At 45.3% G+C, this 121,896-nt stretch overlaps 2 protein-coding genes and 1 long non-coding RNA gene across 7 annotated transcripts; 1 reads left to right on the forward strand and 2 right to left on the reverse strand.

Annotated features, from left to right (window-relative positions):
• Positions 1-46,484: 46,484 nt before the first annotated feature.
• Positions 46,485-98,508, forward strand: CHRM4 (cholinergic receptor muscarinic 4). 2 transcript variants are annotated; one of them, XR_014220473.1, is made up of 3 exons: positions 46,485-47,104; positions 94,953-97,729; positions 97,793-98,508. XR_014220473.1 is itself a non-coding variant. In XM_082225375.1 (2 exons), the coding sequence occupies exons 1-2, from the start codon at positions 46,990-46,992 to the stop codon at positions 96,398-96,400; spliced, it is 1,563 nt and encodes a 520-aa protein (XP_082081501.1). In that variant the 5' UTR covers positions 46,485-46,989; the 3' UTR covers positions 96,401-98,508. The 2 variants fall into 2 exon arrangements, 1 of the variants encoding a protein (XP_082081501.1); XM_082225375.1 differs by having other exon boundaries at positions 94,953-98,508.
• Positions 80,609-102,139, reverse strand: LOC309535165. The gene is made up of 2 exons (XR_014221033.1): positions 101,667-102,139; positions 80,609-81,043 (listed from the first exon to the last, which is right to left on the reverse strand). It is a non-coding gene; the product is annotated as an uncharacterized lncRNA (long non-coding RNA).
• Positions 102,140-103,924: 1,785 nt separating this feature from the next.
• On the reverse strand, positions 103,925-120,808 carry MDK (midkine). Of its 4 annotated transcripts, none has more exons than XM_082227027.1 (5): positions 120,583-120,808; positions 107,810-107,889; positions 107,461-107,622; positions 105,666-105,827; positions 103,925-105,016 (listed from the first exon to the last, which is right to left on the reverse strand). In XM_082227027.1, the coding sequence occupies exons 2-5, from the start codon at positions 107,886-107,888 to the stop codon at positions 104,988-104,990; spliced, it is 432 nt and encodes a 143-aa protein (XP_082083153.1). In that variant the 5' UTR covers position 107,889; positions 120,583-120,808; the 3' UTR covers positions 103,925-104,987. The 4 variants fall into 4 exon arrangements, with proteins under 4 accessions (XP_082083153.1, XP_082083155.1, XP_082083154.1 ...); XM_082227029.1 differs by lacking the exon at positions 120,583-120,808 and adding an exon at positions 118,588-118,806; XM_082227028.1 differs by lacking the exon at positions 120,583-120,808 and adding an exon at positions 118,580-118,805.
• Positions 120,809-121,896: the final 1,088 nt, after the last annotated feature.

Raw genomic sequence — 121,896 nt, forward strand, 5'->3', positions numbered from 1 at the left:
ATTAGACCATTGCTCCATGTAGTCAGAATTGCCTGCACTAGCTTTCCTCAGTCTCCTGCCCTCCTGACATTTTGGATTCCAACTCCCAACACCCAGCCAACATGGCCAATGTTCCGGGAGGATGGAAGCTGCAGTTCAAAATATATGGAGAGCACCAAAATATAGAGAGAGTCTGCTCTACAGTTCTCTGGGGTTGCAAACAGGTGCTATTTTGAGCCTTACCTGGAGATGATGAGGAATTGGGCTCTGCCACTGAGCCATAATAGCCCTTTTTTATGTATGGAGAAGATGGGTGCATCTGTGCTTCATTGTGAATTCCCATCATTTCTGGAATTTGAATGATGGGACAGTAGCACACTTTTGCAACATCTCTGATAGAAGCAGCAGCTGCATGCTAGAGTACCTCAGGGGCCATCAACCTCCATGGACTACAGTTTGGAAGTACTAGATAAAAGAGAGTGGTATGTCCATCAAGCAAAAAATAAGAACCGCTCAATATTTTCTTTATGTTGCCCACCAGCTTTGCTCTTGCTGAGTGAGGCATTAAAAGACATGGCATTTTAGCAATGGATTCTTGTATCTCATCATGGACAGCTAAACAGCCTGGTGAAGATTTGGAGTTCAGCTTTTTGAACACCATAAAAGGAGTGATTGAGAGTGCTGCACCTCTCCCTCCTTCTGCCTACAAAAGTGAGAGTTGTAAGAGCCGAGTCTGCAACAAAACAATTATATTGAAATACCTCATGTCGTGCTTATATGGCAAATGTGACAGAATTGAGTGCATCCTTAAAATAGCAGCAGCCGTCTTTTTAAAACACAAAAGTGGATGATTATTGATGGAAATGAGAACACAGCGCACAAGAATGGGGAAAAGAATGCTGCACTTAACTCTAACAGGAGCGATAAATCCTCCTTCCCAGAGCACCTGCAGAGATCTGGCCAGGTTCGCCCTTGTTGTGCTCCTTCGCCAGCTGAGCTTGGGTCCAGGAATGCAGCTGATGTCAAGTCCCAGGCAGACCCTTTCTCAGATGGCCCTCAATGAGAGACACATCAAGGAAAATGCAACATGACATACTGAGCAGTGGCTTGCAAGGTTCATTAGCCATAAATGGGACGGCATCAATGGCATGAGGGGAGGTCTCTGTCATCGTGTCCGTCATTGTGTAATGCCGCTCCCAGAGATTCTTTGAAAGGCACATCAGAAAGAAGGCATTCATTTGGTAATAGGGACTGCTAGTCTTGCTTCCAAGCCAGGGAGAGATAAAAGTGGAACTCTCTGGCACTACCAGGAGAGAACTATGACCTGGAAGTAAAATTTAAAAAGCCATGATAGTAGGAAGGGAAATGTTTGCGTATGTGTATGGATGGAAGTTGTTCTGCTGCCAAAACGGCAAGGGACCTGTCTAGCCCAGTAACTAGATTACGAGGCTTAGAGGCAGAGTTGAACCAGAAGAGGTATTGCAAGGTTCAGGATACTACTGGAGGTCCTTATAGCTGGCTCTGCAGACCCATCCTTTCCTGGTGCTAATCACATGCAAGTCAAAGCCCTTCTTTGGAAGCCGTGCTAGCAACTGGAAGACTTTCCCTAGCACAGGGAGTGCTCTTCCTTCTCATGTTTGCTTCTACTGGAGCCCATCAGCATAGCTTTTTCTTGCAGTCTAGACAGCAATCCTGAGTTTTCCTGTATTGGGGACATATTAAAGTACATGACAAGGGGCACATAGCAATGAGTTTCAGCTGGTGTCTTCTAAGAGTCTTCTGCAGGGCATGAACTCCATCCCTGCAGATACTGGGGCAGCAGTGCACTCTACATCTGGAACTAAAATGGCAGAGTCAAGGATGGGATGAAAGGATCCTGGTGAGCCAGCCTCCAAGGATGTCTCTTTTGCAGTCTGGGACACCACAAGTACAAGTAACAGGTCTGGCATAATGAGTTATATTCAATGTGGTGCTAAGGAAGACGTTCCACCAGCACAAGGATTTATCATTGCATGCTGAAATGTTCTCTTCCTCTCCTCCACCAGCACCCCACTAGATTTGTTCTGGGTTCCCCCCACCCCACCCCAGAGCACATTTGGGGGACAACCTACAGGGTGCGTGCAGAAGGAGGAGAGAGGAGAGGACTCCGTGCACACGTGCCAATCCTTGAACTGGTGCTTTTATTTGGTTGAATGCTGCCCAATGTTTACAACGCAGGAAAGTCTTTGATTGGTACACCACAGATACACCACACACCCTGCCACAAGCTCTCCTGCTGCCTAGTTAGATCAGGCACATGGTCTTCTTTTGACTATGCCTCCTTAACACATTCACATAGTAAAAATAGCCTTGATTCATCCCAGTTCTTGGGCTCCCAACATCTGATTTCCTGAGGAGGGACCCCAGAAGGCCCATAAGTTTACTCTGGCTTAGCACCTATTTCCCACGGTGGTCCACGTTTACTGAACACACACAAAATGGACTGTGGCAGAAATTCTCTTGCTAGGCCAGTCTGGGGCTGGTGTAATGAGACGTGAAAGTACAGCGAGTTCTTCTTGATTGGAGGAAGAAAGATGCAGCTCTTTTCCTATTGAAGTCATCCAGAAATGATATCTCTGGAGACTATTGAAGGAGGACATTTTAAGCGTAGGAAGGTCTATAATTTTCATCTGCCTCTTTACTTAGAGCTGTCATCCATATAATTCTCCAATGGGCGCTTTACAAATGTTTCATTGATTTTTCTTCTCATCTGACTGATAAAAATGAGTAGCTAATTGCTTAGCATTAATGACAAACAGAATGACATGCTGGCGGCCTGTTTGCAGACGCTGCTACCTGATGAGAAGGAACTAAATTCAGACCGTGGAATGAGAAGGCTCCAGAGTGCAGTCTTGTACACACAGACTGGGAAACTGGGCCCACACAAGCCACATCACTGATGCTTTGAATACTGCTCTTAAAATACCAATTAAATCACATTCAAACCCGATGGGCAGCATATTGCCCATTAACCATATTGTTATGATTCCCTTTTGTGCCTCTCAAGTGGAGGCCCGGTTCCTGCCTTTTGATGAGCTTCCGCAATTATACCCTCATTATCAACAGTCATTGGCTTTCTTTATTAGTAACCTAAGGAGGAAGTTGGAGTACACTTGATCTGTGGTGGAAACTATTCTGCCCACTCCAAGATGGCCTCTGTGGGCAACAGTAGAATCCCACAGTTGGGGGAACCTGTATGGCTGTCCATATTATTGCCTGAATCTTACAGTCTTCTGTGGGTGATTGGTTAGGCATATTTCCACAGCATGAAATGTCATAAAATAATGAAAGATTCCACACATACCCCCTAAATAGACACCATATTTGTGTATCTGGTAAAGATAAATAAGTACAGTTGTACCTCAGGTTACATATGCTTCAGGTTACATACGCTTCAGGTTGCAAACTCCACTAACCCAGAAATAGTACCTCGAGGTAAGAACTTTGCTTCAGGATGAGAACAGAAATCATGCTCCGGCGGCGCGGCGGCGGCAGCAGGAGGCTCCATTAGCTAAAGTGGTGCTTCAGGTTAAGATCAGTTTCAGGTTAAGAACGGATCACCAGAATGAATTAAGTACTTAACCCGAGGTACCACTGTACACAAATGTGGTGTCTATTTAGGGTGTGTGTGTGGAATCTTTCATTATTTTATGTTTACAAGGAATCCAGGAAATGGAGAGGAAGTTGAGCTTAATGCTAGCTGCTGAACACTGCTTTCTTGTGAAGTGTTTGCATTGTTTTCCTCCCCTGTTCCTCGTTTTAACAGAAAACATGACAGGGTTAGGTTGTGCCAAAACTGGCCTCCTCCTGGGAAGCTCCGAGGAGGCTTTCCCCTTCTTCTCCTTCTCCTCCTTCCCTCAGATCAATTTTTGACAGTAATTAAGACCCTTGTGGTATCCCAGCTCCATTGGTTAACTCCTGGTGGGATTCTCTCTATAGACAAGGAGCACAACACTAGTTTTAACTGCTCTGCTGTATGGGATGCCCATATACCACAATCAATTAACTTTGGTGTTATGCTATCTCTGCATTTAAGTTCTGCAAGGGACGTGTCCATAGCTGGTGCTTCTGATGATTATCAGTGATAAGCAAAGGATGACAATATACTGTATTTTTTGCACCATAACACTCACTTTTTTCCTCCTAGAAAGTAAGGGGAAATGTCTGTGCGTGTTATGGAGGGAATGCCTACGGATTTTCCTCCTCTAAAAACTACGTGCGTGTTATGGTGCGTGTTATAGAGCGAAAAATACAGTAACTACCAAAGCCAACCTTATGGTGAAGTGGACACTGCGGGCAACAAATTTTAGAAGGGCTGTTATTTCCCTTCCTCTAAATTTCATCTCCTGTGTTTAATTTGAAAAAAGACAAGAATGAATTGCAATCCAGAGCGCCCTCTCTCTCTCTCTCTCTCTCTCTCTCTCTCTCTCTCTGTGTGCATGAGAGAGAGGGAGAGGGGGGGGGGAGAGAGAGAGAGAGAGAGAGAAAGAAAGAGAAAGAGAAAGAGAAAGAGAAAGAGAGAGAAATGGTTTTGCTTCAGACAGTGGCGTAGCGTGGGTTGTCAGCACCCGGGGCAAGGCAAGTAATTTGCGCCCCCTAACCCGTGGATTTGCGCCCCCTGACCCGTGGATTTGCGCCCCCTAACCCTAACCCCCAGATGTTGCGCCCGGGGCGGCTGGCCCCCCCTGCACCCCCCACGCGACACCACTGGCTTCAGATGCAAAAGTAACCAAGACTGGTACTCCTGAGTGCTGCATGTAAGGAGAAGTTCTGCAGTTCAGCCCTATGCATATTTACTCTGTTGTCCCATTTATTTCAATTATATACTCATGTGTAAGTGTGCATCTGATTGCAGCCTTAACTCCCTTATGGTATGCGTTTGGAGATCTATGCACAAACAACAATTACAGAATTCTCCAGTAGAGTCTCCCTTATGTGTACACAGGGCTAGGAGTGTAGCTCAACGATTCCCCTTTGCAGTACACTTATAAACTGCTGTGGCTTCTTGCGCTTGGTCCTCAGGATGCCCATGAGCTGCATTGTGATGGTTCCCAAGCACAGGATCATCCTCTGCTCTCTTTCCACAGAGAGGCTGGCAGTTTCCTCAAAGTGAGGTGCAGCAGCGCCTGAAGGCTGATGGACAGGACAGTTTTCCGATAGGAAACAACATCCCTATCTGCCTGCAGACTGAATGGGAGAACAAATGCTTTGTGCTAATACCTGTCTCTGCCTCTTAACCACCGAAGGCAGCCTTTGTGCTGCTTTGATGGCCCAACACAGATGCTGCTTGCTGGCCACTTTTATTTCTCTGCTCTAATACTTTCGTAAATGGTCTCCCAAACCAGGCTCTTGTTTATTTGTTTATAATCTAGTGAACGGGGGTTTAGGGGTTGGACATTCAAAGGCTAATGGGGCCAGAATTGCCGTCAGTATTAACTTTATAAGTATTAGATTCTTACAGGTCCTTTGCAAAGAAGTCCCAGAGAGGGTTACAATAATTTTTAAAATGAACTATTAAAATAAGTTAAAACTAATTACTTTCTAAAATACATATTTAGCTGTGATTCCTGCATTACAGGGGGCTGAACTAGATGGCCCCTGGGATTACTCCCAACTCTGTGATTCTACGATTCTATATCTCAGGTGTAAAAAATGAAGAGGTGCATCTTCAGTGTGAGATGAGAACTAAATAGTGAAGCTGTTAGGTACACCTCTGTGGTGAGTGAAGTCCACAGCTTAGGCCCACAGTATTGGACTACAACTCCCATTGTAGCACCCTGCTTGTGGTTAACGCTTAGCTGGAGTGAAATGGTTCCTCCTCATCCTGGAGAAGAGTGACTAGTGGGGTGTCACAGGGTTCTGTCTTGGGCCCGGTCTTATTCAACATCTTTATCAACGACTTGGATGATGGACTCAAGGGCATCCTGATCAAATTTGCAGATGACACCAAACTGGGAGGGGTGGCTAACACCCCAGAGGACAGGATCACACTTCAAAACGACCTTGACAGATTAGAGAACTGGGCAAAAACAAACAAGATGAATTTTAACAGGGAGAAATGTAAAGTATTGCACTTGGGCAAAAAAAATGAGAGGCACAAATACAAGATGGGTGACACCTGGCTTGAGAGCAGTACATGTGAAAAGGATCTAGGAGTCTTGGTTGACCACAAACTTGACATGAGCCAACAGTGTGACGCGGCAGCTAAAAAAGCCAATGCAATTCTGGGCTGCATCAATAGGAGTATAGCATCTAGATCAAGGGAAGTAATAGTGCCACTGTATTCTGCTCTGGTCAGACCACACCTGGAGTACTGTGTCCAGTTCTGGGCACCACAATTCAAGAGGGACACTGACAAACTGGAACGTGTCCAGAGGAGGGCAACCAAAATGGTCAAAGGCCTGGAAACGATGCCTTATGAGGAACGGCTAAGGGAGCTGGGCATGTTTAGCCTGCAGAAGAGGAGGTTAAGGGGTGATATGATAGCCATGTTCAAATATATAAAAGGATGTCACATAGAGGAGGGAGAAAGGTTGTTTTCTGCTGCTCCAGAGAAGCGGACACGGAGCAATGGATCCAAACTACAAGAAAGAAGATTCCACCTAAACATTAGGAAGAACTTCCTGACAGTAAGAGCTGTTCGACAGTGGAATTTGCTGCCAAGGAGTGTGGTGGAGTCTCCTTCTTTAGAGGTCTTTAAGCAGAGGCTTGACAACCATATGTCAGGAGTGCTCTGATGGTGTTTCCTGCTTGGCAGGGGGTTGGACTCGATGGCCCTTGTGGTCTCTTCCAACTCTATGATTCTATGATTCTATGATTCTATGATTCTATGAAATATTCAACGCAGCAATAGAGAAATTAAAATAATTATTTATTTGTCAGACAAATAAATGAGAGGCACAGTGGTATATGGTTACCAAGCTCTGGCCTGGCCTCCTGCCATTATGGCCAGCACTTATATTCCCTTAATCCAGCCCCCTTTGCTCCTCCTGTGGCTGCCTCTGTCCAATCAGCCTGGTTGAAATTCCTATTGGCTGATTGCTAGAACCAATCACAAAAAGATACACCCATATCCTCCTGTCCTTATATGGAACACAAAGAGCTATATATTGTTACATCTATAAATGACAAATAAGTAGTAATATATCTTACATGTGTCTCAACAAGGAATCTTAATTACCAACTCAACTCTTGCCCTCCTTGCCCTATTGCCTTCTAAAACAAATGGTTAATCTTAAATTTTTATCTTAAACATATGTCAAGGATCTTGAGTTTCACATCAACATTGAAAGATCTCCTTCATTTGAAGGTTTCTAAACAAATGTCTGACAACTAATATATCAGGACTGCTCAGGACTGCTTGGATGGCGTCTTCCTGTCTGGCAGGGCTAGGCTGGTGGCTGACTTAATTTCAAAATACAACTCTTACAACTATATGAAATCTAGCATTTCTTAAATCCTTTGCATAATTACATTTAAGCCAATATATTTAATACACATCACAGATAGCCTCTTAAAAGGAATAAGGCCTTTTGTAAAGTAGAAAAGGAACTCAGTAAAAAGGAACACAGTAAAACACCGCTTTAAAAGAAGCCTCTTCCCCTGTTTACATTCCCCCCCTTCTCCAGCCAGTTGCTTTGTTTCCATGTGCTCTTCCCAACATTTATTGCCCTCTAACTTTCTCAGTTTAAGAAAGAAACAGCTTTAAAAAAAAAACTTGCCAGCTAGATGCTTCTCCATTTGGTCTTTAACCTTGGAAAGAAGATCTGGCTCATTTTACTGGGAGGCACATTGGCATTATTTTACTATTTACTCATTCCTAATTATATTTATTTCTGCCTTTTTTATCTTCTGTAACATGTAGGGTCAGTGTCCTCGTTCTTAGCCTGTAATTTCAGCTTTTACGACTTTGAGAATTGTTTTCTGCTATCAATCAAAGGGGCCCCTTTGTCTAGGAAAAACATTGCCAGTGTTTTCTTAAGCAGCTGGTCTGCCTGGCATGAAACTTTTGAAAATCTAAGCTCTCTCTTTAATATACAAGTCCTGATCAAACATTAATAAAATGCAGGCTTATGCCTGATGCCTCATTCCCCCCTTTCAAGCTCAAGGACCTTCATCCCAAGTGTCCTTGATAGCTTGACCTTCATCATGTTCCTGAGGTAAAGCTCTGTATAGGGCCATGATATGAGGTAGAGTTTCATTTGAAACCATCTTGCTAATTGTACTTCTAAAACATGAAATGATATATGGCATCATACATAAAACCATTACCACTACTGTCAAGAAAAACAAGCAAGACAATAGTATCCCTTTGAGTCCTGTGACATTAGGTAACCAATTGGTGAGCCATCCCATATCCCATCCTTCCCATGTTTGTACTGGGACATGTGCTATATTCTCCATCTTTGTGGCCAACACACGGATTGCCTCACCATTATCTGAAATGTTAAAGCAACAGGCATTCCCTGTCAAGTTCAAGACTCCACATAGGCCTCCCTGCTTGGCAAGTACATAATCCATTCCCATTTTCAGCTGCAAAATGGCGGCTCTACTTTCATCCAACTGTTGTGCAATAAGTCTCAAACTCTGGGCCGTTGCATTGGTTACAAGTTCCACTACTGCTTGCAATCGAATTATTCTGTTTAGATTATAAATAGGATCCCGTGCCCCTTGTATGAGCTCACCAGGATTCCAGGAGGCAGGATCATAATAGGCTATAATGCGCTCTGGTGGCCAATCATCTCAGTACCGCTCCAACTTTGGGTACTTCCTCCTGCTATATGAGAAATATCAGCGTTTCTTCGTGTACGCTTGGCCAAATTAGTGGGCATAATCCACATTGGTGGTAATACCCATCCCAGGAAACAAGTCCCACTCCATTTGGAGGGGAGTTTCTTGTATGCCCATTCTCCACATATCCACCACAACCATCGGGTCTGAGGTTTTTGGTACGTGGAGTACAGAAGGCGAAATATCAAAAGAGGTAGAGAGTTCACAGTGCAGTATGTTAGATTGCCTTTTTCTGTCACAGTTATGTTCCATACCACTTTCCATGCATGAATAAAAGGAGGTGCACAGGGCAAGGCATTCCGAGTTCGATAGGTAGTACCGTGTGCCCAGGTATTCTTAATATTATCCCAGGTATAGTGACAATGAGAAGAGCCTATCATAGTAGAATCAGCTGCATCTGATGATTTATGTACACAGAATTCCCCTTGTACAGGTATAACTCGTATTGGTTTAGTTGAGTTCCATCCGGGGAAATTCTGTATTTCTGTTTGGTGTGGTATTTCGCTTACCATACCAATGGCATCTAATGGTATCGGTAATAAGGGCATACCTCCCTCTGAATCATCTGGCCCAAGAGAGCAAACAAGACAATTGGTCCTATTTGCAACATTGGCTACCATCTCAGCTAAACCTACCCACATATTGTGGTCATGGCGGAATCCATATTTAGTCAATTTGGTCAGATTCAAGGACCCTTCCCCTTTCCAAGGGATCAGGATTAATAATAAAATCATGTTGATGTCTAGCATATGCATTCTTTCCACAAAAGATTACCTTATTGTGATAGCAAATAAATATTAGTCCCAATATAATTCCCCCAGTGACAGAAATGGGGAACCACCAAGACCAAAACATATATCCCGAGGATCCCCAATGAGTAATATCTCTGATAATTGTTCCACAAGGGGGGGCAGTCAATTAATTGTATAAGAGAATCTTTCCTTTCACAATCGCTGGTTCTGATGCTCCTCAAGCTTCAGGCGTGCGCAGGTCAGCCAGCTTCCAGGTTGTGGCTGCAGCAGGCCGGTCGTCTAATGTTGCCCGTGACCTAGCCCGTTCCCGGTAGGGCTAGATACAGGGGTTTTTGGAGAGAGTCAGTTTAAGAGGATTAGAGGGGTCACCTTTGCACGTCCAACTGCCTTCGGACTTCTTCAAACGGGAGTGATGAATCCAGGGGGTCACCTCAGCTACCTTCACCGCTGTTGGAGTAGAGAGCAAGACGGTGTAAGGTCCACGCCACTTAGGTGCAAGTGGATCACGTTTCCACTCTTTCACCCATACGCTATCGCCAGCCTGGAACTGATGAATCGGCTCGGCAATGCTGCACGGCGTGCGCTCGAGGGCCCACCTGTTAAGAGAAACAAAAACACGGGAGAGAGATTGCACTTGTCCCTGTGTCACATGGTCTCCTATTTGTTTAAGGTCAGCTGAAATATCCTGAACAAAGGAGGGCGGTCTCCCATACAGGAGCTCAAAAGGTGACAACTTAAGTCTTTTTGTGGGTGCACACCGAACACGAAACAGTGTTATGGGTAACACATCTACCCATCCCAATCCCGTTTCCTGGGTTAATTTTGCCAATTGGGTTTTCAGAGTCCGATTCATTCTTTCAGTTTTCCCTGAACTCTGAGGCCTATAGGCTGCATGCAGTCTCCATTTCACTTGTAGGACTCGACATACTTCTTGTACTACTTGATCAATGAACGCTGGCCCATTATCACTTCCAATGCATCTAGGTAACCCAAATCTCGGGATCAATTCAGTGAGGAGTCTCTTAGTTACCTCTCGTGCCTTTTCAGTTCGGGTGGGAAAAGCTTCAACCCATCCGGTAAGAGTATCTACAAACACAAGGAGATACTTGAATCCCTTAGAAGGGACCAGCTCTGTGAAGTCCACAATTAGGCTTTCCATGGGGACATATCCCACATGTTGGATTCCAGGAGGTTGTACCGGTCCCTGCCTGGGATTGTTTTTAGCACAAAGAACACATTTCTGTGAAATGCAAGTTGCTAATTGTGATAGGTTAATAATATACAACTTCCGACTGAGACTCTCTCTGGTTGCAGTACCGCCAAGGTGAGTAGATTCATGATAATTTCTTACAATTGTGCCTGCTAGATGATGAGGTACATAAATCCTATTGTCTCGCAGGATCATCCAACCGTCCTTCACAACTGCTCCTTCCTGTTCAGCCCACTTCCTTTCTTCTGGGGTATAGTGAGGTTTAACTTCTTCTGGAACTACCTCTGGTATGAGGGCTGCTATAAATCCTCCCACAGGCTTTTGGGCTGCCTCTCGAGCTGCTTTGTCAGCAGCATGATTTCCTCTGGTTATTGGATCCCTTCCTCGTCCATGACCTTTGCAGTGCATTACAGCAATCTGTTCAGGAGCCCATACTGCTTCTAACAGGATTTCTACTTCAGGTCCATATTTCAAGGCCTTCCCGTGGGCTCCTATTAGACCTCTTTCTTTCCATAGAGCTCCATGTGCATGCAGGGTTAAGAAGGCATATTTAGAATCAGTATAGATGTTTGCCTTACATCCGGCTGCCAATTGCAGAGCTCTAGTTAAACCTATAAGTTCAGCTTTTTGTGCTGAGGTGCCAGCAGGCAAAGCTTCAGCTTCCACAACTTCCTCATTGGTGACCACAGCATATCCTGCTCGTCTGGCACCTTCATGCAGGTAACTGCTACCATCAGTATAATATACAACATCTGGATTTTTCAATGGTTCATCTTTCAGATCAGGTCTACTGGAATAAACTTCATCCATTATTTGGAGACAATCATGTGATTCTTCATCATCTACCTCTGGTAGGGGCAGCAAAGTCGCTGGATTGAGCATATTCACTACTCGTAGATGAATCCTGGGATTTTCACACAATAGGCCTTGGTACCTAGCCATCCTTGGGTTCGTTAGCCAATAACTACCCTTATATTCCATGAGTGTCAGAACAGCATGAGGTACATTCACGTACATCGTCTGGCCGAAGGTAAATTTATCAGCTTCTTTGACAAGGCTTGCAGTGGCCGCTACTGCCCTTAGGCATGGAGGCCATCCTTTTGCTACTGAGTCCAATTGTTTTGACAAATAAGCTACTGGACGATTCCAACTTCCTAATCTCTGGGTCAGGACTGCCGCTGCAATCCCATTCTGTTCATGTACATACAGCTGAAAGGGTTTTTCTGAATTAGGCAGTCCAAGGGCTGGGGCCTCCATAAGTCGTTGTTTGATAACTAAAAAGGCTTGTTGCTGCTCAGGTCCCCATACGAATGGGTCCTTTTCTGCACCTCGAGTGCTTTCATGTAAGGGCTTGGCCAGACTGCTGAAATCAGGTATCCATAGTCTACAAAACCCTGCTGTTCCCAAGAATCCTCTGAGTTGTTTCCTTGTGGTAGGTTCCTTGATAAGGCAAATAGCTTCTTTCCTCTCTGGTCTCAATGCTCGTTGTTGGTGTGAGATGTCAAAGCCCAAATATTTGACCTTTTCTAAACATAACTGTGCCTTTTTCTGGGAAACTCGGTAGCCAGCTTGCCAGAGCAAGTGGAGCAGTTCCTCTGTACCTTCTTTACAGGTATCGAAATCCTTTGCTGCTAGTATAAGGTCATCTACATATTGCAGAACCACCTTTTCTCCAGGTATTGAGGGGTAACTTGTTAGATCCTTCGCCAAGGCAGTGCCAAATAAAGTTGGGGAATTTTTGAATCCCTGGGGCAATCTTGTCCAGGTTAGCTGGCCTTTTGTTCCTGTCAAAGGGTCTTCCCACTGGAAGGCAAATATAGGTTGGCTCTGTGGTGCCAGCCGGCAACAGAAGAATGCATCTTTCAAGTCCAATACAGTAAAAAATGTTGCTTCTGGTGGGATCAAACTCAGCAAGGTGTATGGGTTTGGTACATTTGGGTGCAAGGTCTCGATAGCCTGGTTTACGAGCCTCAAGTCCTGCACTGGCCTGTATTCATCTGTCCCAGGTTTTCGAACAGGCAAAAGGGGTGTGTTCCATTCTGATTGGCAGGGCTTAAGCAAACCATATTTTAATAGGCGGTCCAAATGTTTCTGGATGCCCTCTGCTGCTCGCCGGGGTAAAGGATATTGCTTTACAGATACAGGGGTAGCCATAGGTTTTAAGGTTACTACAATTGGAGCTATATTCTTGGCCATTCCTGGTGGGCTATTTTCGGCCCATACTCCTGGTGGCACCTGTAGGGTTCGGAGGAGCTTGTTTAACTCTGTATCCAATGTGGGTTGGACTTGCAGGGCTGACATTAGGCGCCATGATTGTTCCTTAGGTACTGAGAGGGAAATTATTCCTGCTGCCTTTGATGGCAGTTTCATTTCTGGACCTCGAGGAGTGAAGGTGATTTGGGCCTGCAATTTGGACAGCATATCTCTACCTAAGAGAGGTATTGGACACTCAGGTATATACAAAAACTGATGGGTTAAACGATGTCCCCCAATCTGGCATTCCAAAGGTTGGAGGAAAGACCTCTTAGCTGACTGACCAGTGGCACTTTTAATGACTACACTATTGGATGCCTTTTTCTGCAATAGTTCTGGGAGTACTGAGTATTCAGCCCCAGTATCAATCATAAAGTCTATTAAATGGCTTCCTAATTGAATCGTGACCGTGGGCTCCTGGAAGCCTAACTTTATGGAGTCCGGTCTTTCCTAGTCTTGGGTAAAATCCTCCTCTGCCAGTCCAATGAAATTGTCTCTACTCTGTCCTTGTCCAGGTCTCTGATATCTTCCATTTCGGATCATTCCCCGTCCCCGTCCCTGGTTTCTTGGGCAGGAGCCTGGGCCTGGGCCTGGGCCTGGGCGTACTTCTTCCAACCTCAGAGGTTCAGGACATTCCCGCTTCCAATGACCCTCCTTCTTGCAATTCGCACATTGATTCCTTCCCAGTGGTGGATTCCTTCCCCGCCCTCTTCCTCCATTTAAGGGGCGGTAGTCTTGCTTCACTGCTGTGGCCAGCATTACCATCTTTTCCTTCTGCCACTTCTTCTTCTCTTGCTTCTCAGCCTCATCCCTATTCCGATAAACTCGGCGTGCAATGGCCATAATTTGGCTCATCAGCATCCCTTCCCATCCTTCTGATTTCTGAATTTTCTTACGAATGTCAGAAGCGCACTGGGCCACAAATGTAGCAGTAATCATTCTACTGTTTTCAGGGGCTTCAGGGTCAAAAGGAGTCCATATACGATAGGCTTCTTGCAGCCTCTCTAAAAAGTCTCCTGGACTCTCATTTGGTTTCTGTTCTACTTCTGAGACTTTAGACATATTAGTGGGCTTCTAGCATGCCCTGCGGATACCCTGCACAAGCGTCTGGCGATAGGTGGTAAGTCTGGCCAGGTGAATTACATTGTTTGGATCCCAATTAGGATCTTCCAAGGGAAAGTTGTCTTGGAGATGACGGTCAATATTATAAATATTTCCCACTCTGGCCTGCTCACGCAAATATATCTGTGCCTTTTCAATTATGTCTCTCCTTTCCTCAGTGGTGAACAGAGTATTCAGGAGCTGGCGGCAATCTGTCCAAGTAGGACTATGAGTGTTTATTATTGAAGTCACCAAGTCCATCATAGCCTGAGGTTTTTCTGCGAAAGATGGGGTGTGTGTTTTCCAATTCATCAGATCCGTAGTTGTGAATGGAATGTACTGGAGGGTCGAAGTTCGAGGTGGCCGTGGTCCGAGTTGCCCGTTAACCAGCACAGGCTCCTCAAGTGCATCAAATACTCTTCTGAGAGGGGCTAGTACGTGATCTTTCTCTTCGCTTTGCTCTAGGGGCCTCAAATCATAGGGGATGGTATTTGTCCCAAGGCGTTCTTTTAGCAGCCTTATACGCCTGGCTGTATTGCTTGCTGACCGATTAAGGTCTCCCTGTAACTTCTGTAATAATTCTCTAGGACTTGGATGTACAGGGGTTTGGGGTAGGCAATCAGTTGTTCCACTAAAAGAGACTGTAGATGGAGTTCTACTGGGACTCACAGATGGAATAACCGCTTCTGCTTGGGCTTTATTATAGGACTCCAATGCCTCCTGAAGATATTTATCATAATCTATCAAGGAATCAAGTTCTGTGACTCCAGCCCCATTATTCATTCCACTTTCTTGCCTTGGGGTTACAACTGGTGGAGTGTTTGGATTAGGCTCCCTTCGATGTGGAGCATAGGGTGGAGGTGGAAGCAGCTCTTCCTCTGGTCCCTCAAAAATGGGTTTGAGTTTATTTGGCAAGATTCCTTTCCTAGCTTCGGCTTTTACAGCCAATAATTTGCATCGTTGGACTTTGCATTCCCTTATCCATGGAGGATTTTTATTTAATGTGCTCAGCCAGGAATCTATATATGAAAATTGTTCTGGGCACCCTCCAGTTTCTTTGGCGATGTTAGACCAAAGTTTGCTTACTAAATTTATATCAAAGGTTCCTTGAGATGGCCATTCAGTATTTTGCTTCGGCCACTCTAATTCACATAACGTTCTCAGGCGCTCTGGCGTCATTTTGACTCCATACGCCCCTGAGAAGGCTTTCTTAAAATTATTTAACATACATTCAAGAGGTGTATTTCCCCCCTTTGAACCCCCAACTCCAATTGTATGGCCCTGTGAAGTATCCACTCAGTCACTCACACACACGCTTCGTGGGTTTCCTTGCCTGGTGAAGTCGCCTTACCAGGAACCGAAGTACTGCCCACTCCACACTCAGGTCAGCTACAGATTGCTCTGTACTTTCTCACACATACAATGCGCTAGATACTTCACCACACACTACCTCCCATTTTTCCCTTTTCCCCCACCAGACCACCATCTGATATACCCAACCACCTAGCGTACTCAGTTCCCACTTACTGAGACGCAGAAGTTTGATCAAGACTTCTCTTCCTCCCAGTTAATTGGAGGGCCAAAAATCCCTTTGTGCACTTACCCTTGGTTGGTTCCGTTTCCCCCCCGGTCCGTCGCCGTCAGTGGGCAGGGTATCAGACAGACGAGACTTCTGCGTTCCCCTGGAAAAAGACTTTCCAGTGCGCGCTGGGTAAGCAGTGAGTGGTCCTCTCTCTTGTACCCCACCCAGTAAGGCGAAGGGGCTGCGTTCCAGCAGACCACTTATCCGAGTCACAGGAGCACCATAAAATGTAGCACCCTGCTTGTGGTTAACGCTTAGCTGGAATGAAATATTCAACGCAGCAATAGAGAAATTAAAATAATTATTTATTTGTCAGACAAATAAATGAGAGGCACAGTGGTATATGGTTACCAAGCTCTGGCCTGGCCTCCTGCCATTATGGCCAGCACTTATATTCCCTTAATCCAGCCCCCTTTGCTCCTCCTGTGGCTGCCTCTGTCCAATCAGCCTGGTTGAAATTCCTATTGGCTGATTGCTAGAACCAATCACAAAAAGATACACCCATATCCTCCTGTCCTTATATGGAACACAAAGAGCTATATATTGTTACATCTATAAATGACAAATAAGTAGTAATATATCTTACATGTGTCTCAACAAGGAATCTTAATTACCAACTCACCTCTTGCCCTCCTTGCCCTATTGCCTTCTAAAACAAATGGTTAATCTTAAATTTTTATCTTAAACATATGTCAAGGATCTTGAGTTTCACATCAACATTGAAAGATCTCCTTCATTTGAAGGTTTCTAAACAAATGTCTGACAACTAATATATCAGGACTGCTCAGGACTGCTTGGATGGCATCTTCCTGTCTGGCAGGGCTAGGCTGGTGGCTGACTTAATTTCAAAATACAACTCTTACAACTATATGAAATCTAGCATTTCTTAAATCCTTTGCATAATTACATTTAAGCCAATATATTTAATACACAACACAGATAGCCTCTTAAAAGGAATAAGGCCTTTTGTAAAGTAGAAAAGGAACTCAGTAAAAAGGAACACAGTAAAAAACCGCTTTAAAAGAAGCCTCTTCCCCTGTTTACATTCCCCCCCTTCTCCAGCCAGTTGCTTTGTTTCCATGTGCTCTTCCCAACATTTATTGCCCTCTAACTTTCTCAGTTTAAGAAAGAAACAGCTTTAAAAAAAAAACTTGCCAGCTAGATGCTTCTCCATTTGGTCTTTAACCTTGGAAAGAAGATCTGGCTCATTTTACTGGGAGGCACATTGGCATTATTTTACTATTTACTCATTCCTAATTATATTTATTTCTGCCTTTTTTTATCTTCTGTAACATGTAGGGTCAGTGTCCTCGTTCTTAGCCTGTAATTTCAGCTTTTACGACTTTGAGAATTGTTTTCTGCTATCAATCAAAGGGGCCCCTTTGTCTAGGAAAAACATTGCCAGTGTTTTCTTAAGCAGCTGGTCTGCCTGGCATGAAACTTTTGAAAATCTAAGCTCTCTCTTTAATATACAAGTCCTGATCAAACATTAATAAAATGCAGGCTTATGCCTGATGCCTCACCATCATCCCTAGCTATCAGGATTAGTGGTTAGGGATGATGGGAGTTGTGGTCCAACAACAGCTGAGGACCCAAGTTTGAGAAACACTGGAGGGGATGCCGCAAAGAATGCTCCTCTCCTCTCATCTCGTCTCCTCTCCTCTCCTCCCCATCTTCTGTATGTGACGGACTCCAAGAGACCCCACCACTGCCAGTCATGACACTCAAGAGGGTCTGTAGGGAAGGAGACCATTTTCAGAAGGACTGCACATGTCCCATAATATGCATGGGCAAAGTTGCCAGGCACATCTTCTGCCAGGGGCTCTTACATGCAAGCATTGCAAGGGGGCGAGAAGAAGGGTGGCTAACATCTCCTGTGGCCACATTGACCTCTGGGGAACCTTCTGGATCCCTGTGCCCCCCAAAGTGGGTGTGGTCCCCCCTTTCTCTTGCCCACCCCAGCCCTTCATACCCCACCCCCTTACTTTCAAGACTCGGTGGCAGATGGGGGTAAATGAAAGTTATGGCCAAGTCCCCTGCAAGTAGGTGAAGTGGATCTTCTCTGATCCATCTGCTCTCCATTCTTATATGCTTTGTGGCATGTAAATCAGAAAACAACTAAAAAGCATATGAGTGGTTTCTCTCCCAAGGCCCAGCACCACTTGACCCCCCCCCCCTGCTCTAGCACATTACCACATGAACATGCACACCCATTCCCCCAGACCAGCACCCCATTTCCTGCTGAAGCCACGCTGTTCTGGGGCTAAGAGAGCTCTTCTTTCCCCAGCCCAACACCGCCTATGGAGACATTGGTGGGAGCGAATAGTAGAATGGAGTCCATGAGAAGCAGAAAGCAGTGCTCTAATCTGCTCCGATGATTCATGAGGGCATCCAAGCAGATCACAGCACTCTTTCCTTTTTTCCTTCAACCTGCTCTTCCTTGCCACGGAAGCTGCCACTATTGCCAGTTAATTACATCCAGGGCTCATGGGCCAGATGAGGCCCACAGGCTGCTGTTTCTCCAGCTAGAAGTTAGTTGGAGAAGGTGACTCATCCTTATTCCCCCCTCCCCCACAACTTATTTTCCAAGCCAGAAGGAGGGGACATGATAACAGAAAAGCATTTTGTGAGACAGATTGAAAGTTGTGGAGAGAGACAGACAGAGAGAGCAGGCTCTGAGAGGTACCTTTATATTATTTTGAGGGGGGCTTCTCTGGGAATCTGCTGGGGGGCTGTGTAATTTGCTGTTTGGTGGCGTGTATAAGCTATGTCTCCACCTATGGTCAACCTGTACCTTTGTAAATAAACTCAAACATTTTAAAAAACACAAGTACGTCACTTTCTTCCAAAGTAAACTGAACCTAGGAAAGCACTGAACTGCACTGAACCTCCAGAGGAGGGCAACCAAAATGGTCAAAGGCCTGGAAACGATGCCTTATGAGGAACGGCTAAGGGAGCTGGGCATGTTTAGCCTGGAGAAGAGGAGGTTAAGGGGTGATATGATAGCCATGTTCAAATATATAAAAGGATGTCACATGGAGGAGGGAGAAAGGTTGTTTTCTGCTGCTCCAGAGAAGCGGACACGGAGCAATGGATCCAAACTACAAGAAAGAAGATTCCACCTAAACATTAGGAAGAACTTCCTGACAGTAAGAGCTGTTCGACAGTGGAATTTGCTGCCAAGGAGTGTGGTGGAGTCTCCTACTTTGGAGGTCTTTACGCAGAGGCTTGACAACCATATGTCAGGAGTGCTCTGATGGTGTTTCCTGCTTGGCAGGGGGTTGGACTCGATGGCCCTTGTGGTCTCTTCCAACTCTATGATTCTATGATTCTATGATTCTAACTAGCACCAAGCCCTCACAAGGTGGTTTCCATCATATAAATATAAAATCACAATAAAAGCAAAAACAAAAAACCCACAAAACATACAGAAGCTGCATAAAAGTCAGGAATAAAAATCAATAAAGCAGCAGCAGGAAAGAATAGAGGTAAGCAGCAGCATGGGACTTGGCATAATATAATTGCAGTGAATAAAATAAATTCAGCACCCGACCAGTTAACAGCAGCAAAGTATACATATCAAGAAAAAGCAATTTGGAACAAATAGGTATTTAGTTCCCTTGGGAAGTGTCCCCACCCCTTTTAATTGCATGTTGGGATTAAAACGAGTCCAGGATCTGAAAAGGTTGAAAATTATTGCTCTGAAGTCCTGATCCACATGCAAGCTCTTTTCAAATGTAATGAATGCATGTGGGGGGAGGGTGCAAGATTGCAGTGTAGGGTTGCAGTCTGTGCCCCCAACAGTTGCACTTTCATTTTGAAAGTCTGCATTTATTCAAGGTGGTCAAAGTTGTTTGCATGCAGGCTTTAGGTAGATCTTGAAATTAAGGCATGTAGGGTGGGGTGGCAGCTCTGCTGCAATTTTGCTCCCACTGTGCATTAACAACATCTGAAAGAATTCTCTCTCTCTCTCTCTCTCTCTCTCTCTCTCTCTCTCTCTCTCACACACACACACACACACACACACACACACACACACAAGCTGATTGACATCCACTCAAAGATTTTGCCTTTTGCTGTCAAAATTTCAAGGGTAAATATAAAGTCGCTGGCAGAGGTGGGCTTAGGGGAGTGTGACCGGTTCGGTTGTACTGGGTGCGGTATCTATGATGTAGACTGGAAGGCAAGAGGCCAGGAGGCGTGGTGTTGAATTTTGGCACTGAACAGGGTGCTGCTGAAATTTGAAAACCCAAGGTCTGCCCCTGCAGCTGAGTTCCCTGTCCACTCCTGCACAGCTTCACTTTCCCACCTATTTCTGGCTCAGTGAGGCAGGCATGGAGGAAATGAGACCAGTGGTGTAAGAGATCATAGATGCATCTTTTCTCGCAGCATCAGAGCATTTAAAGCAGTGGTGGGGGATCTGTGGCCCTTCAGCTGTTGTTCCATTCCATCTCCCCACTGATAGTTAGGAAAGAGGATGGAAGTTGTAGTGTGGCAACATCTGGAATGCCACAGGTTCCTCCCCGTCCCCTGATTTAAAGGTACAGGCAGGATCTCTGGGCTGCTATGTGCCAAAGCTACATAAAGTTTTAGCAGCACATTTCCTTTGCAATTCCCTCTCTGCGCATTCACCTGACTCATCGATGCCAACACATTTGTGCAAAGATCCTCCCTCTTTTCTAATCATGCATAGTCTCTGCTTGATGTGTTCACATTTTCTGTCTGCATCTCTCTCCCCCCCCCATTATATATACAGTATACATGTTTTCTGTGTCGATTCCCTCCTTTCTTTGGGAATAGGAATGAAGTGCTGGTTCTGCTATACAGGGTCTCAGTTTCACATTATGAAGAAACAGGTGTTGATGACAACATTTGGTACAGCTTCCCTTTGGAGTCTAAAGTGGAAGGGGATTTGATTCTTCCTTCTCTCGCTCTCTCTGCTTGATAGAAGGATTAGCATGTATCACAAGGCTGACTACAGGAGGGTTATTTAATGTGATTTGCAATGTAAATACTTTCATCATCAACCACATGTTTTCTTTAGACCCGAGTTGACTTTTATGAATATTAAAGACGTAGGAATTGGTTTAGCAGGTCTGTTGGGGAGTGTGGGGGAAGCGGGGAGCAGATGGAACCAAGAATTTCTACAAGTGCATGACATGTGCGAGGCCAAGAGTAAAAATGGAAAAAATCTGCATGTGTGTGTTGAGGAGGAGGGACACAGTCAGTGTGTGCAAGAGGGAGAAAATGTTTGAAGTGCAGTGTGCGAAGCTCAGAAAAAAGGAAGCACAAGTGTTTGTATATTGTGGGTAGGAGAAAATACGTTGGAGGGTGAGAGAGAGGGCTCATCTACACTTCTGGTCATCCCATACCTAGAAAACACGGGTCCAAGAGGTTTTCTGCTTGTCCCATGTTTTCTAGGCACAAGTCTAAGTTTTCCATTTGCACCATGGCTTTCCCAGGGAAACAAACACTGAATCAGAACAAACATAAATCCATGGAAAACCAATTGATGTTTGCTCTGATTCAGCAATAAAGAGTGGGTTTTCCTGGGAGAAAGCAGTGAAACCATCAGATGTGCTGATGAGCTCTTTCTGCTGCTACAGGCCACCATGGCTACCTCTCTAGAACACATCCACTAACTCTTTTTCAAGTAAGGAGGTATTTTCTGCATTTACCACATCAAAGAAAATATATATCTCTCTGGTACAAAACTGAGGCAATAAGGTCTCCACAGAGAACATGCAACTTGCCTCCACATTCCCACAGAAGTCCCGTTGACCGTGTGCCTTTTTGCTATGCCAGCAACTCCCCCACCCCAAAATAAAAGAAATATTGCTTCCCCTCTCAAGTTTGGAGTGGGGTCTAGGAAGGAAAGTCCAATACTGTATAAGCTATTACGGGAAAGGAGGGCAAATATGACTGTAGAAGATTGGAGGTGAGAAGGCCATTTCAACAACAGCTTCCCAAAGGTGCAGGATCCTGCCTGCTCAGGAGAAAGGAAGACAAAATCTGTCTCAGGCAGGTGAATAATGATATATGTCCAGAGAGTCTCTCGCTAATTACTTCATTATCTTTCTGAAATGGCTTTCATTGCTTAAATCACTAGAGTGGCAAGTGATAAATGCCTCTTCAAGTGGAAAGTACTTTGAAAGGGAATTATGTCAAGGCATCACAATGACGTTTTCATGTCAAGGCAAACTTCAACGTCTTGAGTTCAGTGTCATTGCAGCATCCCTTCAGAAGTCACTATCAGCTCATGATTGGTGTCAAATTCTCTCTTTGGTGAGATCCTCTGTGCCCCAGCCCCTCTAAAACTCCGCATCTGATGTGACGAGTGAGACTCAGTTTCTTATTAGGCAGTGTTAGGATGCAGCAACATCTTCTCTTTGGGTACCACCACCACCCCATCTCAGCTTCTTCTATGGTAATCTGCTTCAGACATGGGTTGCAAAAGCCACCCACTGATGCAAATGGTGAGTGGTCATTGCTAAATGCTTCTAAATTTGGGGGGGATCCCTTTTCATACATACAAAACTAGCATATAATGGAGAAGTCTAGGATACAATTCTTTTCTTTGACAGCTAGTTTTCTATGAACAGGTGGTAGATAATATGTTTCGAAACCTCCCCTATATATATATATATATATATATATATATATATATATATATGTATATAAAACTATAGTATGTACTACCTTCAGTCTAAAGTAGTATAGTCCCGGATCGAGTTTTAATATATTCATCAAGAGTATTACTAGCTAATAGCAAAATAGGAGTGTGTGTGTGTGTTGTGTGTGCAAAACAACCAGCCATTGTGCACATGAGACCTCATGGGGAATGTGCACATAGTCCTTCCGTGAAGGGGGAATTGTGCACATTTCCTGGGCAATATGCATTATCTCCAGTAGGCCTTGGGATATGTGCATATGAATTTTGTACATTCCTGAGCCATAATGCATACTCATACATACTCATACACACAAATGTTAACTTCTAGCACCATCGCTGGCATAGACCAAAAGCTGTTTTGGGCACTTGAAGAAGGGGAGCTGGATTAAAGCAGTTTGGGGGATGTCCTGTTATATGGAGGTAGGTAGGATACCACATGGATACCACATGGCCATCCAACAGGGTTGTCATCACTGAGTCCTTTTCAGCCTTCTTTTTGGTTCTCTAGCTGCAGCCTGAATACACACAAAAGGCAAAGCATTTCTCATCCCTTTGGGCCAGTGTATGCATTCACTGGGATAGGCCTTTGGTAGGCATGGGATGTCCATGATCTGCCTGCCTACCTGTGCCTAATTCAGGCCCAGCGCAAAACACTTTGCTGCCTGAGACAAAAACGTCTCCACTCATTCCACATACAAAAGTTGAGCAGATTGGCAGCTGACTCTTATTTCAGCACTGGTGATGGGACAACATATACTGGCAGCATGCTGGCTTAGTGGGAGGCCTGTTAGGCTATGAGAAACATATAATTCTGGTCTCTGATACTTCGCTGCTGCTTGCTGATCCGCACTATTGCGGCCTGAGGTGTCTGCCTCATTCTGCCTAATGGCAGAGCTGGCTCCATATGACAATTCCCAATGTGAAGCCAAAGATGGCTGCCTCATATTGCCTCATGGTTAAGCTGCTTCTGATTGGTCAAATGGAGGCAGTGCCTGGTCTGAGTCACTCTAAACTGCAACTTTGGGGAGGGGGGCCTGTATTATTTTATTTATTTGTTCAGTTAAAAAACAACTTTCTGAGCAGTGCACATAAACATAATAACCAATTATTACAATGGAAGGATAAAAAAGTAAAAGGTTATAACATATTTTTGAAAGCTTAAAAAATAAAATGGTCTGAGTCACTCTAAACTGCAGCTTTGGGGAGGGGGGCCTGTATTATTTTATTTATTTGTTCTGTTAAAAACAACTTTCTGAGCAGCACACATAAACATAATAACCAATTATTACAATGGAAGGATAAAAAAGTAAAAGGTTATAACATATTTTTAAAAGATTAAAAAAATAAAATGATATAATAAATATGCACAATATAATATATAACATAATATATATGCCTGGTGTCAGAAGGATGTCACATTTTGTGCTGTGAGAGCTTACATGAGGAAAAAACTTCCACTAAGAAGTAACCACCCTTTTAAGAAGTTGGGGTGGTGGCAGTATGGGAAACAAGTCCCTTGGCCGAGTCCCAAGCTATTTAGAGTTTTTAAATAGGTGTGGGTGCCACATCCTGTCAGGGACTGAATGCTGATGATGAGCAGGGGCCAGAACTACCTTTTTTACTTCTCTTTCTGACACTGTCCTCTCCCCCTCCCCTCAAAGGAAGGACAAAGAGTACCCCCCCACCCCGAGGCCTGAACTGATCACTTACAGAGAGCTTTCCCATTGTTCCATTGCTCTGCCCATTTTGTCTTCCAGCAGCCAGCATGAATATAGGTTTTCCTCCCTGTTTTAATAAATTCTTAGCACCCTCAGTCTAAATTCCACCCTGAAACAGAGAAGCAGTCAGTGCACCTCTTTAAGGTTTGGCAATAGGTGTTCCAGTTGGCTGGTCTCTGTTAGCAGCCTAGCAGCTGCTTTGGAGACTAATGAAGGTTTCTGTGACGTCTTCAAAGGAAGCCTTGCATATACCACAGTGGTCCAATGCTTATCACAGCCTGGGTGACTGTGGCCAGGCTATTTAGGTCACAGCGGATGATAGAGGCAGCCAAGGATGCCGTTTGGTGATCAAGCTGGATTGATCAGCACCCCAGACAGCGAACCTGAACCTCAGGAGCAGGAATGGAGAATCGGTGGTTCTCCCAGATGTCACTGGACTATGGGCAAAACTCAACTTAGCCCTGCAGCAAACATGTCAATGCAAGCTTTTCAGCTTGTCAGACAGAACAATCCCCCCTCTCCTCTCCCCACATAACTGTTCTAGGGTTTCCTCCAGAAAGAAATTTAGAAATAGTATGTCAGACGTAGTATATTGTTCCAGTGGAAGTGAATGTCTTTCAGAGACAGGTGGGCTTGTTTTAACATGGCTGGAGCAGAGCTTGAGTGAAGTTCTGCTGGAGAACCCGTTGGACTTTTTAATCCTCCATTATTATTCCTTTGGGCTTGTTCTATCTTCTTGAGCTGCTTTCCCATCACCACATCCCTCTGGTTGCAATTGTTAATGAGATGTTGCAACAAGTAAATGAAATCAGTTCCCTTTCAAGACAGAAGATGCAGCTATATTTCTATTCAGCACCCATAAAAGCATACCTCCTGCTGTAAGTTCCCTGATTTATCCACTGAATGTGGGAGTATGATTAGGGAAGATTTAAAGCGAAAGGTTCTGGCTAGACCTGGGCCGGCTGATAACAGAGACAAAGTAATAGTGAAGGCAGACAGGAGTCAGGGAGAATTTTATGGGAAAGGCTATAAAAGAGAGGGCATCTTTAGGTTCCCAGGATTATAAATCGCATGTGGGAGCAAGAAAGAACGAAGGCGAAAGGAACCTGGTGGATCTTTGCCAGTGGATAATGGAGACAAAGTAATTGTTCGAAGCAGACAAGAGGCATAGATAATTTTATGGGAAAGGCAATAAAGAAAGGAAACATCTGAAAACAGATAATAAAGTATGATAGCAAATATAATATGCACAGATACTTATGCAGAATATGATCAACCTCATGACTCCTTTTATACCCCATCTTTACTGCAATAACTGTTTCCCCCCCTTAATCTGCCAACCCAAATTGTTTGTTAGTCGGAGCTGCATAAAAACCAATCAATCAAAACCCTTTAATGCCTGAGAGGATTTCAAGACCTCGTTTTCAAACAAGAATACCAAGATGGTTTCTTCTTCTCTTTTTAGGGGCATTAGGCCTGAAGTCAAATTACGTCTTAACGAATGACTGCATCTCAGATAGATATTAATGGGTGCAAGTTAAGTCCAGGAAGAAAACTGTATGAAACGAGACCCCAGAGACCGGCTGAGAAGAGAAGTTTCAGAGCAGTAAAGTTTATTAATAATCAGCTTTTATTAGATTGTTTTAAACACTGCCAAAGACAATTTAATAAGGAGCCAACAAAAACTGTTTCACGGAATACGCAGCTTTCAGTCGCATGCACTGCTGTTTGCTATGAAAATGACTTTTCCCAAATGCTCCTGGAAGCAGCCAGTTGCAGAACTCCCTTTAAATTTAGTGGTGTTTGTCCCCTACACTACACACCTTCAGTCAGGCCTTGAAGACTCATCTTGGTCACCTTTTCTTGAGGTTTTTTTCTTTTTTAAGTTCTGCTGGTTGGTTTATTTTATTTTTATTTTTTGAAATTCAGAGCTGTTTTAAATCTGCTTTATAAAAAATCACTTTCCATGGTATCTTTCTAGCTTGACTTGCTGTTTTATAGTGTTTTACTAGGATCTGATGATTTCAGCGCATTTTCCGAGGCCGGTGCTCTAAATGCTGGCTTAGAAATATTTTAAATACATAAATGAAAAGAACCAATAAGAGGGCAAAATGAAACAGCAGCAATAAAACAATCTTGTATTAAAAACCAGATGTTAAGGAGCAAAGGTCTTTGCCTGGTGCTGAAAGCAAGTTCACAGAGACACAAGGCAAGGCTGACTGGTGGGAAGCAGTTCTACAATTTCCAGGGCTGGCGCCAGCATGGTTAAAACATTGACTGAGGGCCCACCCACCAGCAGCAATCTTTATTATTTTATTATTTTAATTTTCTGTTATACAATTTCAAATACTCATTTTACATCCTTAAGATATCAATGACTTCCCTTCTTCTCTTTCCATGCTTCATTTTACATATCTTAAATCCCTGCATATTTTACAAAAACTATACCAATCAGTTTTCCATTACTGCATCCATCAAAACTTCTTTGCTCTGTTGAATTTATCTTAATGCTGCCAGGGTTTTCAGCTGTATAGAATTATTTTCCATATATTCAATAGACGTTTTCCAATCTTTAAACGTATGTTCTTCTTGTTCTCTTATTCTATATAGAATAAGTCTGCGAGTTATGCATATTCTGTCAACTTAAGTTGCCATTCTTCTTTAGTTGGGACCTCACTCGTTTTCCATTTTGGGGCTAACAAAAGACAGGCCGCAGTTGTTGCATACATAAATAACCTTTTCTGACACCTGGGGATTTCAGTCTCAATTATCCCCAAAAGAAAGGACTCTGGGGTTTTTTGGGGGGAGAGGAGTACTTTTAAACATTTTTTCACTTCATTATAGATCATTTCCTGATAATCTTTTACCCTTTTACATGTCCACCTAAACATGCCATCAGCACTCTTGATTTTCTCCTGGCAGTGAGTCAAGGGGCCTCTTAGAATCATAGAATTGTGGAGTCATCTAGTTCAACCCCCTCCAATGCAGGAATATGCAGGTGGCCCATATGGTGAACAAACCTGCAACCTTGGAGTTATCAGAACCACACCCATGTCAGTGGGCCCCTTGATGGAGTGGAGGGCCTTGCCCAGAGCTCACACACTGTCCCTTCCCCTTGTTGCTCCCCACCTCAGATGGCAGGTAGAAGCTCCAAAGATGATCTCCCTACATGGACAGGTTGATGCAGGAAAAGGTGCTCCTCCCAGGACCCAACCAGTGTAGGACTTTAAAGCTATGTGCCTTCACTTTGAATTGTGCTCAGAAATGGCCAGGTAATCAGGGGAGTTCTTTCATAGAATCATAGAATCATAGAGTTGGAAGAGACCACAAGGGCCATCGAGTCCAACCCCCTGCCAAGCAGGAAACACCATCAGAGCACTCCTGACATATGGTTGTCAAGCCTCTGCTTAAAGACCTCCAAAGTAGGAGACTCCACCACACTCCTTGGCAGCAAATTCCACTGTCGAACAGCTCTTACTGTCAGGAAGTTCTTCCTAATGTTTAGGTGGAATCTTCTTTCTTGTAGTTTGGATCCATTGCTCCGTGTCCGCTTCTCCGGAGCAGCAGAAAACAACCTTTCTCCCTCCTCTATGTGACATCCTTTTATATATTTGAACATGGCTATCATATCACCCCTTAACCTCCTCTTCTCCAGGCTAAACATGCCCAGCTCCCTTAGCCGTTCCTCATAAGGCATCGTTTCCAGGCCTTTGACCATTTTGGTTGCCCTCCTCTGGACACGTTCCAGTTTGTCAGTGTCCTTCTTGAATTGTGGTGCCCAGAACTGGACACAGTACTCCAGGTGTGGTCTGACCAGAGCAGAATACAGTGGCACTATTACTTCCCTTGATCTAGATGCTATACTCCTATTGATGCAGCCCAGAATTGCATTGGCTTTTTTAGCTGCCGCGTCACACTGTTGGCTCATGTCAAGTTTGTGGTCAACCAAGACTCCTAGATCCTTTTCACATGTACTGCTCTCAAGCCAGGTGTCCCCCATCTTGTATTTGTGCCTCTCATTTTTTTTGCCCAAGTGCAATACTTTACATTTCTCCCTGTTAAAATTCATCTTGTTTGTTTTTGCCCAGTTCTCTAATCTGTCAAGGTCGTTTTGAAGTGTGATCCTGTCCTCTGGGGTGTTAGCCACCCCTCCCAGTTTGGTGTCATCTACAAATTTGATCAGGATGCCCTTGAGTCCATCATCCAAGTCGTTGATAAAGATGTTGAATAAGACCAGGCCCAAGACAGAACCCTGTGGCACCCCACTAGTCACTCTTCTCCAGGATGAAGAGGAACCATTGATGAGCACCCTTTGTGTTCGGTCAGTCAGCCAGTTACAAATCCACTGAGTGGTAGCATAGTCAAGACCGCATTTTACCAGCTTCTTTACAAGAATATCATGGGGCACCTTGTCAAATGCCTTGCTGAAATCAAGGTAGGCTACATCCACTGCGTTCCCTTCATCTACCAGGCTTGTAATTCTGTCAAAAAACGAGATCAGGTTAGTCTGACATGACCTATTTTTCAGAAATCCATGCTGACTATTGGTGATCACAGCATTCCTTTCTAGGTGCTCACAGACTGTTTGCTTAATGATCTGCTCCAGAATCTTCCCTGGTATTGATGTCAGACTGACTGGGCGGTAATTATTTGGGTCCTCTCTTTTCCCCTTTTTGAAAATAGGGACAACATTTGCCCTCCTCCAGTCTGCCGGGACTTCGCCTGTTCTCCAGGAATTCTCAAAGATGACTGCTAGTGGTTCTGAGATCACATCTGCCAGTTCTTTTAATACTCTTGGATGCAGTTCATCTGGCCCTGGAGACTTGAATACATCTAAACTAGCCAAATATTCTTGCACTATCTCCTTAGTTATTCTGGGCTGTGTTTCCTTTGCTGAATTATTTGCTCCAAATTCTTCAGGTCGGGCATTGTTTTCTTTATCGGAGAAGACTGAGGCAAAGAAGGCATTGAGGAGTTCAGCCCTTTCTGTGTCCCCTGTTTGCATTTCACCATCTTCTCCTCTGAGTGACCCCACTGTTTCTTTGTTCTTCCTTTTGCTACGAACATACCCATAAAAGCCTTTTTTGTTGCTTTTAACCTCTCTAGCAAGCCTGAGTTCATTCTGTGCTTTAGCTTTTCTGACTTTGTGTCTACACGTGCTGGCTATTTGTTTGAATTCCTCTTTGGTGGTTTCCCCCCTTTTCCATTTTTTGTACACATCCTTTTTTAATCTTAAATCAGTTAAAAGTTCTTTAGATAGCCACCCTGGCTTCTTTAGGCACCTTCCATGTTTCCATCTCATTGGTATTGCCTGACGTTGTGCTTTTACTATCTCCCTCTTAACAAACTCCCAGCCATCATGAACTCCCTTTCCTTTTAGTATTGTTGTCCATGGGATCTCAACCAGCACTTCCCTAAGTTTTATGAAGTCGGCTTTCTTAAAGTCAAGAAATTGAGTCCTAGTATGCTTGGCTGCTCCTTTCCGCTGTATAGTAAACTTCAGAAGAGCATGATCACTCGCGCCTAATGATCCTTCCACTTCTACCCCACTAACCAGGTCATCAACATTGGTTAGGACCAGATTTAAAATGGCTGTTCCTCTTGTTGCTTCTCCCACTTTCTGGACAATGAAGTTGTCTGCAAGGCCAGTGAGGAATCTGTTTGACCTTATGCTCTTGGCTGAGTTTGACGTCCAACAAATATCCGGGTAATTGAAGTCCCCCATTACTACTATCTCCCTTCCTTTTGCATGCTTGGCCATCTGTTCCAGGAAGGCATCATCTATGTCCTCCGTTTGGCTTGGGGATCTATAGTAAACTCCCACAATGAGGTCTCTGTTATTCTTCTCTCCCTTAATTTTGACCCAAATGCTCTCACTTTGGCTTTAAACATAGCAACTCAGCATCTGTATTTTGTACTATACCAAGTACAGTTTCTGAGCAATCTTCAAGAGAATCTCCATGCACAATGCATTACAGCAGTCTAGTCTGAGCTTCCTCAACCTTCAGATGTTTTGAGACTACAATTCCCATCATCTCTGACCACTGGTCCTGCTAGCTAAGGATCATGGGAGCTGTAGGCAAAAAACATCTGGAGGGCTGAGGTTGAGGAAGCCTAGTCTAGTCTCATTTCAGCCGCACCTGCCTCCACGTTGATCAACACAGGCAGGCCAGGTCAGTGTGCCAAAGCACTGCATCATCCTGCCTTGAGCTGCGGCATTTATTGATGTCACAGAGCAAGTAAAAAGTAAAATTTAATTGCTGGGAGCAGCTGTCATTCCGAGCAGTGAAGTGAACATGGCGCCACCCAAAACGTTAACAACTCCAGGTCTAGGATGTAAATGCTGTAAAAATACAGGAGGAAATGACAGTACATATAATAATAATAAAAGATTTGTATAGGAGGGGTGCAGTTTTGTATAGGAGGGGTGCAGTTAAGACTGTTTTCCACACGTAGCATCTGTGGATCAAGCAATTTCATTGTTTGCTGGGTGTCTTTTATAGATGCTGAGGTGATGATTAAATGGCACTTCCACTGTGCAAAGGACTTTGTCATTCCTATCTTATTTTATCCTCATTTACACAATGGAATTTCTCAAGAATTGGTGAAACCAGCCCGTTAATAAGATCAACCAGCGCAGTCCTCAATCATGTATACTCAGAAACAAATCCATTTGATTTCAGTGGCATTTAGATTGGAGCCGAAGCACACTTACTCAAAGGTAATATCCATTGCACAGAGGGAAATTTGATTCTGAGTAACCCTGCTTTGGATCTGCATGTAAATCTCCCAGAATGCTAAGCCATGTCATTGTGTCCACCCAACAACATACTGCAGGCTGATCCTATGCAAGAGGGAGTCCTGCTGAGTTCACCAATATTGACTGCTAAGCAAGAGTAAATAGGATTATGAGCCTAAAGGCATTTCTGCACCTGCTTCTATTAGAATTCCAACCTGAGTCAGATCCTAAGAGGGTGCAGGAGGGAGGTTTCTATTTGTCACTCCCTGTCAACTAAAAAACAAAACACATGGCACTGGCATAGCCCTTATTTGAAAGGAGGCTATCCTGAAAATTGCCAATGGTTCATGCTAGCACGGGATCACCATCCTTTTTGGACCCATGCGTCAATTGCAAACCAGAGGAACGGTTGTGGGCATCACACACGCACACAGCCCCTGCAACCACTGGCTTAAATAGAAAGCTTCCTTCAAGCCTAATTTCAGCCGGTGGGTGCCAAGGAAGACATTTGCAGACACGTGGGCACGCACAGACATTACGTCATTGACCCCTGCCCCAGCAGGTCTCCTGTGCCTTGGACATGGACTTCACAGGCAGCAAAGGAACAGGTGGGGTGGTGACCCTTGTGTAGTGGCAACCTGGCTCCATATTGAAACACCTTCACCTGATGCAAATGCGATTTGTTGCGGAGTGTGCAAGGGTACACAACCGTCCTGGAGCAAGCAGGTTTACCAACTTCAGGGAAGACCGGCTGGAACCAGCTTGGTCACAACTGCTGGCCATGGCATGGGCCTCCCTTTTCTTCATAAACAGGATGGGCAATGGATCCTAGGGTGACCCTATGTAAAAGGAGCGGGGGATCCTGCACATTTAATTGATATGCAGAAGGTGTGGCTTACATAACAATGCAGCACAGCGGTTAAAGGTCCTCCCCTGACTACCCATGTCCTATATTTGTAAGAGTTCAGCCTGCAGAGAGCAAGGAGAGAAAGAGAACAACTAGGCCACCACTTCAATACTCCACTAGGTCTTATGCTTCAGTTTGTCCCTGCAAGGGGCAGCAGGAGTGGAGTGGAAGACTATAGGAACTCTGAATGGAGTGCTTCCCCCTTTGGAGCTGTTAGCAAAACCCAGATGGGATTTGTTCTGCTGCAGATCCCTGAGCATTGATCCTCACACGTGTTTAGCATGCAGTGGCAATGGGTGGAGTCGCATGACCTGCACACGGGGATGAGTGTTTCTGTTGTAGTGATTATGCTGCCAGCTGCAATAAGAGGAATGTCATTCAAAGAAGACGGAGTAGTCATATCTAACAAAAGCAGGTATGGGATGCCATGGCAGCAGTTTGACACAACAGCACGTGCTTCTCCCCCCCAGATACTGGTGGTTGTTGTGCTGTGATTGGGTGCTGAGTTCCGTCATAGCCTAGGCTTTGTTGTGGTAATGCTGACATTGTGGACAATGATGCTGGGGCAGCTATTTTTTAATCCCCCCCCCACTGAAGTTGATGGGAGGGAAATTCTCTTCATCCAGCCTGGGGCCGATGTAAAGTTTTGCCTTTGGTATCCTAAGGGAGGGAGTGCAGGATATGGTGCAAGTTTGTTTATCCCCATCCCATCTATGGCTCTGCCTTGTTTCAGCTGTTCTGCTGGTGTGCCTTCACCAATGTAATGTCTACCTCCCAGCATGCTCCACCCACTGGCAGACGAAGGTGGGGGCGGCGGGAGCAGTCCACCCTGGGTGCCATCCTGGGGGGGGGTGACATCGTGGCCACCCCTTTGGGACGCGTGCTGCTCACCGCGCACCCCAGGGACATGCAGCACACCCCTGGGACACACGCCAGCCATGCCCCTGCAGGTTCACCACTCCGGATGCTGAGGCATGTAGCTCTGCCACTGGCTCCACCAGCATATCTGTTTGGGCAAAAGGCATAGGAAGTGGCCTTAATCAGATCAATGGTCCATCTACCCCAGTATTTTCTGCAGGGACTCACAGTGGCTCCCAAGGGTTTCAGGCTGGAGTTACTTCCAGTCCTCCCTAGAGCTGTTGCAGTTTGAACCGGAGAGCTTTTTGCTTGCACAGCAGGTGCCCTTTGCCAAAGCAGCGTAAGTGGCCAATTTTGAACCTAAGACAGCACCTTTGGTTTTACATTTTTAAAAGAAATGTTTTCAGTGGTTGTGAGCTTGCCTGCTGTGCAAACGCAAAGCTGAAGTACTTGTCCAGCACTAGTGGTTTTTAAATAAATAAATAAATACACAGAAAACAGCAAATGTCCTTCCCTACCCTGTACTTCCTTACCATTTTAGGAACTTTCATTACAATTAAATTTTAAAATGTCCTTGTTTTCTGTACGCTTCCTTGCTGTGCAAAGGCAACACTGCAGTACTTACTCTGTTCTGCTGTGTTGTGTGTGTTGTTGTTTTTTTAAAGTTGATAACAGCAATGCATTTCTTTCTTGTTCCCCACCTCCATGCTACAAAATAACTTCTCTCTATTATATGGAGACTAAGTATGATGACATTGGTGCTGGACAAAGGGAATATCTGGGAATATCTAGCAAATGGTAAAATGCAGTTGGGATGCTATTTTTTGGGTTTTGCTACAATTGCGAAGAACAGCCCTTATGTTGTGGCACCCAGGTCATCAAACCTGCCTTAGTCTTTTCTGCTTGCAGAATTGGTGTAATATCCTTGCAGAGCAGGCACAATGCAGAAGAACAGAGGCAGCTGCCTCATTCCAGGTCAGGGTGCCTGCACTATCTGCTCTGACTGGCAGTGGTGATCAGGAGTCTGAGCTGGAGGTATTTCCTGTTACCTGCTACTTGAGCCTTTTAATAGGTAATACCAGGAACTGTCTGAAACGTTCAAAGGGGCATGGATGTGCGCATGTGTTCATGTGCATGCATGTGGGTACAAGCAACGTATCTGGTTTCCTCAGCAGTCTGCATATGGCATTTATATCTATGGGCCAATGAGCGAGGGCACTGCTCTTGGGTCCCTCTTCTAGCTACACAAGGGGGAAAGCTCAGTGGGACAGCACCCATTCTACATGAAGAAGGTTCTAGGTTCAATCCCCAACATCTCAAGTTAGCATTGGAAAGACTCCTCCCTGAAATTCTGAAGAGATGCTGCCAGCCAGTGCTGGATGCTGACTTAGATGGACCACTTGTCTGAATCTGTATAAGGCACCTTCCTATGTTCCCACAAGCTGTAAGGAGTTCTCCTACAGTAGTCCTTTTGTGCAGTTCCCATTGTCTTCAGGGGGGGGGGGGTTTGCCAGAGATTTCCCTAGTGGATTGTGCACAGAAGCCATAAGCCGTCATTAGGATCAGGGAGTTGGATAACAATGGTTGAGTTTTCTGCATGTCTTTTCTATAGCGAGCCATCTATGGAAAGTTCGATTTGTCTTCTGTAGCTGCTAACATTTCCATAGTGATTTATTCAATTGTGCTAAGCCAACAAAAGAATCAATTTCGAAGCATGGTAGACTATAAATTTTTGAAAGCAATCATGTCACTGCATCAAGCATCCACCGGTATCATTTGCAAACGGGTCCACACAGCAGGCTCCATCTTTGATCCCCCCCAAATTTGGAAAAGTATGTAGAAGTTCAAGGCTTTCTACAGTATACATTTTTAATCAGGGGACAGGGCTGAACTGGAACTGGTGCAAGGAGCAGCCAGCCTTCAGTGTTTGCTTTCAGAGACATCTAAAAGACACCAGAGACATTACGTTCACAAGTTAGCTCAAATTGTACCCTGTTGAAAAGCAGGAAATGTTGACGTACTAATGCAATATGGTTGGGAACAAGAGTGCCTCGTTTAGCTGGTGCTGCCTGTGGCTTTTATAGTGATTTTATTGTAATTTTATTGATGCGTGTTGTATTTGGTTTAGTTTTATATTGTTAATTCTTGGTTTTAAATGTCTATGCATCTTCCACCTTGGGAGCTTTGGGTGGATTATAAACGGTCATAATAAATAAATAGCCCTCTCAGCACACAGTGGAAGAAGACAAGCGCTGCAGCCAAGTCTGAGTTCATTTTATAGCTATTCAGGAGCAGGCTGATGGACGCAAAGGCAGCGCAAGCCTTGAGAACCAACTCTGGCTTGCAACAAGATGCAGTACCAGCAAGAGGAATGATGGTGGTGTGTTGGGAGAGAATAGCAGATGCAGACCCCCTTGTGGGTCCAGCTCATTTTTCTGATTTTTTTTTTTAAATGCTGTGTGTGAGAGAGGCAGTAATGTTTCTAAATGCCAGTTGGTTGAAAGTGCAGGAGGGAGACTTCCCTTGAGCTCAGGTCTTGCCTGCATGTTTTGCACAGGCATGTGGGGGAGCAGGTGGGTCACCGGCCTGATCCAGCTGGCTCTTCTTGTGTTCTTGGCGATTCTGTTTTTGAGTAAGTGGGGGACATTCTCCAAGGGAACTTCGTAATAGCTTCTGAGACCTGGATAAGTGCATTAGAATTCTTGAAAGAGAGAGAGAGAAGCAGCAGCAAATTGTACTCTGATTGCATTTGCTGAAACATTTACTTTTACACGCACAAGAGAGCCCCAAATTCTTCTGACTAATGAGGGTGGGTGGAACTAGTGTATGAGAGTTAACCATGTAACAGCTCAGGTTTTTCCACCCAGTTTGATTACACTTTTTGATCTTGGTGTCTGATCAGCTCTGGAGGAAGAATCCATGCTGTTCATTATGGTCTTGTGTCTATCCGTGGGGAGTCAAGGCTTGAAACAGGAATCCAATCAACTAACACGACTCCAGTGTAATCAAACTGTCTTTGAAGCAGAGCAAGTTGAGCTTCTTTCCCCTGCTGCCTTCAGATGAAAGTTCTCGGAGTTTCTGTCTAGCTTTGTTGTTGACATTGGGGAGGGCTCAAGATGGGGAGGACAGACAAGAAGCAAATTAGTTGGCTTGAAGTTAACTTAGAAGAAGACTTGACAGGAAATGCTTTTGTCAACAGGTGTTTTTATGGCAACCATCCCATCAAGACCACAAGCTGAAAGAGGTTCCTTGGAGTTCTGACATCTGCATGCACGTTTTGGTTGCGCCCATGGATGGCCTGTTGGCAGGATTGCAGTTGTTTTTAATGATGTGGGGGAAAGAGCCATAGGTCAGTGGTTATGTGCTTCGCACACAGAAGACTCCAAGCTTAGGTTAAAAAGACCTCAGGTAGTAGGACCGAGGAAGAGTCCTCACTGCCCAAGATATTGGAGAACCAATGCCAGAGTATATAATACTTTCCTAGAAAAACCAATTTCATACTGGGCACAAGGCAGATTTGCATATGTTCATTGATGCTGGAAAAGATAAGGGACAGGACACGTGGACAGGAGCAGACTTGCTTGTTCATAGATCTGCACTATTTCTCAGATGCTTATACAGCAGGGGTGGGGAAGCACTGGCCCTCCATCTATTGCTGAACTCCCACCAGCCCCAGCAAGTATGACTAATAGCCAGGGATGCTGGGAGTGGTAGTTCAGAAACATCTGGAGGCCCAAAGTTTTCCCCACATCTGATATGCAGTTGGTAAAGTTTTAACATGTTGGGACCAATTGGTCAGGCTTGAACGAAAACCATGCTTTTTTAAATCACTTGATGTAAAATGAGATGGCTTCCCAGTGTCCAGGATGGATGGAAAGAAGGATGTGAGAACTGTGGCATGTACAAAAACCTGCTCCGACCATAACGCTGTTAAGATGGAAATGAAACTAACACCAACTGGCTCCTTTAGATGGAGGATGAATGACACCTTATTTAGAGATGAAGAAGTGCTTAAGAAGGCCCAAAAAACCTTGAGAGACTATTTTGAGATAAATATGAGCACTGGTGTGGAAAAAAGAGTAATATGGGACGCAAGCAAAGTTGTTATGAGAGGGTTCCTGATACAACAGAACGCAATAAAGAAGAGAAGCCAAAATGAGAAGAAAGATAAAATTTTGGAGAAAATAAAAGAAAGTGAGAAGAAATTGAGAGTAAAACCAAAGTCTCAGGAGATTTTGAGAGAAATAAAATTATAGCAAGTACAATATATGGAAATGATGAATCAGGAAATAGAATGGAAAATCAAACAAATGAGACAAAAAACATTTGAATCAGCCAACAAATGTGGGAAACTGCTGGCCTGGCAAATGAAAAAAAGACAAAAATTGAATACTATTACAAACTTAGAAGTGGAAGGAAAGAGTACACAACCCAATTGAGATTAGAAACTGTTTCCAGAGGTATTTTAAACAATTATACACACAAGGGCCACAGAAAGAATTAGACATAGACCAATTCTTGAAGACAAAATGGATTACAAAAAATCTCCCAAGAAAGTAAATTAATGTTGAACCATAAAATATCTTAACAGGAAGTAGAAGGTGCCATTCAAAACATGCAATTGGGCAAATCTCCAGGACCGGACGGGCTGACTTCTAGATACTATAGATCTTTGAAAGAGTGGTTATTGCAACCTTTGAAGGAAGTCTGCAATGAAATTTTGGAAGGGAAAGGGGCACCAGAGTCGTGGAAAGAGGCGTATATTACACTCATACCGAAAACAGAGACTGAAAAGACTCAGCTGAAGAACTACCGCCCTATATCGTTACTTAATGTGGATTACAAAATTTTTGCTGATATTTTGGCCAAGAGATTGAAAAAAGTATTGATGGAAGAGATCCATAAAGATCAAGCGGGCTTTCTCCCGGGAAGACACTTGTCTGATAATTTGAGGAATATAATTGATATTTTGGAAAAATTAGAAGTGAATATAAACACTAAAGCAGTCTTGATATTTGTGGATGCGGAGAAAGCCTTTGACAACATCTCTTGGAGTTTTATGAAGAAGAACCTACATGGGATGGGGGTAGGCCAAGGCTTTGAAAATGGTATAGGTGCAATATACTCTGAACAAAAGGCTAAATTAATTGTAAATAATGTGGTTACGGAAGAATTTAAAATAGAAAAAGGGACACGACAGGAGTGCCCAATCTCCCCACTGCTTTTCATATCGGTCTTGGAGGTTCTGCTAAACATGATTAGAAGGGACCGGTTGGTCAAAGGTATACAGGTCGGAGCTAAACAATATAAACTGAGAGCATTTGCAGATGACTTAGTATTGACGTTACAGGAGCCAGAATCTAGTACTAAAAGGGTTTTAGAATTAATTCAGGAATTTGGCCAAGTGGCAGGCTTTAAACTGAATAAGTTAAAAACCAAGGTTTTAGAGAAAAATTTAACACCGATTGAAAGAGATAGGTTTCAAAATGAGACAGGATTGACTGTGGTAAAGAAAGTGAAATATTTGGGGATTAATATGACAGCCAAAAATGGGAATTTATTTAAAGATAATTATGAAAAATGTTGGACAGAAGTGAAAAAAGATTTATAAATTTGGTCAAATTTGAAGCTTTCACTGTTGGGCTGAATTGCTGTGATAAAAATGAATGTATTGCCGAGAATGTTGTTTTTATTTCAGACATTGCAAATTGTGGACAAGATGGATTGTTTTAAGAAGTGGCAGAGAGATATCTCTAGATTTGTCTGGCAGGGCAAGAAGCCCAGAATAAAATTTAAGATACTGACAGACTCAAAGGAAAGGGGTGGATTTGCCCTGCCAGACTTTAAACTTTACTATGAATCAGCAGCATTTTGCTGGTTGAAAGAATGGCTACTTCTTGAAAACACAGACATTTTGGATTTAGAAGTTTTTAACAATGTATTTGGTTGGCATGCATATTTATGGTATGATAAGGTCAAAGCTCATAAAGCATTTAAAAATCATATTGTCAGGAAAGCTTTGTTTAATGTTTGGATAAGATATAAGGATTTGTTGGAAAATAAAACCCCAAGGTGGCTGTCACCAATGGAAGCGAAAGCTTTGAAAAGGCTCAATATGGAGGCCAAATGGCCAACATACTGTGAAATTTTGGAACAAGAAGGAGACAAACTGAAATTGCAGAGTTTTGAAAAATTAAAAAACAAAGTGAGAGATTGGTTTCATTATTATCAGATAATGGAGACATATAATTTAGATAAGAAAATTGGCTTCCAGGTGGAAAAGTCAAAATTAGAAACAGAACTGTTAGAACCTAAAACTAAGAACTTGTCAAGAATGTATAACTTGCTGTTGAAATGGAATACTCAGGATGAAACAGTGAAATCTGTCATGATTAAATGGGCACAGGATGTTGGACGTAATATTATGTTTGCTGACTGGGAACAGTTATGGACCACAGGTATGAAGTTTACGGCATGTAATGCCCTAAGAGAGAATATTATGAAAATGATATACAGGTGGTACATGACCCCAGTCAAGCTTGCAAAAATCTATCATTTGCCCGATAATAAATGTTGGAAATGTAAAGGAATTGAAGGTACATTTTTTCACCTTTGGTGGACATGCCCAAAGATTAAGGCTTTCTGGGAAATGATATATAATGAACTGAAAAAGGTATTTAAATATACCTTCCTGAAGAAACCAGAGGCCTTTCTCCTGGGCATTGTCGGCCAATTGGTGCCAAAGAAGGACAGAACTTTTTTTATGTATGCTACTACAGCAGCAAGAATACTCATTGCTAAGTATTGGAAGACACAAGATCTACCCACTCTGGAAGAATGGCAGATGAAGGTGATCGACTACATGGAATTAGCCGAAATGACTGGCAGAATCCGAGACCAGGGAGAAGAGTTGGTGGAAGAAGACTGGAAGAAATTTAAAGACTATTTAAAGAAATATTGTAAAATTAATGAATGTTAGAAGGATGTTGGATAGAAACTAAGTGGTTTCCAGCTGTAATGACTAGTAGATATGAAAAAAAAAAGATTCACAAATGGGTAAAAGTTTAATGGTAAGGATTTGCTGAACAAACAAATTGAATTGGAATACAAGGAGGGGAGGTGTGAGGAGGTCTGAGGAAATAAGTGTACGGAAGTTATGTTATTGAAAATTAATGTGTGTTTTTAATTGTTTTTTACTTTGTATGTTTATTTTTCATTTTTTGTTATATCTTAAAAACTTTCAATAAATATCTTGTAAAAAAATAAAAGAGAACTGTGGCATGTGAACAACAGAGGAGTGAACGGTGGGATTGCAGCTGGCAATGCTAGTCCAGCATTTGAAGTGCACTTGAACACAGATGAAGGGTCCCTCCTCAGCAAGAACGCAGTGTTTCCTGCTATGGTTCTTTTCTTCCCAAAGGTTTTTAACCCCAGATGACTCACCAATATAAGCAGTGCTGAGAAACAGCCTAGCAATATGACTCAGCATGGCCTGGTCTTCTTTTCTTGGCAGGCTTGTGAAATGTAACATTCTGGGTAAGCACACGAGTGCCTGCACCACTCCTTCATCCCAGCAGATAATTCGGCTAGATTTGCCCTGGTGTACATCTCCAGAGTTTTTTTGGATTCAAGGAACTGGAGATGGAACTGGAGGCTGAAGAAACTAGATGCAGCAGGGAAAGCCATTTTTGATGTTCCATGTGTCACACAAGTGTGGGGTGTGGAGATGTTGTTTGTGTCTGATTTTGACATCAAAAGGGGGGGCAGGAAGGGGAGGGGAGCTAAGCCAAGCCTTCCTTCTGGGAAGCTATCAGGGCTGGAACCAGAAGTTGTTAGCTTTGCGTGTGACTGTCACGGTGAACCCAGAAGAGTCCTGGTAGATCAGACCAAAGTCCCATCTAGTCCAATATTCTGTTCCTGCACACTGGCCAACCAGGTGCTTACGGGAAACCCATAAGCAGGGCATAGAACCCAATAGCCCTCTTTTCCTCATGTTCCTCAGCAACTAGTATACAGAGGCATACTGCCCCTGATTCTAAAGACAGGGCGTGGCCATCATGACTAATAGCCATTTGAGAGACAGATTTATGGAGGACGAGAATTCATGGGTAGGCAAACTAAGGCCCGGCAGCTGAATCCGGCCCAATCGCCTTCTAAATCTGGCCCACGGAGTGTCCGGGAATCAGCATGATTTTACATGCGCAGAATGTGTCCTTTTATTTAAAACGCATCTCTGGGTTATTTGTGGGGCTTGTCTGGCGTTTTTACATGAGCAGAATGTGTGCTTTTATTTAAAATGCATAGGAATTCATTAATTTCCCTCCCCAAAATATAGTCCGGCCCCCTGGCCTTAGGGACAGTGGACTGGCCCCCTGATGAAAATGTCTGCTGACCCCTGGATGAGATGATCAGAACTGCTGTTCATAGTATCTTCCTGACTATGAAGTATTCTCAGGTTGTAGAATGGCCCACCCAAGCTGGCTGCTGTTACACCCCAGCTTCCCAGACAGGAAGAGCTGTTAAAAAGAGCCTCTTTTCTGGGCTGGGACCTTATCTGAAAGGCAGGCTCCTTTTGCTCCAACATGGTTCTGTGCAGCCCTTGACCCTGGCTCAGGTCCCAGTTCCCAGCCCCAGGCTCACTTCTGGCAGATGCCTATAGCTCAACCTTATTGCTAGCCCTGCTTACCTCCTTGCACTTCATACACTTTACTCCCAAATTAGCTGATAGCAGAGCCACACTATGAGAAGAGTGCCTGGACTATGGATCATGGGGAGGGAAGAGGAGGTTAGCTCCCCTCACCCCTGCCTCATTTTCAGTGTAAAGATGACCTACAATGCTCTTTTGACACAGGAACGACAAATGCAGTTGCTATTGTTTTTCATCAGATTAGGCCCCTGGTTTACGCCAGTCTTGTTTCTCACTCTCTTTTGCAGAAGAGCTTCCCCACCTCTTCCTAGAGGCATGCTGGACAATGTAGGGAACTGGCCTGTGGTGAGGAGAACAACAAGCATTTCTGTGCCTTGCCTCCAGTGTCCAGGGAAGATGGATTTGTCCCAGGTAGGTGGAGAGAAGCACAATAGGAGCTGCGGCAAGCAGTTTCTGTGCCTGACCTTTCCCAGAGACTGAATGATGCATCTGAAGTGTCTAATGCTGACAAAGTGACAGGAGTGAAAATGGCCTCTATTACAATATGTTATTATCTTTGCTGTGACTCAGAAATGTCTTCGTCTCTCAGGGCAGGAAACTCCAAGCAAGGGCACAGCTGAGACAACAAGCTCAGCCTCCCCCCCCCCAGCTGATGTCCCTTTAGATTCTGGGTTCTTGAAATACTGACAGTCTCTTAACAAGGGGTTCCACAAAATCTGCTCCATTTCTCAAAGGAGAGGTTCTGGGGCTCAGACTTGCGTGGGAGTCCTGCTGTCTGCTTGGGAGTCCTGTAATGAGGCAAGATGAGGCAGCAGCCTCAGGTGACTTGTCTTGGGTGTCATTAAGGGCGGTAGAGTGAGAAGCAGAGAGTTCAATAGATCTCAGGAAGAAATAATCAACCAGGAAGTTCTCCTGCACAGACCTCATTGCAAAGAGCTGGAGTTACAAACAGACAATGCACCTTCTTTTCCTTTCAATAAACTTTGTGCAGCAGAACATCTTGGTAGAGCAATGTTCCCTACTAATTAGTAGGAGAGAGGGTACCATTTGGATTTTCTGCCACAGGCACCAAATTGTCTTGGAACTGGCTCCACTGGGAATGCCTATAAAATATGTCAGGAAGGGAACTGAATTTTGTCATTCCTTTTATTTCACTAACAAACCACCACATGCAAGTGAGGAATTGACATAAAGGGAGCAAAGAAGCTGTTGAGGTGTGGCAACTCATTTCTGGAAAAGTGGACTTTGTCATATAAAACTTCATTCCGTGTGAAAAATACAGAAGTCTTTTTTTTTAATGGATAGCCTGTTCCCTGCGAAAGTCTGCTGAGCATTGTCCATGATTCTTATTCATTGCACTCACAATGCAATTTCAACTTCGCTAGTTTTATGGTGATAGAGAGATTGGGTTCCACAAGAGAGAGGGAAAGTAACCAGCCCAGGTTGGATGAGGAGTATTAATCTGGCTTCCAGACACTTGACTCCCAAATCAAATTAGCTAGACCTGGTGGAGCGAAAAGAGACCATTGATCTTCCTCCTGTGAGGGATCTGGAAAGGCAATGCCCCTTCAGAGTCTTATGGTTCAATGGACTATATTGGATATGATGAACTGGTACCTATAACTCTTATTGTGGTTGCCCTACAAATTGGAGGAGCAGGTTGCTAGGTCTAAAATGGCAGGGAGGTCATTTATTTAACTTAATATAGGTTATTCTTCTGTTTTATTTGAGGTACATCTGGTGTACATCTCAGAAGACTCCTCTTCAAGAGCTGAGTAATGTATATGCTTCCACTTCATTCACACTTCAAGGGGTGCTTTTATTATAAACCAAGCAATGAATCAAAGCAGTGTCTCTTTCAGCTCCCCACATTACAAGTTTCTCTGTTGTGTAGGTGTGGACCCTCTGTCCGTGGTGCTGAATTGTGAGTGGCTGTTCTATGGAGAGATATGCAGCATACTGAATTCCAGAGTCAGATTTCCCCAGTGATGTCTATCCACAAGTGTTCTGTTTAAGATGACCACTAAACAGTTTGAGTTAAGAATACTTTTGTGTGTGCATTAACCTACAATGACATTTGAGGTGGGGAGAGGGGGAGAAAGGTGCATTCAGTGAGAGAGAGAGAAAGAGAGAGAGGAAAAAAATCCCCCATCAATATTTAAAATGAATGTCAGGTGAAATTGCAGGGTTTCAGATCAATGTGTCATCTGCTGAAATGTGAACAGCTGCTGCCTTTGTGGATGTATTTCCCTGTTTTTTTATTATAGCATCACTGATCTCTCGTCTGCCTGATCTGTTGTGCTGACAGGAGTATTTGAGGAATCTGAGTAGGAAAGCAGAATGAGAGACAGAGAAAGAAGTGATAAAAACAACTTGATGCTATGCCTCTGGAGTGATATTTTATCCCCAGAGCTGGAGGATTTATAGCAGGTTCTGCTGCAGTGATGGAGTCCTGCTGTTCTTACCAAGTGGCTCCTTAGAAGAGATTCTCTTATAACTGAGGGATTTAAGGTAGATCCTATTGCATCTCAGCAGAATGAACGAAAGTGTCCTGACTTAATAGGATTGCATGCATTGCAAGTTTTCCATTCCAGCAATGCAGGGCAGGGTTCAGACCTATAGAGGGGAGTTTTATGGAGGAAGGCCATTGTAACTTAATAATAATAATAATAATAATAATAATAATAATAATAATAATAATAATATAAATACATACATACATACATACATACATACATACTTTTATTTATATCCTGCCCTGCCCGGCCAAAGTCGGGCTCAGGGCGGCTAACATCAAATATATAACATTGGTATAAAATCAAACAATAATTAAATTACCTCCTAAAACAGGTCAGAATCAAATTAAAGTCTAATTAGATGGCTTTCCGCAGGGTTAGGGTTGGGAACAGTAAGTGCTCATCGGCCCATATGCAACAGCAAACTTTTAACTACAAATAGCTGGGTAGATTTAAAGTGATTTAGACCACATTCCTGCCATAGTTAATCACAAAAATCTCTTTCACAATACATGGACATAAATGTGCCTCTTTACAGCTAGATCTTGCCTTTAACTTACTGACTACATGTGCGCTTACTTGGGCCCTGAGCTCATCACCAGAGGCATTCCCTTTGGCAGAAGCTTGGAGAGCCTTTTCAGTGATGGCTCCTCACTTGTGGAATACTGTCCCAGATGAGATTTGCCTGGCTCCTATATTAACATATTTTCGGTGCCAGGCAGAGACTTTCCTCTTCTTCCTGGCATTTGATTATCAATATATTTTGCTTTCTTTGGGCATTCCTTTTTCTACTTGGTTAACCTGTTGGTGATCAGGCTTATGCTGTTTATGGGGAGGGGCAGTTTTAGTTTGCTGGCTTTTTTCCATTTGTGTTATAAGTTGTTTTTGAGACTCTCTTGTCATGATCAAATGTAAACAAAACAAAACATACAAAAATTCAAACATATATGCAAAGTGCTTGTCAATCACATTGCTTCCATTCATTGTCCAGAACACTAGGAGGTATGTATCATATATCTCATTAAGTACAAAGGCTAAGGGGTTACTTCTTCTAAGAACAATACCTGAACATTCAGAGGAGGGGGCTGAGATAACCTGAACATACAACCCCCCAAAAAAAAATATTGTAGGTGGTCTAACGCTTGTACAATGATAAATTGCTAAACACTGCACAGTTTCTATGCTGGTTCATATTCCCAGCCTTTTTCATCTTCAACTCAACTGTGCTGTACTAGAATTGGCTCTGAGTCTTTGCTCATTACCCAGCCTTCCCTAAATAGTTCTAATAGTGAACCATAGAGGTCTTGGTTGGCACCATTAGAAAAGCCTTTCTGGACTGCTGGGGGCAGGGGGGGGCACTGAAGCCACTTCATTCACCTACAGTGGAACTCCCTATCCATTGATATTAAGCAGGTGCCTTCACTGCATTGTTTCTGGCAACTGTTAAAAACTTCTTTGTTTAGGTAGGTCTACCCAAACTTGTAATTTGGGGTAATTTAATTTATTTTTTGTGTGTGCATGTGTTTATACTTTATATTTGACTTTCTCCAGTAATGTTTTCTTCTAGGTTGTTTTATTTGATGTTTTAATGTGTTGCAAACTGCTTTGAGATTTTTTTCTTAAAAACATAAAGTGGTCCAGAAATGAAATGTGGTTTTGTGTGTGTGCATATGAAGGGGAACACTTGGTCCCTGAGATCCCCAACCCATGTTTTACTGGATTGACTGCTTCGATGGCAAGCTTTCCACACCATCAGTGGTCTTCCTTGGACAGAGCTGGCCATTGTTATATGTAGCACTTCAGAGACCATCTCTTATCTCAGTAACCTCTGCACCTGAGACAGGTCCACATTATCTCCATATTATAGGTTGCATAAAGGCCTGAGGCTAATACACAGCAGTATCCCTCACTCGCCATGTACGCTATGGTGGCACCAGGGACTCCCAGTCTCTGGGCTGCTACCCCACGAAGGCCTCTTGCTAAGAGTGGGTCCACAGAGTCAGTTGGGTCTTCTAGATGCCTGCCTAGTAGTAGTATTAGACGCCAGGCTAATGGATCCCTTTGTTTTATAGATGGCAGCGTGTATTACTTCACTTCCTTAAAAATGAAGTAAACGAACCTTGCTGCGTCTGGGGCCTTTTTCCGCAGAGTGGGACGTTGAACTTCTGCCCCCAAGCGCTACAGTGAGGGCTCTCTTCACGCCAACAGCCTCAAAACCCAGCCAAGGAGAGATGAGGAAACATTGAGAGCGACGTTAGCAAACCTCTCCTCGCTGCTCAGCTGCGTGGTTGGGCTCGTTTGCGCGCCCCGCTCCGCGAGGAGCTGTCCAGTGCTGAATCGCCTGTCGGGCGCTTTAGCCTTTCTGATCCTGAAAGCACCCGGACGTGGAACTGGCAGGGCGCTTTCTTCCAAAATAACAACCAGCCTCTCTAAGGCTTCCAGAACAGACACGCTTCGCTCCACCGGAGTTGGCAAATTGCTCTGAGCTCAGGCGAGCCGACGGAGCCACCCCGGCCCTCTGTTTAATCAGGGCTTAACCGGCTTTCTCAATTTCCTCTCCAGCTCACGGACGTGAAAGCTTTCCTCCCAACAGCCTTAGAGCACGCCTTTGTCCCCAAGCAGAGCCACCCATCTCCGTTTAAACAGACGTGAACCAGCGCCCTTTCCAGGTCGCGCTCATTCAAGCTTTCCCTACTGCCAGGGCGGAGCGCGGGGAGGCTTCTCCAGGTCGCCTCGCTCCGGTGGCTGGCTGGGGAGACCCCTCTGACCCGAGGAGATAGTGGAGATAGCGTGCCGAGTGAGTGGTGAGACGGATGACCTCGTGGGTGTCTCCCCTGGTCTCTCCACTCCCCGCCCCTGTTTTCCAGCGGCGACCCCAGTTCCCAGGCTGAAGGGGAACAATAAAGAGGAGGAAAAGTAGCGCTCGCAGCGCCCTAATGATTGGATGAGGCGCCATTACATCATTTCCCCCCCTTTCCTGGGCTGCCTCGCTGATTTTCTTGCATTGGGGAGAAAAGTGCGCGCGCGCTAGTTAGTAGGAGCGGGAAGCACATCTGGGGAAGAGGGAGGACTGGGTGCCCGCACCACACACACACACACACACACACACACACACACACAAGCCCTCCCCCAGAGCGGTGGCCAGCGGCTTGCCCGAACTCCTTCCCAGCCCCAGGTGGTCAGAGAGGAGTTTGGAGAGCGGGAAGATGCTCCGGAGAACGTCCCATGAAGCGGATCCTGGAGGGCGAGGGCTCCTCCGTCTCCTCTGATCCGCGCCTGCCGCCCAAGTGCGCGGAAATGGGCTTTGAGAACGCCACGGACAAGCGGTGGGGCATGGCTGGTAAGTTTCACTCGCGGAGACGGGCTCTTGCCTTGGGATAGGGGCCGCTGGGAATGCCTTTACCCCTTTAGCGCGCGAAAGGGCTCCAGTAGATCACCCTCCGAGCTGGCTTTTGTGTGATCTCGATCCCCGCACCCAAACCCCGGGGGGAGCAAACGAGTTAACCGGATTGAGAGACGGGCATCCGTTTGGGTCGAGCATCCGTTTCCCTGCTACCTTCTCTGTCCGGTAGGAAGCACGGGGGCGCCACGGGGTCCTCCAGCGACCTCTGCTCCGGAGCAAGGACACTCCGGGTACTCCTTAAGGCACACTGAGAAGGGGCGAGGTTGGCACGTGGGATCTAAGGAGAAGCAAAAACCAAAGAAACACAACCCACCCCCCAGCCTCTGGGAAGGGGGGGGTGACATCCAGGAGACGAACATCTGTGGGGAGGGGGAGCACGCGGTTGTGTTCCCTCAAACTTTGCGTTGAGGGACGATCTGGAGCAAATGGAATCACCTTTCTTCATTGCTCCCCCACAAACTTTCCCGAGGTCCATTTCTCTGCAACGTCTATTGCGCGGCTTCTTCTGCTTCATTATTTCCCTAAGCGTGGTGATTGTAATAACACCCACGAGAAAACCTGGTGCAGGTTGGATGGATTTACCCCTCTCAAATTGGGAATTGTAGAAAGAGTATCTGGGATTCCTACCAGCTGCCCCCAACTCTTGCCTTTCCTCTGGACCAAACGTCCCGCAGCACCGTGATACGTCTGACAGTGGGGTTCACTCACAGCAGTGAATGTAAGGCAGTAGGATGGAGGGATGGACACCAAGGGCTGAGTTCGAACCAGGACCTACCACATGTTTTCAAGCAATGAGTGAGCGGGCGAGAGTTTCTGTGCGAGTGCAGAGTTCATTTAGTTCACTGCTAGAAAGACACCTCCTTCCCCACCCCCAAATAAATATCTGGAGCGATGGGGTGCAGGTTCAAGGTGAGAGGTCTGAGCCGCTCGGCTGGCTTGAACCATCTGATAAATATGAATGATAAAGAACAGTCCTTTCCCCAACGGGGACGAGGGGCAGTTATACCGCCCTTGTTCCACCCACTGCCCTCCTGCCTTCAGAGTCCTGTGTTCTCCCAAGTTGAACCGAGAGAAAAAAAGCTCTGAGGCAGAGCCCCACGTTCGGGGAGTTGTGGCATCGAGCTGCCCTTGTGGCAAAGCCACCTGGCTATGGAAGTTGCGGGAGGATTAACCTGACTTCAGATCCAGCTCCTTTGATTCTGCTGGCTGCAGCATTCCAGGAGCAGGATTCAGGATTATGTAAATGTGGATCGTCCCTCTTGGCTAAACGCGTGCTAATTAGGGGATGAAGAGTTGCAGTGCTTTGTCCCTTTCTCCTTGGTCCTTCAGTGGGCTGGAACTGTGGGAATGCGGGGGTGGGGGGCCTTTGGTCCCTGCCCCACGCACCAATAAAAATGGAACTGATAAGAGGGGCGGCTGTGGGTGAGATATGACCGTGGTGGAGTTTGTTGTAGCTCACTTAATGCAGGCGCTCCAGTTGCTCTGTAACCAAGGCTAGATGGTGGCGAAGTGTAGGTTCTGTCCCATGTTACCAACGGTGACTGTGACTTGATTATTGCTTGCACATTTGCCATCTGTTTACTCGGCACTTTATCCATGAGCAGAAGCAAACTAGGACCCTGCCCCATGGTAGAGCATAAGCCTCTTAATCTCAGGGTCGTGGGTTTGAGCCCCGCATTGGGCTAAAGATTCCTGCATTGCAGGGGGTTGGAATAGATGACCCTTGTGGTTTCTTCCAACTCTACAGTTCTGTACTCGAACTTTCAACAGTACAGGGGCAACATAAGGGAGAGAGGGAGAAATAAGGTTCATGGTGAGAGGTGAGGCATGGTAGGGTTGGTAAAGGGTGAATGTTAGCAAAGTTGTTTTAGATGAAGGACACATACAAGGATGTGATGTGGCATACTCTGTCCTGTTGGGAGTGACCACTGTTCTGGTGACAAGTGCGAGAATGTCAATATATGTGCCTGTGAATGATACATTTTGATAGGACAGTAACTGCGGGGTGGAATCAGGATAAACTCTGAGTCCAGTTTAGGCAGAGTGATTGCTAGGATCTCTGGATGAATTTGCAAGAGTGATGGGGGGGGGGGTTAGTGGTGGAAATGAATCCCCACTAATAGGATACCAACAGGACAGCTTTGCTAGCACCCTGCATTTCAAAAACAAACAAAAGTTGACCTCTGGAACGCAACAGATTGACTCATAAATTGTGAAATTTACAGCACAATTCTATGTACATCTATTCTTTACTTAGTAAAGTTCAATGCAAGTTGCTGTAGCCTGAAAGACATGCAATATGGACTACTTCCCCTTGCCTTTGCTCCCAAATGACTTGGAGGCATGCTTCTTTTCAAGAATTTCATCAATCCCAGCAGTAATTCCCCTTCTTCGAACTGCATCCATTTATTTTAATGTAGCTTTTGATCCCACCCATCCATGTGGCATTGCCCAGAAGCCCTTTCTTTTCGTTTTGCTCTATACATTGCAGGGTATAAAATGACTCAGAGCAGTGCTGGATAAACAAACAAGACAGAAGTATAACATGATGTTCTAGCTATCACTGTGCTCTCATTGCTGCGCTCCTGTTTAAACAGCGGCTTAATTTGGTGTAATGCTTACATTGTTCATTTTGAGGGCAGACCCATTATGCAAAGGTTGAATTTAGTGACATGAGAGCAAGCACCTCTTGGTATCCGGGCATCAAAGTAGGCACCTGCCTTTCTGTCCTCTTTGCCAAAGAGAGGTCTTTTCCCAGCAGCAAACTGCCTGGATCTCAGTGGTTAATTTCCAAATTAATACCTGCCTCCGAAAGTCTGTAAGTAAATGATGTGGGTCATGATGTACAAAGTGAACGGGTTGGTGAAAGTGAATCAGGTCCCATGTTGCAATCTGATTGAGTTAGATAAGTCACAACTATTCAGATAAAATAATACAAAAACACCTGGCGTCTCCCTCTCCTATTTGCGCTGGGGAAAATTGAAAACACATTTTTCTTATTAACGAAATGCCATATGCATGCAAAAATAAGTGTCCGTGTGATGCTCATCTAGAAGATATTTATGTACGGTTGGGCTAATTAAAGATAAATGGAACCTTGACTTACCAGAAATAACCTAGATTTGATGATGTTTCAAATAGCATGGTGTTGTTTTTTAAAATAGGGAAAAAAACAATTGTTGTTACATGTTGAAGTCAAGATGGTTCAACTTTTTCAGTGCATGTGCTGAACTGGTATTTCCTGAATTCTGGATTTGCATGTGGTTCAAGGCATCTGAAAATATACATTGAACCAGAATGTGGGGGTTGGGGGTTGGAGAGGCAACTTTAATGTACTGGACCATTCTGAAGCTTGGTTTAACCATTGCAAATCTGATGAAAAAGTCAACTCCAGCATGTTACAAGTGCTACAGCCAAATGACGGCCTGCCCTTCAAATGCTGGAAAGGCAGCAGGGATGAGGAACCTATTGCTTTCCAGATGTTGTTGGACTGCAACTCATATCATCCCATGCTGGCCGGGGCCAATGGGAGTTGGAGTCCAACAACACCTGGAAAGCAATAGGTTCCCTGCCCCTGATTTGCAGCCTCCTGACCAGTCATAGTTCATACAGAGCATATTGCTTTCATACATGCATATACTGCTTGATTGCAAGAAAAATACTCAAAGCCGTTTATCTGCACCAGATACTTATTTTGGTTTTATACTGTTGTGGCTTCTCATAAACAATCCTGGGAAGTGTGATTAGGAGAAGTTGTGGAGAAGTTTCCATTATCTATTTCTAGCCCCCTGCACAGAAAGGCGGATCCCAAAGTTCTTTGGGGAAAACACTGCTAAGCCAAGAAAAACCTGGTGTGTGTGCCTGTAACTTACAACGTTTACACAGCTCATGCTGATTGCAAGAACAAAGAGGATGCTCCTATGTCAGGGAAAACGGTCACTAGGAGTTCTAGCTTTGCAGGAGTAGGGATGGTCCCTCTCGGGGCAGGTGGGGAATTCGTCCTCCAGCTTAGTGAAACGCAAAGGAAGACCTATTGACAAAGAAAGGGATGCCAGTCCCATTCTGGGAATATCATGTCTGTTTCCGTAAGAGGCTCCAAATATGCTGTCTAATTGGTAGCTTCTTATAAGGTAGTTAGTTAGGTAATTAGTGTGGAAGAGTAGGGCATAAAACTCATGCCAGCAGTGGAAAAGGGTGGCTACATGCAGGTAAGGATGGGAGGACGGACACTCTTGAAGTTAAGCATATGCCTTCTAATACAATGCCCTGCTGTAAGATTTTGGTGGCATTTAGAAGCACGGCTCTTGAACAGAAACATATGTCACGTGGAGGAGTTAATATTGCCATGAAAAGTGCTCCTGGCATTGGCTTTCTTTGGCTGACTTGCAGTTCACAAAGTCTATACAAACTGACAGAAGATCCAGACAGTCACAGAATGATCTTGAGGGAATATAACATTTAAGGGGTTTGATGCATGGGTGCCGTGGAGGCTGGCTCTGTGAAAACGAGGGCTAATGCAATACACTTAATAGGTTTCCTTGGTTTAGATGTACACTGACCTCAATGGGCGACCGTGGTTTCCTTTAACTACAATTCCTTTTTAATCTAAATTTAGAAATGACGTATCGTTGGCGTGGTTCAGTAGAAAAGGGCAATGTTTTCATGCTAAAACATGCCACCTGCTGCAGTCTATTAATCTGTTCAATTAAGTTATCTGAGGGTCTTGAGACTTCCAATTTAATTGACAGGAACGGGATGGGCTAGTTCTTGCTTGCAGTTTGTTCCCTTGCAATGCAGGGTCAAAAGCAACGCATCATTAATACAAGGCATTTGAATTATCTGCAGAGTGTGCATGTGGAGGGGAGGAATAAGGCATAAGTCAAACTTTGCATGAACATAGAAGCTGTTCACACAAATGACAGTTTATGGATCAAGCCGCTTCTGCATGTAAGAACGGGGGAGGGTTTTCATGTGTTACTGAAAAAAAGTCTTCCGTTCAATTTCAGCCTAAAGAAAGCAGGTTGGTGGTGAAAACTTCTGCACCCTCTTTCATGAATTTTGGTTTTTTACAAAAGCAGTGCTGTTATGGATAACTAACTGGGGCCTTGTTGGTGGGCTTTTGGCTGCCTAGGATTGCTGTGTGTCTCAGCTGCAGATTGAGCTTTCCTAGCTTGTTGTCCATAAGCAACTTTGGAACTTTCAATACAAACTAGAAAGTCCATTGTTCTGAGGCTCCGTTCAGCCACAAACACACTTCAGCAAGGTCATTTCCTTTGCCTTGGTACTGTCCCTTCTCCATGGCTTCCCACTGCCCACTTGTCCTGCTAGCTAGGGATGATGGGATTTGTAGTCCCAAAACGGCTGGAGACCCATGTTTCCAAAACCCTGGCCTAGCTAATAAAGCTTACTGGACATGGGAAACACTTAGAGAGGGATTCCACATAGCACAATGGCAATAATTCTGCCAGATGAAACAATTCCATCCACTTTTCACCTTTGTGCTGCTTTGGGGGCAGCCAATGGCAGGGGGGCACAGAGGGAAGAGGTGAGCGAAGGTCCTCTTGTGTGGTGAAGGTTTTTGTGTGGGCTTCCACCAGTGGGACTTGCTAGCTGATTCAGAACCTTAGTATTTATGAGAAATGTCTTACTTGCCTAATATTACTGTCTAAGGCAGTTGTTGTTAATATATTGTCCACATTTCACCCTAATGCCCCAGGGTGGCTTACAGCCTTAAAGCACAATATCAATAACAACTCAAAACAACATGCAATCCTGAAAGCAAAGACGTGTCCTTAAAACAATCACCCGAGTGTCAAAAGTCAGGATATAATGAACATGCCAGACATGCCTCTTTGGGGAGGGAGTTATCTAGGGCCCAAGGTACGTATACATATGGAAGTCTGTATGTAATTGCCCTAAATTGATCAAGACAATATTGGCTGAGACACAACCAGGGAACCAAAATTGGTGGCAGGGATGAGATCTGGTATTAGCACACCTGCTTAATGACTTTGAAGACTGCCAAAATCTGGCAAATAGCAACCCAACAGTGTGTCCCATTAAGCAGTATGAAAAAGGAATGTTTATGTGCAAAACTCATGCTGCAGGCATTTAGAAGTAAGGAAATGCCCCAAATAGGTTCATACTTTTTTCTCTAGCTGTTCTCTATATCAGCTAAAGCGATTTGTCATTTTGAGATATAATCATAAGTATGTGAATAAAATACCATATGTTGTGTGTTGGCAAATAGGTGTTTAGGGCTGAAGAGCAATGTTGGTTGTTTGGCAACCGTGTCGCAACCTGCTTGGCCGCAGGTGGCTGATTCAGAGCTACAGCAGGAAAAGCAGCTGGATGTTGCCTGTCAGTGCAGTGCAAAGCACTTCTTCCCTCCAGATGTTTGTGGAGAAGGGGCACCGCTGGGTCGCAGCTGGAGATCGTGATTCTTTTACATCTCACCCCAAAGGGATTTTCACTGCCATGCAGCCAACTGCTTCTGTACCCCCAATACATTAATACTTCACATTTATCTGTGTCAATTTGATTGCAACAGACAGACGTGGTAAAGAAAGTTGTTTCTTGAAAAGTGAGGCTGTAGCTACATTAGCAGTGCAAAGCATTCTGTGTAGTCACACCATGGGTGTAGCCAGGATATCTGTTGTGGGGGCAGGCCTTTTGGGGGGGGCAGAACCGCAGTTAGCTATGTATTTTTATTTATTTTAATTGATTGGGGGTCACACATCTACCTTTTTCTTTAGAATTGTTCCCTGGGCTGTCCAGGAGACTTTGCAAATTCATTTTCACCTTACAGAAAGTGGGTTGGTAGTGAAAATGTCTATGCCATGACTGTTCCCACTTTTATTGGTTTTATTCTTATATTTTTACAAAAACAGCATCAGTTGGGATTTTTGTGGCTTTCAGATTCTCAAGGTCTAATTGCTACCCTACATTTGTTATCAGGCCTGTTCATTTGTGACCCAGCAAGCCAAATGCTGCCTGACAATTCGCCAGGGATTTGATAAATCTCCTGCTTTTGTCACCAATCTGGGACTTCTAAAACTGGTCAGTGGGTATGTGTTGAGCACTGGGCAGGCTGTAATCGATGGCTGAAGCACTTATTGAGCTTCGTGGATCATGTCTGCAGGTATATTTATTTACACAAAGGATTTGAAATAATCAGCCCTCACAGCCTCTCTTGCAGGAGTAATGGATAATTGAAAATCATCTGCTTTCTTAAGGGTTTCTTCCAATATACCGTACTTTTTTAAAAAGAAAAAAAACCATCGTCTCAAGAAAGGCTCTGTTCTGCACAGGTCTCATCCTGGTACTACTGAGGGTAATGCCACAGTGCTGCATATCTAATTAGTCAATGCATTAATTCATTGCAAGCCTGGCCATAGCAATTTATCATCCTAGTCCTGTACTGAATGCTCCTGAATGGTAACGATACATTCAGTTAGATGACTCCCTGAACCCTTAATTGACTGGATTTGTTCCTGTCCACTCTGCTTCTCTTGCCATGTCTTTGTGTTTGCTCCTCTGACTGATCCTGTGAGCAGACTCTTGGTTTTTGTTTTTCAAATTACTGTTTGGCTTTTGCCCATGACTTCAAGCCAGGGAATGTGTGGCAAAGCTCCATCCACCTTTTCCCATGATGGGATTAGATATCGAACAGGAGGAACCAAGCTGACACCAATGACAGTGTACAGAGAGTGATTAGCAGAGCCATATCTTAGTGAACCTAATCAGCTTCCTCCTATAGAAGATTTGCTTTTCCTGCTGAGATGTGTGAGAGGAACCATTTTAGCAACCAGCAAATGGTTCCGTCTTCAGGCAGATATGTTCACAGGAACCTTCTGTACACAGCTATCATGCATATTCTTTACACTTTCCTTGACTGCTGGTCAATGTGTGATTTTTTTTTTTAAAGCTATGATTTTTACTGACCCCACTAGTTTAACATGACAACTCTCTAGGAGGGCATATGGACGAGAAGCTTTCCATGTGTGTTGTAGTGCTTTGAGTGTTATGCAAGAAGAAAATCTGAGGGCAATTGTATACATTACCGGAACATTACCAGAGCATTCCTGGATCCCAGTTCTGTCCCCCTGCCAATAATAATTAGAAGTTCCCACATGATCTTATGTGATTTCGCTATTAAAATGTTGCCTGGATGGCATGGGATCTAACCATGGGGGAAAGGTGGGTGTCTCTGGGTGCCTTAAAGGCAGGGCATACATTTAAATAATAAACAAATAAACCCCTGTCATTCCAGTATGAACCAGTCCTTGCCACAGCCATCTGTAAGAACAGGATGCTTGACTAGATAGGCCACTGGCCTGATCCAGCCAGCTCTTATGTTCTTATTAAGCTAGGCAGTTCAACTTTTCATACTAAGTGGGTTGCAAGAGGACATGGAACCTGCGGGTCATAAACTGCCTTGTTGTGAGGGGTGGGTAGTGGGGAAGTAAGGCCAAAAGCAAAGGAGCCATGAAGCTCTGGCAAAGTCCTAGAGCCCTCCCACACCCACTCCCTAAATAGGCTTTGGGAAGGAGCCGTGGGGACTCGAGGACCCTGTCAGGGTCATCTAGTCCAACCCCTACAATATTTTACCCACTATGGGGCTTGAACCCACAACCCTGAGATCAAGAGTCTCATGCTCTACCAGTTGAGCTATCCCAGGGATCTTCCAGTGTTAAATGGTAACCCTGGGGGCTAAAACATTTTGAGAGGGCAAATGATTTTGGTTTTTTGAGCCTGGATGAACACAGCTACTTGCCTGAAGACCACTGGGGACTTGGTCACAATCCTGTAAAAATGGGCTCTTTTCATTCTGCTGCAACACATCCTCTGTGCAGCAAGCCGATTGTGAAAATATTGCTATTCAGAGTAATCTTCCCCAGCCAGGGCTCTCCAGATATTTTGGACTACAACTCTCATCAGACACCAGGCTGAGGAAAGCTCAACCAAGCTCACTTTAACACCCTTGCTGAAGAACACTTGAAACAAGAAAAAGATAGGATGCAGTTCTTGGGAAGCTGGGTGGGTTTTCTGGGTTTTCTTCACCTCTCAGCCAGTTGTCCTCTTGAGGCCCAGTGGATTAAGGCCTTTTTAGTAGACAAGGACTGCTTCCCCCACTTCCCATCCCCTGCAGTGTATCTATGAAGAGCACAAGCACCCTGTCACCTGCCCTGTAATTACTCCCTTAGAACCTGGGAGGGAGGAGTTAATCTCTCAGGGCAATTGCATAGTTGTACGAACAGCTCTGGCTCTGGCATAGCAGCCAAGCTTCTTGTCTCTCAGATAATGCAGAACAGGGCTGCTGGCAAGGGGGATATTGCTACTTACAAAAGGGCACTTCTCCAGTGTTTGGAAAGTGATATACACATTCTCCAGATCTATCTTATTGCATCATGTGCAGATACTCTGTGCTCGAGTCCTAGCCTGGGCCTGTCAGCTGCATTGCTGCAATCAACATAATCAGGAAGCAATTGTAGCTTTAATATTTCGGCTTAAGAATTGACTCCCACCCCTCCAAAGCATCTCATTAAACAGCCTTGCTTGATTTTCAAATTAGAACAAAAATGCTGAAAACTTAGAAAAGGGTTCATGCACAGAAAGCAAAGAAGGAAGCACCATCTCCTTCTGGAATGACACAGGTCTCGGTCCTATGCACATTTGCTCAGCTTTAAGTCCCAGTGGATTCATAGGACTGCCTCCTGTACCACTGATGGTTTCAGTTGATGATTAATTAGCTGAAACTAAAATCTGCTTAAAATTGGGGAATGCTCAAACTCAATAGCAAAAACACACATGAAATTACTGGTAAAAAAATTTGGAGATCCAGGAGAAAAGTGAACTACAAGAAATTTGTGGTTTGGAAATTAGCAAAAAAGTAAATTATCTGGGTATTTGACTCACGACAAAGAATATCAATCTATTCCAGGACAATTACGTCAAGACCTGGAAGGAGATATAAAAAGAATTTGGAGATTTGGAGCAGGCTAAACATCTGCTTTAGGGGAAGAATCTCTACAATAAAAATGAACGTGCTCCCAAAAATGATCTTTCTGTTCCAATCAATTCCAGTGATCGGGGGAGCAAACTGTTTCAAAGATTGACAGAGGGACATCTCAAGATTTATCTGGCAGGATTAAAAACCCAGGATTAAGCACAAACTATTAATTGATGTTAAAGAGAGGGGTTTGTCCCCCACTGCCAGATCTGAAACTGTATCATGAGGTGGCTTGTCTCTCCTGGATCCAGGAATGGTTGACACTACAAAATACTGACTAGAAGGATTCGATAATAGATATGGTTGGCATGCCTATTTAAGATATGAGAAGGTCAAAGTCCACAAAGGCTTCTTGAACCACATGGTTAGGAAATCATTATATATGGCGTGGGCTAAGTATAAGGACTTATTAGAGCCAAAAACGCCATGGTGGCTATCCCCAACAGAGGCATTCTTGGTTAAAAAAATGAGAAGCAATTGGGCAACTTACAAAGATCTATTGGAAGAAAAAGAAAATAGGCTAAAAAAATTTTTTTAAATGAAGAAATTTGGACCCATTTGACTGATTGGTTACAATATTTCCAACTAAATGAAACATTTCCAAAGGACAAACAGAAAGGTCTTCCACAGAACTTTCAAGACTCAAGAAAGACCTAACCGCCCCCTCCCAAAAAACACCCTGCTCTCTAAAATGTACAGACTTCTCCTTGACTGGGAGATCAAGGAGGAAGAAGTAAAATCAGTAATGGTACAATGGGCCAGAGACTTTGGTTACAATATTTAAATGGAATCATGGGAAAGGTTATGGAGGGAGGACCTGAAATTCACTGCGTGCTATGATTTGAAAGTGAATTTCATGAAAATGCTCTACAGATGTAAAAATGGCCAAAATGTATAAATCCAGGTCAAGCGTTTGTTGGAGATGCAGGGAGCCAGAAGGCATGATGATCCACATGTGGTGGAACTGCAAAAATATAAGGGATTTTTGGGAAACAATGTATAACGAGCTTAAAAAAATGTTTAAATGTTCCTTCCCTAAGAAGCCTGAAGCCTTCGTGCTGGGCATAATGAATAACGGAATTCTGAAAAATTTAAGGAGAATTTTTATGTATGCAATAGCAGCAGCAAGAATTCTAATTGCAAAAGGATGGAAGGGAAATTCTATTCCCTCTAAATTGGATTGGCAGAACAAAATGTTAGAATATGCAGAGCTAGCAAGATCGACAGCAAGATTCCGAGACCATACAGATTCAATAGAGAGTGGAACATTTACAGAGAATACCTAAAAGAACATTGTAAAAGCTTAAATCCTTTGGCAGGCCTGGAATGACCGCTGCATGAAATAAGCGAACATTACAAAACTAATACAACTGAATAACTTAGGAGAGATAAAGTTAAGTGTGTAGTCAAAAAAGTAATTTAGGAACCACAATGGGGGGGTTGGAAGTCATGTTGGAATTAGTTATGTGTGAACTTAAATTTTTTTTGTAATAAGTATTGATTTGTGATAATTTTTTATGACTGTTTTGTATTGTTTTGTTTTTAAAATCAATAAAGCATTAAAAATAAAATAAATAAAATAAAATCTGGAGTGTAGCTTATACATCAGTTGTTGTGCATTTCTAGCAATGCATACCATCTACTGGTAGGGGGAGCTGCTGGTAAGTTTCCAGGCAGAGAGCTGATGAACTGGGCTAATGCTAATGATGCACTATCACGGAGGTCACCACCGCAGTGCCTGTGGGCACCAGTGCACCCCTAGAAGATTTCCATGGTGTCTGTCAAGCCATTTGCTCCCCGTGTACCAGATTACCAAAACAATTTGGATTTAAATACTCTGCTTATGCAGTTTCTCTGGCTGCTTTTAGTTCCTTGGTTTGGCACAAGTCCACTTCAACGCTGATTGAGTGGCAGCAGACCTCTGGTTTGGTTGGAGGGCAAAGAGGACCAGTGGTGGTCAAGTTGTGCCTATCTGTGCACGGACTGAGGGGAAAATAGGAAATGTGGAATGAGAGGGCAGCACCAGTCAGTATCAGACAGCAGGGAGCAACATAATTATTTAATTGTAAGGATCTCCCTCTAGAATCCTCAGGCTTCCTGGGATTTACAGCTCTATGGTGTCTCCGTCTGAAAAGCCTTTCAATTCACTCCGCAGTTATAACTTTCTAGAACAGGAGGAGGACAGAGATGGGTGCAAGAAGACTTAGTGGGCTGTGAGGTTTTACATGGGAGACCCAGCTTTAATTGAATCATAACTCTCACTTGTTAGTGGTTTAGTCAGATTTCTATTGGGGGTTTGCATCCACTTGGTGTGTGAAGTGCAATTCCTTAAAATCTCTAAACTGGATTAGGACCCCCACAAAGCCTTGCATCACTATGTTTACCTGTCTATTTCTATGTTTCCCTAGGTCCATGGGCTTTGCAAGAAGTAAGGATGTCCAAAATGCTGCCTGTGGACAGGGGCGGAGGAAGGGGGTGTGATGGGGTGGGCTGCCCCACGTGTCACCACTGAGGGGGGTGACAAAATGCTGGGCAGCACTCACTGCAGGGCCTGCAGCCCGCCTGAACCACACGTCTCTCTTGGGAGTGATGTGGTGGCTTGCACACCCGCAGGCTCCACGCTTCCCCAAACGGTCCGCCCACTGCCTCCCCCTCAACTGTTGGGTGACTGAGTGGGAGGAGGCAAGCAGACTCCTTGGAGGCCCCGCAGAGCGTCCGGCCCTGCCCACCCTCACCCCTGGGTGCAGGGCATGCACGCTGCCCCAAGTGCCCGATCGACTTGCTCTGCCGCTGACTGTGGAGCACTTGACAACCTCTGGATTTTTGTTGTTGTTGTTTTAAAGCAGAGGATTGTCTTTAAATGTTAAATGTTGCACTTAAGTTTTTAAAAAATCCTACATTGTTTTACTTTAATAATAAATAAGTAAACCCACAGCTCCTCAGTACTCCTTCAGCAGTCTTCTAGGCAGCCTCATGTTGTAAGGTCTACAAGAGGCCTATGGGGAAATACAAACGAGCACTGGAGGGGAAAGACCAGTATGAAGCTGCAAGGTATCAAAAAATGTACCTACAACCAAAGATGTCACATGGCTATCTCTTAATTATATTAAGATATGAAAGGGCAAGAGACATTCCCTCAATGAAGGATAATGGAGGAAAGTAAATCCATTTTACTTCCTCCACAAAAAGCCTCCTGACCTATTTGTTTGCACTCTGAATGGAGCTTCTGTGCCTGGAAATTTCATCCACTTTGGTCAAAGAGGTTTTAGCTGTTTTAAGACCCCATACTATAGTGAATGGGGACCACAGAGCTTCATTCTTATAGAACCGTAGAGTTGGAAGGGACTCCAAGGCTCATCTAATCCAACCCTTTATGCAGAGTAGACCAGAATTCAAATTAAAAGCAGAAAGAGCCTAGAAAAATGTACATATACAATATTAATCTTAGGGCCCATGCACCCCCCTGTTATCTATCAGCTAAAATGGGGCATGTTATGTTGTAACCCACCATTGGCCATAGGAAGCTGCCTTCAACTACGTCAAACATTTGTCCATCTAACTCAGTATTGTTTACATCTGGAGCAGCCAATGCGATGTCCTCAAGGTGCTGTTGGGCTTAGGACCTATTGGCCCCAGCCAGCATGGCCAGTGGGCGGAAGTGCTGAGAGTTGTTAACAGTGGATGCTGGTCTATTAGTGCCCCACCAAGCTCAGTCTGCCCTCAACCAGCCTCTGCCTGCTTACCCCCTAAGTTACAATCAGTCCAGGGGATGCCACTGACTGTCAGCTTCTTCCTTAGTCTCCATGTTGCCTTTGTAGAATTAATCAGGGAGGAGGTTAGAGACAAAGCCGGAACTAGGGTTCATCCACACTTGTGCTTGTCCTGTACCAAGAAAGCACAGGTCTGAGCAGCTTTCCGCTTGTCCCAAACTTTCTAGGCACGGATCCAAGTGGTTTTGCCTTTGTTCCACCACTTTCCCCCAGAAAATCCACTATTTATCTATAAATTAGAACGAACAGCAATATGTGGAAAACCCGATTGCTGTTTGCTCCAATTCAGTGCTAAACCATGGGTTTCCCTTAGGGGAAGTAGCAGGGCAAACGGAAGTGTGGATAAACCCTTAGTTGACCTTTCCTATAATTGGCTCTGGCTCCACCCACTTTAGGGACGCGGGTGGCGCTGTGGGTTAAACCATAGAGCCTAGGACTTGCTGATCAGAAGGTTGGCGGTTCGAATCCCTGTGACGGGGTGAGCTCCCGTTGCTCAGTCCCTGCTCCTGCCAACCTAGCAGTTCGAAAGCACGTCAAAGTGCAAGTAGATAAACAGGTACCGCTCCGGCAGAAAGGTAAACGGCGTTTCCATGTGCTGCTCTGCTTCGCCAGAAGCGGCTTAGTCCTGCTGGCCACATGACCCAGAAGCTGTACGCTGGCTCCCTTGGCCAATAAAGCGAGATGAGCGCCACAACCCCAGAGTTGGTCAGGACTAGACCTAATGGTCAGGGGTCCCTTTACCTTTACCACCCTCTTTGGCCTCCCCGCCTTCTTCCTCACTCATCCCATGGACATCAGCCTCCACAGGAGTTGTAGTCCAACTACAGTGGAGGGTCCCTGTTGGTTGTGACTGGCAGTAGATCTCCAGGAGTTTTTCCCAGCTCTCCCTGTAGATTCCAGTGTTTGAACCACTGAGCTGTGGCCTTTCCCCAAGGGAATATTTAGATTACTTTGGACTGGAGTGACAAAGTGATATCTGCTTACCAATCTAGTTTAAAGACCTTACAGAATTCACTTTAAAGCTATTCTTAAAGTTAATTAACTAGAAGAGTCTGGTTTCCCAAAGGTTAACTAGATCTTGTCTTATTGAATGTCTTATCTGTCCGCATAAAGCTGAAGGGAGCACACAGATAAACTGCTGGCCTGTTCCAAAGGAAAGATACACAAAGCATTTGCTCATCATGCCCTGACATTAGTCCATTGACTACGTAGTCTGGCTACCCTGCAGCATCTTTTGGAGAAGGCATAGCTTTGCGCAGAGGGAGGAGGCGATACATCTTTGCTAATACAATAGCATTGGCTTCTGGGTGGCATGCAATGCGTGATACAGATCTTGAAAAAACCTGGTACTTTGACGCCTGCACATCGTTAAAGGCTTCAGTCCTAAGCCATTTACACAGAAGTATGCTGCAAAGGGACTGACTTCTGAGTCTTTCTATACTGTACACAATGCTACAACTGGGAAATGAATAGGTAATCAGGCTGTGAAGATTATATTTTTTAATGTAGATGTAAATGATTGCAAGCCACCCTTGGTGTACAATTCATTTAAAAAACAGCTTTTCAATTCTATGTAGATATTGTTTAGGGAAAGCAGATAGGTCAGTTATACCACAAGATATTTCTTACTCTGATACCTGAGCACTGTATCAATTGCGAAGGATGACCATGTTTCCAGGACACTTTTTCCATTTATAATACACAGCATTGGGGTCCGGTCCTTCCCTTCTCACATCTTCCATGTATTGTAATGGGAATGCTGCATATGAAACACACAGATGTCCCCTTCCGAGCTGACCTAGCTATGCTACCTCTGACAGTTAAGTCCAGTCGCGAATGACTCTGGGGTTGCGGCGCTCATCTCGCTTTACAGGCAGAGGGAGCCAGCATTTGTCTGCAGACAGTTTTTCCGGGTCATGTGGCTAGCATGACTAAGACTCTTCTGGCGAACCAGAGCAGCTCATGGAATCACCATTTACCTTCCCGCTGGAGCAGTACCTATTTATCTACTTGCACTTTGACATAAACTGCTAGGTTGGCAGGAGCTGGGACTGAGCAATGGGAGCTCACCCCGTCATGGGGATTCGAACTGCCGACATTCCGATCTGCAAGCCCTAGGCTCAGTGCTTTAGACCACAGCACCACCAAGTGATTTACTTAGGCCCATTTATTTCAGTGAGTTTACTTTGAGCCAAATTTGGTTGAATACAGCCCAGTCTCTGTATGGCAGGTGGCCCATGTATGCCCTCCAGATGTTATGGGCTATGACTCCCAGCATCTCTGACCATTGACCATGCTGACTGAAGTGGGTGTGAGAGGTAATCCAAAACATCTGGAGGGCACCACATTCATGACTTCTGCAAATATCCCCAGAGTAGATTCTTAAACTCAGAGTCATGGGTTCCAGCCCTACGCTGGGCAAAAAAGATTCCTGCATTGCAGGGCTTGCACCACATGCCCTTCAAGGCTCCTTCCAACTCTATGAGAGTATTATTTTGTGATACTTTTTTTCTGTGAGAACCTCAATGCCTGTTTCATTTCTGTAGCATCTCCATCCACAATTCTCCCGAGCGTCAGCAGCTCTCCATTTTCTCATTGCTTGCTCCTAATGACTATGGTGCTGAGCGTGGGAGGGGATCCTACACAATAGACTGATGGATACAAATGTTCAGGGCAGAGCCTTTGAAAAGGACACTGTGGATAATTGCTTGTGTGCATGAAGACAGAAGTTGCTGTTCTGAATCCCGGAATCACACGGCACCTTCAATGCCTCCGGGGTTCTAGGAACTACCAGTGAAAGGCTCCACCACTGATAATTAAAATCTGACTTCATTCATGCCAAACCCACACTGGGCAGAAAGTGTGTGTGCTTTTGTGTGTGTGTGGGGGGGGTGTCCTGCAGAAACCGCTCCGCTAGCAAAGCTTTTGGGTGAACACAGAAATCTGTTTTCACAGATTTAAATGCATTGTTGTTTGAATAGCAAGAAAGGTAAGAACATGCGAAGAGCCTGCTGGATCAGGCCAATGGGTCATCTGGTCCAGCATCCTGTTCTCACAGTGGCCAGCCAGAAATCTATGGGAAGCCCACAACAGGACCTGAGTGCCACACCACTCTTTCCTCCTGAGGTTTCCAGCAGCTGGCATTCAACAGTGGATATGTAATATAGCCATAATAGCTAGTAGCCATTGGTGTCCTTCTCCTACATGAACGTGCCTAATCTGTGCTTGTTTGGTTGTCTTTTTTTGGTCTAATCTGCTTTTGAAGCCATTCAAGTTGGTGGCCATCACTGTCCCTTGTGGGAGTGGATTCCATAACTATACTTAAAGTTCCTTAGTGGGCAGTAGCACAGAGGGTGCCAGCAACAGTTTTTCTTTGGGAAATTATGGGTAAACTGCCCAGAATGACTGGTAGCTGGGTTTTTCTAGTGTTCTTTATGAGGTAAAACAGATTAGGACTAGGAAGTATGTAACAGGGGCACCATTAATTTTATTTAATTTATTTCACTTGTCTCTGACCTTTCTTCTAATGAGCTTAGGGCAATGAATAAGGGCCTCCTCCACCCACTGTGGTCTTCCAGATGTTGATGGGCTGCAGATGGCCATACTGGAGCCCAGTAACATCTGGAGAGTTACAGGGTGTCAAGCAAGTCACTCCATCAGAGCAACGTTTCCCAGAGTTCCCTGGGAAGAAGGAAAACCTCTCTGAGAACAGTAGGTCCATGAAGGGAACAGGGGTCTCCCATACCCTCCAACATTTCTCCAATGAAAATAGGGATGTCCCACTCCATAATGATAATTTTTAATATTTATACCCCACACTTCTTACTGGGTTGCGCCAGCCACTCTGAGCAGCTTCCAACATATAAAAAAAACCATAATAAAGCATTAAACATTTTAAAAAACACCTCTCTGTACAGGATTGCCTTCAGACGGCTCTGGGGTTGGATAACTCCATACCCTCCAACATTTCTCCAATGAAAATAGAGACATCTAAGGGAAAGCGGGACATTCTGGGATCAAATCAGAAACCAGGATGTCCCTGGGAAATAGGAACACTTGGAGGGTCCTGGTGGGATAAGTCCCATGATTGGAATGTAATAATGGGGGGATACAATCTATTTCAGAGAAACAGACCAGACAAGAAAGGAGGAGGAGTGGCGTTATATGTCAGGGATGTGTATACCTGTGAAGAGATCCAAGATTTAGATCCTCAAAGCCAAAGTGAGAGCATTTGGGTCAAAATTAAGGGAGAGAAGAATAACAGAGACCTCATTGTGGGAGTTTACTATAGATCCCCAAGCCAAACGGAGGACATAGATGATGCCTTCCTGGAACAGATGGCCAAGCATGCAAAAGGAAGGGAGATAGTAGTAATGGGGGACTTCAATTACCCGGATATTTGTTGGACGTCAAACTCAGCCAAGAGCATAAGGTCAAACAGATTCCTCACTGGCCTTGCAGACAACTTCATTGTCCAGAAAGTGGGAGAAGCAACAAGAGGAACAGCCATTTTAGATCTGGTCCTAACCAATGTTGATGACCTGGTTAGTGGGGTTGAAGTGGAAGGATCATTAGGCGCGAGTGATCATGCTCTTCTGAAGTTTACTATACAGCGGAAAGGAGCAGCCAAGTATACTAGGACTCAATTTCTTGACTTTAAGAAAGCCGACTTCATAAAACTTAGGGAAGTGCTGGGTGAGATCCCATGGACAACAATACTAAAAGGAAAGGGAGTTCATGATGGCTGGGAGTTTGTTAAGACGGAGATACTAAAAGCACAACGTCAGGCAATACCAATGAGACGGAAACATGGAAGGTGCCTAAAGAAGCCAGGGTGGCTATCTAAAGAACTTTTAACTGAGTTAAGATTAAAAAAGGATGTGTACAAAAAATGGAAAAGGGGGGAAACCACCAAAGAGGAATTCAAACAAATAGCCAGCATGTGTAGACACAAAGTCAGAAAAGCTAAAGCACAGAATGAACTCAGGCTTGCTAGAGAGGTTAAAAGCAACAAAAAAGGCTTTTATGGGTATGTTCGTAGCAAAAGGAAGAACAAAGAAACAATGGGGTCACTCAGAGGAGAAGATGGTGAAATGCAAACAGGGGATACAGAAAGGGCTGAACTACTCAATGCCTTCTTTGCCTCAGTCTTCTCCGATAAAGAAAACAATGCCCGACCTGAAGAATTTGGAGCAAATGATTCAGCAAAGGAAACACAGCCCAGAATAACTAAGGAGATAGTACAAGAATATTTGGCTAGTTTAGATGTATTCAAGTCTCCAGGGCCAGATGAACTGCATCCAAGAGTATTAAAAGAACTGGCAGATGTGATCTCAGAACCACTGGCAGTCATCTTTGAGAATTCCTGGAGAACAGGCGAAGTCCCGGCAGACTGGAGGAGGGCAAATGTTGTCCCTATTTTCAAAAAGGGGAAAAGAGAGGACCCAAATAATTACCGCCCAGTCAGTCTGACATCAATAGCAGGGAAGATTCTGGAGCAGATCATTAAGCAAACAGTCTGTGAGCACCTAGAAAGGAATGCTGTGATCACCAATAGTCAGCATGGATTTCTGAAAAATAAGTCATGTCAGACTAACCTGATCTCGTTTTTTGACAGAATTACAAGCCTGGTAGATGAAGGGAACGCAGTGGATGTAGCCTACCTTGATTTCAGCAAGGCATTTGACAAGGTGCCCCATGATATTCTTGTAAAGAAGCTGGTAAAATGCGGTCTTGACTATGCTACCACTCAGTAGATTTGTAACTGGCTGACTGACCGAACCCAAAGGGTGCTCATCAATGGTTCCTCTTCATCCTGGAGAAGAGTGACTAGTGGAGTGCCACAGGGTTCTGTCTTGGGCCCGGTCTTATTCAACATCTTTATCAACGACTTGGATGATGGACTCCAGGGCATCCTGATCAAATTTGCAGATGACACCAAACTGGGAGGGGTGGCTAACACCCCAGAGGACAGGATCACACTTCAAAACGACCTTGACAGATTAGAGAACTGGGCAAAAACAAACAAGATGAATTTTAACAGGGAGAAATGTAAAGTATTGCACTTGGGCAAAAAAAATGAGAGGCACAAATACAAGATGGGTGACACCTGGCTTGAGAGCAGTACATGTGAAAAGGATCTAGGAGTCTTGGTTGACCACAAACTTGACATGAGCCAACAGTGTGACGCGGCAGCTAAAAAAGCCAATGCTATTCTGGGCTGCATCAATAGGAGTATAGCATCTAGATCAAGGGAAGTAATAGTGCCACTGTATTCTGCTCTGGTCAGACCACACCTGGAGTACTGTGTCCAGTTCTGGGCACCACAATTCAAGAAGGACACTGACAAACTGGAACGTGTCCAGAGGAGGGCAACCAAAATGGTCAAAGGCCTGGAAACGATGCCTTATGAGGAACGGCTAAGGGAGCTGGGCATGTTTAGCCTGGAGAAGAGGAGGTTAAGGGGTGATATGATAGCCATGTTCAAATATATAAAAGGATGTCACATAGAGGAGGGAGAAAGGTTGTTTTCTGCTGCTCCGGAGAAGCGGACACGGAGCAATGGATCCAAACTACAAGAAAGAAGATTCCACCTAAACATTAGGAAGAACTTCCTGACAGTAAGAGCTGTTCGACAGTGGAATTTGCTGCCAAGGAGTGTGGTGGAGTCTCCTACTTTGGAGGTCTTTAAGCAGAGGCTTGACAACCAGAATCATAGAATCATAGAGTTGGAAGAGACCACAAGGGCCATCGAGTCCAACCCCCTGCCAAGCAGGAAACACCATCAGAGCACTCCTGACATATGGTTGTCAAGCCTCTGCTTAAAGACCTCCAAAGTAGGAGACTCCACCACACTCCTTGGCAGCAAATTCCACTGTCGAACAGCTCTTACTGTCAGGAAGTTCTTCCTAATGTTTAGGTGGAATCTTCTTTCTTGTAGTTTGGATCCATTGCTCCGTGTCCGCTTCTCTGGAGCAGCAGAAAACAACCTTTCTCCCTCCTCTATGTGACATCCTTTTATATATTTGAACATGGCTATCATATCACCCCTTAACCTCCTCTTCTCCAGGCTAAACATGCCCAGCTCCCTTAGTCGTTCCTCATAAGGCATCGTTTCCAGGCCTTTGATCATTTTGGTTGCCCTCCTCTGGACACGTTCCAGTTTGTCAGTGTCCTTCTTGAACTGTGGTGCCCAGAACTGGACACAGTACTCCAGGTGAGGTCTGACCAGAGCAGAATACAGTGGCACTATTACTTCCCTTGATCTAGATGCTATACTCCTATTGATGCAGCCCAGAATTGCATTGGCTTTTTTAGCTGCCGCGTCACACTGTTGGCTCATGTCAAGTTTGTGGTCAACCAAGACTCCTAGATCCTTTTCACATGTACTGCTCTCAAGCCAGGTGTCACCCATCTTGTATTTGTGCCTCTCATTTTTTTTGCCCAAGTGCAATACTTTACATTTCTCCCTGTTAAAATTCATCTTGTTTATTTTTGCCCAGTTCTCTAATCTGTCAAGGTCGTTTTGAAGTGTGATCCTGTCCTCTGGGGTGTTAGCCACCCCTCCCAGTTTGGTGTCATCTGCAAATTTGATCAGGATGCCCTTGAGTCCATCATCCAAGTCGTTGATAAAGATGTTGAATAAGACCGGGCCCAAGACAGAACCCTGTGGCACCCCACTAGTCACTCTTCTCCAGGATGAAGAGGAACCATTGATGAGCACCCTTTGGTGCTCCATATGTCAGGAGTGCTCTGATGGTGTTTCCTGCTTGGCAGGGGGTTGGACTCGATGGCCCTTGTGGTCTCTTCCAACTCTATGATTCTATGATTCTATGATTCTATGTCTGGTGTCCTAATAACTTTCAGCACCTTTAACAAACCTCAGGTCCCAGGATTCTTTAGAGGAAGCCATGTCCGGTCTGCTACTGCTGATGAAGGAGAGGTTCATCTATGGCTATTCACCTTGATGGCTATACAGAACCTCTGAGTTCCATGTTTCTGTGCGACTGAATGTTGGAAGGCCACTGCCTTCATGCTTTGCTTGTGCATTCCCAGAGACATTTAGGTGTTGACAACTGTGGGAAGGAGAATGCTGGACTACATGGAGTGCTGATCTGATCCAAAAGGGCTGTTCTTTCAGCGCAATGTTCTCTCAGCTACAGCAATGTGGGCATAGCAATACTCACTGCTCAAAAGGACTGAAGCCATGCATAAGGAGCACTTGGAGCACTCAAAGGGTGCAGCAGACAGGCCGAGTACTATTATTATTAGATTTATAAACCAATCAAATCCTGAGGGCTTGAGAAAGATAAAGATCAAGAGTTGAATCTCTAGCAAAGCAGTGCTGGGGCTCCCGCCTGGCTGGAATCAAAGCCCTTCTTTTCTCTAATCAAACATGACATTGTGTTGACTACGAGCAGGAGAGAGCCCTCTGCATATGCCCAGAAGCACTTTGGACTTTGCTCCACAGATTTGCAGGAGGAAACCTTTTGTTCAAAACTGGTTTCGGCACTGAGCTGAAGTGAGCCCTGCCACCATCAGAAACCCTGGTAACGACCCCAAGGTAACAGCCAAATAAAATCAATGCGTTACGTAAAGTGTCGATTAAAATAAAAAATATTCCACCCCAAGATACACGAGGTTGTCATTACTGTAGAAGAAGCATTGTCTTTAAAAATGGGAAGCTACTGTCATGCTAATGCCCCTGCTTCTGCTGCTGATAATAATGATAATAATTGCTAACGCAAATCTAACCTAACACAATCAAAGGATTAATTGAATAAGTTTCATAAAGAGTCATAATGTCGAGGAAATAATGTACTATGGTAATGTGCTGTGGTTTCCATCCCACCCTATTCTAAATGGAGCAGGCTGTGTTGTGTTGTGCTGTGTTGTGTTGTGTTCCTCCCGGGAAATTGCTGTTAAGTATGAAGCCAAGGAGCCAAAGCCCACTTAAAATTAGACATGTGATCGTGTGTGACATGTGTCACTAGGTCAGTCACTCAGCTGGCCTGCTGAGGCAAGGCATTCCTTAATCCTCCCTCAAATAAGCTCTTGCCACTACCTACTGATTTGCGGAGGGAAGCAGGACTATTTATTTTCTTCGCTGTGTAGTTCAAAGTCAGCGTGTGGGAGGAGATCTCCTAACCTACAATCCCCCAGAGCAGAACACATGCGTGCATTTGAAAATCGGTACATGCATTTATTTTATGGGAAACAACCATCAGTGCAAGTGATCATTTAATACAGAATAGCAAAATAGTTCTACTATCCTGATGTAGCATACCTCGTGCTCCTCTTGAACCCTCATTTTCCCCTTTGCCTCTCCTCCTCCTCCTCCTTCCCTCTCTGCCTCCCTCCCTCCTTCCTTCTCTCTCCTGCCTCTGTCTCAATTGCCACTCTTCCCCTGTCTTTCTCAAGCGACTTTCTCCACCTGTCACCAAGCATTTTGCCGCCTGAGGCAAAGGACAAGATGGTTGTCACCCCCTCCCGCCCATGCCAAGCTGGACTGGCAGCTACATCTTAACTTTAACGCTGGTTGTGGAATTGCATCCTCCACTGCATGTGTGAACATAGCCAGCTAGTATAGTGGCGCTAAGACAGGGCCCATGGCAGATACAGCTCTGTATTCCAAAAGAGGAGAACAGGCAGGAGACTATGGAGAAATGACTGAGGGTGGTGGCTGCTACTGCCTCTCCACAACATCTGCCACCTGAGGCAACTGCTCACTCTGCTTAATGGTAGGGCCAGTCCTCCTTGGAGAAGGAAAGATTAAGGCTGTGGGGAGGAGAGACATCATAGTGTTCTTAAAATACACTATCCTCACTATCCTCACACGGAGGATAGAGCAGACTTGTTCTCTGTTGCTAGTGACAGGCCACTCATTCTGACTCCACCGACCATTCCATCATGCTCTGCTGTCACCCATTCTTCTGTTTCAATATGTCTGGCTGTGTTTTTCGTTACATAGCAGCTACAATGAGTGTGATTAGGACTGAGGGAGCAAGGGAGGAAGGTTAACCCTTTCCCCCATACTGAGCTTCTGCAGTTGAGTATTTTGCATGAGGTGGCAGTTCATAAACACTAAGTAAATAAATAAATACTGATTAAGTTGCTATTTGGCATTGGAGGGAAGCCACTATTGAAGGAGCAGAGGAGGGAGGGTGATTTTCATTGGGATCTTGGCAAAGGGGTAAAGAAAAATAACCCCTTCTGCACAGTGAAGTCCCGTGATCCTGATCTCCCCATGGCTTAAATTTAACCAACAACATCCAGGCATGCTGGGTGCAATTGTGCATTTAACATAATGTGTAGTTTGGCCTTGAGAGCAAATGCTGTTGGAACCCACGAGACTTGCATCTGAGTAAATATGATTACAAGCGAGCTGTACTAGTGGCAATGTCACACTCGTGCCGTACGTCCTCCAAACATCTTTCCTGCTCGAGTTCTTTGGGAGCTCCCTGTGCAGACTGATATGAAGGCTTGTGTCAATCAACTTGGCATCATTTAAACAAATTGTCTCTTTCCAACAGGAGTCCTTAAACATAAGTCTTGATTCCATCGAATTGCAATATTACTTCAAGAGAAGTATATTAAATTACAGCTTTACTGTCAGCTATGGAATTGGAATGAGATTCCTGCAAAACAGGCTCATAAGTCATTCTGCACAGTCTACCCTGCCACAGAGTTATTACTAAGTCTATGAAAAGATGTGTCCCCTGGTAGTCACATGTCTGTTCTCCAGAAGGAAGTTGCAACATATACAATATACAACTATACTTCCATTGGCAGTATTCTGGACAGGAAAGAACTAAACATTTATCATATTTGCAACCTGACTCAGATCAGTAAGTATGGGGTTATCCAACTTTATCCCCACATCAAACCTATACTGTGAGTTATAGTGAACAAGTCAACAAAAACATCACTTTTATAAAGCTTTAACCTTATTGGCTCCTCCCTGTTCCCAAGGAATTCTGGGAATTGTAGTTTGTTGACTGTGAGTTGGCATTTCTTTGTTAGAGATCGTTGTTGAGGATTTGGTTCAGCATAAGAATGGGTAAGAGGGCAAATCCTTATCCTACCTCTTAAATTACATATGAGAACCAGTGTGGTGTAATGGTTAGAGTGTTGGACTATGACCTTGGAGACCAGGGTTCAAATCCCAATCAGCCATGAAGTTCATTGAGTGACCTTGGGCCAGTCACTATCTCTTAGCCTAACCTACCTCACAGGAAGAAACGGGGAGAAGGAGAACCATGTGCCCCACTTTGAGCTCCTTGGAAGATAAAAGTGATATATAAATGTAATAAATAAATACATTTAAAAAAATCTCCCATGCAGTTCTTGTGCAGCCATTCCTGACAAATATGTTTCTGAAGCCACCCTGAAGATGATCCACCTTTCCAAAATGTATTTGGGAAATGTCTACCTAACTTAGCACAAGACCCCTGCCATAACAATGGCAGAAGAGAGGAGGAAGACTTGAAGCTAGCTTTTGCATTTCGCTGCCTGTCTTCCAGCCAAAGAATAATGTTGCTGTTGCAAGAATGCACAGAAGGCTGAATCAGGGGGCAATGAAAGGGCTTATAGTATGCAGTGGAGGGCACAGAAGAGATGTAGTGTCTGAATTAAATCTTGTTTGCTCACATCAGTCCATTGCCCAATCCAAACACTGGTTGAGGACCTCAGCCTCTCTGAGATATGTTGGAAACAGAGACATGGTTGGTATGGACAATGTGCCCCAAATGGGAGCAGAGGAAGAATGTGACTGTGGAGAGTCCTGATGTTCTACAGCCAGCCTGAATAGGTGATGTGCTAGTCTAAGCTATATAAATAGGTGTGTTGTCTCATTTGGATTGAAGCATTAAGGATATTGACCATTCCTGTTGCAAGCAGTAGCCTGACCTTTCCAGCCAAGCCGCACTCTAGCCTGGAGGATGATTGAAGCCAAGAAGTTGACAGGGAAGCTGGTTCTGCTTGATGCCTTGGGTGTCATCATCAGGGGCATCCTGATGGACTGCTGGGCCAGGATGGAACCTGGGTTCACTGTATTCTTCTGGTTGTAGTCCTTTAAAGAGGGCAGGTTTCAGAAAGGAGCACCAGGGGACTGCTGACTGACACCCTGTACATTTCCACTTTGTCTCCATGCTGCTTAATATCTACACGAAACAACTGGGAGATTTGGGGTGTACATGGATGACATCAATTTTCTACATATCACAGGCAGGCTGTTGAGTTCCTGGACCAGCACTTGGATTTGGTAACAGACCAGACATGGGCCAACTAACTGAGATTTAATCCAGACATGACAGCAGAGCCATCAGTCCCAGGAATGTGAGCTGCTGAAGAGCAACAGCAGGAGAGGGTGATTGTCTCCATTCCCTGTTTATAAGCTTCTTCGGGGTCTTTTTGGTTGGAAAATAGGATGCTGAACTTGCTGGGCATTTGGTATGATCCAGGGCTTTTTAAATGTCCTTCTAGAGAGGCACAGAGTCAAATTCACAGGCAGTCAATTAAAAATATGCTTAACATCACGAATTGCTTAGGCAGATGCCTTTCTTCACTTTGGGGCTGGGGTGTTAATGCCAAGTCAATTCAAGACTTGTGTATGTTGTCTGAACTTCAAAACCCAGTACGGCTACCTTTCTTTTATGCACTGTCTGAGAGTGCTTCATTTCAGTCCCACTATTTAGATCCTTTACACCAGCATAGGCTCTGGAGCAGCTCCAGCCAGGCTTTGTCTCTCTCAAACATAGATGCTGAGACAGAGTTCATTTTTTAAAGATTGCTCCCTGGATAATGATCGTATTTCCACACCTATAGACCCCTGGGTCAATTAAACATGAATGACAACTTGCTCCTGGAGCTGAGTAAACAAATTCCTGCTTGCTAACTAACTTATTAGCATTTAAATCAGGAATCCCAGAAAGAATACAATTTCTGACAACTCTCCAGGGAAGGTTGACCAGTGCCTTCTTATTGTTGCCTAGGTGACAGACACAGCAACACACATACCAAGTAAGAGAAAGTAGCGTTGCCAACTCCCCAAATGGAGTTGGGTGCTTTTCAGCTGGAAACCTGGAGGGCCAAGCAAGTGCAGGATCATCGTGTTAAACTCCAGATCATCACAGTCCCATTTTGTTGTACAAAGGGAAAGCTGAGGTGCAATAAGACCTGTGTAAAGATCTGACCATTATTCAGCAGCTCCCCAGCCATCTGCTTACAAAGTTGATCAAGTAGAATTCAAGCTTACTGCTCAGGAAATGTTCACTCACACACACCATAAGTGTTCCTTGGGTTGTGGTCATTTTTTATTTGGGGGCATCTTTGATGACGATCAAGTGTGTGTGTGTGTGTGTGTGTGTGTGTGTGTGTGTGTGTGTAATTTGTAGCCATTTACAAATCTGACATTTTATAAGTCCCGTTTAATGTTGTGATTTTCAGACCTCAGCCTTGGCCATTGTTTCTACCTGATCATCACTTGCATGTGATGGGGGGGGGGGAGGAAGTGGCTGACGCAGGGGATGTTGCAAGAGGGCAATGAGTTAAGCCCCCCCTTCCTCACTGGTTCTCTGCTTCATGTTGGCCTCTCCCAAAGCTGCTTTCCCTTGGATTAAGTGTCTGCCTTGGTTCTGCTGTGGGTTAAACCACAGAGCCTAGGACTTGCCGATCAGAAGGTCGGTGGTTCAAATCCCCTGCTCCTGCCAACCTAGCAGTTCAAAAGCACAAAGTGAAAGTAGATAAATAGGTACCGCTCCAGCGGGAAGGCAAACGGCGTTTCCGTGCACTGCTCTGGTTTTGCCAGAAGCGGCTTACTCATGCTGGCCACATGACCCGGAAGCTGTCTGCAGACAAACACTGGCTCCCTCAGCCAATAAAGCGAGATGAACGCCGCAACCCCACGACTGGACCAGGGGTCCCTTTACCTTCACCTTTACCTTGGTTCTGTAACACGTGTTTGAAAGATCAGTGCTCATATGCACACTTTTGTCTCTAATAAATGGCATATTGGCTGGCATATTTTTGTTTGTTTGCTTTCTCGGTTTTTTGCTAGATTTTGTATTGTTTCAAAGGAAAAAGAAGTATGCATATAAACCAGGGCCAGCCAATATGGTGCCCCCAGAAGTTGTTGGACTCCAACTCCCATCAGCCTCAGTTCACATGGCCAGTGGTCAGGGGTGATGGGAATTGGAGTCACATTATCTGGAGAGCATCATGTGATCTACCCCTGGCAGGAGCGGCCAGCAGCATGGGATGCTGCCATGAAGCTACTACATCTTCAATTTTGATTAAAATTGCTGTACTGGATTATCTCACATGTCAAAGTCACCAGTGTGAATAGAAAAAAATCCTATGTCTTATAGTTTTTGAGTAACAAGTCAGTTGGTAGACCATGAGTTCAAGTCCCACATGGGGTGAAATATTCCTACATTGCAGAAGGTTGGACTAGATGACCCTTGGGGTCCCTTCCAACTATTCTCTGATGTGGGGATGAAAATTAGGAAAATGTTATATACATGCATGGTGCACCTTTTAAAGCAAACCTTTTAAGCAATGTAGACTAAAGTCACTTCTGGGGCCCTTGAAGCTTAAGCTTCATTACATACGCTCCAACATTTCTCCGATACAAAGAGGGATGTCCTATTCAATAATAATAATAATAATAATAATAATAATAATGTTTGTTTGTTTGTTTGTTTGTTTGTTTGTTTATACATAACCCATCCATCTGACTGGGTTGCCCTAGCCACTCTTGGTGGCTTTCAGCATATATAATAACATAATAAAACATTAAATATTATTTTAAAAAACTTCCCTATACAGGGCTGCCTTCAGATGTCTTCTAGAGGTTGCATAGTTACTCACCTTTTTGGTTCATAACTCCATACCCTCCAACATTTCTCCAATGGAAATAGGGACGTCCTAAGGAAAAGTAGGACATTCCGGGATCAAATCAGAAACCAGGATGGCTTCTGTAAATCCAGGACTGTTCCTGGAAAATAGGGACACTTGGAACCTCTTTCATTAGTTTCATAGTAGATCCATCCCTGTCTCTGAGCAGCACTGAGCTGCTTCTCTATCCCAAGACATTTCTAAGGTGCCTAGGAGGTACTTACTGGCATGCACAAGAGTGCTCTGTTCACACTCTCGAAGGGGTGTACATCTGTCAGCTAGAACAATCGCTTGCTAAATGTAAACCGGGTGCCGTGACTCAGTAACTAATTAACGACTATTAGATAAAGCTATTATCGCTGAAAACCATCCCTGACTGCATAGCCTCTCTCTCTCTCTCTCTCTCTCTCTCTGCGAGGCACATGCTTCATAAGCATAAATATCTGTTTATCATTCCGGCCTCCTCCCCCTCACTCTTCATCCTGCCATCGCTCCATCCTCCTGCTTCCTCTCTCTCTCTCTCTCTCTCTCCCACCTTCCCTCCCTTCCATTTCTGGCTCCATCCTCAGGGGTTTAGTTCTAAATGCTGAAACCTGCATTACAGCCAGCAGTTTAACATGACAGAACTAATCCCTTTAGATCTTTACCCTTTTAGTGCTTTTTGGCAAGCAGAGATAAGCAGTGTGGGGCTGGCAATTGGGCTGGAATGATTCTCACTCAGACCATCTCTGGGTTTTGGGCAAATTTTCTCACTGGCTCCAGGAACCTGACTTCTCATGGCCTCTTGGCATCCCTTGACCTTGTTCTTTACCTTTGCTCCAGGCTCAGCTTGGTCAAGGCTCACTAGAGCTTAGCTCCAGATCTGACTTTCCATAACCTGCTTCAGCACTCAGTTATGGACTAAGTGAAACATTGGCTTTAAAAGAGTACCTCTGATCATGTACAGAGTGTATCCCCTCACCAATGAATAATGTCACTCCTCCTACACACATGGGATTTGGGTTTTCCCCCCCCCCCCAGTATTAGGTGACCCATTGCCCTAATGCAGTGGAGCTCTTATGTTCTTGATGGGAACATTGCCCTTCAGGTATTATTCTTGCATAAAGAAAGAGCCAGGGCTTATCCACACTTACCTTAAAAATGTTTTCCCTTTTCTTACAAATAAAAAACTTGTTTTTTCCAAATTAATGTTACACAGATTAGTACACTCTCTGCATTGATACGTGTTTTCTGTAGAGACTAAAGTGTTGATATTTTCTTTTTATATCTGTTTCCATGCACAGGTGCAGCTTAAAAGTTCCATGTCCAAGTGTGGGTCTCTCCACCCCTAAACTTTCCCTATGAAAACCTACTCTTTAAAGCTCAACTGGAACAAACGGCAATTTGGATTTTCTGCGGATTGCCGTTTGCTCCGATGGAGCTTTAAAGAGTGGGTTTTCATGGGGAAAGCGCCAAGGGTGCTCGGACACAGAGCCTTAAAGTGCTGACCATGCCTGGAAAGAGCGGAGGAAAAGTAAATGTGGCTAAGCCCTCTTAGGCATTATGGAACCGAGCTATGCTGATTGCGGGAAGCGGAAACATGTGCTGGAGAGCAAGTCTCCTGCTAAACTGCCTCCAGCGCTCTCGCTCTCTCTCCCTCCGTGTCCCAGGGGCAAACAAGAGACATTGCACAGTTGAATAGGTTAATTCATTTAAATGTATGCAAATTTCAAATTGCTCATTGCTTAGCATCGAGGCAGAGCTAAAGAGGAATGGCTGAGTGCCAAAAAAGCACCCAGTCAAGCTGCATTAAAACTAAGTGGCAACTCGGCGCTCCATCTCGAGTCTCGAGGTGATGCTCCTAGCTCTTCATGATTGCCACCTCTGTCCAATCATGGCGAGGCGGAGTTCACAATCATGGTAATTGCATGGTGGAGCAACATGCTTTGTGCGAGCAGATCTTCAGCATCTCAGGTGCCAAGCGAGGGCTCATCTGCATGATGGGTTAAATTGATACAGGGTAATCTATGTCACTCTTACCTAGGCATTACAAAAATTAAAGTAGACAGCACTTGATGGGGGAAGAATGGTCTGGTGGCACCTGAAAGGCTAACCAATGTGTTGTGGTATATGCTTTTGCGGGTGGAGTCAACATTCCCAGCATGTTCAGTGATGTCTACACTGGCTTTGTCATGTCCACAGAATGGAAGATAGAAGGATCCCAAGGATGTACCCTGTGAGGAGCTGGCTTCAGGCACCAGGCCAGTTGGCAGACCAAGGGTGGATCTATACATGGGGGGATGACGCTATAAATAAGTCATAAATAAAATTGTTATAACAAAAGGGGGGAAATGCTATGTAAAATCACATAGAAAAGTTTTGTGCTCTATGTACAGCGCATCTGGTGTTGCATGTTTATAACGCATTCAAAATGCTGTTTTTTGACTAATACAGCTGAGTCCCAATTCTGCACTACAAAGATGCTTGAAAACATGACATGAGGGCTGGCAACTTCAACTCCACCATGTGGGCAGGGGTGAAACTTGGCTTTATCTCACCTGGGTCAAAGACTCAGTTTGGCGAAAAACAACCACCATGTGCATTTGTGCGCACACAGGCTGAGAGCCTCAATGCTGCCCCTCTGGGGGAGGCTTCAGCCAGGGCAAAAAACCCTGCCCTACCCCTGTAGCTACAGCTCTGCATGTGGGAATCCCTTGCAGATGATCACAGCTCAGCTCCTGGAGATAGACAGGTCTTGCATCCACAGTACTGACCAGAGGAGGAATGACCGCTGGGATGAGTGCAGAGAGAAGAAATGCCATGTTGCACTTGGAGCAGCCTTCATCTGCCCCAGCTGCAACAAAGCATGTCTCTCCTGTATCGGTCTCTACAACCACAGCAGGCGCGGCAACCTTTCGGCAGTTTGACTTCACCCCTAAGGGCGCATTCCTCCTTTATCTCCCGAGACAGACAAATGCCAACAACTTCAGGAATGGGGAGCTGGTGGTGCTCCAAATTTTGCTGGATTGCAATCTTGACCAGTGGTTATGTTGGCTGGGGCTGGTAGGAGATGAGGCCCGATAACATCTGAAGGACCACAGGGTTTATCCCACCTCCATCTATCTCACCACTTCATGAAGAGCATCTTTAATGGGCGCATACATAAGGCACAGAAAAAGGAGAAGGGGATATTACTGCAAAGTGAGGCCAGAAGACCGAGGAATGGCAAAGGGAGGTGTGATCCACTATTATGAGGAATCAAATCCTACCAAGGTCCAGTGGAAAAGGGGTGGGGAGGGTGACTCACTACCAGCTGCTAGTGAACTGGCAGAGAATAGTGTACAGATCTGGCAAAAGACGATCTGGCAAAAAATAGACTAGAACTCCCTTTAGTCCCAGCCAGCATAGCATCACTTCTTGTAGCAAGCTAGCCACTCCCAAGCCCTAGTCCTATGGACACTTTACCTGGGGGTAACCCCAGGGAACGCTGTCTTTCTTCGAAGTAAAACATGCATAACTTTATGCTATAAGGGCTTAGCCACACTTCTGCTTGTCACACCGCTTTCCCTCAGGGAAGATCACTCTTTGCCATTTGTTCCGATTTAGAGCTAAAGAGTGGGTTTTCCCTGGGAAAGGAGTGGGGCAAAGGGAAAATGGCTTCAGCCTCTGCTTTCTAGGCACAGGACGAGCAGAAGTGTGGACAAGCTCTTAGCCTCTATTCCATGGGTAGGCAAACTGAGGCCTGGGGGCCGGATCCGGCCAACTCACCTTCTAAATCCGGCCCGTGGAAGGTTCGGGAATCAGCATGTTTTTATATGAGTAGAATGTGTCCTTTTATTTAAAATGCATCTCTGGGTTATTTGTCGGGCCTGCCTGGTGTTTTCACATGAGTAGAATGTGTGCTTTTATTTAAAATGTATCTCTGGGTTATTTGTGGGGCATAGGAATTCGTTCATCCCCCCCCCCAAATATAGTCCAGCCCCCCACAAGGTCTGAGGGACAGTGGACTGGCCTCCTGCTGAAAAAGTTTGCTGACCGCTGCCTATTCAGCCCTTGTCTGATGATGTCAAATCTGGCTTTGCACAGAGTCTTTTTGTTTGATTTTTGTTTCTAATGCATTTATTTATTTTGTATGGCTACTTTCAAGTTTTGTCCCGAATGCTCTCCCTGAGTTGTTACCATTTGTCATGCCTGATTTGTGCTCATTTATTCTCATGCCGACAACACATTTGGCCAATGTAAATGGCAGAAGGCCATGGCTGGCACATGATGGCATATACATCATATTAGCTGCGTTTTCCCAGAGGATGAAGAGACACAATAAAGTTGAGTTTATTATCTCATAATGAACACTGTATTGGTTCATATGTAGAAGCATCTCCTCTGAGCTATTAATGATGTTTGCATTGATTAATAATGTTCTCTCCCCATGCCGTGCATTAGGGCTGGTACAAAACATCGCTTTCCTACAGAGCAATTTGAAGGTCTTAGTTCTAGTTGTTGACTTCAGCCCAGATTTTGCAACACTTGTAGTTATAGGAGAGGAAGAGTTACCCACCCAGAGCTGCCAGTGCTATTGCTGAACTATTTGTATTCAGGCACATCCTTGTGTGTGTTTGTGCCAACCTTGGCCACCTGACAGCTAAGACTGCTGAGAAGTCAGGTCACTTATGTGGACAGGTGTTGCCCCCCCCCAATGCAGGTGTGCATGGTATTTTTTTTTTAATGAGCTAAACCATTCTGTATATTTAAAACCAGTTTCATAACTGTGCACCTCAGTTGAGGTTTGGGGGAGGAATAATTTATTATCTCATTATCGGTGATGTCACAGGCACTGACAAGTAGGTGCTTATTGTACTTCCAAAAGAAATCATTGTATTTGGGTTTTTTTAATTTTTTTAAGCAGATAGCCTTCACTTACTACAAACCCCTAAGAACATTTTGCCAATGACTGACATTCAGTAGCAATAACTGAATTGTGAATCATACACAGTGCTAGGAGCACAAGTCGCCTTCTACATCTTTGAAACACACAACATTTGCACAAGCCTTCAGCTGCCCTTCTTCTGAGAAAGAGTTATTTGCAGCTCAAAAGTTGAATGCTCCCGACTCAAGAGAAGTCAGTAAATACATTATTATGCATCAGGTGTTTTAAACGGCAATGTGGTCCATCTTTCTCTTGTGTTTTATGGTGGAAGCTACTTTGAGGTTGGAGATCAGCTGCAGGCAGAAATATAAAAAAGAACATGGTTAAAAACCCAACCTTTCACCCAGACCTAGTGTTCTATATTGCAAGATTCTCATCTACAAGGTTGAAAGGGCTAGAATTAAGTATGTATTGACAAAAAGCTCATAATCCAATATCTGCTTTAGTTTACTGGCCACAATATTTGGCAAAGGGGACATGATGGAGTCCTGACATAGGATACTCCTAGTGATCAGACCCTGCCGGGGAAAAGCAGCCGCTCACACTGCTTCAGCCAAATGAGACTACCAGCAGGGCTTCTCCATCATGACAGCAACACAGATGCTGGGTTGCAGCCCCTCCGAGTCAGGTCCTGCTTTTCTGTAGGTTAATTTGCCCTGCGAATGAAGATGCCACCAAACCCAAACTGGATGCATCCTTTCATTAGCTGTGCATGAATTTTGTGTTGGAGTGATTGAATGTGACTGCAAAGCACATCAGCACTGTTAGAAAGCAGCCAGGCCCTCAAGCTAAACTATAATGAGAGCCTTAGGAAGGAGGGGTGGGGAATACACAGAGTACTCTGTCTGTCCACCACAGCAGTCTCAACCTTCCCATAGTATGCACTCACATGGACAAGCATATTTATCTATATCTCCTCTCTTTCTGGAGGGAAGCTGTCACTGTGCTTTCAGCCATTCAGTTATATTTTGCTGTTGTTTTGCCTGTTCCCACAGTCACTTACGGAGATCTTGCTATTGGTGTTGTCTGGTTAGCCTTCTTGCCTGCTGATCATTAGATTTACTTTGAGGTCCAAATTGTTTTCATTTGTGAATTATTTCGATTTGCTTTGATTGCAATGGGAGAGGGAAAGCATTTGACAAAGTAACTAGACGGATAGACAGACAGACAGATGACGGACAATAACATGTGAAGCAAGCAGTGGATGTCTCAGCAATTACTGGGAGCCAGTGTGGTGCAATTGCTGGGAGCCAGTGTGGTGTAGTGGTTAAGAGCGGTAGTCTCGTAATCTGGTGAACCAGGTTCGCTTCCCTACTCTTCCACATGCAGCTGCTGGGTGACCTTGGGCTACTCACACTTCTCTGAAGTCTCTCAGCCTCACTCACCTCACAGAGTGTTTGTTGTGGGGGAGGAAGGGAAAGGAGATTGTTAGCTGCTTTGAGACTCCTTCGGGTAGTGATAAAGCAGGATATCAAATCCAAACTCTTCTGTGACAACGGGAGCTGGGGAGAAAGTGCTACTGAGTACTTGGGCATTATTGTGGTCCATAGTTCTGATGACTCATTTCATACCTTTATTTTCTCACATAAGCACATGCCTGGCAAGGTTAAGAGGAATCTGTGGAGCATCTGTTTTGCATGCAAATGCTCTCAGGTTCATTCTCAGGTAAGAATGGGAATATCTCCAGCCTGAAACTCTGCTGATCAGTATAGTTGACGCTGAACTGGATGGACCAGGAGTCCAACTCAGTATCGCATCAGTTTGCTGTGCTCCTCTATGTCAGGAGTTTCTCCGCAGGCGAAAAGTGTATTGTCCAAATCAACCTTTGCAAACAACTGTCTGGGGCTCAGCTGGAGAAGAACCCTGCCTGTTAACAGGATCAAAGCTGTTATCAGTAGGATGCCATAGTCTTGGCAGTGCCACACTGATCAATCAGATGTAATAGTATTGACCTATCAACACCACTTACTGTTAGCGCAGCAAGAGGAGGCTTTCGCTTTTTAAAGCGTATTTCCCAGAATCAAGTGCGCCACCTAGTGGCTGTTGGCCACATGTGCCGGTGAATCTCTTCACCAAAACCAGGTTCCTATAGAAACAGGATTCCTTAGACTCCTGGCACATTCCATGAGTAGGGCACAGGAGCATTAAGGGCTATGGACTTCACAGAGGCAACTTCATTTGCCAAAACAGAGGCTTCTAAGCAGGGATAGACTTGCACTGGAAGGAGGGCAGGTTTATTGCGCACACACACACACACACACACACACACACACACCTGATCCTACCTATACTGTAGAAGCTGCTCAGGATCTTTCCTCCAGCTTATGTTCCAGTGAAAAGGGCCCGGGCATAGACAGGATTTTTGTTAGGGGGAGGCAGGCCTTTTGTGGGGGGGGGCAGAACCTCAGTTAGCTATGTATTATTATTGATTTTTATTGATTGGGGGGCACTGCCCCTCCCTGTCCCCCTTGGCTATGCCCATGGAAAACGGCCTTAGTGTGAATCCTTAGTGCACATTTGCAAAGGCTTCATTAGACATCTACATGCAGGATCTTTTTATCTGCAGATTGCTGGTGCAAGAAGTTTCCATACACTAAGAAAGCTGCTTAGATTTTACAGAGCAAGTCTATATAAGTCCCATCAAATTCAATTTGACACCTATCCCATTGAATTCAATGGGATTTACTCAGGTTACAGCTTTTAGCCCCGCTGGCAGGAGTACCAAGGAGGGGAGAAATGTCCCACTAGAAGCCCTGCAGGCCGTAACTACAATCTCTGAAGAGGGGAGGTTGATCTACCTCTGCTTCCTCTGGCTGAGGTAATTTCTCTGTGCTTTTGTGGAACAGGTCAGGCAGTGTTTGTGTAGTGGTCAGCACATCGGACTAGGACTAGGGAGATGCAGGTTCGAATCCCCACCTAGCCATGAAGGTCACTGGGTGACTTTGGGCCAATCTAATCCCCTCCACAGGGTTTTCGTGAAGATAAACTGGCAGTGGTGGTGGTGGAAGATCTGCAGTATGTACCGTATTTCCCCCTCTATAACACACAGATTTTTTCTCCTAAAAAGTAAGGGGAAATGTCTGTGCATGTTATTGAGCGAATGTGTGGTCCCTGGAGCCGACAGGCGCGAGTGAAGGCAAAAATCAGGCAAATATCAATCGTCCGGAGAAGGGAAGCCTTGAAAAGAGTAAGCTGCTGCTTTCCTGCATTATGCCTCAGGGTCTTACTGCCCACCTGCTTCTGTTTGTTACTGTGTTTGCTCAAACGGAACAAAGAGCAGAGAAAACCCCTCCCCTCCAGGCAAGCAGAGGGGAAAGCAGAGCGTCCTTCCTTCTAATTCCTCTCGTGCTCCGGTGCTGCAACAGGCAGGTGGGGGAGAGAGAGAGAGCTGGCTGGCTTGGGTGGGTGCATGGGGGGAACTTTTGCCTTCCTTTCCTCCCTCCGGTAAAACCCCTCTCCTGCATTCTTAGCCAGCTGCTTCTCCGCACACCCCTCTCGGTGCTCCTTGTCCCTTCTATGTTTTTCCTTCCCTCCCCACTTAAAACGTGGTTACAAAGCACGGATCCACATGGATTCTCAGGATCTTTGCATTGGGCTACCCCAAACTCACCGTCAAATCACATGTCTGTGGCCACAGCATGAAGCACAAAAATGATACATCCACTGTTTCATTCAGAATTTTTTCCCCCTTGTTTTCCTCCTCTAAAAACTATGTGCATGTTATGGTCAGATGCGTGTTATCGAGCGAAAAATACGGTACTTTGCTCTGAACTCTTTGACATAATACAAAGGGAATAAATCCCTATGGAGACTTTAAACATATTGTGTATGAACAATACTATCAGGCCCCCTTGCAGGGGTGCCAACTTGAATAAAATATTGGGGGGGGCAGGTAAGCCCTGTCCCCATAATCAATCTCACACATACCATTTGAATGCCCATCAACTTGGTGGAAGGCCAGCCCCCTCAAATATTTTATTGGGGGATCCGAAGGGACCTTGGCCCCTAGGAGTTGGCTCCTACGCCCCCATGCAATGAAAATGTATCAAGATACATTTCTGAAAGTTTAGATCTGTTATATATGTCATCTCTTAATCCCACATCCTGATCATCCCAAACCTTTAAGCTTATTAAGACTGCAACCCTATTCATGTCTGCTCAGATGTAAGAGCCATTGAATTCAATGGGGCTCACTCCCAGGTAAAAAGGGTTAGGATTCCCACCCCTCTTTGGCTGTGTACACTTGACCCTTTGCTCCAGGCTCCAGTGTGCTCCCACTATTGGTGTTTGAAGCTGACCACCCATAAGGTTAGTCACAATCCGTATGTATCCTGCAGTTTCTTGAGAAGCACTGTTGCCCAATGAGTTTTCCCTCAAACCAGCTTCCGTTTCATTAGAAATTGGAAGCTACGGTCAAGCTGAGGTGTGGCTGTTGCACATGTGTGGATGATAGCTCCATTGACTAGGAGATAGCTGCAGGTGAAAGGAAACGAAGGAGACAATGTACATCAGGTGGTGGCATCTCTGCCCCCCTCTCTGGGTGTAAAGCGATATAAAAAATGTGACTTGAAACACAGTGGGGAGAGGGACACACGTAGCCTTTGTCTACCTGATTCCAACCCTCCCACCCCTTTCGCATGGCACATAGAAGCACGTTTAACACACCAACCATTACACCGATAGCAACAAAAAGCACGTTTTTAAAAAATACTTGCAAAGTGCCTTTGTCTACGAGCGCTCCTGCTAAGGGAAAAGGCGTAATGAGGAGGCGGGGGAAGGGAGAAGGAACATGGCATTCATTATATTTTTGCACCATTATCTTATTCATTCCATCAGTGTTCTCCCTTCCACATGAAGGTACAATTTCATTTATTTTTCAAGCACTTATGCAGTTCTTAGTTCTTTTTCCTTCTGAGTATTCATTGGTGGCATTTTCTTCTCCTTAGCGACTGTAGAACCATAGACCACGATATGTAAAATCCATGAACTAACTGGCTAAGCAAACAACCTCCTAACAGCATTGCTGTGTGAACGAAAGACTGAACCACTAAACACCTGGAGCAAACTTCTGAAGGAATGTCTAGGAAAAAAATCTATTACTTGATTTCTTCACATTGATTATTGTGTATTTGGTGCCTGGCAGCTGAGCACTATATCTCTGATTCACCCATGTGTGATATAATTGGCTGTTGCTGTTACCAAGCAAGCAACATGGATCGAAAACCAAGATCCTACTTATTGAAAGTAAACCCGTGTGTGTGTGTGTGTGTGTGTGTGTGTGTGTGTGTGTGAACTGTATGTAGTGTGAACAGCAAGTTGATGACGTACAGGGAATAGTAGTTGATGACTGGCTTCTCAGAGTCACACACTGTTTAGTTTTTGTACCATTAAAGATCTCCTTAGTTTCACTGCTAGAGCTAGAGCTAGTTCACACAACCTTCCAACCTGTATGTGATGAAGTATGCTCCTTGCCCTCCCCACCCCCTGCCGCGGCCACCACGAGGCTTGAACAGGTTGTCTGAATTGCTGATCATGACTTTACACATTTTGCACGTTGCCACCGCTCTTTTCAAATGTGGGTAGAAGGGGTGCGAAAAATTGCAGTTTGCAGTTGTGATGAATTATTTACCCAAACAACCTGTTTGACATAAGCAGAATGAAATCTGGGCGAGAGATAAAAAGCAATTATTCATATGCAGAGCAGATATATGAATTGCAGGCATTGGAGGAGGCGGAATAGGTTTGGTAGGAAATGTGAGAGATCGTCTCGAAAACTGTACTCAACTGACCATTGTTGCTCGTTATCTCTGAATCCATCATTCATTTCAAGAAGATTGTCCGCCTTTTGATCAGTTCACTTACAATGAGAACAACAATCATTCTTGGCGGAGTTTTAACCTTTTTGTGTGTGCCAAACCTCCATTTCCATATATTTAGCACTTTTCACCAAACCAAACCTTTTCACCAGCAAAGGTGTATGGAGTGTGTTCCGCGTGTGGCCACATCATAGATTTATTTTAAAAATGTCTACTAACTGAATATGCATGGACAGGCCCTCCTCCAAAACACCACATACCCTAGAAATCTCCATAAATCGCTTGCCTCCTCAAGGACTCTGCTCATGCCTTAAACCTTCACCAAAAGAAGTGCCCTACATCTGAAGCATTCCTCCACCACTACTCCAGCCCTAACAAGAGCATTACAATTCTTCATTGCCTTGTCACAAATTGTTGTTTTAGAAAGCTACCGCAGATCTCTTGTTCGGGTTATGGCTCTCAGTGCGCATTCTTGCCACATTTATTGACAGCAAAATTGAGTTTCCTTAGAGTCCAAGTTTGTGATGAGGGCTCTGCCCTGGTTTGTTTGTTTGTTTCCTGGTAGGGAGAGGTATAGAGTTGACATGGGGAAAGGGGAATATGTAGGTTTCAATGCTGGAGGCAGCCTGCTGATTTGGATGGGTACCAGAAAGCCTGTTTTGTTTTGTTTTCTTATAATGCATCTAAAAGGAAATAAATAATCACATCAACCCTTTTTGCTGTCTGGGAAGGAGACAGCCCACCAGCCTACCTCTTCCCAAGCTCTGTTCTTCTCCAAAGGTCCTGATTTAATAACCACAGATCAGAGGCCAATCTCCTCTGGGAGGAGATTACATTCATATGGCTTAGAGAAATTAATTGGTTTATCTAATTCATGTTGTTCCCGTATCTACATGTTCCTCCTACAGACTTATTAGTGTTTGTCCTTTTTCTCCCCCTGGTGATTATTCTTATTGGGCAGATGCTTCCACTTAGCCTGTTTTTAGTTGCTGCACTTTCCCATTTAGAGAACATATCTGAGGGTATTCTAGCAAGACGGAAGGAGACTTAGGCTGTATATGTACTTAGCTGGGAGAAAGCCCCACTGAACTTAGTGGGACTTACTTCTGAGTGGACACACATAGGACTGTGCTGTCATTTGTGTGCATGCACACATCCATGTGTCTGCAGTGTGCAGGCATGCACACATCCATGTGTCTGCAGTGTGCAGGCATGCACACATCCATACCCCAGGAAGTTCAGCATAGCCTGAGGGGCTCTAGAAAGAAAATAAATAAATTGGGAAATCTATAAGCACTGCCTTCACAGCAACGAGTATGAAATCTAGTCACTTGCTGCCAGTTTGGGTAGCATACTGAAAACATGAGATTTTATGGTCTGTAAAATCTTTTTTATTTTCTTTTTCCTGTCCTTCTGATCTCTTAAAAAAATCCCGTCTAGGCAGTCTATCTTCCATGTCTCTGTACTGTAACTCTGATGTTTGGCAATTATGTCTTTGAATATTTTGCTTTCTTGTGTGCACTTCAATCATTGCCTAAATGAAATGATTTTTTTGCCTTACAAGATGGGTTTTCTGGGGGAGGGCATTCTGCATGCTTTTTTTTTTTGCTAAAACATCTCTCCATTCTGGGGACCTGAACTAACATGTTGCCTTCTAAAGTCCAACACATGCTAGATGCACAGAGCAATTCTCCCCCTGCACAAATTCATAGGTGTACACAGACATCTCAGGTTGGTAGTCCTTATGGCATGGAGAAAAGTGATAAGTCGTGTCTTCTAAGGACTTGAAGACATATCAGAATGATGCAGAGTTTCTAGTCCTCAGGCAGAGGGGCTTATGTACTCTCAACATGCAATATGTCTGCATGGCTATAGCATGCTGTCAGGGGTTCAGAGACAGAGGCACAGGTGAGGGGGGAGACGGAGAGCGATGGGGAAGAATCCCAGGACAGTGAGGAAGAGGATGACAATGACTTGAGGTCTTCCATGAGTCTCTCAAGTGAATCGGAGGATTCCCAGAAGGGGGCGCCCCTAGTCAGGCCAAGGGGGGTCACAGGGGGGACCTGCCAGGAGCAGGGAAGCAGCAGGGAAACCCCGAGTAGGAGTGGGAGATCGGGGCCGGCTTCCCAGCAGGAACGAATTGAAGAGAGTGGAGTTCCCAGTGTGACACACGGAGCGGAGCAGGATGGAGACAGGGGAAGGAGATCGGGGCAGGACGTCCTGCCGGAAAAGGCGGAGAGTAGTACAGGGAGTAGTGTAAGTGTCAAGAGGAAGGTCAGGGGTAGCGAACGCGCGCCAAGTTCAAATGTGGAGGCGCGCGGAAATGGAGAGAGCCCGGAGGAGGAGCCTGGCCCCAAAGCACGAAGGAGGGGGGAACAGGCATCTGAGGAATCCGCTTCAGGAGAGAGCAGGAGGGAAGGAACCCAGGGGGGCAGAAAGACCCTGCGGAAAAGGAAAGACAGGAAGAGGTGGACTAGCACAAGCCTCTTAAGCTGGTGTAGGGGCGGGACTGATTCAGAGGGGACTTCAAACGTCTAGCCTAAGAGACGCGGGGCTGCGCGCCTCGGTTGTGGAACCGATAATGAACTGCAATAAACATCCTTGTATATAAGAAGAGCCTGGCGTTGGTCTTTTGTGAGCTGAGACCTGAGGCAGCCCTGACACATGCAAATTATTGGAAAGCATTGAAAGTACTCAATTAACTTAGGTTCTGTCCCCCTAGCAGAAGCCTGCCGCCCAACCAAAGTCTTGGGGGTATATTTACCCATGAAAAAAGCTCAAAAACTTGGGCTGCCCACCCCCAACAAAAATCCTTGCTATGCCCATGTATGTCTGTGTATATGTCTTATTATGTTCACTGATGCCTACTCTCCTAGTAAGTGTGTTTAGGAAAACTATTTCCCCCATTTTCCCACCCAGTAATAGCCTCTCTGACTTTTTGGATTTCTTTTCTTGAACCATACTGCTCAATCTTACCTCCCAGGTGTAACAAGGCCACGAAGGTGATGGCAATATATAGGCTGTGAATCCATTACCTGCTTAACACTCAGCCAGGTTGTTCTTCTTTCTCAATTTGGATCAAAGCTGGTTTGGAGGGGAAAGGTACCGAAACTCAGAATTTCGTAAGAAATGACAGGATAGATATGGTGGAGGCAGAGTAAAGAGCAGTGTGAACACAACCATAGAGGAAGCCAAACCATCTGTAAAACACAAAGGTGGGAGGTAGGGGATGAGGAGGACAGAAATTGAGTTTGTCCCAGATTACTGGTCAAAGTGTGTCTGCAAAGCCATCTGCTGACCTCTCCAGAAGAGTGGTGAGGAGCAAATCCAATTGGCATCTATCTTTATCGCTCCCAATGGTTATCATGCCCAGAGAACCTTTTTCAAAACATCATTGCGTCAGATCTGCAATTTCTCCTGGGCCCTTGCACTCTATAGATATGCCAGACAGCAGTAAACAGGGGAAAGAGACACAAGAAAGGGGATGGATGACACTGGGGGCAAAGGGAAATGGTCAGGGTTAGGGAAACGTCATGAGCAGAAAACGCACTCGTGAGAGAGAAGAGGGAGAAACTGATTTGTTGATGTTTTATTTCAGCTCACCAGAATGCTCACTTTGTGCCATGCAAGGCTAAGACTCAGAAGCCAGTCCCACTGGCTTGGTTTGCACATAATGCTAAGCAATGGTTTGTTAAACTATAGTGTATTAAGCCATGGTTTATTCAAGCATCTAAACCACAGCAGCTTAGCTATGGTTTGTTCATTGCCTGTTGTCGGCTTATGAACCTCAATTTGTTTTAATTATGGTTTGGCATTATGTGCAACCTAGTCCATATGGCGTGAAGAAGCCATTACTCAAAAAGTAAAAAGAAACTGCATCTGAATTCCAGTTGATTCTGATGAAAAAGGGGCTTTTCACAAAAGTTGGCTTGCTGACTTACATTTCTCCCAGTACTTTCACTGCTTCTACCTTTGGCAGAAGAAGAAAATGATCTAGCCTCCATCTCAACCAAAATTAGATTCTGCAGCTAGAAATTTGTCAACAAACCAAATTCCCATGATCTCCTCGCTCCCTCCCTCCTTCATATTTCTACCCAGTCCTATTTCAAAGTGCTCATTTTATCCTCTTAACAGCCTTGCGAGGTTGTCTAGGCCTAGAGATAGTGACTTAGCTTAAAGGCATTCTGTCGGCTTTTTGGCAGATTCAAACCGAGCTTTCCACTGCCCAAGTATAATAAGCTGTCTTGTAACTGAAACATTCTTGTCACAGTCAAAATAAAAAAATTCCTTCCAGTAGCACCTTAAAGACCAACTAAGTTAGTTCTTGGTATGAGCTTTCGTGTGCATGCACACTTCTTCAGATACACAGAAGTGTGCATGCACACGAAAGCTCATACCAAGAACTAACTTAGTTGGTCTTTAAGGTGCTACTGGAAGGAATTTTTTTATTTTGACTATGGCAGACCAACACGGCTACCTATCTGATTCTTGTCACAAAACAGGATATTTCCACTGGGAGTTTTCCTATATATATTGTTCAGTTCTGTTCTGACTTCACAAGACCTTGTCTTATTAAACCAGGCTAATAAGTAGAAAGGACTTGCTAATGTTTTATTATTGCCCACACAGCCTGGACTCATCCACAACATCTTCTCCATCCTAATCTCACTGTGCGGAAAAACTTAACTGGGGATATGGCGCTGTTTCACCAGCTTTCTCTCAGGCTGCCTCTGAGTGGAGTTCATCCTTCATTTATTCCAGCTACGGGGCCTTGGGTGGCTTGGGAGGTTGAGGAGAGAGAAGGAAACAGCCTCAGGCTGTCAGAACTGTTTCCCATCACATGGGGATTGTGCAAGGATGATACACTGAAGCCATCTCTGGAGGAGCTTGTGGAAATGGGGGAGCTGCTGGTTTACAGAGCAAGGATTTCATTGTCCTATTAAAATCTGCAGAACCTGGCCAGGGCCGGAGGAGATAATTGGTAGCTTCAGGCTGAGAAGCTGACCTAGAAACGGCAGCCACTTCTAGGCAGTGAAGTGACACGGCCTGTCTCAGAGACTCTCTCTCTCTCTCTCTCCCCCCCCCCGCCGTCCCCCCTGTCAAGAGTTAGGAATTATCTTGCAAAGGCTTGTTCATGTATGTGATGGAATAGTCAAATTGCTTTTCTGATCGGGCGAGAGTTTTTCAACTAGGACTGCGGGGTTTAATTGGTTCAATTGGTAGATTAACCGATTAAAACTTTGTCTGATTAACTGGTGGGTGCCAATTTTAATCAGCGAGGGCAAATGAAAGACCTGTCGCTGCATCGCACCAATTGCTACTGATTTTGGTTGTTTTACTTACTGAACTTTGTATTTATAAACATAGTATGAAATTTGGTTTTTCGTGTGTTTTGTAAGCTACCAGAGGAGGTTTATTGATAGCCAGCCATTTAAATTTAATCAAGAATAACAATAATAACTCATTCAGTCTCAGCTGAATTTAGAGTAAATAGATGTAACCTTGTCTAGAGGTAGATTTCACCATTCCTTTCAATACAGTATTTGTTTCATCGCCATTTTGCTCCCCGCCCCTGCCCTTTTCACCTCAGAGTTGCCTCCTTCTCGCTCTCTGAACAGGGAATATTAATATTATTCTCACTTGCTTCACTAGCCTGACTTACGAGTCACTTACTTGAGCGATCTGGATTATTTTACTGAACTATTTGTCAAGAGACCTCTGGTGCAACCTGGTACCCATGATTGCTTGCTCCCTTTTTTCTGCCAGCATTCCTACGCCTTTAAGAGCTGCATAACATGCAGAAATTCAACAGGTAAAACTTTCCATCGCTGCATCGCTATGCTCAGAAATTTCCTCCCCCCGTTGAGCTGTATGTTCTGTTATGCCGCTGCTAAAAGCAATCCTTTCTACCCACTCAGATCCTGCTTCTCAGAGACAGATCAAGGAGGCTTCCTCTTATTGTTCTCTCGAATTTTAGAAGCACCTGGGGAAGACAAATAATAATGAAAACAAAATCTTAAATTAGAATTAGAATTAAGGCTGCAGTCCTAAACATTTGTATGCAAGCCTTATTTTTGTAATATTTATTTTCATTACATTTTTGCACATAAACTATGGACGGAAGCAATATTGAAACCAGTGTGACTTCCTTCTGAGTAAATATATTAATGATCAGAATGATATGAAACCACTTTTCCCAAACTGGTGCCCCCCCCCCCATGTTTTGGGACTATAACTGCCATCAGACCTGCCCATTGACTATGCTGACAGGGGCAGTCTACCAACAGCTGCAATCACAGATTCCCAACCCCTCACTGAGGAGGAACTTGTGCCTTCCTTATCAAAGATCCCTAAATTGCAGGGGGTTCGACTAGGAATGACCCTTGGGGTCCCTTCCAACTCTATGATTCTTTTATTCCTAGGAAGGCCGGAAGAAAATGCAGACACTCTGCCCCCTGGGGCAACTGAACATTTGAAAGGGACCCCCCAGATTAATAAGTTGTTGAGCTTTTTTTGGCAAAATTGCAAAACAGAATATGCCGTTTGGGAGCTATTTTTATGGAAAATCGGCATGGGCTGCTAAATGTCTGGATTTTCCTAGACTTTTTTGGGAGGGCTGATTTCCGCCCGGCCACTGCTGCCAACTGCAGTATTCCGGATATGTCTTGGGAATTCTGGATGTATGGCAGCCCTAATGCAGTCCACAGTGCATTTGATAAGACAGGAAGGAGAAAAAGGATTTGCACAAGTGTGCTTCCCTCTTAAGCCAGGAATGGTGTAATGTGGTGCACTGGGCATGACAGTGCAAAGAAACAGTGGTGGACTGGCTCCCAAATTTCAGCAGTGCCCTATGGGATGTTGAAATTCAGCTCTCCCTGCCTCTCATGCTCCACCCTGCAGTGTTGTTTTCCTGCCCCTGCATTGTGGCTCCCACTGTGACTGCACTGGTCGCTCCGCCTTAAAACTGCCACTGTAGGAAATCTAGGCAATTGCTCCCCAAAAGCATTTGCAGCCATGCTGAAAGTACCAGTAAAATCCTACAGGTCCTGTGGGGTATTCCAGAAGCCCTGACAGACTGTCTGCACACAATTTAGGGAAACTGACTCATTTTAAGTGGCTACGGTGGCCAAACGCTGTATCGCAGGCAAACAGCGAACATTTCTCCAACTTGCACAGAAGAATGTGTCCCCAGGCCTAGGTAAAGTCTTCTACAGTGGTACATCGGGTTAAGAACTTAATTCGTTCCAGAGGTCTGTTCTTAACCTGAAACTGTTCTTAACCTGAGGTACCACTTTAGCTATTGGGACTCCTGCTGCCGCCACACGATTTCTGTTCTCATCCTGAAGCAAAGTTCTTAACCCGAGGTACTATTTCTGGGTTAGCGGAGTCTGTAAACTGAAGCGTCTGTAACCCGAGGTACCACTGTATAAGGGCACACTGTGCTATAAAAGAGGCGGACTTTGCAGAAGTCCTCGGGCTGCTGACTGCACTGGCACAATACCAAGAATATCCAGCAGAGGGCGGGCTCCCCTCAGCAAAACCTTACAGAATGCAGGATCCACAGCCCTATTAGATGGTCACAACCCCCCTCCCCAATCTCACTTGTTTTCTCTGGAGCTCCGTGCATCTACATAAACTCATGAAATAATTTGAAAAAGGTTGTGGGCTCCTTCTGAAGCTGCCCCACTCCACCAGGCAATCTGCTGTCATAAATAGCTCCCTTGGAGAGGGCCGGAGAGATTTGGGGGCAGAAGGAAACAGTACAGAAGGATTTTTCAGACATGGGTTAAAGATAACACAGGCCTGGGAAAATGCTGGGCTTTGAAGAGACACGGCTGTTCTGGCTGAGCTGACCATCCGTCCAGGGGTGGAACAAGACACTGGCTTCTTTCCCAGGTTGCTTAGTGCCCTCCTGCAACTTCCTGGCAGTAACGTTCAGGTTTGCTTTATCTATTGCTCTGTAGGCTGGCCAGGTTGAAATGTTTTCTGAGGCTGCATACACACTAGACCTTTTAAAGCCCATGGCATCACCCAAAAAATCCCAGGAACTAGCCCCCACAGTGCTACAGTTCCCAGCAGCCTTAAGAAACTACAGTTCCCAGGATTTGGGAAGAGGGAAGTCATGTGCTTCAAACACAGACCAAGTCTAGGAGATGGAAGTGCACAGATACCTTTCAACAAGGTATTGTTCCACATCTTAATGCCTGGACTAGTTAGTCAACAGGGCCAAGGTATGAGCTTCATTACTGAGTGGGGATCCAAACCTGGGTCTCCCCAGTTCTCATCTGACCCTTTAAGGCTTGCACCACACTGACGTTCCTGACCGAGTGTTGCAGATGCATAATATTTCTTCAATGTCTTTCTCTCCCTGCCTCTCTTTCTGCAGATTCTGCATACAACTTGTCTTCTCAGCTGATAAAGATGCCCAACTTCACCAACGACAACTTCACCAAGGAGGACACCCCCAAGTATAAGACGGTGGAGATGGTCTTCATAGCCACCGTCACAGGGTCGCTTAGCCTTGTCACCGTGGTAGGGAATATCTTGGTCATGCTGTCTATCAAAGTGAACCGCCAGCTTCAGACTGTAAACAACTACTTCCTCTTCAGCTTGGCCTGTGCTGACCTGATAATTGGAGTCTTTTCCATGAACCTCTACACAGTCTACATCATCAAGGGCTATTGGCCACTAGGGGCTGTGGTCTGTGACCTCTGGCTGGCTCTGGACTACGTGGTGAGCAACGCCTCTGTCATGAACTTGCTCATCATCAGTTTTGACCGCTACTTCTGTGTCACCAAGCCCCTGACCTACCCAGCTAGGCGGACAACCAAAATGGCCGGGCTGATGATTGCAGTCGCTTGGATATTGTCCTTTATCCTCTGGGCGCCCGCCATCTTGTTTTGGCAGTTCATTGTTGGGGAGAGGACAGTTGAGAAAGAGCAGTGTTACATCCAGTTCCTCTCCAACCCGGCGGTGACCTTTGGCACAGCCATCGCGGCTTTCTACCTCCCCGTGGTCATCATGACTGTGCTCTACATCCACATTTCGCTGGCCAGCCGGAGCCGCATCAGAAGACACAAGCCTGAGAGCAAGAAGGAGAAGAAGTCCAAGTCACTCGGCTTCCTGAAGAGCCCTTTGGTCAAGCAGAATAACAACAACTCTCCGAAGAAAGCGGCGGAGGTGAAGGAGGAGGCAAAAAATGGGAAAGTAGAAGAGCAGCCCTTACAGCAGTCAGAGACCACTGGCCACCAAGAGGAGAAGGAGACGTCCAATGAATCCAGCACAGTGAGCATCACCCAGACCAACAAAGAGAAGCCAGTGCTGGAAATTGCACCGGCTGATCAAGGGCAGAGCCCAGCCCCGACACGGCTTAACCCTGCCTCCAAGTGGTCCAAAATTAAGATTGTCACAAAGCAAACCGGAACTGAATGTGTCACCGCCATTGAGATTGTCCCAGACAAAGAAGCCAGCTCCACTCCAATCACCTTGTCCAACAGCCGCCCGGCGAACGTTGCCAGGAAATTTGCTAGCATTGCCAGGAGTCAGGTCAGGAAGAAGCGCCAAATGGCAGCCCGGGAGAAGAAAGTCACCAGAACCATCTTTGCCATCTTACTGGCCTTCATCCTGACATGGACGCCGTACAACGTGATGGTCCTCATTAATACCTTCTGCGATTATTGTGTCCCTGACACAGTCTGGTACATCGGGTACTGGCTGTGCTATGTCAACAGTACCATCAACCCAGCTTGTTACGCTCTTTGCAACGCCACCTTCAAGAAAACCTTTAAGCACCTTCTCATGTGTCAGTACAGGAACATTGGCACGGCAAGATAATCTGGAAGCGAGGTGTTGTGGAGACTTGTTCTTTTCTTCTCCAACCAGACAGATGTACTGCTGCAACTGTGTCACTAGATTCCAGAGGGAGCCTTTCACCAAATGCAAAATTAAAACCAGAGATAACCCACAACCCTTTTAATCCTGATCGGCCTTCAAGTCACAAAGCAGTCCTTGCGCCTCTAGGACCCCTGACTGCGCTTCTCCAGAAAACGAAGGAGAAATAAGTCAGGGACTGGATGCTGCAATAAGGCGTCATGGACAGACTTCGTGGATCCCACTCCCTGCCTTGTTGCTCCTGAAATGCTGGCTGAACTTCCATTAACCTTTGATATCACTAGATAAAAGCCGTGTCCCCTTCTGATGCCTATGCTGATGTGCTAAGTGGGACACACAAACATGTAAATGGAAGTTATTCCTTTCCATGGATGTCTTGGTGGTTTTGCACTTGTGGTGTGTGTGTGTGTGTGTGTGTGTGTGTGTGTGTGTGTGTGTGTGAGAGAGAGAGAGAGAGAGAGAGAGAGAGAGAGAATGGGAAGGTTCAGCAATGCTAACAAAGTCATAAACTATGAATGTGCAGACAGAAGGGGACTGTCTCATCGCCAGCCACCAAGCTGGCAGTGGATTCTGCTTGGAGCCTTAGGCTGGGCATGCTAAAACTAGATGACCAACCAAGGCACACTTAATCCCTTTCATACATCCTAGCCCTTTTCCTGGTTGAGTTTCCAGTGGGATTTGTTCCCCTCAGGGAGAGTACTCTACAGCTGGAACCAAACCTGCCTGCTTAAGAGGCTTCCTAAGGACCTTTCATCCTGTGCCGACTCCATCCTGTCTCCCCGCGGCAGGCAGCTGTGCCCGCCAGCCAGCCTGCTGAACGGAGAGACTCACGCCTACCTTGAAACAATGACACACCTGAGTTGTTTTGAACAATAAAAAATCGCAAACGGCACATGTGCGCACGCACAGAGAGACAGTCAGCACTGTGACATTTTTGACCACATGCCAAGGGAAATGCTTCTGCAAAGGTATTTGTGTCGATGTGAAGAGCGACTGTCCTTGAGGCAGCAAATGCTTGACAAGGCCCTTGGAGGATAACGTTGCACCAGGCATCTGCGATAGCGGGATATTCCTGTACTGGGGAGACTTTCAAAGGCCATGTAGCCTCTTTTAATGTAAACAGGGTTTCCCTTCATTTTGGGTTGCTTTTTTTAGATGCCAGCTGCACCACAGTGTCCTCCTGACTCCAAGCACTTGGTTAAGGGAGGCACCCTTTACTGAAGAGATTTTGATTCCTCTGTAGAAGCCTTTCTCAACCTTGGGTTCCAAGATGTTGTTGGACTACAACTCCCATCATTCCTAGCCAGCATGCCCAGTGGTCAGGGATAATGGGAGTTGTAGTCTGAGACCGTCTGGGAACCCATGGTTGGGAAAGGCTTCTCTGTAGGGTAGGAATGGGCAACAGGTGACCCTCATCATGATGTTGGACTCTAGCTCCCATCAGCTGCAGCCAGCATGGACAATGGTCAAGGATGATGGGAGTTGTAGTGCAGCAACTGCTGGAGGGCTGCAGTTTCTTCATCCTTGCTTATAGGGGCTGGGGGAGGGAAACTAGAGACCTCCCTGCTTGCTTCTGCTCCAAGTGCCTGTGGGCATATCAAGAAGATAGCCACGAGCTTTGTAAATGGATTTAACCTCCCTTCTAGTCGGTGTCGTCATGGAGTCCTCAGCATGTGGGCTCCAGTGTAAAGTGTACAGCCTAAATCCCAGGATATTCATGATGTCCAGCACAGAACAACCCATTCCAGCTGTTGCTCAGTTTCTCCAGAGCCCAGAGGGTATCTGCACCCTCAGGCACGTCAGCGAGAAATGCAGATCAAGGACCTGGCATAGACTGGGCCAGTGTACACAGGCACGGAAGTCTCCGTCTCATGGTGAAGGACTCTCAGCCTGCGAGACGCCATTGTAGTTGGCCAAAGGCTGCTGCTTCATTCTGCTGGGGAGGCAGCCATACTGCCACTGCCTTTAGAATAATTTGCATCATGTTGCCCCAAATGCCTTGCAGGTTTTTTTAATTGTTACAACTAACAGCGGGCCCCACTTAAACCAATAAAGTAATTGAAGTAAATATATTAGCTCTTTGGGTCATTTTTTAGGGTCCTCTTTCAATACTCACACGCAAGCAGTTTAGGCATAAGGTGGATTAAATTTGAAATTATGAAACAAGGATGGGGCTCTGTAGCTCTCTCAGTGTCATGGGCTCCATCTTCCATCAGACCCATCCCAAAAGGCCAATGGTTTATGAGAAGTTCCTGGTTGAGTGCAAGAATCATTGCCGATTGACAAGGACGCCAGACTTTTCCTCTCCAGCATGGAATGTGCTGAGTAAACTTTGCAAGCTTCTTCTGCTGGGTCAAGGCAGGAAACCTGCCCCCACAGGAGCCCACAAATGATCCTTTCCTGTGATTAGAGGGTTCCCTGGGCAAAAGGAAATGGACGCCTCATTCGGCCAAAGTAATGGGATGGATCTGAAGAGGGTGACTCTCTGTCAAGTTTTCATGGCTTTGGGACCGATCCTGAATGAGCTCCTCTGGGACCCCTGGAGACTCAACCCGCACTTTGACCCAGGTTAGCTGGGCACTGCCCTGCACGCTGTCTGCCCAAGGGAGCTTCCCCTGCCCCAGAGTCTGGTTCCAATCTTCCTGCAGCATTTCCAGCCCTGTGCAGGTCTGGTAGCAATTATGCCGCATTAACTGAGGAATTCTAGGGAGCTCAAGCGCCTGGGGCAGGGATTTTGTTCTGATCAGTGAAGGGGTGCACTGGGGGGAGAGCGAGGAGGGATGGGCAGGCATTCAGGCAGCTGTCCCTGCAGGAACACAAAGACCCTCAGAGGCCCCTTTGTCAATAGGTACTGACTGGGCAGCATGCCTGCACTCCCGACCATGTGGAGGCTCTTTTGCTGGCCTCAGCAGAATAGCCGCCTAAACCTACAACAGCTGCCTCCACCAAGAGGTTGAGAGGTTAGGGCAGCTTCAGTGCCAAGAGTTTCCCAATCTAGGTCACTTGACCCACGTGGGAGAGGAGTTGCAGGGAGGCAGAAGGGCAAGCTGGGTCATCATGGAAGTAAGAGGCCACTGGGATACAATGGTGAGTGGACAGAAAGATAAAGTGCGGTGTGAACAGATCCTAGAAGGGAAGACAAATAGATTTTGCACCAATCCAGTTGTAATAAATGGGATTTGGTGTCTGCAGCTTTTCAGTTTAGGGAAAATGTAAGAGAGAATATGGTAGAGGTACGTAAAATTATGCAGGCATAGAGAAAGTGGGAAAGGTTTGGAGGGCCTGGATAATAATAATAATAATATAATAATAATTTATTATTTATACCCCGCCCATCTGGCTGGGCTTCCCCAGCCACTCTGGGCAGCTTCCCAAAAAATATTAAAATACCGTAATACATCAGACATTAAAAGCTTCCCTCAGTTGGTTAGAGTGTGGTGCTGATAACGCCAAGGTTGCAAGTTCAGTCCCCATATTTGACAACTGCATATTCCTACATTGTAGAGGGTTGGACTACATGATCCTCAGGGTCCCTTCCAACTCTATGGTTCCCCCACATCTCATAATATTAGAACTCAGCGCTAACCAATGAAGCTGAACGTTGGACAGGCAAAAGAAACTAACAGCACAGTTAAACTGTGAAAATCGCTCCCATAAGAGGCAGCAACGGCCACCAACACGGATGGTTTTGAAAGAGAATTAGGCGAATTCGTGGACATTAACAGTGCCTGCTAGCCCTATTGGCTAGACTCCCACTGCCAGAGTCCGTAAGGCTCTGAATAGGAGTTGCTTGGAATCACAAGTGGAGAGAGGGCTGTTGTGCTCAGGTCCTGCTCGCAGGCTTCCCATAGGCACCTGGCTAGCTGCTGGGAGAGCTGAATGATGGATTAGATGGGCCACTGGCCTGACTTGGCAGACTCTTGTTATTAATTTCAATGGAAAGCGCACAGGGATGCCCAATAGCTCCTAGCTGAGCAATATTTGAAGCGCTAGAGCAGAATGAGCCTGGGCTAGGAGCATAAGAAACGAATGGATATCAAGTCAAGACTATTGATCCACCTGGCTCAGAACTGTCAATATTGTGGGCAACTAGCAGGCTACTCTCCAGATGTTGTTGTTGTTTAGTCATGTCCTACTCTTCATGACCCCATGGAGCAGGGCACTCCAGGCACTTCTGTCTTCCACTGCCTCCCGCAGTTTGGTCAAACTCATATTATACCATGATAGCCACCATCCCTGATCATTGGTCTTGCAAGTCCAGGTTGACCGTTCACCAAATGGAGGGTTACTCCTGGTTTACACTGATTGGCAGTGGCTCTCCTTGATTTAAGACAAGTGCCGTTTCAGACCCAACCTGGATATGGAATCTGCAAGGGGCCTTTTGCAGGTGCAACAGGCACTTCACCAGTAAGCTAGAACTCTTTCCCATTGGGAAACTGGCCTAAAGCTGTTTCTGCAAAAGAGGTTGGAGCATGCCAATTCTGAATGTAGAAAGAAATCATATATGTAGCACTTCTATGTTGCAAATTGCAGAGTCCTGATGCATTTTAGATTCTACAGATTTCCAGAAGCATGGCCACGTTTCTTCTAGCGAAAAGAAGTGTCCCACAGCACCCTAAGCCTGATACACTTATTATGGCAAAAGGTGCCACCAAAGCTCTTCAACAGTGTTTGATACTGAGGCTGCATTCATAAAGCCCAGAGAGAAACCCCTATTTAACACAGTACAACCGATTTCTGATTTCCAGCTATTCCCCTGAACTCACCTTTGCCCATCTGGTACCCTGCAGATGTTCTCGACTACAATTTCCATCAGCCCCAGCCACCGCTGGGAGTTGTAGTGCAAAACCTCTGTAAGGCAACAGACTGGCAGAGGCTACTGTAAATTTCCAGAGCTCTGAATGCAGCCAAGCATGGCCAATGTATCAACTTCTTCTTTCTGGCACTTGTAAAGAGCAGCAGAAAGCAATGCCAGGAGATACACTTACCCAAATCCACCCATTCAGTTCATGCAGCATAAAATATGGCATTTTATTGAATTGCTTCTAAGGTAATTTTATTGAATTGACTTTATGCACTTATATATTTTACCTTCTGTAGAAAAAGAAATACAACACTATGCAGTTTAGAAACTTTATATATTTTTTTTAAAGAAGATCCTGTTGCGAGAGAAAGCAGCAAATGACTTAATAAGCTTTTGACAACTCACCCATCTCTCTCTGATGGTAATATGAAAACAACTCAGGATAGAAATGAGTTGAAGGAATCCAGGGAGCAGCTGGTAAAATATTCATGGCATTTGCACTCCTGCTTTCTTAAATGTTTGTGGGGCGGGGAAAGAGGAATGCCATGACACCTGCCTGTCTAGTTAATTGGAAGCCCAGGACCTTGACCCATTAGTAATCTCTGGTTCCTGCCATAATGAAAGTAGCAGCTTTGTGGCATGGAGAGCATGAGGAATAGGTGTGACTACTTTAAACAAAGCAAAAACAAGGAAGTTGTCCTGGAGAGGGGAAGAAAGCAGCCTTCCAATAATTAAACAGGCCCACAAAATGGAGGGCCACTGCCAGACAACACGACCACAAGCCAGTGAAAGTTCCAATGATTTTCATACAAGAATTCTATATGAAAGGGAAATCTTGCTGTTGTTTGCTGCTTGTTAAAAATAAAATATATATGTTAAGTGCTTCTGCACATGAATCATTTCATAATGAATCACCAGCTCTCTGAAATAAAATGTAAACTGTTATTTCTTAAAATGAACTTTTGGACTAGTGATCATCCATGAAAGACACTGAAGACATTTCTCCACACTGGTAAAATACTGGGTTGATGACTTGTTTGGTGCCCATTTACTCAACACCAAATTGAGGTTCTTTGCTTTCCTCGTCCAGGACAGATGGGATGAGAAATCACCCAGTAACACTTGACTTGGTTTAAGATGCAAGGTTAGTTTCTGCTGTGGGATTTAGGGCCCATTGTGACAGCCATGCAAATATGTGCACAAGTTACTTACTAGCTGACAAATAAAATACCATTAGTCTGCTTGCTCACACATTCCCTCTCAGATATTTGAGGTACAATCAAAGCCTGAAGGAATCCACTCTCCTCCAGTTTAGGAATGCTGCCTTCCCTTGTTACCTACAAGGTATTCTTAAGTTGGTGCAGGCAAGACTGCATTGTCTTCTATAAGAAGCCCAGTTAAGAATAAACACTGAGGGATGGAACGAATGAGTCCTGTCAGTGGAAGCCCTGTCTAAGGGCTATGGTTTGCACACAACAAGGCTCCCCCCCCCCAATCTCCTAGCTGCCCCATACCCTGAAATTGGCTCGGGGGAGGATGGGAACAGCATGCAGCAGGAGAAAAGGAGGGACTGTTTCATTTAGCAAGCCAAAATGCTTGCGCTGACAGAACAATCCGACAAGCGCAGTGTGGAATTCAACCCCTTCTTAATTGCTGGACTAGATAAAAATCATGTAAGAGTTTGGGCAATTAAGGAACAAAGTTCTGCCAGCAGTGGACAGGGTTAAAGCCATTTCCACACCGTATTCACACAAATCTCTCATGGGCAGTTTGACAGCAAGATGCTCTGAAGCCCCACCCCACTGCTCAGACGGTTTCTCACCAGTCAGCCAAATGTGAAGGTGGGTGAGGAGGTTGCCCTGATCGAAACTTTGCTTTGTGTGAGATCCCCCATCCTCAGCCCAGTGCTGCTCAGCCCATTGGCAAAAAAAAAAAAAAGGCAAGCAGTGAAGAAAATGGGGATGCAATAGGGCAGAAGGGCGAAGGAGGGTGTAGGCCCTTGGAGGAAATGACAGCAGGGGGTCCAGTGGACCAGAGGTTCCCCCCTCCTACTGCAGGGGAAATTCACTCTCCAGAACACCTACAATCCAGTCTAAGAGGAAAGGCCCTGTTGCCTCATCCTGCTTTGTTTAACTGTCCTTGGTCTTACTCCAAGCCCTTCTTTACCAGCCTAGAGGCAGGAAACTCAACAGAGACTTTTCCTGTGACAGACCATTTGGCTCTGGAAAGCTGACAGGTATCCGGAGCTCAACGCCGTATCACTCGAGCTCTCCTTGGCAGAGAAACCCTGTATTTATTCTCACCTTGCCCAAAGCGGTTGTTTTAAATATCCCCGACGTCAAGTTTGTTTCACTCCATCGGCCTAAAAAAAACACAACAGCAGGGAAATCTGAATGGACAGCAAGCTCCTTTCCCCAGCCCTGCAGTCAATGTCTGTCAGATTTTTCCTGGCCTACTGAGCGTTGTCAAGCTCAAAGTGGCGGCCTTCCTCCAGTGACAGCTCACAGTGTTGTTGTGCTCCTTCCCACGGTGGCACTAGGCCCAGCGCGGCCTAGCTACCTGCGATCCTCCTACACAGCCAGCACTTCTCTACCACATGGGCTTGCAGCTCTTTGACACAGAAATACGGCATTAACCCACCCCACCGCCCGCAAAAAAGAGGACTTTCCTTTCTTTTTTTGTAAAAAGACTTTTATTGGAAAAGAGGGGGCATTGTAAAAAGCAAAGAGGGCTTACCCAGCACCAGTAAAAGGAGGACAAGGCCACAGTGTCCCAGCAAATATAGAGACAAGAAGGGACAGAAGGAATGAGGACATTGTGGCTGAAAAAGATAAGACAATGCTCATAACTCTAGGGAGATTCTTGGGTGGCGAAGGAAAGGCAAAAGGTGGTTTGTTGACAAAAGGTCAAACACAGCTCATGGAAAACACACACCTTCCAGATGGTCTGCTTATGAACAAGCCTGTACTGGATATATATATTTATATATACTGGAGGGGGGAGGCAGGAACAGATATTCACACACAGCACCCTGGGCAGCAGGCACTGATTTAGCCCCTTGTAAGTCTGAGGGGCTCAAAGCGACACCAAAGTAAGTCCTACTGCACACAGTCACCTTATGAGGAATGTAAGGCAGGCATGGGGCTCCCCCCTTCTCATTAACTCCCCCCTTTTCCCTTCCCTCCATTACACACTCCAAATCAGTTTCCTTGGCTAGCTTAATTTGGAGTTTTGCCTATGGGAAGTTGCATGGGGGACGAGGAAACCACAGGCCTTGCTGCCAAGCTTGCAAGAGAGAGAGAGAGAGAGAGATGCGCCAAAGGGCCATATGGCTTCAGCCAAGGAGCCCAAAGGTGAAGAACTCTACCCACAACTTATCAGAGCCCAGCCCCATCTCAAAACGCATCGTGCGGAATTCCGGGGAAACAAATCAGAGCAAAGAGCACCGAGATGCACAGATCGGGAGGAGGGGAAGCATGGTAGAAAGGAGATGTTACAGGGAAGGCAAAAGGGCGCTTTCTTCACGACAGGGTGGGCTTGCTCCCTAGGAAACTAGTGATTAGAAACGGTGTGTCAGTGAAGGGCAAGGTTGTGGAGGCAGAAGAGGGGTGGGATGTGGCAAAAGGGCTGCCAAGCTGGGAGGGACCACGCTGGAGCTCCAAGTGGTGTGTGTCCAAGAGGGTTCAGGCACCATGCCCTGAAGACAGTGGGGCTGCATCCATCGTTCTAGTCCTTCCCCTTTCCTTTTCTGGCTGCTTGAAACAAATGGAAGATCATTAATGCAATACACCACATACAGGGGCCCCACACATTCTCATTTATTTCTGTGCTGGTCTGGCATTTACTAGCACTCTTAACATGCCAGTTGACCACTAGTCTCCTGGACTTGCATTAGCATACAGGCTGTGCATCTGGAGCACATCCAGTCTTGTCGCTTTTTGGGTTCCTCCTGTCTGGACACTTGCACTTGCCTTGCAGGTGGGAAGATTCTACCATTTATTGGCACCTCACTCCAGCCTCTAGCTTCTCCCCATTCACACAAATGCACCCCTGGGGGACAGACACTGTGGGCTTTAGATTCCTCTCAGCACCTGAAGCACCATATAATTGCAATCTTGTCATTACCTGGGTGCTTGTGAACTATCACGGGTGTTTTCCAGTAAAAGGTCAGCACGTATAAAGACACCAGTGAGACAAACACTCAGCTCATGAGTCAGCTGTAGTTCTCCAAGCAATACTGTGTTGCCAGTGTGTTTTTAGAGCAATATGGCAATTGCATAGAAAACGTCATGTTTCCTAATTTGCCACCCCTAACACAGGAGTTATATCCTTCTTGGATCATCAAGAGTAATGCGTGGCAAATTATCTAAGGCAGAAAAAGGGAGCCTAAGAGCTGGGACTCACCTTTGGATTTTGACTTGGCCTTAGGAGAGCAGGGCTTGGTCACTTGTATAGTTTCCTGGCACTCGGCATTGTAGAGGGCCTTCTTCAGAGTGCCCGAACGGGACTTCAGACCTGTTGCCGAGTCACAACCACCCCAGCTCTCAAACTTATACTTGCAATCAGCTAGGAGAGAAGTTAAGAGCCATTAGATCTGTTATAGCAAACAAACAATGGTCCTGCCCGTGAGACACCTAAGATCCTAAAGCGTGTTCACCATGGCTATCTACCAAATTGCTAAGAATCATGTCCATGCGGCTCAACAAGTAGCAGATCTAAATGTTACTGGGACTAAATGTTAGCTGGATCAGGGTAAATGGACTGGCAGTGACTGCTGCACAACATTGTCATGGAACTAGGAACTTTGTGGTTTGTAGGCCTGACTCTTTTAAAATACAACACCAAACAAACAGGTAATTTTCAAGGGCCTGGTACGTGGATAAACACCAATGCAGCATGACCATACCTCTTGTATATTTTCCTATCTGCTGTAAATAGCAAGCAAACAAAGGGGAGGAATCCACAGTGGAGGGAAACAGGAAGCTGCAAAGCTAGCACTGACAGCCAAACCTCTCCTCCAGCCGGCCACAACCTAATTCCTCACTAACCTAAATAGAGAAGAAGGAGACACAGGAGCATGGAAGTAAAAAGGAAGTGGGAATAGCAAGGCAAAGGGAATGTGTGAGGTGTGGCTTAAAAGTGTAGAAAGCTTCCACTCGGCATTCAAGCCACTTAATTGTCTGCTCAGATCCAAGTTATTTTCTGGAATCTACTATCCTCTGTATTCCTGGATCCTCCTTGATCCCACTGCCCTGAGAGTTGTTGGAAAATGCTGGTATATGAGGAGTCGCTCAGAGTATTGGACTGAGTATGGACAGATAATCTGGTATCTCGACAGAAGGCAAGTGACATGGAAGCTGTACGTTATCTCTTGGTGATGGCAACCTTTTCAGTGGGACCCAGATAAAAGGGACTCTGCCGCATACTGCCATCACCATCTTGTTTCCCTTTGGATCCAAGACCCCCTACCAGAATCTCTCTGGCCATCATACCACCATATTCTCTCTCAGATAAGGAGTAAGGTAGAAAGGTAGAGTGTGTGCTTTGCACCCAGAAGATTCCAGGTTCAATCCCTGGCACTTGCAGGCTGGATGAGCCATCGAGGCAAAACTGAGCTTGAAGGACTGATAGTCCAGCTTGGTATAAGGCAACCACATCTATGTTCCTAAGCAGAAGGACAGTCTTCCCCAACCGTCTGCCTCCAGATGTTGTGGACTTCAACTCTCATCAGCCCTAGCCAGCACAGTCAATGGTCAGGGAGGAAGGGAGTTGAAGTCTAACAACATCTGGAGCGCATCAGGTTGGGGAAGTCTGCTTCAAATGAATGACAGCTGCCAGAAACCACAGTCAAGTATCTCTGCGGAAAGCCCAGTTGCCTCCAGAAGCCACAGGATGTGCTTCTAATGCAGAAGTGCTGGATGCAGAACGAGAACATTATCAATTGCAAACTCACTGTAAACAGCAAAAACCGACACTGCATTAACGTCGGCAGTAAGTTGGCATACGGTGTGCACATGACCCCCAAGACTGCATGCACACTCCTCGCTAACTGCCTGCAATCGTTCCAGGCAAAGAACCACAATTTCTCCAGAATTTGTTAAACCGGTGGGCTGGCTGGCTTCCCAAGGTCCCATTTAAGACTGGTGTGTCATTCCCTAAGTCTCACCCTTCTCTCTTTCAGAGCAAGACACACACTCACCTCCAAATTCCTTCTTCCAGTTGCAGGGGATCTTGCACTTGAGTTTCTTGGTCTCTTCGTTACAAGTTCCCTCGCGGAAGCCAACACCACAGTCTTTGCTGTTGGGAACGCAGGGACCCCAGCGCCATTCCTCGCAATCCGAGCCATTTTTCTTCACCTTTTCTGCATTGGTCATAGGGGAGCCAGCAATCATTATAACACACAACAAACAGCTTCTCCTTTTCCCCCAGGCCACTGTAAGGCATTAAATGCAGCCCCTGCCCATGTCCTGCAAGCAAGCCCTCAGAACATCAAGCTGCAGACAGGGCCTCATCCCACTTGCTAGCCAGAGCTCTCCTAGTCAGCTCACCTTTCTTATTCTTGCCAGCCTCAGAAGATGCAGCCAGAAGAATCAGAACCAAAAGCAAATAGAGTCCACGGACCTGCATTCTGTAGAAGGAAAGGATAAGGAGTCAACTCGTGCATCAAAGCCCTGCAGTGATGGCTGGTGCTCAATGGAACTGTTAGGGCGGAAGGCAGGGAGGCCAACAGTAGGTGGCGCCAGAGCCAATGACAGGAAGAGAAAGGCAATTCTAGTTTTATCCCCGTCCACCTTCTCCCTGCTGACTTCTGCAAGAGAAACATTAAGAGTATGGAAACTGAAACCCAGGAGGTTTGGGAATCAGTTATTAGTACTGGCTGTATGATTCGCAACATATTTTGAGCAAACAGCTCTCTTTCTGAGGGCTGTTATCAATGGTACTTTCTTTAATAACTTGTGCTAATAGACTGGCAACCTCAGTGACTTCTGCAAGAGTGACTCAGTTTGAAGCAAGGAGATACAAACAGTGATCTGACAAAGAGCTATTTTCCTGAAACACACAGAGAGTAGACCCACTGAAATTAATAGACCTGGTTAACTAAGAGGTCCATTAATTTCAATGGGCTACTCTGAGCAGGACTAGCACTGGAGACGACCCACTGGGATTAACACAATGCCTTTGAGAGCATTTCTTCCCTGCCATTGCTGGGATGTCTGTCTTTTCTTGCTCTGTTGTGCTTCCCTTTTTTGGTGTGTTGTGCCACTTGGCAAGCCCGCACAAGGCCTGCACTTACTGAGACACAAACACGCCATTCCCACAGTGGTGCGAGTCAATGGGCACTTCCCCTCACAATGAGCCTTTGGCCAACAAGGTAAAACAAAATGACGTTATTCTCCTGTACCTATTGAATCCTGTAGGCCTATGGCAGAAACTGAACAAGACTCGGGGCCTTTCCCCCCTTTTAATAAGCAAATAAATAATCCGAGGAGCACTGCAAACTTTCTACCCCACCCTGGTCTCTGACACCCCCCTTTCCTAGACTGCAAATCTAGAGCAACGAAGTGGAAACTGGGAAAAAGCAAACCTGCCAAAGGGATTTATGCTGCTGCTGCTGCTGCCTTTCGGAAGCCAGAAGGCTTCTGCGGGCTGGCAATAGTGAGGCCCTGCTCCCCACTCCCCTCAAATGCTCCCACATTTCCCCTCATTTCCCACTGCCTCTTTTATCTGGTGCTCAGCAGGCTACCTCGCCAATGCCAAAGCTCCCCGAGGTCGGGGGGATCTCAGCTGCCATGGAATCTTTATCCAGCTCAAAAAGAATCCAGGGTGGGAAAAGAAGCCCCCAACAGGCAAGAGTTTTTGAGAACTAAAACAGAAGATTAAAAATAAAAGCCCAACACAATTAGATCTCATGTGGAGCTTTAGAAGGCAGGCTGCTCCCCCTGCTGGCTCTCTTAATGTCAGCCTATTACCATATCCCCACAAAAGGTCTATCTATGGAAACAAGGCTCAGCGAGAGAGCGCAAGCAAGAGTGTGCCCGTGTGTGTGTGTATGTGCGCACCATAAAGAAGGGGAACTGCAGGTGGAGAGAAGAAGCAGGGGAGTGTGTGCACTGTAGCATTGCAGCATGTAAGCTAGGATGTGTTTCTGCCCACAGACTCAGTGCAGTACACCAAGAGATCTGAACTGCCTCCAGGGCAGATGTTGAGAGTGGCGGAGTATTCAGCAGGCAGTTTGGTGAAGCACCATTCATCTATGGCCTAGCTAGAGTGAACTAGTGGCCAGCCTTGCGATTCTCTTCTTAAAACAACAGCAGCACTATTTTGTTTCAACAAAGAGTCTCACGAGAACACTGGAGGAAAGACATGTAACTCAGGTTGTTTTATTTTTCCAATACCTGGGAACAGGTAACAGGGCACGAATGCAAATCTTACTCACCTGGAAGAGTCCAGCAGTAATGAAATAATAAATAAAGGTAGATTCAGCATACTCATTCACCTGGTGCTCCCACACTAAGAGTGGTGATGGAGAAAAGTAGGGATGTACCAGAAAGCAAAGGGACTGCTTAGTTCTACAGAATCTGTATGTGCAGCGCTTCTCAGTGGCACCAGGATGACAAACTGTGAGTATGTCTATACCACGGAGGGGGAGCTCTTTTGTTTGCCACTGGATTTTGGTAATTTTGGCCTTAATTTATCAAGTACTGGAATGCTGAGGTACTGCACTGCCAACAACCACAGCTGATTTCAGCTGCAGTTCTGCAAGTCCTGAAATGGTTGCAGGGCCCCCCCCCAAAGAATAAGTGGATGGCACAACTTCCATCTGGGTTTAAAATATAGATCCTCCTACTCTCCCCCACAGTATTTGACTCACAAAACTCATAAATTAACTTGGAACAGAGAAGATTAAGCCACATGCAAAACACCAAAATTATCCCCCCTTACACCTCTGAATTCTGCAATTTGCATACATGATGCACATGTTTATGCTTGTTTTGCATGTTTTATTCTAATTCCCATAGGCACGAAGCAGACTACGCACGGTACCAAAGATCTATCCTTGAACCAATGAAAATCCTGATCAGCCATTTCCTGGCTTCCGAGTTGTTAACAGTCTACAGAGCCTAAAGCTTAGAAATTTTTAAAAAGATACATAAAAATAAAAGGTGATTCTCAATACCATGACTGATACATGATTTCAAAGTTGCATGGTGCTGCAGCGGAATTTACATAGTTCTATATACTAAAGGTGAGTGGTAGCACTCTAGGCTGAAGCTAAGGCCCCAGGGACCTGGGCATGAGGACTGGAAACTTAGCTTAGCTGTTTAGTTAAGGCTTCTGGCAGATGATGGATCTGGGGCTTTTGCAGTGCGGTGGTTTTGCATTGACTTTGCAGACATGCAACAACTTCACGGTATCTTTGTTGTGCTGGGGGATCTAACTAGCACATGTCTTCCATTATCTGCACTTGTGGGATATTTAATCCTACTTCCAATATGTCCGTGAAGAGGAAAAACGTGGGGGAAGGAGAAAAACAGGTTATAAATGGTGCTTTGGACGAGGCAACTTGGAAGTGTATCAGACACAGTCCTTTGCCTCTGCCCCCACTGCCAGAGCAGTTCAGAGGAACCGATTGCATCACAGACTGGGATGAAACATGCCGTGCTCAGTGTAGGGGAAAGAAATAGCCCGGAGGACCGAGGGAAAAGAAACACTAGGTCAGCATTTTTGCCCCTTCCCCCACAGTGTCCCCCAGGCAGCCCACTGCAGAGAGCAGCTCTCTTCATTATTCAGGCTCCACTGGGCTCACCTTTTGTATGTCTGTTGCTGTGAAGCGGCCGGATTCATTCTGAATTGAACTGTCACAGAGAATTACACAGGCTGGGGAGCTGAAGGCAACGCCTAAGGGACGAAGGCCACTTCCCCTGCCCCCTTCAGCAGGGGAACTCCCCTCAGGGGAGACAAGGGCCTGTCAAGGCAGAGCCCAAGCCTCTCTTCCTCCAGGAGCCCAAGAGCTCAGCACCAAGAGTGGTCCAGATCCAAGCTCTTCCATGACTGAAATATCTGACAAGATTTGCCAGATGTGGGTCATGGCAGTCTGAGCCATTTGTCCCCCTTCCAGTGGGAGTTAAGGAGGCAAAGAATGGTTTCTTCTAGGCTCAAGAACAGATACCTAGCAAGTAGAAACCTAAACAATCTCTATGACCATCTACTGTAAAGCTTAAGTCATTTAGGAAAGAGTAATAGCAAGAGTCTAACATGAATAATATCCTAGATGAATATATTGTGTTCATTTTGCGGGGAGGGGAACACTTTCTTTCTGGACCAATTCTCACATTAGGGTTTGCAATCTGGTTGCTGCTTCCACTTGGTCAAGTTATGGTAAGTTTTGAACCAAGCAGGAATTAAATTTATTTGTTACATTTATATTTTGGCTTTGGCTTTGTGGGGATCAGAGCCTGGGTTCTTCAATCCGAATTGAACACCCTTAACCGCCACACAATGTGCGCTGGGCAGATGTTGTTTAACTTTCTATGATAGCCCTGTGGCCTCCAAGAAATGCTGGCAGTGATGTCAGAAGTAACCCCATGTTGTGCCAATCCTTGATGCGTCTTCCTGCTTCAGAAGCTGCTGGCATGGCATGAGACCTGGCTGAACAGAGCAGCAAACAGACCACAAAGGTAACAAATCAATCCAGGCTGAATGTCCCTCCCCACCAAACAGTGAACATGGATTATTCCCCCAGGAGATCATCTTCAACTTCTTCTTCTTGTTATTAATATTATCTGAATAATTTTCACTGTGGGAAAGTGCTGCACAGCAACCAGGCATGGCCTGAAGGCCAACTCAGCTCACAAGATCTCTGTGGGATTCCTTGTTTCTTTCCCTACAACTGATGAGATCTGTAATGATTGAAACTAGTTGCAAGAAGGTAGGGAAACTATAGCCTAAATATGGAAGCAACGGCAATACACATTAATGTAGGTTTACTCAGTGCACTTCTGTCTTGAGCTGGCATTTTAAATTGGATCAGATCCTGGCTTATCCTAATCTGTTTGGATGTTATGGAGAACTCTGACTTAAATGCAAGCAAGATCTTCACACTGAAATCAGAGTATAAAGGAGGGGCAAGGGAGGAGTACATGACCACAGTCCTTGTTCATGGCTTCATCTTCTACTATATTTTTTGGAATGCTACTTTTTCTGTTTGCTGTGCCTTTGGACATTTCTTAACATCTCTTAACCAAATTTTATGTGATGGTTCCTGAGACTGAGGGGCAAGTCTTTCTTGCATAAAACTGGATTCCATTTTGAATCAAGATGGAGAACTGAACCTTTCAAAAATGTGCATTTTTAAAATTATTCATTAGAAAATTGCACTATTTTCTTCTTCTTAGCATTCCCAATCAACATGAGGGTACAGGACTGCTAGTAAACTATGGTATATGAACCCTGGGACAAATGTCTGAACCTGGCCTATTTGGTTAAGTGCAAAAGCATCACTACAATATCCATTTTGTTCTTCATTTTGCCTTTATTCCTCTTTCTAATGCTGCCTGGCTCTTGTGTGCTACAAATTCCACAGTAAGAGCCTCATCTCCTCTGGACTGGCCTATTGCAGTTCTATCATCTTGGTCTCCTGGAGCTCTAATTGTCCTTTTCTTCATGCAAAAAGAAAAAAGAAACACAGATAATTATCATCCTCAGTTTCCTCCTTTGACCACTTCAAAATCCAGCAGAAAACTGTTGTTCTTGTTTAAATATGCTCCATGCACTTATTCTGTCCTGTGGCATGGATCCTCTGCCCTGCCCTTCTTGGCATCAGCCTGCAGTCTGCTGTTCTCTCCAGCTTCAGCAATCTGCCTTCTCTGCAGTGACTGCTGTCAGGAACATGGCCAATCTCCCAAACATGCAGTGGGAGGATACACCTTCCTCCGTTAAAATGCAACAATTAAATTAAGAGCAAACGCAAGGAACACATTTAGCATGTATGCTAGATGGGGGAGAAATATGTGGCAAGACAAACCCACCTGAACCTGAGCACGTTTGGCTGTGGAAGTGATGTGGTCCAGTAGAACTAAGAGTAGCCATAACTAGGGCTAGAAGCATGGGAATTTGCTCACCTTGTTGCAGAGTCCATTTTTTTAAAAAGTAAACAGAATAGTTATATGCAAGTCCTCGAATGCAGACTCTGATAGGACAGGTGTACAGTGGGCAAGGAGAGAGGGGAAGACACTAGTTTGCACAGTAAACAAACAAACAGCAAACCAGCCATGCAAGTGACCTGTGTAATTCAATAGCGTTCTTAGAAGTCAGGACTTGTTTTGTGCTCCGCCATCTGCTGAAGGCTAATTTTGGGAGGCTGCACTTAGTTCTGCATCCCACATCACTATCACTGTCCTGTTTGCTGGTAATTGTGGGAACAGTTGTCTTGCTGCCCCTCAGCAGAGTGCAAGCATTAGGTCCTTTACCTTTCAAATGAGCTTAAGGTAAGAGTTGGGCTGGTGGCTACTGTGAATTCATCTGAAGTGAAGAGAAAGCAAAAACCAGAAGAATAAACCGGCTTATTCCTCCTTTTCAGTTTTGTTTTTCTGTGCGTTTACTAAGCTTCCTCTCCCAAAATTTAAACATTTATTTCAATGCTTCTTCTCTCCTTCATCCCTCTTGCTGATCATTTCATGAATGTACTCTATTCCCTTGTGGGACAAAGCTTTACAAGTCAAACAGTGATACAGAAGGAGACAGAAATTAAAAGAAGGGAGTACACCGACTATCAGATATTCTATTGCATGGGGGGCAGGGAGAGACACAGTTTAAACAATCCCAAGTGAGAAATTTCTTGTTAAGATGAAACTAATATTTGGGGCAGTTCCTCCTCCCCTGCAGAACCCTTGATATTTTTGCTCTCCCTGGATCCTCAACATTTCATTATATGCCTGTCGCGTTTAACTTTTCCTGTATCCAGGTCTTAGAGCATACCTCATTTCTGCTAACGCTTTCTCCTCACAGGCTGCACATGCTGAGCTGCAGCTGAAAATTTAGACATACTTTGGCAACAGTCAGGATTGCCAAGGATTTGTCTAACCCTGGACCAAGTCCATGGAAAACCTCTGGGTGATGCTGGAATGGGGTCGCAGGTGCCAAACACAATAATGAGGGGCCCTTTCACTTTCCCTGGCCTCCCTTCTCTGCCAAGCAAGATCTGTTCCAGGTGTCACTTCTAACCCGGTTGTCGGCACTTGGAGATTTAGATGCTGCACTGCCTCCTCTCCACCAGATGAGTCATCCGGCATGAACTGAGCTCCTTCACAGTGGCAATGCAAGATTCTCTGCCGCTTCAAGCTCACCTATTTACTTGGAAGTAAGTCCCGTTCAATCAGTGGGACTTACTTCTAAGCAAACACAGAACTGGGCTCAAAGTGTCAAACAGCAGTGTCTTGCTATTCACACCCCTATTAGAGCCAATCTACCTATCTGTTTTCTCCAGGTGACCTGGCTCCTCAAATAAGTGGGATGGTAATCAGCAGCTCTCCCCTGCCTCTGAGTTTTAGTGCTTACTGCAGTCAAGCAACTTGTATATCGCCCCTGCAGGGATCTCCATAAAGGATGGGAAGAATACACAGCCCTCTGCTCAGTCACAGAACACATTGCTGGATGCTTTTTACAGGAACCATCCAAATCTCTTGTCAGAACAGGAAAAACTGTCAAGTTCCCATCCATCCATCCAGCTGTTCTGGTTTGCTTTCTTTGTCCTCAAAGGCATCTGCACTTGTTCCAGAACGTAAGAACTGCTCACCTGTCTTACATACAGAATCTCTCAGGATGGGCTGTTCCCACTTTGGGGGATAATTATCCATGCTTCTCTCTTCTTAGTACCAGCTTATTATGCAAAACTAATTTCTAATCATTCCTAGTTCTGCTGCTGCATAAATGCTGAAGGAAGGACAATGGAGCAAAGGATTAGAAAGGTGTTAGCAGAGCCACCATATGCAACACCTGACCCTGGGGGCGGCGAGTGAATCCCACAGAGCTTCTTTCTCAAACCTGCCTACAGAGTTCTCCTCATTTACTACGCCAAGCCAGCCACAGGGCACATAACTATCTATATGAAAAACTATATAAACTGCAAAATGCTTATTTGTCATCATGGTGCAACCACCTGCAATCCTGTACCCTTTCCTGAGAATACACCCCATTGAATACAACAGGCCTTACTTTTGAGTAGGCATGTGCATGTCTCACCATATGGTAGGCTAAGCCCAGAAGGAACTTCAATAGTTGCTTTCAACCCTCAAAACTAGCACATGATCCACTACATTGCAAGTGACCCACACTCCAGTTTTCCCTTATTTCTTTGGCTTTCCTTCACATCAGGGTCACACCCACACCACACATTGAAAGCACTCTTGTACCACTTTAAGAGTCATGTCTTCCCCCAAAAAATTATAGGAATTGTAGTTTATTAAGGCTGTTAAGGAGACCCCTCACAAAGGTATAGTCCCCAGCACCCTTAACTAGGACTGCCATACATCCAGATTTTCCTGGACATTACTGGGATTTCAAAGGGAGAATTGACATGGGGGGGGGGAGCCATGACTCTTAAAGTGGTACGATAGTGCTTTAAATGTTTGGTATAGATGTGACCCAAAGTTGCCTCCATGGCAAGAAACAGATTTTCTTCATGATGCACTGCAGATGTCAACGTGATTACATGCTTATGTGGCAAGCATCATTATTAGCTCATCATCTAACAACGTGAGGAAGGCAGGAATATTTTAAGAAAAAGAGAGGCACCGCTTGCACACAATAAGATAGCGGTGGTATATCATTCAGAAAATGTTTGGATTTATCGTGTTAACTCACTCCGAAACTAGGTGGGAATAAACAGATTCACAAAACTTTTGAACTATTTCACCAACACTCCTCGGTGAGTTTAGAGAACCAGGCCAGACTACATGGAAGTTTGAGAGAGAGCCACGAAGCTCGCTTGCATCACTATGCAGGACTCACATCTAACTTCTTCCCCTGCATACAGAAATGCTGCCAGAACAAAATTACTTAAAACACTGGCCACTTTGAAAACCATGGGCTCCAAAACAAGGGACGTATGATTTCTTTGGTTTGTCTGAAGGGACAAAGAACTTCAAATAAGAGAGATCCATTAAATTAAAACGTAGGGCATTTAACGGCAGCTGCAGCCATTCTGAATTGCTAAGGTGCCCTGACCACCCACCTTCTTTCTGGTGTTTGCTTCCTGCTCTCTCAAGAGCTACCATATGCCTTCTCCTCCCAGCCCTCTCCAACCTGTTTACCGTGAGCTCTTCCTCTTGGGTCCTTTGTGTTTCTGCATCTTTGGACTTGCCTTGTTCCTTCTTATAAAAATGCAGGAAAAGTTGGCCTCAACAGTCCCCTCAGATTTCCATTTCCTACAGCCAAATGCAGCTTCAACAATATGCATGATTCTTCCACTCCCTCCCACCTCCTTTCCCTCAGGCTGTGTCCAGGCAGGTTTCAGATCCTTCCTTCCCTGCCTCCTCTCCTACCACCTTCTATTCTCAGGCCCCCTCCTCTTCCTCACCATTGCAAATGTTTCCTGGGGTATACATGGCACAAGCAAAATCTCTGTATAAGGCTGCATCCCACCGAGATTCCTTCCCCACTGATTGAGTATCCATCTGGAAAGAGGACACAGCTTACCTGGGAGCAAGCCCCACTGAAGTCAATAGGACAAGACTGCATTGTCAAGGAAGAAGCACCAAACATTGCAAATGTTTCCATTTACCCTGGGCGTACCTAGCATCCATCCAGCAAGATGGATTCCCACTATTCCCATGCGGCTTGCTAGCCTTGGATGTCCTGAATCAGCACACCTGGCACTTGAAAAACAAGACAAAATAATCCCACTGGGAGGCACCCAATGAAACCACCACAACTTTAAACAGGGTGGTCACACGGTGAAATAAAAAATATGTGGTGCAGTCTTTTGGGTATATGGCATTTCAAGTACTGAAACCAAGGAAAGTGATGCTCACTTGGGTGACCAGGGACCACCCAGTCTAACCTGCCTCATAGCAGGGTTGTGAGGATAAAATGGGGGACAGGGAGAACAACATACACCAGCTTGAACTCATTGGGGGAAAGGTAGGGTATAAACGTAAAAATAAATTAAGAAAAGTGGTGATTAGCTAAAGAGGCTAGGGTACATAAGGAGGCTTTATTCTCTAAAAGGTGGAGTGAACCCATAGAGGGCTATGCATAACTAGCCTCAGGAATGGTTGGTAAATGGTTGAAAGGCAGACACAGGGACTCCTGACTAGGGATGGATGGATCTGTCAATTTCGGTTCTCCCTGTTTCTCGTTTTTCCAATCTCAAATTCAATTCACTACATTTCGGTAGCAATTTTCTATCCTCTTTTTTAATTCTCATGGAAATTCACCAGTATTTTAGTGTGAATTTCTCCTAATAAATCCATTTTTGTATGCAGTTTTGCTCTAATACATTTTTCCCCAAAGCAACTTCCCCTAATATTTTGCATTTTTATGTGTTAGTTTACCCAGTACATGCATTTTCTTTACACCTTTCTTGGCTGGAGAACTGCACTGCAAAATTCAGGGAAGTGTTTCTGTTTATGCATTATTTCAGAAAGGATGAACTTGGTTAAGTTCAGCTTTGAATGCAAACCTCTCCCTCATCCCTACTCTTAACATGACCTTTCGGCCAGCAAAATAACAGGAATGCTACCCTGACAGAATGGAAGAAATGTTGCTTTTCTGATTGAGGTCTTCCGTATTGGTTTATCGTCACCATGCAAAACAGATCAAATTTTAACAAATCATAATGGCATGTGGAGATGCAGAGAGAAATTGGTATCATCATCATCAAGAAACTCAAGGGTAGGAGAGCATTTAGAGACACAGTCAGAGGTCTCAACACTATCATGGCTTAAAATCCAGTTTCAAATTCTGCAGAATTCCAAGATTCTTGGCTTCAATAAAGTGGCCACTTCCCCCAACCCCACCAACTCATTAGGACTGCAGATTGAAATGAAAGACAGGACCTAAAATGTGTTCTTGAACACCCTCCTAAACACCTACTACAGCTACTCAAAAATTTTCAAGAAAATGGGAAGGAAAAAACAGCAACCTTGCAAACAGAACAGTGAATCTAAAGTTGGTAAATATATGACAAACTGGCCTGAATTCCAACTGTAGAAGTAGTTTCAGAAGGTTTTTAAAAGTGCACAGCTCTGTGCATTCTGGCCATAGCCCAAGATCCTGAAGAGTAATTGAGTGGGGGGGGGGAGAGAAACAGGAATTACCTCAGTACCTCCTTGTTGCCAAGAGTTTTCAGGCTTTGGGTGTGTGGAGACCATCCCAGAACAGGAGCATCAGAAGAGCAGGATGCAGCCTTGCATCTCTGCTGTTACATCTATCTATAAGAAGACTGGATAAAGACCCACTTCAAAGAAGCATGGATCAAGGCTTGGTAGAGGAAACACGCTGAGCTCTGAGGGAAGCCCCCTTTACGAAGGGTTCTGAACCATGGCTGCAACAGCTAGTGAAAGGGGTTTTTAAAGACTTGACCACCCACTTCCCCTCTCATAAAAAGAAACACACAGTTTGAGTGTGTGTGTGTGTGTGTTCAGAGTGAAACGAGGTGTCCTAGTTTCACTGGGACACTTCCTTCCTGGAACCAGCCATGGGGTGGCGGTGGGGGGTGGAATGGCAGACAGACGACAACAACCTTCTCTCATTCTTCTCCAAGCTGGAGCAGATCCAAGTGGAGGGGCTTTTTCAATAGAGGTGCTCACATTTTGCATGAGATGCATTCTTGTGCTCCAAAATGCCTGGCTCCTGCCTGGTTTGGGGAGTTCCGTGCTGAGCGAGGGTCAACTCCAGCAACAACAGAACCAAAGGAGGAATGCACAGCACTGTCTCAATTGCAGCAGGAGAAAGGACCAGCAGCCATTGAAATTCTCCCTCCGTGCATAATCATAAAGCATACCACTGTGGGACTGACTGAACAGGGACCCCACTCTTCTGTTTCCCCTCAAAAAAATAAAAAAAAATTCCGCAACCAAAATTGCCTTGGAGCTGGGTGGGATCTCAAGGGCATCTTTTGCAGACCCTTACAGGGATCAGGAATAACCAAGTCACAAACACACATCTCCAGTCACTAGCAATATTAGCCCAAAGAATCCGGATTAGAGGGTGGCAGATGCAAAGTGAGCTACATGCACTTCTACAGAGATGTCTGGGCTGAAGAAAGCTTACTAAAGATAATAAGGGTACAGGCTCTAGCTCACGTAAGTAACTTAGCGCTCTTTAAGCCCTGGTTGCTCCATTGCGACCACTTTCAATGTATGCTCGCAAACATATGTGCGCACACACTATATGTATGCAGACTGATCTTTCAGGTTGCTTACTACGGAGAGCATGGGTGTGATCTTGTATATGTGATGCCAGTTAGTATAATGGACCTAGTGCTCAAAACACAAATAAAACAACACTCCCTTGTAACTAAAGGTCGGAAACACAGGACTCAAGATTTGCATCTGGCACACAGCGGCAGACCCAGACCCAGAGAAGTCTTCCCACCCTTTCTCTTCACCCTGCAGCACACCGGTGGGGGAACTAGTTTCTGGGGGAACTAGAAAGATACAGGTTGGTTCCCCGTGGCGTCTCAGCATCCAGACTCTTGCCGGACTCCCAAAGATCCTGGGGCAAAAAAGTTTCAACCAACCGATCCGGCGCGTCCCTTCACCATCAATGTTATCTGGCCGGGCAGGAAACAACCGGCGAAAGGGATCAGCTCTGAACGGTTATCCCGCCGCTCCTCTTTCCCGCTTCCCCCTCTCGGAAAAGGTGACTTCGCGCCTCAGCATCATCTCGGCCCCTTTCTTTAAAAGCTGGAGAGGCTCCGGGAGCGCCGGGGGGTGGGGTGGGGAAAGACCCCTTTCATTTGTGATGGAGCCTCGTCACCCTCCCGCCCGCCCGCCGTGCCGGTGACCAAACGTGCGTTACAGCGTTTACACTGGACTGGGATGATCTTCGCTCGAGGCTGCTCGAGCAAAAGTTCCCGGGGAACTCCAAACATGGGCGCTTTATGGGGCTGGGGAAAGCAAACTCAAGCGCAGCGAGGCTTTCCTCACAAAGGTACACGAGTCGCTCGGGGTCCCCCGTCCCCGTCCCCGCCCTCGGGCACGGCTCTGCGGAGCGCACCTTCCTCCGCCGCGCGCCACTTTGGGCGCCGGCCTCCCCTTTCCCGCCGGCGGCGGCGAAGTTTGGCGCGCAAGAAGAGCGCGCCCGGTGCGCGACTTGCCTGGATGGATGCTGCGGGTCTCGTTGCCGGCGCCTGGGTCGCTCTGTTGTGACGAAGGCTGCTCCTCCTGCTTGCCGTGCCGCTCGCCTGGCCCTGCTCCACCGCCCGCCCCGCTATCTGGCTCCTTATCTCGCCTTGCCTTTCCCTTTGTGTCTTCAGAACTAGTTTAAGCTGGTCACATGTGGGCACAACCTTGCGCGGCACGGCGGCGGCGGCGGCCCCCCCTGACGTCACGCCCAGCTGACCACCAAAGGTAGTTTGGGGAGCCCAAAGTTCCTTCCAAGGCTCCTCCTCCTCCCGCCCCCCCCTTCCCTCATGGAATTGGAGACAAAAGGCGGGCCAGCTCAGAGAGGGCAAACTCAAGCTGGGCCTAAGTTGCTGGAGAGACCCCAGAGGCTACTCCTACCCCAATTCCCGCCCTGCGTCTTCCTCCTCCTCGCCTTCTTCCATGGGGACTCCGAGCAACGTTTGCCAGAGTCTGGAAACTGCCTTCTTGGCCTCTTCCTTCTCTCGGACACAGGCATTGCAGTGCAGGCTCAATGTGGGTTTCATCCCACAGATGCGATACATGCAACATGAATGTGGCCGTTTGCACCAAGCCCTTTTTTCACCTCCGTTCAAAAACATCTTCTCCCTCACTTTTCATTCCTTTTCTGTCGTTTAAAACCCGCAGATTTGGCTTGAGGACAAGTTTCGTGCAACTCTTGAGAGTTTGCACATTGGATTGTGACCATTAAAATTAAGCATTGTGTTTAGTGGCTTTGGCACTAATAATAATAATAAATTTTATTTATATCCCGCCCTCCCCAGCCGAAGCTGGGCTCAGGGCGGCTAACAACAATAAAACAGTACAAAAGGGTGATGTTTTGGCACCTGTCACACCTCAGTTTTGAAAATAAAGCCAATGTCATCTAAACAGGCTTGTTTTAAAACTGCTCTTTTTCACGTTTTGTCCCATGTTCAAAAGTGGTGCATTGCACAGTTAAAAAGTGTTAATTTTATCTCTAGTGAAAATGTTGCCCTAGCACCTTGATGTCTGTAAGTTACCAGCCTAGTCTTAGCCTAGAAGAAACTCACAATGCCATTTTGCACATTACTTTGTGTCATGTTTTTCACTCATAAGAGTCCTCCAAGGATTGTATTGGGAGGTGATTTAGCAACTTCCGAAATCTTCAGTGATCTAGTATGTACCATGTCAGTTCTTGAGACTGTGCTAAATGAGCTACCAGTTCCCCCATTAGACTGCTCTTTCCAGCGAGTGTAAAAAGCAGCCCATTTTCAGAAGCACTGCTTAAATTACTTTTAATTTCCAGT

Source organism: Podarcis vaucheri (assembly GCF_965113315.1).
Source record: "Podarcis vaucheri genome assembly, chromosome: 1".
Classification (NCBI taxonomy): Eukaryota; Metazoa; Chordata; class Lepidosauria; order Squamata; family Lacertidae; genus Podarcis; species Podarcis vaucheri.

What these genes read in the sequence shown, in the direction of transcription:
- CHRM4 (XM_082225375.1), top strand. Translation starts at nt 46,990, where the DNA reads ATGAAGCGGATCCTGGAGGGCGAGGGCTCCTCCGTCTCCTCTGATCCG. An exon ending in CAAGCGGTGGGGCATGGCTG is followed by an intron (nt 47,105 to 94,952) that starts GTAAGTTTCACT and finishes CTCTTTCTGCAG; the next exon opens with ATTCTGCATACAACTTGTCT.
- MDK (XM_082227027.1), bottom strand. Translation starts at nt 107,888, where the DNA reads ATGCAGGTCCGTGGACTCTATTTGCTTTTGGTTCTGATTCTTCTGGCT. An exon ending in GGCTGGCAAGAATAAGAAAG is followed by an intron (nt 107,623 to 107,809) that starts GTGAGCTGACTA and finishes TGACCAATGCAG; the next exon opens with AAAAGGTGAAGAAAAATGGC. An exon ending in CTGGAAGAAGGAATTTGGAG is followed by an intron (nt 105,828 to 107,460) that starts GTGAGTGTGTGT and finishes CTTCTCTCCTAG; the next exon opens with CTGATTGCAAGTATAAGTTT.